General features: G+C 37.5%; 1 protein-coding gene across 1 annotated transcript; it reads right to left on the reverse strand.

Annotated features, from left to right (window-relative positions):
- Window positions 1-44,202: 44,202 nt before the first annotated feature.
- On the reverse strand, window positions 44,203-118,120 carry MEI4 (meiotic double-stranded break formation protein 4; the record flags this gene model as incomplete). Its single annotated transcript, XM_082276761.1, has 5 exons — window positions 44,203-44,454; window positions 82,656-82,787; window positions 93,795-94,354; window positions 105,571-105,819; window positions 117,469-118,120. 5 exons carry the CDS (start codon window positions 118,118-118,120, stop codon window positions 44,203-44,205), a joined length of 1,845 nt encoding a protein of 614 aa, XP_082132887.1.
- Between the last annotated feature and the right edge of the window lie 26,059 nt (window positions 118,121-144,179).

The following is a 144,179-nucleotide window of genomic DNA, read 5'->3' on the forward strand; positions in this document are numbered from 1 at the left end:
ATATATACTTCGGTTTCCACGGGACTCCTGGTTTGAAATATACTTTGTTGCAGTAATCCCCGCTGCGACAACTGGTGGAGGAATGCGGGCAGGATACCGATCCCTGAGGAAGATTCGTGAGTAAAATAACCACTCTAGACCTCTCTCTTCTCATCTTGGTTTGGATATTCTCTCTGGACTATGGAAGAACCGTGGGAAATGGGGCTCTCTGAGCCACAGAGAAAAATGTATCTAGAAGTAAAAGAAATCCTTGAACAACAAAACAAAAAAGTAATGCAACTGGGAGATCTAGAACATTTTTTTATCTGGCTTTTCAAAAGGTTCCCCTGTATTTCTCGAGACTTACTTTTTGATATCGAACCTCCTGTATCTTGTGAGGGGTGTTTCTGGGATGAGATCTGGGATAAAGTATGGGATCAAAGAGAAGCTTGCCGTGCATACCTTATAATCAGGGAAGCCCTTGAGGAGCATTTGAACGGTCCCATTACCCCTAAAGCAGAGGATCATACTTATCCCATGGCTGAGGCCGCGCGGCCGCCATCCCGGGAGCACATGACTGCAGCCGTGCCGGCGGAGGTGCCTGTGCTGGATGCGCCCGGCCCCCTCGGGAGCGCGCTCCTTATCACAGACCCCATCCCTGTCTCGGGGTCCCCGGACACGCGGCCGCGAGTGAGGGAGCGATGCCGCAGGCGCCGCGGGTGCCGTGGGCCACGAGCAGCCAGGAACCGGCATCGGCGTGGCAGCCCGCTCTGAGCACACGGCTCGGAGAGCCCTGCGGAGGGAGAAGCGGCGGTTCCCACAGCGACACGAGAAGCCGCGCAGCGCCGAGCCGGAACGGGGCCGCTCTCAAAGCAGCATGGAGTTGGCAGAGCAGAACCGCTCACAGGGCACGGAGCCAGCGGCGATGGCAACGTGGGGCCGCGCAGAGCCCAGACACGCGCCGGAGCAGCGCCGCTCGGAGAGCGCGGAGCAGCCGCAGCACGGGGGCCCGGCCGAGACATCGGAGTTGGCGAGGCGGCGGCCACGCGGGACCGGCAGCCACGACGAACACGCAAGCACGTGATAGGAGGAGTTATAGCCACGAAAGTCACAGGAACTGTGAAATGGTACAATGTCAAAAACAACTATGGATTTATAACACGAGATGATACAGGCGAAGATTTATTCATCCACAGAACTGCCATTAAAAGGAATAACCCTAAAAATTACCTGCAAAGTGTAGGAGATGGGGAAGTTGTACAGTTTGATATAGTGCAAGGAAAGAAGGGTTTACAAGCAGCAAATGTTACTGGGCCTGGGGGTATTCCAGTCAAAGGCAGCCGTTATGCACAGAATTATAAACAATATCCATCCCAGCAACTTACCTACCCACAGCCTACTTCCCCCTTTTACCCTATACCCAATATGAACCCCTTCCTAAGTTTACCCTATCCCCAGTTTATTCCTAATCCGTTTTTCACCCCATGGCTTCCCTATACAATTCCATTTCCCTACAATTCCTCTCCGCTACCGAGGGGGGGATGAAAAAGGGGAGGGAAGAAATTAAACCCTCTCCTGCCTCAGTTTCCCCACAGAGCATGCCCAGAGAGTTCTGTCTCCCTTCTGTCAGCCCTAAGACGTTCCAGAGAATCTGTTTGGACATTTAAAGACTCAGGAGGGTGGCTTGTTTTGTCTTGAAACTGTTCTTGTTATGTTTATCCAGTTGTTTTCATTCTCCTTTTATTAAAATAAAACGGGTGAGATGTTGGGGTTCCTCCCCTGCCATGGAGCCCCGGGAGATGGGCCCTGGGGGGGAGGCACGGGGTCTCCCTGCCCCTGGTCAGTCTCATTCCCCATTGGTTGGTTTGGGTTCCCCGGGGTGGCCAAGGACCCTCGGGTCCCGTGACCGAGGGGTTCCTGAGCTGAGCCCCGGCCATGCGGCTGGAGAAATAAACATCTCTGAAACATCTGCCACGAATCTGTCCATATATACTTCGGTTTCCACGGGACTCCTGGTTTGAAATATACTTTGTTGCAGTAATCCCCGCTGCGACAAATAACTTTTAAAATAAGGCTTCTAAATAGTCACTTCTCAGGAGCCATTGGCTAAAAACCAATGGTCCAGGGAGCTGCAGCCATGGGAATGTTCCCACTGCTATTTGAATACCTACAGCAATGCACTGCACTGCAGTTGTACACCCTACTGTCCCCTCGCTTCTCTTCTCTCTCTCCTACACACACACACACACACACATGCTCAGAGTGAATCTTGCACTGAGCATCACCCTGACTTCAACAAGACAGGTGCTCTCACAAAAGAACTGGTGCTGCTCAGGGTCTTAAGTCATGGTACTGGAAAAAAGGAAATTCTTTGTGAATGAAAAAGACCAAATCCAGTGGACTCTGATCTTTTCCATAGTGGGGAATCCAGCCATTATTTTGTTATATAAAATATTGGCATTGCATTACACTTGTTCCAGCACCATGTATGGGAAGACTGAAAAGGACTTTTGTAATGGAAATGCAAGACTAAGAGCCAATTTTTAGCCTCTGCATTTGCAATATGAAGCTTTTCCAACTAAGTACCAGGATTATCAAGTTTCTTGAAGGAATTTCTTTCAAGAAAGCAGCTGCCAGTAGTTGAAATCTGTTAGGATAGTGCTTTAACTTGGGAGATACACAATGCTTTTCTACAGCTTAAGGGCAGTACAAGTGTTTTGAATTCGTATTTTTGGATCCAATAATTTATCTTAGATCAAAGAAATCAGCTAGTAATATGCCCTTTGGTACTAAGTAATCACTTCTGTATCTTTGTAATATTAGATAGGATGCTGTACTTGAAAAAAATACATTGCATACACTGCTGATGCTATTAACCTGGTGAATCCTGATAAGTATTATTGTTTCCTTTTTTTGACTTGGTATGAATGAAAAGCCATTTTACATTCACTTGAAAATATCTACCAGCTCAGAAAGAAATGCATTCACTTTTGGCTGTCGTCTTTAGATCTGTGATTAGGTGATAAGGCAGAGACATACAAGCTAATGTATTATTTGTTTGCAATTAGGTCAAAATGAATTTTTCAGCACTCTTTTTCAGTGAGAGCACAGCTTGAAACTTCTCAGCTTGATGACAGTAAAGCAGTGATACAAACTCTCAGCAACTCATCTTTCAAAGATTACCTATGAGAAACTATGCTGAGGCCAAATATCAGTATATAGTTTCAAATTGAATCTCTTATCTTTCAGATTTTGGTTGGGCATTGGTTCTATCATTTCTACACCTCAGTAGATCTTCACAGTAATCTCCAAAGAGCAAGCATGTCAAATTACACAGCAGTTAGAGGTTAAGCAGACATTGTTCTGTTAGGAGACAATAGCCTCTTCCTTAAATTCCTGGGAAATGTATCATCATAGTGTTCCATCTTTACCAGACAAAAGATTTTTGGAGCTTTGCTTTTTAATGTAGAGACAATTCCAGTTTCATGAAATGGTTTTAAAAGCCTTAAATGGAACAAAACCTGTGTGTGAAATTTCATTAGTGGTACAAAACTGAACTGTGCTGAGATGGACTGTTGGCTGCAGTTACTACGTTTAATCTAGCTAGTCTCCTCTGAGAAAATGAGGATAAATACTGCCAATAAAAAGAAAATGTGAATTGTGCTTTAGCTGTTTGGTTCAAATTTAAAAGTAATCAACACAGTTGGGGGGTTTGGTACAACAGAAAATGGTAATGGTGGATATAAACCACAATTCAAAGAGATACATCTTCAATAAACTCAAGCACCTGCAAAATGATATGAAATTATAATTAGATGCTTACTTTTTTCTTTATTTAGGTGTTCACTAGCCTGTTTGGGGTACTTCTGCAGTCGGTTCAGGTTTGCCTTAGCTGCTGCTGTCATCAGCATTAATTAAAGAGCGGTTCGTTTTGTTCCTACTCAGCAAAATCACAATAAAGTGTAGTCTAAGATATGTCTCCACAACTGCAGTAATTCACGTTTTGCTACAGTGATATTAACAGTGTGCAGCTGCTGTGGGATGTAAGATGCCTTGTTCACAATAAGTTTCTGATTAGTTGGCCATGCATGATTAGCTAAAGTCTGAACTGTCCGACAGGAAAGGCAAAGCAGACACTTCCTTGAGAGATGCATTTGTGTCACTTTGTGTTAATAATCTTATCCTTGGTATTTACACACCTAGTTTGTCTTTACAGCTGTTATCAAACCTTTCATCTCAGCACCACTCACTTTCCAGCCTAACCCTTATTTTTTCCCCTCTGGAAGATTGAATGAGGACAGGAACATTGCAGAACAGCTACTCGATTTGCTTACAGCAATGTCCTCAAAGCCGTCATTTGAGGAACAGCCTGGTCCTTTATGTGCCAAAACTAGGGGGTTTTCCCCCCTTTTTTTGAGGATTTGGAGAAGGGCCAAAGATTTATAGAGATTCTGCTATAAGGTAACAGACATCTGTAGGCTGTTATCAGAAGAGCAGCTTCCTGCTGCTGCTAACACACATTTGTAACAGAAAACTGTCCTTGCCTTCAGCTATTCCATACAGCACTGCACACTGGGAGTAAAGAGAGGACTGCTCTAGAAGAAGAAAAACAAGAAGAAAATATATAAGGGGTTATTTATCCAAACACACAAAAAATATAAACCTATTTTTTTTATTAGACTCACCAGCATGCTGAGCTCTGAACTGTGTAAACCAGGGCTTCAGTCAGAGGCTGCAGGAGGCAGAAATGGACCTTGACTGCTGCTCATGCCATGGGATGCAGCTGCTCATCCTGCTAATCCTACTGCAGGAAAATTGACTGAGCACTGTGGTGTTCTCATGTGGGCAAAGATGGACCTGTTTATACCCAAGTTAACTGGATGGCTGGGGCTAGAGCCTCAGGGTGGGACCTCCACAGCAGGACCTCCACAGAGAGGTAACCACGTGGTAATGGGGTGAGGCATTGCTACAGAGGAAAAAAAAAAAAAACCAGTGGAAACCAGGAAACACAGCAGGAGCACGTGGACAGCATTCAGCATGGCAGTGATTGACAGTGAGCTGGAGATGTCTACTGATGTTGAACAGGCACATTCCCCTAAGCCACCAAATTAACAAGGTATACACAATTTGAGGAATTTCAAAGGAGTGGAAAAGGTAGCATGCCCTTGCTTGAAAGCCAGTGAAGACCAAAAGCAGACATGCTGTTCAGACATTAAAACATCTAGAAAAACTGTAGCTGCAAGTTTTCCTTTTTTCCACAAGGCAGAAGTTTTAGAGAATGCAACGAGAATGCAAACTTACACGCAGTTCAGCTACAGAGAATTTTTTATTAGTTCCAGCTCCAGCAGAAATATTTCAATGCACACCCACAAGGAAATGCTTGGAACAGTAAGAATTGAGGCTGTCATTCAAAAAATCTCTCACTGCCAATTCTGCTGAGTATCTTCACGTGATGGGGAAAAAACACCACAGGAACTGCTAAAGATAGTGTTGGGAAAGACAAAGACCTTCACAAGAAGGCAGAGCAGATGGATAGACTTCAGAACATTCTTCATTTCCCACTGCTGAGAAATATTAAAACTTAAAAATCACACCTCCACCTCTGCCCAAGGTTTTGACATTTTTTTTTCTACAGAAGAAATAAACCTTAGTGACTTATACAGTTACATGTTTTCTGAAGAAGGTTAATGGGACCTCTCAGCTTAACTTCTCCCTGTCACATCTGCTGAAGTCATCTGAGAAGAGGAGCCTGCGAGGTCTAACCTGTTTCAAATTGCAGCTACAACAGACACACAGAGACAACCCTCTTCGCACATCACTTTGTTTATGCTGAGCACCAAGTCTCCAGGGGTGGTCTGGACATTTGCCTTGCTGTCCAGAAGAGGAAATTATAGTTGTAAACAGTTCCATTGAAGAAAAAAGGTGTGGCAGAGGTGCATTGCTGAAAAATGGTTAGGAGGAATATGCTGAATCCTGACAGTTCTCAGCTCGGTAGGAGCCTGAGAGCTCCTTTTGAGAAAATTATAAAAGTCATCATAAAAGACTTCAGGTTGGGAAGGACTCTCAAAGGCATCTAGTGTAACCCCCAGCTGAAAGCAAGGCTAACTTCACTGTTGGATCAGCCTGTTCAAGGCCTTTTCGAGTTTGGAAAGTTTCTGGGGGTGGAGGCACTACAGTGTCCCTGAGCAATGTGTTCCCATGTTTAGACAACTTCACTGTGAAATTTTTTGGTGGTGGTAGGTTTTTTTTGGTTCTGGGGTGGTTTTATTTTTTTGCATATGTGTGTGCTTTTTTCCTTTTTTAAATATGAGGGAGTAACCTGGAGAGTAATTTAACACTGACATAGGCCATAACTTAAGAACTAATAAGTTAACCATCTGTATGCCTCACTGCATACAGAAAAAATTCAGTTTCTCAAGAGAACTGTGGAAAGGTTATGGAGGACTTGTTAGCTGAGGTGAAATTCTCCCCCTTTGTGATGGGGTTTTCCAAATACTCTACAGTGTTGTAGGTCAACAAAAGGCCTCTCCATTCTTGTGCGCAAGCCAGCAACACTGTTGTCAGCACATACAAGCTTTCTGAGGACAAGCTTGGGAAGAGCCTGTCTTGGCAGACCAGCTTAGCACACACAGAGACACAACCTCTGCTCAGGCATCGGATCTGGAGGGGCAGCAACCAGGTGCTGAAGAACAACCTCAGACTTTCTGTTCTGTGTTAGCCAAGGATCCTCACCCAGCAGCACAAGCTGATCCTTACAGTCACCCATATTCCTTTTTCTTTTGAAGCAAGATGATGTCAGCACAGTATAAATAAGTCAGTTCTTAAACTTTTTGTAAATCAAAAGAGGAATTCAGCTATTGTGAAAACAATAACTTATCAGTTAGAGAACACAATGAGATTGATGGCAGGGAAGCCCAAATGGCCTTGATGGGAGGGAAACCCAAAAAACCCCACTCAGTTCTTCCTGGTGAAAGGACAAATAGATCATTGAGCTAAGCAAATTGAGGGTTAACAGGTGTCAGACTTCTGCCTCTGATGGGAATTGTGTACTTGCAGGTCTGACTTGGGTCCAGAGTCTCTGGCAAACACGGGTAAAACAAACATAGCAGGTACTGAACAACTGAGTCACAGAAGAGAGAGCTCAAAACACTGTGGTCCCCTCAGCACTTTGATGCCACCACACAAAAGGACATTCAGTACTTTTTATTCTCTTTTTATGACTTGCTAGAGAATAACAAAATTTGTTGTATAATGTAGCACCCTAATAGCTTTGGAGGCTGATTAAATGCTTTATTTCTGTGTCAGCTATTAATTTATCCCAGGGTTACCCACGGCTTTATGTTTCAAATCAATAGAGATTATCTGTTAAATGACCTTTAAGGACATAAGCAAGCAATGCAGAACTTGACTGAATGGTATACATAAACCTCCCAGAAAACAGTTTTATCTCTTATTAACTCAGCAACATCACCACAGGCTTTCAAGGTATGCAGGGGTGAGCTTTTTAAACCAAAAGGGGAGCACTGATTATCTGAGGGCATTTTATTATGAAAAACACGTTGATAACTAACATCATACCAGTGACTTCAGGAAAGAACACAGAAGCTGAATGTTGTAAAAGCAAAGGCATCCAGAAGGGTACCCTTCTCCCTTCACTCCTACCACCCAACACTTGGGCTTTGTACAGATATAGAGACCACTCACAGGGGTCTGGGGAGAGAAAAGAGACAGATAGCAAAGCCACTCCAGGACTAGGTCCACTCAGGATAAAGAAAATTTTACGAGGAAATGGAATGGAAGGAGGGGTTGCAAAGGTCTGACCCATCTTTGTAGTCTTTGTGGTGCCTAGACAGAATATCTGAAACTTTTGCTCAGGGAATGAAAAAGTCTTGCAAGATTCTTTGCAAACTAATACACAACCATCACACTTCCTTTCCCCCAGAATAGCTCAGCTGTGGCTGTTTAAGAATATAATTTGAAAGATAAAATTAGTCAGACTCATCATCGTACTTTTATGATAGTATATAATATGTACTGTTCCAAAATTTTCTGGACTTCTTTTGTGCTCCCATGATGTTAGTGCTGCACAGTTCTACAAGAAAATTGCAGACAAGCAGCTATTTTGATACAATAATATGTAGAAGAACCTGTCTTCTCATTCTCTTCATCCTTTTCCGCTTAGATCTGTTCCTGGCTCCTCATTCACTAACTTAAATTCCCATGAAGTCTGTATAAAACCACAGAATAGTAGTCAAAAGTTCTGATAAATGCCAGTTTTGAGAGGGTACTGCTTCACCCTCAGTATTTCCCAAAGTGGTGAAGAAACACATTTGTTGTAACTGTGATATCATCCACTGCATCTGTAGGCAGTAGCAAAGGCCTTAATGAAGAATCCCAAATAAATATTTTTTTTTATTGTTAGAGATGCCTCAGACATGTTCAGTTTTCAAAATTTCAGAACCTATTTATATCCAGTTTGCAAACAAAGCCACACTGTTGGAAAGAGCAACACAGTGGGAATGGCCTGAATAAATGAGAATGGGCAAAAGTCACAGGAGTGGCAATTTAAGAACGTTCATTGAGAATTATGTCAGACTGCAGGATTCTGTGCATGCATATGTGTACATGAACCCAAGGCCTGGGATGTGCAGGGAAATCCTTCCTCTGATAATCTCTTTTTTATTATGCATTAATATAATGACTAAGACACTTAGATAGCAGCTTGTGAATGATTCATCTTGTTTCTTATTATTGACAACTTCAATCAAATATTTTGCTATTACTTAACATGGTATTTGCTAATAATTAGTGCCCAGTTGTTTTTTCTTTCCTGAGCACAAGCAACATCAGGTCCTCAGCAACCAGAGCAGCCAGAGTGATGTCTCCTCCCCTTCCCACCCCCCTTTAGGAGTAACCTGTCACACAAACAAAGATTACGCCAGAGGACTGATGATAAAACCTCACATCAGTGTAAAGGTCTCTGCAGGGGAGCCAAGGCACCACAGACTCTGGAGACTGAGTTTCAGCTCAGATGAGACAATAGAGCCTGTAATGAAGAACAAGAAGGAGATGGATGGAGATGGTCTGCTGGGAAGGTGACAGTGTGGTGTCTGTACTTGCTGCACTAACAAGCTGGTGCTTGAGTAGGATAAAAGTAAGTGTGTACATAAAGGTCATCCAGCAGATGTGATTTATTTGGATTCTCTACAACTGACAAGGTTCTTACAGAAAATTTATTATAGGAACTAACAAGACCTAAGGAAAGGTCCTTTTACAAATTTTTATGTTCCTATTGTTTTAATAACCAAGCTTTCTAGAAATCCCTGAAAAGCTCTCCCATCAAATCTGCTGCTCTTTACAATGCGGTGAAGACACAAGTACCACTATTTACCTTTAGACCATCTGGAAAGCCCTAAAAGAAACATACATCTTCTATCAGGAAAACCAAGGCCCTCCAAAGTAAAGAAACATCAGCTGCAATCTCAACTCTAAATTTGTGGAAAATCTAAATGCCTTCCCTAGGTACCTGTAACAGGCCATGTTTTCACATTTACATTTCTGTAAACTGTGAGTCTACATGAAAACTCAGCATCAGCTTGGGGAAAATAAGGTGTAACTCTAAATTGCAAAATCCAACTTTGCTCTTGTAAATGCCAATGGTAAGCATCCACCTCTCCAGTTCCCCACCCAGCTGCAAGTGTACTTGATAAGTAAATATTCTTTTACTGCTCATTTTCCTTCCTTCTTTGCAAACCGCATCCCATTCATTCCCAGGTTTAGTGTTGGTGGCTATTGTCCTGCCTACCTGGTTTTGCATTTCTCCTGAGAAACTGCCCAATCTTATGACTTCATTAATTCAGTTGTAGGAACCTCTGTTCATAAAGCTGCTTAGTAGATGGATGCTCAGTAGGACTCAGCCCTGCTGCTGTCACACATAGCTTTTGTGAGTATTTAGCTTTAGACATAGCTTTTTAACTACTACCTTTCCAAACCCCTTGTAGAAGTGCGAGACTTGAGCTTCCTTCTTAGCCCATGAGCCTATTAAGTTATAGCAGCTTCAAATGATTGCTAGGAAAAAAATATAAGATCCTCATATTCTTCAAGGATGAATCTTCAAGATGTGCAGCAATAAATCAGGCCACAGAATTCTTTCTATGCCCAGCCTGGCTGAATTCAGTCCTTCAGTGGTCTCCCTATGTCAAAAGCCCAGAGAGGATCTTACAGCATGGAGGATGTGTAATTTCCTATTCCTTTTCAGAAACCCAGCACCATTCACAGGAGAGGAGGTGAGGAGGTGCAGTTTCAGCCTCAGTTCTTGGGCTTAGATTCCTCCATTTACAGCCTGCCCTTTGACAATAGCACTTCTCCTTTGCTCTCAGTCGCTCTTTCTTCAGATCTTCTCAGGTCAAATATGGCAGATGGCAGCAGGCAGGGCTGTGACTGGGGCTAAGGAAGCCACATTTACATGGAGAGAGTACATGGAGAGCAGGGAAAGAACTGATTTGGGAAGTGGGAGGACACAAAGACATGTGAGTGTCTGTCAGCATTGACACAGCAGTTGCAGAGAGGAATTAATGACAGAGCAAGAAGAATGACTTCCTATGGCAGGTGGTAGTTAAGTAATATGCATAAATTTTGGGTGGTGAAAGACCCTGAACATGAAACAACATAAAGTATTGCAATGAAAATTTGCAGTGGCATAAAACCAAAGTACTCTGTGCAGAAGAAGCTGTTCTGATTTTCTCTACTCATCTCAGGAAAAAACTTAAGGAGTCCACTATTGTTCCAGCGTGAGAACTCTGGCAGCCTTCAGTACTTTCAGGTGATTGTTTGGCAGTTTGAATAATACTGACTTTCTTCTGCCTTTCACAAGCAAATAGACGCTATTTTCCACTTACCTCTCTTCATTGCTCTTTTAGAATCTGTTTTCGTGTAGAAATCTGTCATTTTTTCTTAGAGAATTAAGAACTCATACATACAAGTTATTTTGACAAGAACTAACCTACCACAAAAATCTTATTTGCAAGAATTACAGTTCTGACATACTAACAGTGAATCTTGCTACCTCAAATTCTTATGAGAAGTGAATGTTCAGTTATCACAAGACCATTGCAATGTGCCAGAAATCTACTGACAAATAAACCTGATGTGGGTTCCCATCCACACAGGCATAAATCCTTTACAAATGACAGGAACTAGACAAGCATCTCAGGTGGAGCCCATTTTACCTAATTTAGACATTCAAATTAGGAGTTACATAAGACTGCCAGCAGTTCCATCCTTTACAGTCAGTAGAATGAAGTAACAAGTGAAAACATGGGTAAAACACACAAGACAAACTTCCCTGTAGATGTGCTTGTTACCTAGCCATCTAGGAAACTCAGGCTGACCAGAAAACTAAATGTTGTAGAGAAAACTAAAGCTATGAATGCCAACAGGAAAGGGGAAGGCAACCACCAAGCAATGCACTCTAATTATAGAGATCTTCCATCTATTTGTTGCATGTCTTTGGATTTGTGAGAGCTGAGCTGCAAAGGGAAGGAAGTTTCAACATCCTCCATGGTTAGGATCTTGGAGGATGTGTGGGACTACAATGGAAATGATTATTTCAGATAATCAGAGATCTGTTCTGGAGCTAGCAACTCAGTGATAGGTTATTTTTTTGGAGCTGAATGGCAAAATTGGGTCTTCACTGTTGCACTGAGGCAGGCACAGTCCCTTGCCCACAGTCTGCTTCTTGTACGTGATTGTCAATGAACACATTAAAAAAAGTATCCCCTGAAAACAATTAAGTTGTGCCAAAAGGCAAGGGATGTCACTCATAGAGCTGCCTTTATCACACAGAGCAGGGGCAGAGTAGCTGAAAGTCCCAGCACTACCCACACCATGAGATGGCAGTCACCTCTCCTGGACAGCACCACGGTCAGGCTGAGCCCCTTCAGAAATGTGGAGGGGACACTGCTCACAGGTACAACTTCTGACATTGGAGAGAAGACATTTTATAAACTTATTCCTCCTCGTCTTCAAAAAGGAGCAAGAAGATTAGCAAGATCATCCTCTGAATAAGCCAGACTCTGAAATCTGTGGTTTTCCAGACCCCTCCAGGCTGGTGGGGGCTGGCATTTAGGAGCAAGGCTGAGCCTTGAATGAGAGCTATTTACTGTCCCATGGGGAGACACAGACTGGTCTTCTCCATTGTAACTTAAACACTGGGAAGCACGAACAATTTTGTACAGTTAGCTTCATGTCCAAAACCCATCAACAGCTGCATCTCATCCCCAGGACTAACACACAAAACTTGATTCCAGGGATTACTCTAGAAATACCACACAGAGCAGTCCTCTGGCTGTAGAGCAGTATCAGCAGCTGCTATTGCAGTGCTCACTTCCCAAGCTCTGCAGTCTCCTCCTGCCCCTCCTCTTTCCCAGCCTGCCCCAGCCATTATTTCCCTCTGCAGAATGGTGAGAAGCAGTAACAAGATTAGTGCTGCTTGAATAGAGCGTAACTATAGAGACGAAGGATCATTTCACTGATCAGTGGGCTGTAATTTAGAAACAAAGCTAGTCATATCATACCACAAAAACCCCAAACAATCCAAACCAAAACTATTTTGCTATTAGGCATATTAATTTATTATAAAATCACCACTTAAAAGTTGGGATTTCACACTGACCAAATTACAATCAAATTAAATAAATTACCCTGGGAAAAAGATAGCAAACACATTTATATGCAACTCATTGGTATGGTTTTTATGGCAACTAAGATACAAAATTTGTAGAGAAAGGATAAGAAAATATTTTTTCAAAGCCTCAAAATAAATCCTTAAGCTTTATACACACATGATTTTACAAGAACAGATCCTGCTATTAAATTTTGAATTTGAACAAGTGCCACTTCTGTGTCTAGATGGCAAAGAATTACAATCACAGAATATGCTGAGTGGCAAGGGACCCACAAGGATCATGGATTCCAGCTCCAAGCACCATCCCCAAGAGGCGCACCATGTGCCCAAGGGTATTGCCCAAACATTTCTTGAACTCTGTCAGGCTTGGTGCTGTGACCACTTCCATAGGGAGCCTGTTCCAGTGCCCAAACACCCTCTGGGTGAAGAAGCTTTTCCCAATAGCCAACCTAAACCTCCCCTGACACAACTTCAGGCCATTCTCTCAGTCCTGTCACTGGGCACCAGAGAGAAGAGAGCAGTGCCTGTCCCTCCTCTTCCCCTCATGAGGAAGTTGTAACTGCAGTGAGGTCTCCCCTCAGTCTCCTCTTCTCCAGGCTGAACAGACCAAGTGCCCTCAGCTGCTCCTCACACGGCTTCCCCTCAAGGCCCTTCACCATCTTTGTTGCCCTCCTTTGGACACTCTCTAACAGTTTAATGTCTTTCTAACATTGTGGCACCCAAAACTGCCCCCAGAACTCGAGATGAGGCTGCTCCAGTGCAGAGCAGAGTGGGACAATCCCCTGCCTTGCCCAGCTGGTGATGCTGTGCCTGATGCGCCCCAGGACACTCTTGGCCCTCCTCGCTGCCAGGGCACTGCTGACTCATGTTCACCTTGCCATCGATCAGGACCCCCAGGTTCCTTTACGTGGTGCTGCTTTCCAGCATCTCATTCCCTGCTCTGTCTGTACATCCAGGGTTGCCCCATCCCAGGTGCAAAATCTGGCACTTTCGCTTGTTGAACTTCATGTGGTTGGTGATTGCCCAGCCCTCTGATTTGTGGAGGTCTCTCTGCAGGGTCTCCCTGCCCTGGAGGGAGTCAGCAGCTCCTCCCAGTTTTATATCATCTGTGAACTTGCTTAGTATCTCTTCCAGTCCTGCCTCCAATCACTTATGAAGATGTTGAAGAGCACAGGGCCGAGGATGGAGCCCTGTGGAACCCCAGTAGTGACAGGTCACCAGTGTGATGTCACCCAATTCACTATAACACTTAGTGCCTGATCTGTGAGCCAGTTGCTCACCCATCCCATAATGTGTTTATGGTGGGCTGGACATTTTGTCCAGAACGATCCTGTGAGAGCAGCAAGATCTTTACAACACTTGCTTTAAACTGAATGCTTTAACTGGTATTCAGAAGAGAAAAAAAATGTACTAAAGTTTAAGTTTCCATCAGAAGTTATAAGGTTTGATTGTTTTATTCTATTTTTCAGGAATCACATTTTCTACTAATCCTTTGCTTCTATTAAAAATATTGAGCATTTCCAGATTGTTACCTCAGCTATTTTAACTAAATGTGAAGAAATCCACTGGTGCTGCTTCAAAACCAGCAGGAAAGGATTTTCCCTGGTTTCTACAGGCAATGAATACTTAGATCACAACCCAAAATCTAAAACAAAACTGTAAACCATTTTGAATAATAAGAACACTGAACTGCTTCAGTTCCACTCCAGCACACAAATTATATTGGCCATTTAGCACAACTTTGATGCAGGAGCTCAGCTACAAGTCCAGTTTATTATCAATCCCAGCAACTGCAAGGTAATGCAATTTCAGGAAATATCAGGCAATTTGTCTCCAGCCAAGCAGCCCATCACATGTCCTACCTCAAGCTGTGCTCATGAGGTCCCTGCAAACAGAATTTAGCCTGAGGCACTTGTGCACCCAAAGGGCCATGCAGACCTGAGGCTTAGGGGTACAGACACTGTCTCACTGGGGTTCAGCTGTTACACACACCAAAATGGGGCTGTTAAGCTTGGCTGCTGTGCAGTGAAGTGATTTCAGCACAAAACAAATAAGGTTTGAGGCCCATAATTGTAAGCAAGCGATGATTTGTATTTCTTCTCAATGATGGAGGATAACTGTCAGTTTTTCAGCTTGAAGTAGTTGCTGTCATCTAGGAAGTCATTCATTGTTGAGGAGATCAAATAATTTCCTAAATATCTGCTAAAAATTCCTTTTTTTCTTCAGGGATTTAATACATTTGATTTATTAATTCATTATATAGAAGTAAAGCACTTGTTAATGGTGAAGAAAGATGACAGAATACAATTTTTATCTAATAATACTATAGTGAAGGGACTTAAACATGCTTTTGAAACTGAAATATCTACTAAAAATTTATAGTAAAAAAATTCCCATTAATTCAGCTGTCTTAGTAGACTGCAGTTTTTATTTATTTATTTATTTATTTATTTATTTATTTATAGAAAGAATGGTCCACATAGCAAATCTCAGAACATTTTTAGGAACAGGTTAGAGAAATAGCCATCATAAAATACCTGCTGAGCTTGCACAAGTGGGATGAGATGACTCTTGGGAAATATTTTCAATGCTCCATCTCTTTATGAATGCACTTAAAAATTTGGCACATTGTAAGAAATTCTTCTAGCCCTTACAAAGGACATAGTAAGATGACTACAATCAATAAGACTACACTAAAGCAATTCAGGCCAGAATATTACAAGAGAATGAAACCAAGGAACATGGATTATTTAAAAAAAGAAAAAAGAATTGCACTAACAGTGCAGGAAGACACTTGAACTAATAAAATAATTTTGCTTTTTCTTCCAGCAAGAGTAGAATGATTGAGACAGTGAAAATTCCATAAATATGTCAGAAAACAAGAGGGGGGGAAAAAAGAAGGGTGAACAAACCCTACAGATATTCTGTGTAGCTCCTATAACCTTTATAATCTGAATGTATACAGTTTGTCGTACTATGTTTCTTTTCAGTTGTGCTTTAATTCACACACATTCATTTTGTGGATCCACCCCTCCAAGAAGGACTCAGAGTACCTTAGTTCATTTCCCTGGACCCCTGCCAGATCTTTTCAACCTCATCTCAGGTCTTCAGTGAAAACTCCCATACAACCTACTACTTCTGGTCTGTATTCTGATCACATCTATCATGCAAGTTTCAATTAGATGAATTATGAATTAACCTTTGGGCAGCTTCTTCTTGTTCAGGAGTCAGAGCTTTGATCTTGGACAGTAGACAACTGAAACCAAAAAATCTGATCCTGATTACAGTTTTTTGCAATGTTTGCTTTCCTACTGGAGGAAAAAAAAGATGTTTCTTCAAAATGACACACTGCCTATGTCTCTCAGTGGAGACGCAAGTTTTCTTGTGAATCTTCTACAGGCCAAGATGGTCAGAAACACAAGTCTTGGTCATGATTTTTAAAATTTTCTTTAAAGCTTCTTGATGAACAACGTTAAAGCTGATGCACTACTCAGTAATGTGGTAACAAACATAAACAGTCTTGTTTAGATTACAGATAGAAAAGATACATCGCCTGTGTGAGACCTTCAATGACACCTTGCAATATTCAAGCACAACTTGGAGCATGGAAACATCTCCATATTGCCATTTATTCCCTCTTGCTTGTGTCAAATTAACTGTAACATGCTTTAAAATAGTTCAATAACCAGTGGCCAGGGACTTCAAGTGACAGTCACACTGTCCCTATGATCAAGATGAGAATAAAAAAATCTTACCCTAAATTCTTAGATAAGAAAATTGAGATCAGAGTGAGTAACTGAAAATCATTAATAAAATAATAAATAGTCTAAACAAACTGACAGAAAAAGTTTATGAGGGAGGGAAAGTGGAAACATATTTCAGTGACACTCCTTCACACAAACACTAGCTGGTCTGATTGAGGCCCTCTTGAATGTTTTCTGCCATGTGTAATGCAAAGTATCCTTCCATCTCTGTAATCATTACTTTAGTCTTCATCAGAGAACTAAATAGTTGCATAAGCCTCAAGATTTTCAAACCTTATAAGATGATTTTTTGTTCACAGAATCTTTTGTAGCCTGTATAAATTCTGCGTACCAGAAAGTTTTAGCAGATCTGATAACACCAGCACATACTGCTATGCAATATATGTTCATCTTCTTCATTAAACAGACAGGCAGAACTATCTGCACTTTGTACCATAGCTCCTCTGATGAATTTGTATGACAAACACTACCATACAATGCATTTCAACCCATTGATTGCTTCATTTAGAAGGATCCTGAATTGGCTTCTCACCTGGAACTAGTGACAGTACCATCTGGCCCACGGATAACAAGCCCCAGAACAAAATGCACCAATCTCCTCAACAGAATAAGCAAACAGTGCATGTGTACATATAAAGTCCATGAAACTAATTTTTTCATGCATTATTTTCAATAAGCTGCATTCTTTTTCACTGGGTGCCTCCAGCTGAAAACCCTAACAATGAGAAATCACTTCTAATACTTTTGTATGTATCTATGACAAAGGATGACGTTCAATATTAAACATATTCCTTACTGCTATTTTATTCACTTTTTCCTCTTGATAATAACCATGGTAGGTTACAGGGGAAAAGAGATTTCAGGTAAAAAAAAAAAATCTATAGCTCTGCTGCCTAGAAGTTCCTACCTCTAACCACATTACTCTTTATATTAAATGTTTGGCTTTTATTATTCCTCTTTTTAAAAGATTTGAACGGTTTATATTTTTCTAATTTGATTAGAATCTGTTGCCTGAAAATCCTAACTTGTATGTTAAATTGAACTGTCAGGGACAGTTTATAGCTGGTGTGGGATCACTTTAATCCAGGAGGTGGCTATTGCAGTTCAAAAGCAAGATTTATTTCCCAAAAACCTGAAGCCTCTGTATTTTTCATTGGCGTTATGTACCACTTATACCCATATTCACAACACAATAATTTTGAATTCCTCAGGTAACTTAGTCTTCTTCTTAGTGTCCGTTCTTGCCACGTAAATACTGACTTGCCTGTTAGATAATCTTATTTTTTAGAGAAATGGTATTATCTGAAGGATATAATATCTCTGCTAATGTGAATTAGTAGAGATGTCACGTGAATAAAAGTAACCGGAATAATGGGTTATGTGACTAAACAGTGACAACTGATTATACTCAGTACAGCAAACATGGACTGCATTTCATTTGCCCGGACTCCTTGTAGCAGCACAGTGCAGGTGCTCCTTTGGAGTTACCCAGCTGTGGCTGTTACATGGTCAGCTGCTGCTTGTTTGGTATCATCAGTATTAACCACAAAGCTGGTATTCCACTTATTTTGTAATGTACACCATATGTCAACTAACATCTCATAAATTACTTTGTTATTTTCAATCTGTATTGACAATTTTGGCTTAAGTTTTAATATTATACACTCCCAGAAAAGTGAGTTTGAGTCAGCAGAGCTGCTCTGCTGTGATTGCACCTGATGGACTCTGCAGAATGGTACCCCTCCCAGAAAAGGGTGACTGCCTTGGCTACCATGACAACCACTGCTGTGTCTGACAATGAATTTCCTACTCCTTTCAGTTTTAAAGAAGTACCTCTCTACCCTGTCTACTGTAACCTCTAAATTGGTGGTTAAGATAATCTTCAGGACTACAGCCAGGCTAAGGAGAATCTTGGACCCAAGACTTCTTTCTTTGAATATCAATATTTTTGAATGTATATAAAAAGTAAGCAGTACCACCAAATAGCTATCCTTTAAAAGAAAAGGCTAAGCCTTGCCCCCCTATTAATGAATAATCATAGGCACATGCTCTGAGAAGAAGGCTACAGATAGGGTCACCAGATCAGAAAGGGCTTCCATATAGGTATTTTGTAAGCTGTCTGCTCTGGAATATCAATGCAGGTCTTTAAGCTACACTCAGACTTCTTCCAAACTTTCCTGGATATCCAGCTTCAACCAACCACTTATTCAGTGTTCTGTCCATTTGGATCTCATTCTGACATGCCAGATGGTCCTCACAAAAGATTACTATGATTGTGTACTGAAGTGAGCTTTGTGTTCCTTTGTCAGAAAAAAAATCCAAACTAAAGGATTACAGTATCTTGATATAGCACATCAATATTTAAGTATTTCATTTGGTCTGTTCCTAATTTAGAGATATCTGGCTTAAAGGAGCTGATTCTGCTTCTGCCATAGCGCTATTGGCTTCCACAGAGAGCAGCTGTTCCATTTTACTCCAGTAATCACCAAATTTTTCTTAAATAGCTGGATAATTCCTCGATCCTTTTGTCATTTCATTTCAGATGGTGAATGAAGAAACAGCTGTGATAGCTGTGTGCCTTTGCCTTTAGCACATACTCCAGACACATGGAGCAAAGACTCTTTAACATGCAAGGCAAAAGATAATACAAATTACTTGTGCTGCTGAGACTGGAGAACTCTTAGCAACTAGAACTCTGGGGAGAGATAGTAAAAGGGGCTGGACAAATTAAACATCCTGTGGGAAAATCTGAATTCCTGTTCTGTTCCAATTATTCTGCATGAAACTTAAGAAAAAGGAAACCTCAAACTCCACAGCTGAGACAGTTATCCAGCACGGCAAAAGTTTGCCTGGTGTTGGTGTAGAATAGCTGTCATGCATCTGAAGGATCCCTCCTCAGTTCTTTGAAAAAAGGGCATCTTGATCCCTAGGATCAAGACAGTGTTCAAGCCATGTACCCCAAAGTGATGAATGGGTCAGCAGGACTGGGCTTTCAGATTTTTTTTTTACACCATTTCCCTGTTTTATTCAGCTGTGCTTTCTTTCAGTTCTTGGTGACTCCATATCTCACCTGCTTCACTTTTAAAACTATGTTCCCCTTGCACTGCATATGGGAGTCAACTATCTAAATCTAGGTCTATTTTGAGTGGCAGGAACTTACAGAAATAAGAAAGCTTTAATTTTATCTTCTATAGGCTGCTTTACTCTGTTGTATCTCCTTCCCAGCTAAACTTTGTTCTTGTTTATGCATCTCAACCAGATAAACTAGAGGGCTAGCTAGTCACAGGCTATTATTATGACTTTTTCTTTGCTGGGTACCTTGATTAGGCATGGAATTTCAGGCTCTGACTTTCTTCTTGGAGCCCAATTATTAGGAAAACCTTGAGGCTTTCATAGCTAACATATGCTTTTCCTTCATGTTATTTTTGCTGTGAGAAAGCTTATCCCCATCCTTGAAACTATGCTACAATACATTCCTGCATTCCCACTGTCTGCTTTAAACATCTTCTCGAACACTTTCAGATTTGAAGTCCTCTTGTCTTGACTGTTGCTCATCATCTCTTTAAATCTTCCCAGTAAGTACAGCCCACACGTCAGGTGGCATATATTTTATATTCGAGAAGCTGCACCTTATCAATTGCTTTCCTTAGCCTTTGTGGTATTTTTAAATCAAATTAAAACTTTTCCTCCTTCTCTGAAGGATCTGCAGTAGACTTTCTGACCTCTCTTCTACACTCTCCTCCACGCTTATTCTACACCTCTGATCTTGCCCTCCCCTCCATCTTCTCTATTTGCACCATACTGTATATCCTGAAGATTTTTCTCCCTATCTGAACCTCTGGTTTATATTAGAAACCTGCTCTACAGTTTAGCCTTTGACACTGAAACACATTTTGCTTTCTCTTTTGTTTCTCATGATACAAGTCCCTTCTCACTAGCTCGTCCCTGAAAGTTTCCACCACTCACTCAGAAGCTGTTAAATTCCATCCTACTGTTCTGCTCCTTGCTGTATCCCTATACTGCCAGAACCTTTTTGCTGGCATAGGGCTCCTACACAGCACATTAATGTATATTACTGCACACATACGACACAAGGGCAATATGTCACTAACAAAACTCAAACTTTCTTATTATTGCTCAGCTAATTTTGTCTGATTTTCTCTTCCTCATTAACCAGAGTGAAAAAACATAGCATGGGATAGTAAATCCTCTCACTATGGCTACCAGAACAATATTAATAACTACTTATGCTGGAAGAAGTGACATTCACATAGCAAACCTGTATGAATTCTACATACTTCTGCAGACAAAAAAACCCCCAAGCCAAACAAAAAAACCCACTACTTTTTTCAGATCAGGAAAATGCATTTGCTGCTCTGCAGCAGCCCTTCAATTTTACAGAAATGCAAGCTCTCTTTACTTTAATAGACTTCCATGACACACTACATGGTACCCAGTTTTATTTTAAAACTCACCAGAGACTCAATGCAAAAGTTCCTTGTGTCCGATGGTCATTTCTTAACTGATTTGCCCCTTTATTGAGAATTTTAGTGAGAGTTTAGGACATTAAGTAAACATAAAGCTGGTCTGTTAAAGCATAGTGTTTTTTTACCTACAAAATTTGGCAGTAACTCACAAACATAACTAGGTGAGTTCTTGTGCATGCACAGTTCACAGTAATTTGCATGCATGCTTCATATTGAATCTCAGTTTCTGTTGCCACATATGACAGTATTTCTATTACTAAACTATGACTTTTTATAACTTAGAAAACAAAATAAGCATCACTTACATATAGATTGGCTTCTGTGCAGACACAATTAGAATACAAAGAAGAAAAAGTACTATCCAAGGAAACTGAGTTGTAAAATAATCCTGTTGGTGAAAGTATTCCAGTTTTATTCTGTGTTTTAAAATGACAAATCAATTTTAGTAGCAGTTTAAAAAATAGTTTATCCTGTGGGAGAGGAAAGTTATTTTTTTGGTTGTTCCTTTGATTTTGTTTTAAGGATAAAATAGGAATGGTGAGAGATAATTACTGAACAATAGCTCTGCCTGTGTGAAATTATTACCTGGTTGTGTTTCTCTCTCTGATGTTGATTCATTGATGTGTCACATTGGGACAAAACGCCTCAGCTCGGAGAAACATTGGGCTCATTTAAGCAATATAGAGTTGAACTCCCTCCTGTGACTCACTAGTGGGCTCTGGAGATACTTTACAGAAGTCTGTTCAGATCCATTGCAAAGCCTATATATTCACAGATTAGAAAAATCAATATCCCCTTCCTTCCCATCAGATGCCACGTAGGGCAGGCACTGGCAGAGCAGCTGCAGGGGTTCAAGGGAAGGCTGGTGGGCTGAGCTCCCCACTGCCCTTCTCTGCCAGGGGCAAGGAGCTCACAGCAAGAGCAGCAGAAGGGTGCACAGAAAATCAGTACAAATCAGCCTGTGACCTCTTTTTTCTACCATCCATGAACAGCTGGTTCTTTACATCATCTTGACTCAGAAGATGGTAACTAGGTGTGATGCCAGGCAGTGCAATAGCCTGCCCAGGGGAGTGGTTGAGTCGCCATCCCTGCAGGTATTTAGGTGGTGTTCAGGAAATGGTTTAGTGGTGAACTTGGCAGTGTTAGGCTTATAGTTGGACTTGACCTTAAAGGCCTTTTCCAGTTTAAATGATTCCATTATTTTCTGTGGCTTCTGGGACTTGAGAAGGTATAGAAGAGAAGTTTGCAGTTAGATGCAAGTGCTGCTGCCTCCTCAAGTTCATTATAGGCCATGGACATATCTATTTTAGTTTTTCTACAAATTTGCTACAGCACTATCCTCTCCACTATCTCCAAAAATCATCCCCTCTCAATTTTTAAAACAGCTTCCACAGAGGCATTAACAGTGACAGAGAAACATAAAAGGAAATATCTATTGATACATGCCACTAGGTCACAGACAAAACAGACTTAGTTGAATGCTAGCATTTGAAATTTGCAAATACAGTCATTAGAAAACTAAGACTATTGAAGTAGGGCTTCAATAATTATGAATTCTGAAAGAACTCTACCAAAAGTTTTGAAACAAAGACATAATGCTTATTTTCTTTCCTTTGTAAGGCTGATCATGTTTCATCTTACATCAAAAAGCAAAATTATACAGTTTCCTGTGATGAGGCAGAAAGGGTAAATGAAATTAAATGAATAAATGAGTGTCCCTATTGAAAATCCCATAATTAATTTAGTGGAAATAATTAAGAACCTGTGGTTTTTTTTCAAAATATACATATATATATGTACATTCATATATGTCCTGTTGGAATGTAGCAAAGGCAGAAATATCTAGGAGCAATGTTGGGATTCTGCATTGTATGGAGAGGTTTGGGAGTTGGGTTTGCTTGGAGTTTTTCCCCCTCCTCCCATGGTATTCAACCAATTCACTCAACAGCATGGGAGTTTTCCAGGTGACAAGCATACTAGATATTTCCTATAAGAGTGCATATAGTTGTATCATTAATTGTGAATTAATTGTGAATTAATTTCTGAAGTAATAGAGCTTATTAAGCTACTCATCAGATGAGAGTCTGTCCAGTTCTGAACACCTGGGTTACTGCAGTTTATGACATCAGTCACAAAATCCATGTGACTCTTGCAAGGGACACAAATAACAATAGCTTTGTTTTGCAATGTTTCCTAATGTGCACATTTACATGAAGCATAATTTAAGGGTTTTGTTCATTTTGTCTCTTAATTCAATGCCTTTCACAAACAGAATGGCTTCCCTGTAAAATACTAACACCAGTTTGGCAACCATTCTAAAGCGCTTCATGCGTAACGTTGCATAAAACACTTAGAAAAGCCTATTTGTTCTACTACAAAACCATTTTACTGCAGAAAGAGGGGAAATTGGTTAGGCTTTTGTGATTTCTGCCATTAAAATTGCTCCTATCAAAGTCTGCTAAATAAAATATGCCCGTGTTCCAACACAAATGAGTTTTGCTCCAATAATCACAACATATCCCAGGTGGAACATGCTGGAAATGCTTGGAACCAAAAATTATCCAAACCTTTTGAAAATTACTGTTTGCCCTAGGTTTCCCACATAAAAGATTAAGAAATAAGTTGATATTGACAGGTGTATTTTTCTAATACTGGAAGGAAAGAAAGTTTTTGAGAGAAAGAAACTTTTTGTTACTTCAGACTGAATTTTTTGAATCTATTTCAAAATTATCAAGTAAAAAAGAAAACAATTTCTTAACTAGCATTTCCCAGAAATGCCCAGAGGAATTAGAATTTATAAATGAGCACATGGTTTGATTACCACTTCTAAACCAATAATCATTAAAACTCCGATTTAGATCCCATTTTTAAAATTCAGATGTTAGTTTTGGGACCTGAAAAAAAAAATTAAAAGTTATCTTTGTTACGTGAGTTTAACTGTGTAAAGTTATTTCAAACCCGGTCTAGTAGGAGCAAATTTATGCTATTTAAATACAGTTTAAACCATATAATTTATTACAGGCTTTTGAAGCACTAGTGTATGTTTATGTAAAATTTATTCAAAATCCTTCAACCAGCACACTATTAGAGAAACTTAATGCCTTAAAATTTCTCCAGAAAACATTTACTCATTCCCTCCAAGTACATAACCACACATATCCTTACAGAACACCCTGCACCAGAGTATCCCTTCCTTTTTCAAGGCAAGATTTTGATTTCAGGCTATTGGAGATCTTTTTCTCCAATCATATCAGCATTTGCAGTGTTTAGTATAATTTTTTTTTTAAATTTTCTGAGGCCCTTGAGGAGTTGCAGTGTCTTATTTTCTCTGTAGGCACATCCTGTTGATTGGTAATGAAAAGGACAGGGTTGGCTCTTCTTAATATTAATGATCAGGGCTTTGCTTAAAATACCTCATCACCAGATCATGTTAAGAGGAGACAAGATGTACTTCTCATTTCTTATTTCACACAGAACATGAAATAAATTGTTAATTTTAATTGAATACCCTCCTATAACAGGTTTATGATCTACCACTTGTAACACAAAAATCCCCAATACTTGAAATTCACATTTTTTTTTCATAAACACATTGAAGCGTGATTGAAATATTAACAAGAAAACATCAGGGGTGAAAAAGATTGTACAACTGATACAATAGTAAAGAATAAAAGCACACATTAAAATAAAATTAGAATAGTGATCTCTCACTCATACCAAAATGCTTTTGCATGCATAATTTAATGAAAATCCTATTTAATTTCACTGAATTTTTATGCATTCAGTGGAGAGGCCATAAGTCAAAACATTTTACCTGAATGTTTCCAATAAACTTGCCATATAAAATCAGGAATAATATGCCTAGAGAACGTCACAGAATTGTTTCAATGCTCTATTTTGAGTCAGGCCAGATCTCCAGATTTATTTATTTTCTCAGAGGGAAAGAAAGAAAAGCAATTCAGCATTTCTCAGAAATCATAAACAAGTAAATGTCCTTGCATAATAATAGCAAGAAAGTATTACAGCTGGTGGTGGGGTCCGAGGCTCTGACCCAGGAAGAGGTGACTGGTCCGGGGAGATGATCCCGAAAGGAATCGCCTGCCCGAGGTGCGGTGTCTTCCCTCAGCTGCTGGCAGAGGGGCCCTTGCAGAGGCTGTCAGCTCTTTAGTGATTATCAGCTCGTAATTCCAGCTCAGCTCTGCAGGGCCGCCTCCAGGCCAAGCCAGACCAGAGAGAGACGAGAGGCTCGTGTGGTTGGTTCCGCACAGAGGCAGCTTTATTGTGGGTCCCCTCCGGCGAAGGGGAGAGCCAGGGACGAGAACCCTCTCTGGGAGGGGCCCCAGAGAGCTTGCTTTTGTAGGGATACAGGGGATCAGTAAAGGCCAATGGGTTACAGAGGATCTGGGATGGGAACAGACCAATGGGTTACGATGAAATCTGCATAGTGTCTCCTAAAGGATTGTGGGTTTGTCTTTTCTGCCATGACCAAAGTGGTTGCCTTTCCAGGGAGTCCTGCTGGGTGATTGCAAAATCTCTTATCTCAGCAGAGATCCCTCGAGGGCAAGGGCTGGGCATACTCCACAAAAAAGTAGTTAATATTAATCAAGTTGGATTCCCATGGTATTTTTTTAAAGTAAAGCCACATCTATTGACAGTTGCCCTTCCCAGTTTTCACAGTTGCAAAATGGGAATTAGGAACAATGTTCTCCTTTTTGAATCACATGTAGTAAAACAAGCACAGTTGTGTGCAATCCAAATAAGCCATCAACAGCTGGGTAGAAGAAAATCATTGCAGCTGGACTAATAGGACGGATGAGGATTTCCTCTGAAGGTTGCTTTCTGGACACGTCTTACTTGAGGGTTAGACTAGATGTTAAAGGAAATGTTAAAGGTCCCTTTCAACCCAAAATATTCTATGATTATTTAAGAATATAAGTATTTTTCATAGATAATGAAAGATGAAATCAGTGGACAACAGACACAGCGTTGGGAAGCATTATCACAACAGAAGAATGTACCAAAATGAGAGGAGCAGAGGCAGTCTTACACTTGGGAATAATGTGCTAAAATGCAGCTTAACCAGCTGGAAACCACAGAGGAGCCCCAGACATTAATTTAGGATGACTTTAATGCTAGATTTGAAGGACAGCCCAAATATGGAGTATCTTACTTCCACAGCTTCCTCAAGGCACCTCACACCACTCAGCAGGCACCGACAGACAGACCCTGACTGACACAGAGCCATGGCCTCTCAGCTTTGTATTCACCTATGGTATATCTTTCCCTCAAAACACATGAATCTTCCTTATTTGCTTTTAATTACTGACTTTATTGTTCATTTGGGGGGGACACAGAAGTATTACTTTAGAAAAAATGGCTTAAGTAACTGAAGTTATTTGCCAAGTTATTGACAAACTTGGAGTTAATGATGCAATTTGAAAGATCAATTCTCTTCTCTGTGTAGGGATTATGATTAAAGGAAGAAGTGAATAGCAATAACAATGACTGGAGCTAAATTACTGCAAATTGTTCAGCTAATTAAAAATAAACAATGAATATATCAAATCAAAGACTGAGTGAATCAACCAATGAATCAATAATAATTTGCTCCTGAATTTTGAAATTACCAAGTCACTGAATTAATACAGAGAATAAATCAGGAAGCTGACATAAGGAAAAAATGTCTTTTTAAAAACCCCCAAAAATTCATGCACAGAGATATTGCTGGAAGATGTATTACATCCATTGCTTCAGAAAACATAAAAGCCAAAACTCCGTCTGTTCATCTCCTTCCTGCCCAATAACTAACGCCCTATAGCCTTGACTTAACAGTTGAAAAAACTGAATGTTCATTCTTAATGTAGCTCTTTGACTCAGGGAGTTCACCCAAAAGGGCAGCTAATTGTAGAGAAATAATGAGATTTAAGTACTTCCCCTTCATTCAAATGCTAAAATCTCACTTCGGTTACAGTGAGTTTTTCCTCCTGCTTCCTTCACAGAAATTAACAGAAGTCTTAAAAAATAGAGGTAACTACTAAAAAATTAACAACTCCAGCACAATTCCTTCATTTTAACTACATGAATTTAGGTAATAGCCAACATAAAATTATAAAAAACCTCAAACCAATAAAAGAACAGGACAAGTAGATGTTTAAGATCTGAGATCCTGCTTGAACTGTGTTGTTCTTCATGGGGGTTGTTAGGTACAACTAGGAGCAAGACTTAGAGGCCAAGATGGGAGTGGTGCCAGAAGAGGCAGGAGCATGGTCAAGTATGAGCCAAGGCCAAGAAAGTGAGAAAAGAAGGCACCAGCCTAAAGACCAAGGCAAGATAGGACCTGGAGGCCAAGATGAAGATTGGCCAACTTTCTACCAGTCTAAATTCTACTGGGAAAGAGAGTGGGCCAAAAAGCAGACATGATTAATGGAACAGAACCCAGAGATGCTCTGTCTGAAAAAAGCATCAGACAGCTTCATAGATGTGGGTAGGAAATTTACTGCAATTATTGCTCAGGAATTTGCACTACAAAATATAACCTCACTCAGACCATCTTCTAATAGCCTACCAAAATTGTTGTTCACTTAAATCAGACTTGAGAAATATATTCCTAGTGGAGCAGTCCATGGAGACACACATGACTGTGGCCCCACTGTGGGTGCACTAATACTCACTCAAGCACAATTCAGTCTTTTAAAAGTCTGTAAGGAAAAGCACAGAAGTACATATGAGAATGAATGTGCCAAATAACCCTTGTGTTGTACCTTGGAGTCATCGCTTGTAGGCAACTCTTCCCTGATGTGTGAGGCTCAGACTCCAACCGAAATAAAGTACAGGTACAAAATAGGTCACCCAAGGTCCTGAGGGATTATAATGCCTGATAAATTGCACTTGGGTGGAAGCAGCATCTTGGTATGTGTCAGTAATGTGTCAGTATGTGTCCTGTATAACTACTCATAGCTATCTCTTGATGAGAGCAGAGCTTTTATTGAATTCCAGGGAGTGCTGAGGATAGCTCTCATCCTGCTAGTCTCATATTGGAGCTTGACATAACTCATTTATCTAGTTTAAGAACTTCTAGCAGAAGATAATCCTACATTTAGTTTTCCCAACTACCAGCAGAAACAATCTTGGGGACTGATTTCTGTGGTGAAAAGCAATGTGCTTTTGACAAAGGATGTGCTGAAGAATCAGTCAACTTTTGGGATAAGAAGTTCTCAGTAGAATACAGGTTGATTAGTCCTCTGAATTAGATAAATCTCAGAAACTGCAGGGAACCCATGTATTTGCATCTAGAGGATGAACAACAGAACTCAAACCTTTTCTCCCCTTCTGATGATACTACCAAAATTAGAAAGACACTTAAAAATCAGATGCAATGTTAACATTGCTAAAGGATGGAAAAATGGGTTCTCAGAGTCCCCTGTGTCTCGAAAGAGTCCTCAGAAAGTGGAAGACTGTCAGCAAAAGCACGATATAGATAATACATCCTCAGGCCATGGGATTTATGAATTCACGGGACTGTGTTGAAAAAGCTTTTGCTAGAGGGTTACTCAGAGAAACTGAAGGGGGTCTTGATGCAAAGTCATTAAAAAAATAGGGGCTTTCAGAACTTGAAACTTGGCTGGTGCCCAAAGGTATGACACATTCCAGACAAGAAGCTGAAGCCTCTAGCCCTTTTCAGTCAAAGGAAAACTCCAAAATCTGCTTGTGCAGCGGTTTTTTGAGCTTAATATCATTTTCCTGAGATGTTCTTTGGTGAAAGAGATGCATAACAGAGTGACTATGTTCAGCCACTGTAGATGGAGGTTGGTGGTTAAAGACAACACGACAAACAAAAAAAGATAATCAATGAAACTTTCATGGCCAAGGCAAACGAGTAGGTGATGATGAACTATACCGACAAGAACAGACGTTCTACATAGGAAATATTACATCTGTCTTGAGCCACTGCTGACCAAAGGAAAAGAGAATCACCACACATTTTGCATGGCAGTCTTACATAGAGCATTAGAGAAAGGAATGTTTGAGAAATAACCTATAATAACACAAAAGTGAACAATCCTTCAGTCAGGCATGGTTTGGCATATGCATTATCCAGAAATTTAATGAGAATAGAAGGTCCATCCTGCAGAACTTAAAATGCCATTTTATATAATTTTAATATCACAAAAATGGATTTTTTTAGAATTCTGAGCATGTACTAATACATCATATTTACCCTCTGGACATTAACGCCCAAACTAAAACAATTTGAAAATCTGAAAAAAACCCCCACTTTTTATTATGTCATCTGCTGTTATAGCTGGTCTTCTAGCTTTGGCTTACTGCTGTGTTAAATTTAATTTAAATTCAGAATTACTTATGGCAGAAACTTATATTTTTATTATTCTGTAAATACCATGTTAACTTGTAGTGCAGTCTAGTAAGAGATGGTGATAAAATTGAGAAGAAGAAATGGAAATTCTGAGTGAAGTTGTGTAGAAATCTATTTCTCAATTTATTAAGTGTCTACTGGCCTGGGTTTTTTTTAATTTTCTACTTCTATTCTAGCTGCAGAGGTTAGAGCAGTGGTGTTTTTCACTCCTAAAGGAAAACAGTATCAGTCAAAATATTAGACTACTCAGTTGAAGTTTGAAATGAGAAATTAAATACACCTTCAACGTGGACACCTGGGAATCCAGTGTACTGCTACAGAGATGAATTACTTCTGCTTCTCTCAGGAGTGCAGCAAGAAAAAAATGACAGAAATGCTACCACTCTTGAATAGCTTATCCAGTAAACAGAGAGGTCTCCTCTTCTTGCTTTCACTTTCTCCCTAAAACATGAGGATGCCTAATACGAATAAGAAGTTTGGATATTTTCTCTGAACAGACATTATTCTCATTCAATTTTTATCCTTCTAAAAACTATGGATTAAACAGAACAAATGCCTCAAAATAGTTTCTGCTTTCTTCTTTTTTATTTCAGCTGAAAGATCAAGTTTCTGACAGAGAGTAAAGCATGACTTAGTTGTGTCTGTACTTTAAACCAATCCTCTCTAAGCTGTGGTTCATCTAGAGGATGCTCCACCTGACAACTCTGTTCTCCCATGCTGATTCCTGCAAGTAACTTTATAACCTTCAGTGTACATATGAACCAGAAACTCAGAATCAGATATAATATTGAAATACACATTTTATGTACTTGAAACTGCTATTAATTGCTCCCCTAAGTGTTCTTTATTAGGCTAAAGAATTGTAATTTTCCAGTGTTCCCACAAATATGGTGGTAGATGTCTAATCATGAAGAAGTTTAAAAAACCAACAACCCCACTGCCAATTCTCTGCCTACACAGAGATTATCAAGGGGCCAAAGCCAGGCTTTTCACAGTGATGCATGAAAAGAAGAGTGGTAACAAGGATAAGTGGAAACAAAAGGCATTAAGACTGAGTAAGGAGAAACATTCTCACCATGAGGCCAAACAAACAGCAGAACATGCTGACCAGAGTGGTCATGCAGTCTATGAACTGGTCATGCTTCCAACTGAGCATCCTTGGAATTTTTCAAAACTCAGCTGGATAAATGGAATTTTCCTACAGTCTTAAAAATCACAAGCCTACCTTTTGGAAAATCACTAAAACTCTGACAAAAACCAGGTGGATCAAATGCTATGTTGTGATATTCACAAGTTTGGCACATACTGCTTTTTTGCTTAACTATAACCCAGTATATTTACCACTGATGCATGAAGTTGCATTTAAACTGTCAGCCAACTATATGGAATTAAATGAGTTTTCTGAGCTCTTATTTTTGTTCCAAGGAAGGCTAGAAAAACTAAAGCTGAGCAAACAAAAAAATCCCCACTAATAAAGAACTCTGTGGACATCTTATTTGTCCCTTAATCTGCCCTTTATTGCTTGCCAGTTGCATTTTTCTTTACATTTAACAAGCTCACTTGCAAGGGCAAACAAGTATTCTCCTAATGATGTTCTGATGGAAGAAACATAATTGCACACCATAAAACCTTACTAGCTACTTTAATTGCTCCACAAATTATCTTTAAGTGCTGCGCATGATTAATAGTAGAAAAACATTCCCCCTTTCAGCAGCTAAATAGAGCTGACTGGGAACTTTCAAGAAAAGTTTTTTTTCCTTTTTTTGTAGCAAAATGTCCACCAGACAAACATATTTTTCAGGGCAGTTTTAATTAAAAAAATAAATTTTGCTGAGTAAGTTTTCTTAAATTTAGGTAGAATTTTTAATCAGAATCAAATACCAGGTAAATGAGATTTTAATCACAGCCAGAATACCCAAGGGGTGAGAGACAGGGAGACAGACAATTTTTAAGCTAAGGCAGACAAAATGATAGAAACAGATTCAAAATCTTTATTCAACCAGATTGGAGAAGAGCAAAAACCTTGAAATTGGGTCTAGGTGAGGGATCTCTCTTAGTTGAAGGTTTGTCTTTTCTACTGTACTGGAAGGACTTTAATTTGAAAGACAAAAAAAATTCAGTATATGAAGTTTTTGTTTGTTGATGAGCCCTATCGTCAAATAACACTTAGGCAGCTGTGAGACAATAAGCAAACACAAATACTTTCATAATTACAGCAATTTCCACACTCCTCATCACCTCAGCATTTTATAACAGCAAATGAAGTGGCAACTTTGATGCAGAGGTGTATCGTTTTTCGACAGAAAATACTACTGAAAGTAGAAATATGAAAAGATCAACATTTTAGAAAGTGAAAACTGTTTCTCTACAACAAAGCTCTAAACTAATTAGGCCATATTTTAACGAATAGGAAATAGAAATCAGTGAGGGATTAGGAAAGCTTTTAGAAAGAGACAAACTTTGTAGCTGTTCCATCAGAGGACTACATTCTACTATAATTGCAGCTTATGTTTTGAAAGAGTTGCATATTAATGGGTTCCAGCTCGTTAATGAAAAGTGTGTGTTTCCATAGAATTAATTGCTGACACATCTAAACAACTTTGAGCTGAACTGAATGCAATCTGATCTGCTGAATGAAATCCTTAATTATTAGTACTTTATTGAGCCACTTGCAGTCTAAAACCTTTTCAAACACAAAGTACTGGGACAATCTTATTGTGTACTTAAGATGGATATAATTATTTTCTAAACGAGACAAATCGACTGTGATGTGAAACTCACCTACAGAGGGTTTAAGCTGGAATTATTACAAATGCTAAAACGAAACAGTCCTGAAGAGTAATAGGTAACAGGCAATCTAGAAATCCAAATAAACTCTGCAAACTTTGTAAGCATAAATTATATGTGGGAACAAAGACTTACGGATAGCAGATCTTTAGCAAGTGCTACTCAAAAAAAAAAATCAAACTTAGAGAAAGGTACTTTTCTTCTGTTCTGTGCCACAGACCACTCTCTTAGGACACAATGACTGCAGAAACATCTCAAGTTTCAAACTGGAGGCACTGAAGACAAAATTACAACATATTTCAAGAAGAACTGAGCATCGGCTGCTCATAAGATTTAAACCAAAGAAAAAGCAACAATTCAAATCACAGAAGTTTCAGTTGCAATGGCATATCAATAGCCATTAGTATTTTTGCATAATTTATTACAAAATTATGGCACATAAAAGAAACAAGTCTAAAATAAAAGTAAATACAAGTAAGGTATATACAAAGTATATGTATAAGTATATATGCATATATATTTAAAAACAGAAATAAACCAAATATATAAAAAAAAGTGAAATTCTAAGATAAGATTCTAATAGGAAAAAAAAAAAAGAGGAACTGTGTCACTCCAAATCATGCATTGTACGAAAAGAGTTGCAGATATTATATTTCATGCAAAACAAGTACTATCAAAATTTCATTACAACTCTAAAGCAAATTTTTGTCAGCACTTTCTAGATTCATCTTGGGCTTAACTTTTTTCTTTGAAATTATTCACAAGTTTGTGTGCTAACACTTTTTGTCTTTGTAACTTACAGAGTTTCTGTGCTAGAGGAGGATTATCCTTAAAATTTTGGGCAATCTGAAGACTTCAATATGTGAAAATTGTTACTGGATATAGCTGGCCTCAATTTCTAGAAATTAAAATAAAATTTTCAAAATCTTTTTACTTCCATGTATTAATCTTATGAAGCTAATGGGTTTTGAAAAAAAATCCTGTAAAACCAGATATAAATAGAAATTGAATGCTTGATAATTCCAATAAAAGTCCAAAATACAATAGTTTCATTACAAGAAATATAGACTACTAACTCTAATGTATCTACCTTACTCTCAACATCTGTAAATGAAAACTTGCCTCTCCTGATTTCATGATGATATCTGCACTGTAAAGGTTAATATTGAAAGTGCTGTGAACAGAAATCTACACTAGCATAAATTCACAACAATCACAATTTTAACATAATTCCTAACATTAAAGCTGAATAAGTCAATATTACTTGCACTAATTAATTTTTATTTTTTATTGTTTATTTACCTTCTTAATTTCTTGCACACTACTGAATTCATCTTCACTTTCAGCTTCTCTCTTCTGTAATAACTCAGCAGCAGCTATTTCAGGAGACAGCCTTTACTGAAAAACAGGTATCTCATTGTAACTTTTTGAATTGTTACAGATTTTTAGAAAAGTTTCTTTTTTCCAGAGTATGCTTTGAGGCTCTATTCCCACTAAAGCTGTCCTTTTGAAGGTCAAACCAAGATACTCTTCTTTTTCGTAGTGATTTACCCTCCCCTGAGTCTTAATTTCTTTACTGTCAGCTGCTCCCCCTTGCAGTTACTATTTCCTTCAGGATGATAAACACCGGAGTTGATAAACGGGTAAGATCAGTGGTGCTATCAAAGATTTAAACAGGTTCTGGAGATGGAATCTGAATATATAACAGGACCCTTAGCTTTGATGATCCCCCCTTTAAGCCTGGCTTGTTCTCCTCCACCTTGGGGACCTTATGTAGATTGTCATTTAAATTTCCTCTTGGAAGTTTGCCCATGGCTCAGACATGCTACTACTTGAGTAAACTGAAAACTGACAAAAGCAGCATTAGCAAAAAGTAATGATAAATGTTGGTGACTGACTGCAGAGAGCTATCCTGGAGTGTATTGTGGGGGACAGTGATAAGACTGACAGTGGTTGATACTGTCATAAGTGATCTGCAAGAAGGAGCAGAGATTGTAGGGCATAAGGAGAGAACTTGCAAATCACAAATGTGGCGCAGAAATCAAGAGGCAAAATTAATCAGAGGAATAAATAAACCACAGAAAATTCAGTTAACAGAAAAAAAATAAAATTAATGTCTCCAGGAAGAAAATAGTCTTGTATGTACTAGAGATTTCAGCCCAGGATGATATCTTGTCTCCAGCTGCTCATTTGTGGTCTAGCTCTCCTATGCCATCTACTCTGGACACAAAGGCACTAGCTCTACTTTTCAGGAATCCTTTTACTCTGACTTTCCTTTTTTCTCCTTCCTGGAAGTTCAGGCCCCATGGCTTGTTACCCATCTAATGCTCTGCTCCCCTACTTCCTCTAGGACTTTTCCTGACACCCTCTCCAGAGCTGAGAACCTCTGGTGACATTTCCTTTGGAGTAGGATGACATTTAAAGCAAAGGGCACAAACCCTGCAATGAGATTTGTAAACACAGATAACTACGTATCAGGCAAAGCCTAACACACCTACACAAATTTCTGGCAACAGCCACATCTGTGAGAAAACCTATTTCAATCTCTGCATGACCTTTGAAACCTGAGAACTTTGTCTGTTCTGGTGAATTAGAGAGTGTCAGGACAGAGAAGTTAAATCATCTATTGCTGAAATGTCAGACTGAGCAGGGATCACTGATTTTCCACACTTGGATGAGTGACTCACCTGGACACCACATAAGAAGAACAAACAAATGTCCTTACTACTGCCTTCAGGGGCCGCCTTTTGAACCAGGAGACTACAAATGCCTTTTGTGAGAAGCCCTACAGGTCATATTAGCTTAAGGTAATTCTTTGATAAATCTGTGGGGTGAGTGATGCAAACAGGACAGGCATCTATCACAAGAAGAAAATGAAGAAGAGGAAGGGGGAAAGAGAAAGCAGCTAAGCACACAAAGAAGAAAGGAGAGCCCGGGAATAGGTAAGGTTGCAGACACACCTACTTTTTCTTGAACTGACTGAAAAGGTCAGTTCCCAAAATTACTTCTACACTGCAGGGATCATGACAGCCTACTAAACTGCACCAAAACCATCTCAGTTGAAATGAAGAGCACATTTGTGCCAGACTGAGCCATCTTAACCAAACACCTTTATCAGTGTGATCAGAGACTGGTTAGATCTGGTTAGAGTTTAGCCACTTCTTCCTCGGAAAAAAATATTAAAAAAGCCATGTCTAAATCTTACTGCACAAACCTGTTCAGTAGTGGACTTAAGTGTCTAAGATACCCAGCATAATGTACGGTGTTCTTGTACAAGCAGCTACAACGTGCTCAAGGAAGACTTCAATTATACAAAGCAGACCAAGTACAATCTCAGCTAGAATTACTACTCTCCAAGCAGAATAATGTTATCAGAAAGTTATCAAATCTGCTCAGGATATCAACACAAATAATGCTGCCTGGAAGACTGAATCATAGGGGAGAGCCTAGAGAGTTAAATGAAAGCAAGTGAAGAATATAAGATCTGACAGGGACATGGAATACAAAATGGATGTATTCCTGTTTATCAACACTTTGTAGCACATTACCAAGACAACATGTAAAATGTTCAGATATTTATCAGTCTGTAAATTAGTAAGATATTTTTTTGCTTATAATTTCTCATCTTCCTTTAAAGTGCTGCTGATGTGAATTCAGTCACTGAGCTTGAAAGTGGATTTGATAGTTTGGTTATGATAAGCCCTTTTCTTCAAAATGTTTTTGTAAATAATCCATCCAGAAGAAATACATTAAAAACCCTCTAAAAACTACACAGGCTTCTTCATCAGTGTAATTTATAAGGTTTTTGTCTTTTCTGCTTTTTGGGACAAGAGCGCTATGGGAGCTTAGGACTCATGCTTCTGCTTTTTTATTAATTCCTGCATCATGAGTGCTTCTTGAAGCTAAAATTAATAAACCAGGAACAGGAACAAAAAAACCCACTCTAAGTAACCCTGAGTAAAGAATGTAGAATCTAACCCTTAGTTATGTCCATGTGCTTGCAGCCACCAAAATAGAGGTGAAAGATCTTGCAAGAATAAAATAGGTAAGAAGACCTTGGGATTGTTTCATTTTAAAGGTGATCACACAATCTCAGAATTTCTTCCTTCTCATTAACTGTCAAACAGGTACAGTTAGCTCTCACTGTATGGGCTGCCTAACCAAGGCTGAAGCCACAAAGGAAGGAGTTAATAAGGGTAGATATGGTACTGGTGTGCAGTCTAGTCACAGAGCACAACAAAGCTTTTCAGCCATCAGCATTTTCCCTTGGTAAAAATGAAAACCCTTAGTTTATTTCAAAATAGCCATAAGGGAACTTTGTGAGGAACAGGATCATTAACTTAGCAGTGAAATGATTTGAGTGCAACCTGCCTCCAGTACCTTTTTCAACTTTACTAGAAACTAATGAGTGGAAAAAACCAGAAAGTTTTTTCCGGTGAGATACGTGAATGACACATACTTCTTTAACTTATTTGTTTCACTTACTGCCTTAAATGGTTTTAATACTGCAGCATAAATAATGTTAAGCAGATTTTCTTTCTCATTCAGAACAAAAAACTAGAAATGCCAAACAGAATCCTAGAGTTCTAGTCTGTTTACTTCTTACAGTTTGGGATGTCAGTTTTGGTTTATACAATCATTAGGAGGAAAAAAGTGAAGTTGAGTATGCTGCTCAAGAGTATACATTAATGTCACACAGAGGTGTTTGCAACCATACCTTAGTGCAACAAGGAATTTGTAGTAGTATCCATGTGGAACAGGCTTCCTTTGTGCTTCTATTAGCTTCTAATATATGAGTAGACTTTTGACAGCTCAAATAGTACAATCTGTTTTCTGAATAGTAGAACAAATTGCTGCACTAAAAACCTACAAAAAAATTTATTACATTCTAAGGGTGGTAGCCCAACATTTAAAGTGTTACATAGTTTCTTATAAATTCTGTCTACTCAAAACAGCATTTTATATAAAAACAAAAAGAGAAAAACAAAGTCTCCTTTGAAATAGTTAGCTTGTTTGCCTTAAAAAGTGATACCTAACAGAAAAAAATAATATCAAATGGGACATTAGCAATCTACCTTGCCTAGTTATGAGGGGTTCCTTTACTATATTTTTTTGACAAAACACACATGAAAATCTGCAACTGACTCTTTATTTAGGAAGCAGACTATGCTTAGTTTTATAAAGCAGACCTGTAGTGAATTACCTGCCAAGTGTCCAGGTGCCTGCCCTGGTGATCCAAACCAGTAATGCTGTGGATCCCTGAAGTGCACAGTGCTGAGGACACTGCACGAGCAAGAGGGAGCATTTTTCTTATTGCCTGTGCTCACTCCAGCCTAATGGCAAGGACCCTGAAAGCCATGATTTGTTCCTGCTGCTTGGACCCTTAGAAGGATGACACACTGCTGAAGGATTTTAGAAAATTTCCCTGGAGTTTGCACTTTCTGGGAGGTCTCATCAGGTTTTATCTTTTTGTTTCTTTTTCTCATCTGTCTCTTTTCCCTTGTATTGTGAGGACAAGACAGCCTCAGAGTAAAGTTAATGTGGAATTATCTCAGCCCTTAGAATAATTTTTATGGATGGCTACTAAGATAAATTGAAAGATTAGCTGAAAAACACTCGGTTGTCTTCAAGGCCTGAAGAACCTTGATCTTGGTAGGACTCATTACCACATGAATAAGGAGTACCACTGAGGTTCCAGTGAGGTATCTTGATATCCTGTAAAAGTCCTGAAAACAGATATTGAGACTTCCCCTGAGGACAGTTCGCCCTCTTCTTTCCACCATACCATCCCCCCAAAAGAAAAAGAGCTTAAAGGAGTCAGTCACTAAGAAAAATAGCAAGCTACAAGATTAATCTTTCATTCTTTCTTTTTCTGGATCAAGATCTATTTCCTAATCTCTGGTTCAAAAGACAAAGCTCAGAATATACAATGGCCAAAAGTAACAACTTTCCAGAGGAAGACAGAATGAAGAGCTGTGAAGGTCAGAAATGACCTGGTATCTTCATCCGATAACAAAAAGTGTAGTATATAAGTGTGTTCACAGCCTTCTTTGGTTGTAAAACCTTCTTGTTAATTCTTTACGTCAAAAAGATAACAAAAAATTAGGCTGACACAGTTTTTTCTTGCATTCAGCAGAAACATAAAGCAAATGCTTCACTAAAGCAATAGAGCTCACTTATGTTATAAGAAAACAGATTAGGCTCTGTGCTTCCCTTGTAATAGTACCTTTGCTTTCAATGTTTTATCTGTTTTATCTTCTTTCAGTACACAATAGTAATTTACAGGAGTTGAAATTTCTGTTGTTTTCTCCAGAGATTTTACTTCGTAATATTCCTCTGACTGTACAAACTCAGCTGAATACATCAGAGAGCATACTTATGAAATCCGTAGGTGTTGTCATGCTGTGGTCAGAGGAAGTCAACTGCTCTGGAGGACAGAAACGAATTCAGTCTCCACAAGCTGGAAAGAAAGTCTTCAAAGAATATAACTAAAGTCAGTAATTATAACTGCAAAAAACCTCCTGTGCTTTGACAGAAGAAAACCAGAAACAGCAGCTGACATCAAGCAAGAAATCACTGAGACATCTTCGAGGAGTAACCAGCATCATTGCTAAAATCTGCAGTGTACAGTTTCTCCTGTATGTGCCAGAGAAATTGTTAACGAATGCATGTGTGCTGCTTTTTAAGCTGCATGTACTGAAGAGCTGAATTCTGTAAGGTGCCAGAATTGGCCTAAGTCACATGAATCACTGGCATTTATGAGAATAAGCAAAGAAAAAAGACTGCCCTTTTAAACAACACCAATCAAAAGATCTTGTCTTGGAACTATTTCTATTCACTGGGGGATGTTACTGGTTTGCAGAGACTGTTTCCTCAAGTGTAATTTGAGCGATTGTCTCAAACATGAACTCAAGCCTGGTAAGAAAGTGATATGCAAACAGTTCTCCTCTCAAGGATGAGCCTCTCTTCAGTGTAACTATTTTAAGGGTGGGCATAACACCTAAGAATTCAAGATGAATTTGAAATCAGCAAGTTTAGAAGAAACCATACTGAAAGAATGGCTTAATTAAAGCAGGGCTTTAAACTAACTTTGTTTGTTCAATTAAAGAAGCAGGTGCAGACTAAGTGAATTTACTTATATGCAAAAAAGAAAAAACTAAAAGATAAAGAGGGTGAAACAATTTATGTAAGGGGGAGATTATTTAATAAAGGCCTAAGTGAAGCAGACCATCTGGTTGAAGCTGCAGAAATTGTCTCAAATCAAGGAAATTAAGAACTGCAGAACAGAAAAATACCCTTACTAGCATGTGAGAGACAGAAAAGCACAATCCGGGAAAGCTACAAGTATAAAGCTATAGAAACAAAAAAGCAATAAAACGTCTTTGAGTTAAAGTGAAACATACGTATATGGACAGCTGCTCAGGGAAAAACAAACATCCTTTGCTTTTCCTGTATTTGTGCTTAGCATTATGAATAATTAAAAATACTTTAAAACTTGCCCTTCTTTTCATTACTTAACTGAAATAGAGTAAGATGCTAATATTAATGTAGTCCTCTGATTTTATTTGACTGTAGTTCCTAACTACTTCTCTCTCAAGCTGATCACTGAGACTGGCACTTCAGGAAGGATCAGTGCAAAGTGTCCAGCCTGGGAAGGAAGTCTCCTTTGCAGTGATACAGGTTGGGAGTGCCTGGCTGGAGAGCAGTTCTGCAGGCAAAGCCCTCAGGGGCCATGGTGGGCAGTGAGCTAACTGTGAGTCTGCAGTGGCCATGGCAGTGATGAGGGCCAAGGGCATCCCAGGCTGTGTCAGCAGGAGCACAGTTTAAGGGAAGGGATCACCTGCACTCATTAATCTGCAGCTATACTACTGCCCATTTTGGGCCCCCAGTAAAAAGATGCTGATAAACTAAACCGAAGTGTATTCAGCACAGGGCTATAGAAATGCCTGGGGCTCCAGCATCTGTGCCACCAGGGGGTTAAGGGAGCTGGGCCTGATCAGCCTGGGAAAGAGATGGTTGCAAGGGGATCTAACAGCAGCCTCCAGTGCCTATGGGAAGGGTATCAAGGGGACAGATCCAGGCTCTGGGTGGTGAAAAGACTTAAGATGCTGGTCATAAGTGAAGTAACTGTATACAAGTTCAGACTGCATACAAGAAAACATTTTTTTCACCATGAAGACAGTCAAGCAAAAGAGCAGTTATCCAGTTTCCATCCTTGAGAGTTTTCAATACCTGACTGAATAGCAACAGACAATATTGATTCAACCAACATGGATTTGATCCCACAGCTAATGTTGATTGAAGCAGGAGGTTGGACTAGACACCTTGAGGTCCCCTCCAACCCGAATTTTCCTATGATCCTGTGAACATCACCTAAACATTGCACCACAGTAAACTACAAACTGTATCAGATACTAATGCATAGATAACTGAATGAAAAAAACCCCAAATTATTATAGGATTAAAATAAGGTACAACTTAATTTTCACTGTTACTAACATATATAAGCAATAACTTGTAAAATCAATAACTTACAGACTATGAAAAGATTGCAAATTAAGTTTACAAAAACATCCTGAGACAGTTCACTTCAAAATCCCACCCACTGCTGTCATTAGTAGGCATGCAAAACTTTAGGGAATAGAACAGTCAATGGAGCAGCACTGGAATAAAAATTTATTTTCTTTGTCTCATAATTTTTCTATTTTCATAAAATAGACACTCTACCACAAAATTCTTTTAAAACAGATAGAGACAGGCATGAAAGTCAGTCACCCAGAAAGCTAAGAATGTGGCAGAACAGCAAATTATAGAATAATAAACTGCTATTAGGCTACTAATAAATAAGCATTGCTAATTCAACCATATAAATATATAATTTAATTGTGTGTGCGCTTATATATATATCTGTATTTATAAGGCTGAACAATTTGCATTTCCAAACATTAACATTTTGCCAACATCTAAAGTACGTGTGTTTACAAAAAAAGAGATGTGCAAGAAAAATCATTGGATTGTTCATTTTAAAACTGTAAGGGTAACTCAGGTAAAACACTCCAGACAGCAATGACAAGTCTGACCAAACTATTTTCAGTGTTTCCTATTTAAGTGTATGAGATGTTATGCTCAGCACATTGGACCTTGAGATTGTTCTTTTGAGACATCCAATAGTATACACTCAGCAAAGAGCACAGGTACTTTCTCTGGATTTGGTATTCCTCTCTGGAGGCCACACAAGTAAAACTTGGACATGGTCATACCTACTTAGTAAGTACCTGAAGACTTAGTTTAAGTCCAAGATGCAGGCAGGTTTCTTGTAACCTAGTTGTAAATTCTCCAGGGACTGTCTCAGTCATCCTGTTAATTTCAAAACTAAAGACAGTGGTGTTTACTCAAGTTACATCTAACAGTCATTGGATAAGAGCAGAAACTGTCTGAAGAACAGGGATTTAAGCTTATTTTAATTTCCTACTCTAAAACATATAAGGTATCACAAATGTGGGGTTTAGTTTTCAGATTAAGAGACCTAAATGCATGTTTGTGGTGGTGAGGTACATATCTAAGCTTCTGCTATCACCACAATTCAGTTGCCTAAGCAGACACATTTAAGTGACAGTGCCACTAAAGATGCTCCAGGATATCAGAGGCATCTACATGAAGAGAGAAAATGTGACACAGGACTTAAAGAAGATCTGCAGTCCTTTGGGGCAGCAGCTAGATACCCAGACCAAAACACTGGGTTACTTTTCAAGTGTTTCATAGATTAGGTATCCCAACCACATGGAGACATCTAAATGTACAAGTCTACCTTTGGCATTTTTGTCTTGAGGTAAGTCCCCTCTTAGTGAAAAATCTCCAAGAAACAAGAGACAACAATCTAGTAAGTATTCTGATTGCAGGGGTTATTGCCCCCACCAAAGCTGAGGCGTTCATTAATGTGGTTCACTGCCCTATTTAATTCTGCACTAAGGAGATAAAGAGAGCCCAGGTGACCAGTTAACAGCACTTTTGCAGAGAGGCGAGTGTGTGTCTAGATTGCTACAATGGCATTGTAAGGGGAACTCTCACTCTGCCTCAACACTTCCAAAGCTGCACAACTGTTCCAAATCCCTGTCAGAGCATAAGTGCCACGTAGTTGTGCCATCTCTGGATACAAACCCTTGTCTTTCTGTATGCTGTGAAAAAAAAATTTCAAAAATCATGTCTCAAGTGAGCAGTTACTTCAAAACTTACCAAGGATGAATATATTTCCCAAAATATATCCATTGCTTTTCCAGTGGCCTAGAGAGCTTGCTGGTGAGAAAGTGCTACAATCTGCAAAGAGGAAAATATGTGTCCCTTTTTACCTAAGTTGCTTACTAAAAACAAAAATACTTTTTGCCAATTGATGAGCAAATATGGTGTGCAATCTAGGGTGGAAACTTTTCTTTTGAACAACAGTCTTGAAACAGCACACATTTTGCTATTATATAGATGCTATTATCCTTCTGAGTTTTGTGTCTTTTACTTACATACTACTTTTGGATGAAGCTCTTTTGAAAAAAATTAAAATGAGAATTATTATATCAATTAGATAATAGTTCATTCCTTTCCTTGCTGTTTTTGTAATCATGCTTTCAGCACTGTGGAGGGAGAAGGAAGAACTGATCCTCCACCAGACTAAACAAACAAACAACAAACAAACAAGTAAAGCAGCAACAAAAAGGGCACAGTAGTTTCTGAGTGGCTACCAAACTTATACATTGATTTATTTTCTTTAGCTTGGCTAAACTTATCTGATTTTCTCATGTGACTATTCAGGAATGCTTGTTTTGCAAATCAAATGTTTCTGTTGGAAAAAAGTTAGCTAGAAGAAAGCACTAAACAAACGTTACCATGTGACATATCAAATATGAAGTTTCAGAAAAAAAAATGGGCTGGTGTCTTAACTAAGGAATGCTCTCTGGGGAGCCAAGTCACCATCAAAGCAACCTGCTTTCTAAATATCAATGTATTTACATACACATAAAGCAAAGGTTTATTATGAAATAAATTAAAATTCAAATTAACAAGATAGTGGTGTTTCAGAGAATTTTCCTGATATAAAAATTGATCTAATGAAACAAGTTCAAGTGGAAGGACAAGGACTAATAATCAAAATACTTTGTATTTATTGTGAGTATACACTTCTAGGAGGCATAATAAACTTAAAATGTTGTTTATCTAATAGAAAAAAATGCCATTCATCATAATAGTTACCCTTTAGATTTATCAAAGACTCTGGTTCAGTTAAGGTGTTGTTGAACTCACACTTAAAAGACTATTTAAGGTAATTTCTGTTAAAATATGTTACTTTAATTATTACTATGAATATAATACCATCACACAGAAAAAATAAAAAATCAGATAATATGGAAATGTACCAAAGGGGATTTTATCAATATTCATTAGTTTTTAGCAGAAAGTTTTAAAGTGACCATTAGATGAGCTACACTTCTTCAGATTAGATCTCTGAAATCATTACTCAACTCAGAGTGAATTAGGCCTATTGTGCCTAAACTTGTGCATACACAAGTAAACCCAAGCAGTATAGAATGAATGGAAGAAAGTTGTGAAACTGAGCACCAGATTTTATTTTGCTCAAGTAATGACTCATTTGATTATCAGTAACAAAGTCGGTCTGACAAGAATTTGTACTGATAAGTTACCAAGTTTAAAATAAACGTTTCTATTTCAGCCAACCAGATACTGTCTCTAAATCATACAGAAGCTTACAACTCTTAAAGGACAGGCATTAGTCTCCTAACTTGGAAGCTCTAGGCACACATTATGACTCTACTTTAAAATTCACAGTGTTTATTTTAAACAGCACTTGAAACAACTTTCTTTGTTCCATTTTCACTGTGTGCACAAACACCAACACACAGTTTTCCATTATAAGAAACAGCACTTATTCAAAATGACACCTGGATTATTACATTTCTTCTACATTCAAAATTGGAAATAATTGCATTATCTCTGAAACTGCTGTATAGAATAGTAGTTTAAAGTAAATGTTTTCCAATAAGGATAATTTCCCTGTCTGGCTCGAAAACTTTCCAGTGCAATCCCACAACAAATACACAGTTAAAAAGTAGGCTGCTTGTTTTAATCAATTTGCATTTGACCTGCGTTCAAAAGAACACTCACTCTCCATAAATATAAAGAAAACAAAGGGAATTCATCTGAGAGATGGAGAATAATTTGATCAAGGTTCTTCAGAAATTTGATTTTTTCTTCTCCTCCATAGTTTGAGCTTGAAATGTTACTTTCTTGTGTCTCATTTTGAAGAAGTTGTTCCAGAATCATGCACAAAAGAAAAATATTCTCGTACTGGGTGATGTCATACACAGACTGGACCTGGGAATAAAGAAAAATCAGTACATAAGTAGAGTGTGAAAACATTTCTGCAGCCTAACATCTCAGATGACAGTTTAAGGGATACTGTTAAAATTTGCAGTAATATTTATATAATCAGGACATCCATACATTCAGTATGATTACTTCTAAAAAATGTTTTCCCTTTCGTGGTAACAGTCAATCAACTAACACTGCATCACACTGCCAAATGAGAAGTCAACATAACCTCCTCTTCATGAGAAGGTTTGCTTTACCTAATTATCCACAGGCTATGACACACCATAGTGATGTGCAGAAAAATAACAACAGTAACAGCTTTGTTTGTTTTGGGCATATAATTAGAATTGGTGGATTTCTGTTTTCTGAGAAATAAAATAACAAGTTAAAAAGAATTTTTTATTCCTATATATAGACACTCATCTATTCAAGTGACACCTCCAGAAAACAAAAGTCCAAATTCTCAATCTCAATAGAAAATGCTCAAGCCAGTTCTGAGCCACTTAAAGTGGAATATTCTGTTTGTCAAATAAGCTGGAACAAGAACACTGACCAAACTAAAAATATTTAGTTGTCTTACAGCTTTATCCAACATAAATTTACCTGTCCTGTATTTAGAAACTGGAATTTTACACAGAAGCTTTCAGAACTCTTCTCTCCATAGGAAATAACTAGTAAGATACAAACTTAAACCTTGGAGAGTTGTCTCTCTGGAATGAAATTCTGTGTCCTCCTTAACAGCTAAATCTACCAATAATATGAGATGACTTTGTTCTGAAAAAGTCTGCAATTACAGTAGGTAGATGATCAGAACTGAAAGGTAAAATCATAACTGCTAGAAAATTAATTATATATTTTTAAAAATGGACCAATAGCTCTAGCAAATCTAAAAATCAGTTTAGACCTGTGGTACAAAGTGAGATGGGTGCAGGCTTCAACACAGGTCTATGAAAAAGCATCAAATCATTTTACTCAGTCTAGATTACATACTGTAAGACTTTCAAAAGTGTGAAATTTATTATACAACCATTGCTTTTACAAAAAATGTAAGTTAATTTTGATTCCACTAGAATCTAAGAAAAAGACAGCACTTTACCTTCTCCAGCTAAAACTGTGGAAGATGAGAAATTGCTCACTTGGATTTTCTGAGATAGTAGTTATTAAACCTAAAATCTGTGTTGAAGCACACTACGGTAATGGTTTTCAGGCAGCCTCCCACCTCAGAGACAAAATTAAGACACACAGCCATCCTATTGCAAAGCCTCAATGTAGCAAAAGAATTTTGCTGAGTTTTCTAGAAATCTTGAAAATTGGGTTCGTTACCAAAACATATACCAAAACAAAACCTAGCCTTGCTAGAACTCTTGTTCTCTCTCTCTGGAACCTGGTAAGAAAAATGTACAATTCAGAAGCTGCTGCCAAGAATTCAGTATTGACATTCTTATCAGAAAAGACAGCAAAAAATGTAAAAGGACAATATTAAGTATTTGCATACTTCTAAAGTCCAGTTAAATCAAACTGCCTAGTTTGGGGAAAACCTCCTTCCAAAGCAGAGGTAATAAAACAGTCTGTTTCTTCAAACACCCAGCTCTATGACAATCATGCCTATACACTGATTGTTTTGACTATTAAATAATAGTGGGGAGCTAAATATACTTTGCTTATTATACTAAATTACAGCTTTCAAAGTTGAGAAATTAAATGTTATTAATGATTTCCTGAATTTCTAAGAAATAGATGATTCTAAAGCCCTACAAATTCTGTTCCTAGGACTTTCAGTATAGGGGTCATCTGACCAAACACAGGCATCAACAAGCTGAGATAGTTATTCCTTGTTCCTGTTTCAGCCAAAGGGAAGCAGGGGGTGGGACACGGTTGCCTGAATGTAGATTTCTATTGCCATTTCACATGCCCAAGGGTAGAAGCTGTAAGCCAGGAGGAGTACCTTAGATGTGCTATTAGATGACTGAGTTTTTGCAACTGAGTAGTTCTCGGGGTCTTTCAGCATGTAATTCATCCCACTCCAAACCAAAACCTCAGATATACCATGTCCTGGAGCTCTTTACAGTGATAAAGTGTGACTGTGCCCAGAAAAAAAAGACTATGTGGTAACATAAATAGAATTTCTATGCTTAGTTCCTATAATTCGGAAATTAGATGTACAACATTACAAGCAGAAATCTTTGTTTGACTCTCAAGTGTTGGCCTTGAAAATTCACTCCTTTTATATGAGTAATCAATATAAAATGTTTTAGAAAGGCAAATTATGTCATTCCACTTAACTTCCTGTAACCTCAGGCTCTCCCAAGCAGTTAAGCAACTGTGTTACTTTCAGTGGGTCTTGAAAGGTGCAACTAATTGCAGCTTAGTAAACTATCTGATTATGGATAATAGAATCCACAAGTTAACTAATTAGCTTCCTCTACAAATAGTACTGCATTACAGGAAAATTGCTTTAATCATACAGAACTGACATTGAAGAGAAAAGAGGAAGTATTTTTTTGAGATAATTGCTTTTCTGGAGACAAATGTACTTTGAAATATTGTATTATATAACCGAGGTGGGGGGAAATCAGTCTAGAACGTTTTCTGGCTCAAGGCTTATTATTAACCTTTTCAATCCATTTAATAATCTGAACAAAATGTGTCTCTCTTTCTTTTGTTAGATGCCTTCTGTAGCACTGATTGATGCAATTACTACCAATGTCAATTTGTGCCACATAATTTGTAAAGGGATGCCTTGATTGTTCCCTAATGGTGCACAGTCAGACAATAGGCCTATTAATCTTGCCCACCAATATGGGTGAGTGGGTAGCTGTGCATTTATGTGTACACACACAGCTATCTTGAAAGTTCAGAAGGTGTGTCTATAAAGCAAGCCTCATATATATATATATGCTGCTCTTCCAGAATATATTAATACCAACTTTAAGCAACTTTAACACTAACTCTGTTTTACAATGAATATTAAGATAATCACTCTTCTCACAAATCAGACAGGTATGCAATACGGATTTTCAGATGCTATTTTTTATGAGATCACTCCTCATCAGTTTTGCCTCACCAAGTACTTGGAAATGTGTTTCCTAACAGTAATAAGCATTTTTCATGTACCTCAGTATTTAATTTTTGAAATTATTTTCTTATTATGATTTCTCAATACAAATAGACTTTTTAGAGTTAAGTAATTTAAAAAATATGTATTTTTTATATAAAATTGAGCTTTACATAAGATGGAAACAAGGGTTACAAGGACCTCCTGGCTGGATCTGATGATCTGCTAATCAGAATTAATTGTATTTATATCACCAAGTTCAGAAGTGCAAGAAGTGTCAAAATGTTTGGTTGAAATTAATTCTTCAGGCTTCTCCTACATTACATTGTGACCACCTGGAATAGGACACACATTTACTACATAATTTGAAAGCAGGGAAGAAGTTCTGTTACCTGTCTTTGTTACAATGCTATCACAACCAGTACTAATATGTTAAAATAAACTGCTGTATCCCAGATCCCCGGCCCTTTATTATACTTCCTCTTTGCTAAACAACAGACCAGATGCCCCCAGATCAAATTCCAAGCCACTGCTGACTTACTGGATGGGTTTGGAGTCTTGGTGAATAGATTAGGAAACAGATTCCAAATTGTACTTAGAATATTTTTGTCTTCTTGTCTGTCTTGGGGTGACTTTATGATGTGTATCCCATATCGCTGCCCTATGCCCAGAAATTAATTTTTGTGCCTTTCTATGCCTCTAAACTGAGCCTGAGAGGGGGAAGGAAAAACTGAGCAAAACTTTTTCAAAGCAGTTTGCAGCTTGTTCAAGGTCACACAGAGATAGCAATTTTTTTTTCCCAGCTGTGGCAGGGGAAGGAGGAAGCACCCGGATTGCTGCTGCCCGGTCAGTTGCTGGCCAGTTTCAGCTTCTTTTTCTCCCTTCCCTGGAATTTCGGATGTTCTCCCTTTTCTACTGGACTGCTTCAATATCAGAGCACATCGGGAGGACTTTCCACCGAGCACAGAGCCAGCTCCGAGGAGACCAAAGGGAGGACTCGAACACTTTCCCAGGTTTTTTCTCCACAGCGAGAGACTTTATTATTCAGCATTACTTTCCTTTTCCCATGTGTGTTTGCTAAATAAATAGTTTTATCTCCTTCACTTTCCTTCGAGGAAAATTTATTTTCCCCGAACCTGGTTGGGGAGGGGTGGTGACCTGCCTTCTCTCAGAGGATATATTTCTAAATTTGGCCAAACCCGATCATTGTCTTAGTGGTTCATGTACATTTATATAATTTATTCAAATGCCCTTAATAACAGCAATATAAAACCAGAAAAGAAATCAAAGAAATTCTCTACAATTCTTAAGCCAGGCCACCAGCCACAAGTCAAATTTCTAGTGATGCAGTCTGTTGGGCCTGGAATTTTCACATGCAGAAGGCTGATGGCACTTTCTGGGTAGGGGGAGGTAAATTTTATTCCTTTTACATCTCAAAGGACCTACAGAACAGAGACAATACTTTATCATTGCAAATAAAAATTAGATGAAAAGAAAGAGAGCAGGTTCATGGCAACTGCTTCGATGCAGCTCAGATCTTATGTAGAAGTGTCAGCAACACCTGTACACTCTTTGGGATACAGCACGAATGACCCGGGAAAACGTCTTTTTTTGGTTTAGAACAGAAGATTTAAATGCTGAAACTTCTGGCAAAATGAAAACAATTAAAATTAATTTAGAAGCACCATTATGTTTGATTAGTAACAAAAAGCTTCCCTCATTTTCTATCTCTGTAATTTAGTTAACATCTGTTTAGGCTTTTTTAGTCCCATGAAAATACCAAGTTTAAATATATGTTTCAACAAATAATTCTACACAACATAATGCTACATAAAACACTGACATACCAATACAAACCTTACTCAGACTGGAAAGATGAGTGTTTATATACCTCTGCTATTTAGAAAGTCATAAAATTGACACTTCTAGATAGTTATTTTAGCGGAAAAATATTCTGCCCAGATCTCCCCAGTCCCTCATATTCTAACAGCTTTGCTTCTTGTAAATTTTTTTTTGCAACTTTTGCCTCCTCCATTTCTTGGCAAACCTCTACTATTCAGCAGGTATATAGCTTTTCATGCTAGCAAAGTATCTTTCCTATGTTTCAAGAAATTATAAGTAAAATTTCACTGAAATATCAAGTGTTAAAAGTTAGTATTTCTCCTCTTATACATGCATCTTTTTCAGAGAAGCATAAAGGGTAGACTGAAATATACAATGTGCTACAGCCTGGCTCATTTTGCCTTCCAATGGAAGCACAGGCAGTAGGAATTGCAGCAGCATCAGCTGCTGGGCTGTGACTACTTAGTTAAGGAGCCTGGAGGATAGAAAAGAACCAAATCTGACATCTAGCCATTTCCAGGAAAAATCGCCCATGGCCTGTCCCCTCCTCAGGTGACAAAATGTAGCCAAAGCTCTTAGAAATTTTCCAGAGCAAGTAGAAACAAAGAGCACACATTTCTCTTGACACAGCCAACTACCAACAAACAGATCATCTCAGCAAACAGTCCCAGTGCCCCCTTGCTTCCTTGCAGGTGGCTAGTACAGGCAGGTATACATGCAGACTGAATTCTGGGCAAGGAAATTAAAATTCATAGTCCAGGAGGCCACAGAGCAAGTGGAAGCTGATGTCCCACAGGAACACGGGACTTACCCAAAGCACCTGAAAATGTTTGAAGAGGAGCATGCCTGTTAGAAAATGTCTGAGCTTGATTTACATGGTTCTAGAGACACACCATCCTGGGTAGGCTGTTTAATGGACAATTACCCCAATTCTTTTTTTTGTTGTTGGTTCATTTCATTTTGCTGCCTTGGCTTTCTGGTGGTAAGAGGGGATGCTCCGTCTAGAACTAAGAGAAAGGTGACTGGGACTAAGCAACAAGGAAGTGGCATACTAAATGTAGTCACTGATGCTCACATAAATGAAAAAAATATTTCTGTGTTCACTATGCCTGCATATAGGAGGAAGACTTGTCTGAAATGGTTTTCTGCATTTTAACACTACAGTTCTAATGAGTATATAATTATAAATATAAGTTCCTAAATGGAGAGATAATTGACATCTTTTAAGAAAAATGTTTCTAAATTAGCGTAATGAAAAACAAGAAAAAACAGACTAACTGGAAACTCTATCAACTAACAGTTACCATTTGGTAAATTTTGTGTTTGTAAGGGAATGCTGAAAACATAAGTTTTCAGTAAAATCAACACTGGTTTACTCTACTCATCCAGTCTAGGTCAGAGATTAATGGAAATACATTTCAAGAATCACTGAATTGTTTCCTCAAGTGTCAATACATTCTCATCTTGTGAATAAAGGTTAATTCTCACAGGGAACTCTGTTCCTGACCCTTCAGTTTTCCTTTGAGAAATCCCTATCCAGGTTATTTATTGTTGTGTTCCAGTGCTAAATACGAGACAAACATTTTTCAGAGTACAGTTAAGAACATATGGATAGTGGGCATTTTATTTCAAAACAACACAGAAATCTTTTTAACTGGATATTCCACAAATACATAAATAACCTCTATTTGATCGTTAAAATTTACAAACCCGACAATATCCACAGTATAAGAAATCACAGTAGGATAAAAGAGATTATAGATAATTGTTGTTTAGTGTTTAAATAACATGCAGATATGCATCTCTAAAATATTTAAGGCAGGCATGCATGAAAGTCTTTACTAGAAATATTTTTGTTCTCTTTTCCTACTACTGTGTTAATTTGTTAATTACAAATTGTCATGATGAAGGATTTAGTTTTTAGCTAATTTGCATATCTCTTTAAGATCTTTCTGTTGTGATTTGAAATGCCTATTTCCTGAACAACCCTCCCAATAATCATAATCCTCATAACCATGTTAATTATTCACCTGCCAAGTAAGTTCAAACTGATATATATATCACATATATATATATGATATATATAAGTTCAAACTGATATATTCACATAATGTACAATTCCTTATTTAAATTTATAGCCTCACACCCCAAATTTTCAAAATATTTTCATCTTTTATTCAATGGGTTCTGAAATTCTATTTGTGTCTTTATTCATGCTGAGTATCACTTTACTCTCAAGTAGCTCCTTAGGTTTCAACTATTCTGCTTACAGACCAAGACAAAAGTAACTACAGAAAGGGTCAAGGAATTACCAATATTCGTAGAAGTTAAATTCCAGAGGAGAGACCATCAGATAAACTCTTGGAACATTTTAATCTACAGCATGTGCAGTGACTAGTCCTGAGCAAGATAGTGCCACCAATACTTTAGAAGTCCCAGACAGTCTCATGATAGAGAGGTTTCAAGAGGAACCGTAAGAATCTTGCAAAAATAATATCTGTCCAGATATAATTATTTGGCATACCCTTGGAAAATACTTTTGATAGAATTTAAAGTGTTTGTTCTCTTTGCTATCTCCCAAGGGGAAGATACTTATCCCTGAGGCATCTACACATTGTGCCTCTTCCACGTATCACTTAGCAGGGTCATCTGTTACTAGCCCTTACTATGACACACTGAATTACGAGAAATTCCCAAGACATCTTAAGCAATATTATTCTTATCTAGTAACACAATTTCCACAGCATATTGTAAGAAATTAAATATGTCAGCAGCAGAGCACTGACGTTTCCATTTTGGAGTAAGAATCACAACAACTGCCTTGCAAATAACATAACAAAGACAGAGAAACCTTTAAAAACCAAATTCCAATCCCTGTTACCCTATTAAAGAAAGCTAAAATATAAGTTACAAAGCTACCTCATTTAGAGAGAACAGACAAAAATTATAAATCTATGAACCTTCTTAGGATAATGGGAATTTATAAACACATTTTATTCCAATCTACAAGGCATATACTTCAAATTTGACTTCTCTCAAGTATATTCTTTTTGAAATTTATTCTAAAATGGCAAAAATTAATTCTTCACAAGTCAAAGCAGTGAAATATGTTGGTTTGATTTTGGTTTTGTATTTTTTTTCAGAAAAGAATCTGAAATAAAGATTGGGAATATATCTATTATAGTGTGGGTCCTTCCAAATCAAATGGGCTACTTAAGAATATTTCTAGCTTAAAAATTAATTTATAGATCAGACAATCCCATGGAAGGTCTCTATCAGGAGAAAGAAATCAACAAAACAATCTAATAAAATGTCTCGGTTATGAACTTCATTATTAGAGAAAGGGTTTTGCTGGGGTTTTTGTTTTTGGAGGACTTGGTGTACTTACAAGTGTAAGAGTACCACATGAAATAACCATATAATTGAAATAATAGATGTTGTTTGTTGACATAAGAAATTAAGTTCTCATCCTGCGAGAAATGTCGTAAGCATACAGCAAGGCCAGTGATCTAAGCAGGCCTTGAAAATAAACATCATATATATAACATTTTTATAGGTAATAGGACACTAAGGTAATAAGATTAAGTTTTAAGTAATAGTAATAATAAAAAGTCCTCCATTAATTAAAATCAAATCAGAAAACAATGGATTGCTGAAAAATACAGCTACATTAGATTAAAAAGATTTGACAGTTCACCTATTTTAGAAAATGCACAGAAGTATTGAAAATAAATAGCAATCACTTTGCTTTAGTGACTCTAGCACTGGATGGGCAATCCTGACACTAAGCCAAGATACACATGTATTTGTACTTTACCATAATTCATCAATTTTTGAAAAGAAGCTTTTAAACATGCTTTTTATGTTGTAAGGCTTTTTTTTTTTTTTTTCCCTATAAGCATGATAACTTTGCCTCACATTGAGCTTGACTTCCCAAAATTATCTCTTCCTAAAATTATCGAGAGATGGAAAGAATCAACTGAACCTAGCAAATGGCAGATGGGTGGTCCAGGAACAAGCCAAAGCAGAACGCTGTTGCAGAACGTGCACTTAAATTGCTTTCCACAGGATACTGTGAAAGCTGAAAGCTTGTAGGGGGTGAAAGAAAAGTAAACAGCTGTAGGACAGTGAAATTCACGGATATACACGTAAAAACAATCAATCACTCTTCACCTGGGATAGCACAAATTGATGGACACTGGGAGAATGTTCTTGAAAACATCTCCAAATTCCTCTGAACATTTACTATAAGCACTGTCAGAGGCAGAATGGCCATTCTCACATTTTTCTATCTCCCAGTGTAATTTGCTGCCCTGCCCTCCACTAATGTTAAGTTACTTCAGAGAAGAAAATCTTCCACTTTTCAGTTTGCAGCTCTGGAAGCTTGCAACCAGTGGCTCCACATGCACCCCCCACTTCATTTTCAATGAGATCAGTCCTTGCTTCAAAGAGGCAGAATCCACTCCATGTTCAGAATCACAAAGAAAAACAGCCCAAACATAAGCAAACCTAGGTAGTTTTGAACTAACTGAGAACAAATGTGTGCTTGATGCTTGTATTTATCTGCTGCAAAAGAAAACAGGAAATCCATGAAAAACAAGACAAAACCCTTAAGAAGGAGCAAGAGGAGTGATTCTAGGAATTGTCCTATTGTGGGGAAAAGGACAAATCTGGTCGGAACACAAGCTTAATATTTGTAAGAAAAAAAGATGACATCTGCTTTCTGAATCACTTTCATCCAAGGAATCAAAGTTTCTGTATACTTTTAACAGATAAAAAATGATACTGCTAAAGAAGACAGGTTTTCTTCTAATTACGCAGTTATTTTTCCTCTTCCACAGTTAGAGGCTTAATACTCTATAACTGTATATATATTTATTTAGTATATATACATATATATTAATATATATACATATATATTTTTTATATATATTAAATACTATATATTTAATTTAATGTCAAACCAAACTTTGTCTTTTATTTAGGAAGAAGTGTTTTATCTATTTATTTTTCCTCCTCTTTTAGAAAAAATCATGTATTTATTGTCCAGATAAAAAGTCTTTAGGAAAGTATTTCTGTTTCACATACATACAGCATTTTACCAAACTATTTTCCTAAAATAGATTAATGTTTCCATTAGATATAAGTGAAACAAGACAACGTTTTTTCAGTGATTCTGCCATCCGTCTTAAACACCCACTTTCCACTACAATTATGTCACCAAATCTCATAACAACCCCTGAATTTTCAGAGAATACCATGAGAGTTTTCCAAATTTCAACTGTAAAACTCAAGAGACATGGGAGACATGGAAGACTCAAGAGATATAATGTCATAAAAATTTGAAAGGGTTGACAAGCAGTGCTATTTTTCTTATTTATTGTATTTAAAACTATGTGGAATATGTATACAGAAGAAATATTGAGTGGGTTAATCAAATTTAACACTATGAAAATACTCTTTATTCACCTTCAATATGTGAGAAATTACAGAATAAACATATTTAATTGAAAATCACACAAAATATAAAATGTCATGAAATCATGAGAACACCACAGCGTATCTAAAAGTTTGCATACATGTGTCAAAACTTAATTTTGGAAGGAATTAGACCTTTTGACTAAATATAACAAAACAGAAAATGGAACAATCTTTTTAGGCTTTGCAGCAACCAAAGGGGTATGACTGTAACCAAATATATTTTTGCTTTCAAATTTTACTTTTCCATTAATTATCTGGGAGACTCTCCTGGAAAGCCCCAAAATCAGAAGTTGTCTAGACAACTTTACTTTTTAAAATGTTAGTTTGTTTCTTTGTTTCAACTGCTTGAGCAGCACAGTAGTGTAAAAAGGTTTTTAAGAGCTCCAGAGCAGCAGTTTAGTACACGTGAGGGTCATGGTGCTGGAAAGCAGTGCTATGCAGTTCAAGATTGGCCCTCTAAAGTTCAACATGCCAGCAGTAACTCTAAAGACAGTTACACTCAGGAAGATCCTTTTGAAACTGAAAATCTTCTGCAACTTGTGTGAAAATTGCAGCATCCTGACAGAACACAAAAAAGCAGAATAAACTTGAAAGGGATTAAAGTCTAAATTGACCACCGGAAGCCAACTAGTTTTTCTAGCTTTGAAGGAGAAAATAATATAAGAAATAGACAGGAATGATTATGTACAGGAAAATGCTTATAATTCTAAAAGTTATGATATCAGCTGAAACAAATAATGAAAGAATTACTGAAGAAAGTTCTGTGCTCTGAGTACTATTATAGAGTGAAATTTACTAGGTCGTAACAAGTCCAAGGGCTTCCTTTCCATAAAACTGGAATAGTTTGAGTCCCATTCAAAGTAGTCTGGGGAACTACTTTGTCTGGGGTTTGTTCTGGAATCTGGGGAAAGATGTCTTCAATGCAAGTCAGAGTTTTCACATGGCCAACCTATCACCTGGATGATTCTGTAAACCTCAAATATGTAGGCTGACAAGGGTACAACTGGCCTTAACTAAAGGAAAATAATCTTCCAAGAGCGTAAAGTCAAGCCAAACTTTGGATGCACAACACCACTATTTTCAGCAAGCACAGAGTTGTTTATAGCAGGCCTCCTTCCTTGTGCTAGACAGATACCATCAAAAAAGGAATCTGGGAATGCCAGGATTTGAAATGTCCCAGAGGAAAGCTAAAGAAAATTTAGGATGATTTACATATGGCAAGAGAATCATGTGATTTTTCACTCTGGTATAATTTCTTATGCCAAAGCTTCAACACAGCTCAGTAAAACTAACTAGAACTGAAAAGTAGTGGGGAACTACAGACTTTTTTGTTCTTCACGGAGTCTGTTTGAAGGATATGTTCTGAGGTTGAATTGGATACATTAGAGCTGGATACCCTAGGAAAAATACAGATGATTTTATCAAATGGCTTTGCTAAGAAAAATATCTAAGAAAAAAAAGCTAAAAATGAGCAGAATGCTCTCTTTTGCATTGAGTCACCCAAAAGGAGACTATTATAACCAAACAACAGAGACATTATAAAAGTTCAAAGCAATTAAGTTCAAATCAGAAGCATTAATTCTGGAAAAAATTACAACCAGGAAATAACCAACTCAATCGGAGCTCAAAGTACATTCAAAGTCAAGAAGGATCTGAATGAAGCCCAGTGAAACAACACTTGACTTGAGAAACCTAAAAGACAGTGTTTTTGGTCAATGACTGAGGTGGACCCGCTAGAGAAAGCTGCCATAAATGTACCTGTAGGGGTCCATATGGGACCCTGATAACAGTTAGTAAGCTAGGTTTCCAGAAACACACTGTCATTCATGGGAATGTGGTACGACAGCTGCATAAAAGAAATGTCATAGTATCGAAAAAAACCAGAATAACAACAGAGAATAACATAATGGCAGCAAAAGAACGGCATGTCAGGGATGCTACTGGAAGTCAAGAATACACGTGAACTTGTTGCCAACTGAATTTGAGAATGGCCTGGGTTGGAAGGGACCTTAAAGATAATCTAGTTCTAGTTTTTTGTAAAAAAAAGACAGCTGAAATCCACCTTTCAGCTACAGCTGTGATTTCCTCTGATGGCCTGAACCAATGATAATATTACATGAATTGCATCTGAAAACCTCTCCTGTCTTCCTTAGGGGTTACAAACTGCCCTGCCACTCCTTTGCCTGCTGTGTTCCCATCACCATCCTTTTGGCTTTGCTCTATTTTTTCCCTCCCCCATCTCCAGAAAACAGAAGAAAAATGTCCCACTGGCATGACCATGAGTCTGGGCCATGTCTCTGATTTTGAAATCTGGACAAAATACAATTTTTTTTTTTTTTTTTTAATTTCCCAGAAGAACATGGTATTGGGGAAAAAATGCAAGACTGGAAAATAAGCAAATCTTCAAACTGAAGAAAAAGATACAAATCTCTTTACATTCACTACATAACTATGGATGTTTTGAAGGGGACTGGACTAGCAGAATAATTAGCACCACATAAAACACTGCATGCTGCTTCTATGGAAAATAGAGGTTAAAAATGCAATTAGGATATAGTATTTACCTGAAAATAATAGTTTCAAGCAGGTTACAGAAAACACTCTCTAATCCTCACCACCATTAAGACAGCACCTGACCTTTTGTATAAAACAACAAATAGCATCATCCTACCAAAATTAAGATAACTGACATTCAGCCAAGATTCTCAGAGACTACTCTGCTCTTCCTGCAGCTTCCAGCACACTTGTCAGGTTTACTGTGCATAAGAATGCATCGTTAGATATATCATGGTATTTATTAAAAAATTGGCCTGAAAAGATCAGAAAAATTTCAACATTTCAGAGGATGACTAGCCTTTCAAAAAGATAGCTAACCTTCAGTTTGGGACAGATTTTTTTTTTTTTTTTTAATTAAATGGTCTGGAACAAGAAATAAAGCATGTTTCTAACTGCGGACCAGATGTAAGAATTCAAAATGTTAGTATGTTATTTTCATACCACATTATTTACAATCAGGTAGTAATTACCAGTAGGCAATACATACAAGATTCTAACAAAGCTTTTAAAGTGCCTTTAGCAACACAGCTCTATTCTCTTTGCTGTAAATTTAATGCAATTGAATATAATTGCTTAATTATCAAGCAAGATTTAAATCACTGTGAAAGATATTAAAAGATCATATTAACAAATCATAGTAAATGCACAGGCCACCTAGCTCTTCAAAATTATTTCAGATGACTGCAGGAATACATTAACAAAAATATGACAGAAAATCATTAGAGACTGACTCATTGAAAGAGGAGAGAAGAAACAAAATCAAATCCTATCAGAATTGAGGTACACAGATCATCTTTGTTATGCTGTAACTGACTCCTAGAAAATTCCTCGTTTTTAGAAGTCCTGGACTATCTGGCATGGTAATTGTAACATTACAAATGAGTGTAAGACATCCACTGCAGTACAAAGAAACCCTCCTATTTTAATGCTTAAACTTGTTTTATAAAAAAAAAAGGTCACTATTCTTGTCCTTATGCTTTTGTGGAGAATATGTATGTACAGGGAAAACTTCTGGGATAATACAGCAATTTAGAGAGTGAACAAATAAGAAAGAGAATACTGTTACATTTTTATGGCTCTAAGGTAGCCATGCAATACATTCCTTCAAGATTCCCTGATGACAGCAAATTAGCCAATAGGGAACTCATGCTCCGACTGTTTCTGCTACCGAATTTAACTCATTTAAATTGAATTAAGGCTCTTCTATGCCATATGGGCACAGTCATTTATCTAGTAAAGCTTTTAAGCTTTCCAGTCTGAAACGTAAAAATTTCTCATTTGGTTTTGTCCCATTTCCATCTCTCTTCCTTAATACTCTGTATTTTATATTCCCTACTGGAAAGGGAGGAGATAGGGTTATCACAATGTAGAACTATGGCTCATTTAATGTTCTTTTTGGTTCTCAATCCTCTGGACAATAACAATTTAAAGACTTTGACTTTCTTCATCCTAAAGGGTTAATTAGGCTCCTTCTACCTACTGTTCCCTCAGTGGGATCTTAGTCTAGTGTTCAGCAAGGTCAACCTTGAACCATTACTACTCTGTCTGTTGCTCTACTTTCCCATGAAACTTTCTTGACAGCAATAATCTCTTTTCAGAATAAAATTTGACCTATCATTTGTTCCAAACACTTCTGTCCCCAAGTGACACAGGATTTAGCAACAAGAAGGAAATCCATTTTTTTTTTTTTCCAACCCAATTCTCGAATGTCTGATCTTGTATCACAGTTATCAACTCAAATACTCATATGAAGATGAAGAAGCTTAGTATCTTAACTTTAATTCCACTCTCTTTTAGGAAAAAAAAAAAAAAAAGCAAAATCTTAGCTGAAGAGCCTTCTTTCCTTTTATAGGAACCTGAACTTTTTTTTAGGATCAGAAGAAAACCTGTTGTGAAAGATCTTCATGAGCATCATTCCTTGAAAGGGGAAAAGTTAACAGCAGTTGCAGGCAACAATATGGAAAACGAAATTGAACCATTTCTGGCTGTGACAATACAAATGTACACACAAAGATATAGAGTAAATACAATTCTTAAAAGAAGGGATTATAGTCAAAACTGGAAAAATTAATAATTAAAGGAATGTATTAGGCCTCTTGGGTCTACTACAGTGTGAGAGTAAGTATCGTATCAAACTTTTCTCAAACGAGGTTGTTGTGTGAGTGATGCTAACACCATTATTTCAGTGAACCCAACTCTGGCTGTAGGTGTGGAACAGTGAAGAAGTATAGTCCCACTAAGTATGATCCACAGAACTGGATTCCTCTGAAAAGTAACTGTCATTAAGGCAAGGCATCTTAATATGGTTCTAAAATCTTCAGTGAAAAGAAAGACTTCATCTACTCTATAATTTGAAAGAATTAAGTTACCTATAGGTAGATGACCATAGGGAAAGGCATTTCTCTAGGTAAGCATAGAGACTCAAACTTGGAGGTACTCTTTATGAAAACTGTACAACACCTTGCTTGACAGGGAATATCAACACAATCACTACTGCTTGTAACATCCATGTGATGAATTTATAAGCCTTGGAAGAAAAACTCCTGAAGTCATTACAAAAACATTGGTGAGAGAGGGCAGTTTATGCAGAACTTTAAATTTACATAGATAGCTTAATAACTAGCTGGAGAAGCCGATGATGCAAATAAGTGCACTTCTTCCCAATTCCAATGTCTTGCTTCTGGTCTTATGCCTAGAACTTAACTTGTATTCACATTTGCACTTGTTCCCATGCAGCCACAGAAGTAACAACAAACCTCCTTCACCCAAAAGAAATTAAAAGTAAATCAACTTATGTTGATTTTTTTGGTTTTGGCTGGTTGGTTAGTTTGGGGGTTTTTGTTGGTTTTGTTTTGTTTTAATTTATCTATTAATTTCACAGCTTGAAACTGGAGATTTTTATAATGACTTTGCCAGATTTAAAATAGCCTTGTTAATAGAGAGATATTCTGGCCAACATCTGGTGACAAAGGAAGCATTTTTGACATGGATGTACGGTGATCTTACGATCAAACCAGAATGAGGGGCAGGCTGAAAGACCTCAGGAATCAACCTGGGAAAAAACACGTAGGCTCAACCCAGAAGCATAGAGAGTATACAAGTGCTGAACAGTGAAATACTCATGACTTTCATGAGGAGGACAACTAATTTTCTAGAAGGATTTGTGTTGCTTCTCCTATACTCTCACTTAGCAAACAATTGAAGAAAGGAAGGAGGCAGAATCCCATGCATGTGGAAAGTCAGAACTCACAAAAGCAAGTCAGTTGTGGCATCATGAGGAGCATAACAAGTCTGAAGAGAAAGAAGCTTCAGAATACTACCAAATCCCCAAGCCAGCTGGTCTAACCTGAGGTTGTCTGAAAGAATTCAAGCAATTCCAAAGGTAATTCTTCTGAGATACCATGAAGTAGTATTACTATTACCATGAAATAGTATATACCATGAAATGTAGATTTATATATATATATACCATGAAATAGTATTACTATTACTTTGAATAGTAATTATGAACATGATGCCAGACACAGTATATGCCTCTCTGGCTGGTGTTGAAACATGAGACTGAAGACTTCCTTCTGGATAAAGTCAATGCCTTCTGCTGCCTTTCTTTGGCTTTACTGGAGGTGAAGGACAAAGTTACTACTAACAGCAGAAATTATGCAAAGCTTTGTGAATTTTTTTCTTTAACACTGAAAAAAGGTAGTGGAACCTGAAAAGTCAGCTTTCTGCCTTCTTCACTCATCAGTTGGAAATTGTCATTGTTTGGGACAAGCATTTTTCATTTCACAGCTCTGTCTGAACATTAAGTTCATACTGACAGTGACTTAAGACACTGCCTTTTTGTCAAGTAAGAGTGCAAAACAGCAAAAAAGGTGAACTGTATTCGACAACTAGCAGGACAGTAAGAATTGAGAGATTCAGACAGTGAATAGAACATTCTTTCTAAACCAAAGTTTTCTCACTGCACTTGTACTGGAAAAAAAAAAGCTTAACAGATCAGGTGGGTAATCCACATGCATTGCTTTTAAAAGCAATCAACATTCAAAGGTGGGAGACTTTTGTGACAAGGTAATAGTTATTACACTCATATCTGATCATCCCATCCTTCCCAACAGGTATCCCATTCTCCTTCTGAAAACCCAAAACAGTTTTGGAAACATTCAGAAACACCAAGTGAGGATTTTCAAAGAAAATTTCCAGTTTTTAAATTCTTTAGTACATTTAGGACTCCTTTTTTAAATTGCAGCATCCTCTGACAGTTTCTGAGAGCAAGGAATCTCAGTACTTCCAGAATTTACTCCTCTTACTCACCCTTTAGGATCCATTAGATGTGGATCGTCAGAGAAGCACAAAGTATTGGCTGAAAATTCTGCCTTAGAGAGAAGCACATCTGCAGTGATATCAAGAACCCAAAGATAAAGGTGAATTAGGGAAGGAAGAAAGATTACAGAGAATTAGCTCATATGACAAGAATTTTCATGGAGTATTCACACAGAGAATGTAGCTAGAATGTTCTTGTGCAGGATCTGAAGATCAGGAAAGAAAATATACTAAATATTACCTTTGATCAAAGGGGTCTCTTTCTCAGATGTGAGGATTTTTCTTGCATTCAAATTTCCATCTAGTTCTTTCATAATGGTAAGGGCCAGGAAAAAATACTCAGCTCATCTCCTTTATATAATGCACTGGTTTATACACTTCTGTTGTAACTCTCATTTGTTTGCTCTTTAAATCATAATCTTTTGTTCTCTCAGAATAAATGATTTTACAAGTCTCTACATCTGTTGTGTTTATCCAAACTCTCTCTAGTCTGTTATGTATTTTCTGAGAAGACATTATCACATGACCAATTTTGCTGCAACTCATCATTTATTTCTTTACTTGTTTCTCTTATAATCTTAATTGTTCTAGAAGAGTTGTTCTCCATTGAAACAATAGCTAAAACCCTATTTTCTGTACTTGGTTGATGACATTAAAGAACTAACTCTTGAGAGTTAAACAAAATAATCAGTCATTATATTAGTGAATGAAAAATTACACTAACCACAATCTTCAAAATTTAAATTTACAATAGCTAGCACCACCTTGCTACATTAATTGATGAAAGAATAATGACAAAATACTTGGAGTGGTTTTTAATTTGCTGCTCTTGCATGCAGTATGATTTATCTTAGGATTTAAAACTGTGCTTAATTGCATATTAAGTGATGGCAATATGTGCAACAAGTTTTTATTAATATCACTGCCTGTCATATTTCATATTGAAAACAATCTACATTGGCTCACCTATAAAATGAACTTGTAACAAAGGCCTACTTCACACTAAGTAGCACATTAGTATTCTACACAGACTGTAATTGCCATTCTACTGGTTTTATAATACTCATGTTTTGAAATGCTCTCCTTGCATTTATATTAAAAGCATTTGAGAAGACAGTCACCGAGTGGTGGGAATAATTTTGCAGGAACACAGGTACATTTTTGAGATTTATTCTGACTTTGTGCATGTCTGAAAGTATTTCCTTGATTTTTTTTTTTTTTTTTTTTTTTAAGTTAACTAATTCATGTACAGTGATTACTCTGGTATCTGCAGTATTCACTGCAGAGACAATCAGGCTCAAAATTGTTTTAAAAAGATACAGCATGATAGTAACACAATTAGAGCATACTGACCCAGATGGCTAAGAGACTAATACAAATTTATAATCTCTTTTAAGAATGAACTCTGGGCATTAAAATGGTGTGAAGGCAAATGAAATAGGAGGAAATGCAATACAAATACAAATGATGTATAAGAAAATTAGCATAACACAATACTTAAGGATAGTTTTGGTGAGAAACCATGAGATAGCAAGATTGGGTGTCCTGGTTTAGGAATGGTATTCTCCAACTTAGTGCCCCCATTGAAACCACTCTGCCACTTGTTTGCTCCTCTCTACCTCTGCAGTGGAGAACTGGAGGCACAAAAGCTAAAGATCTTGGATTGAGATAAGAGCAATTTACTGGAAATAGCAATGAGATAAGAAAATGAACAGTAACAGCAACAATATTAATGACAGAGTGTACAAGAAAGAGGGGAACGATTCACACGGAAACAGCAATACCTGACTGCTCCCTCCCCACGCTATGGTGATATGGAAGGAACCCCTTTCTCCTCAGAAGAGATGCCCTTCCCCTTGCCCCTGGCAATGACTCAAGGTGGTATAGAATAACCTCCTGCTGCTGGCCATGCCCCCTCCTGGCTACTGCAAAAATTAATCCTGTCTTGGCTGGGACCAGGACACTGGGAAAATGTAGTGTCTGAGAGGAAACATCCTGTGCTGCTAACCCTTTCATGTAGTCCAAGTGCTGTGGAAGGCAACACAAGGGTTCTTCCTGTTTATTCCCAGACTGGTTTTACTGTTCTTATTTATCAAATGTGTATATTATGTAAGTGGTATTTCAAGTGGTATGGTAAAGAATATAGTAAGCTGTGAAGAACAGCACAATCTGTTAGTCTAAATCAGCAAGTAAGCTGTACAAATCTCTTTGTAAAAAAGTAATTTTTTGTAAGAAAATGAGACATCAGAAGCACTTTAATGTACTGACTTCATTTAAAAGGACATATACAAATCTCTTTCCCATTTCCAACTTGAAATAAAAGGTTTAGGTGTTCCACTATGGAAACCACTTAGGGTTTGTAAACTGCAATACTGCAGGTGAGCTGCACAGAAAAATAAAAGTTTAAGGTGAACTCTTTTCTTTAACTAACAGTACAAAGAATACCTGTTGGGTTTTTTAAAACAAGAAACAAATATGAATATTTACTAAAAATTAGATGAATAGCAGTTTAGCTTCCAAAAGTAGTCAATCAAAGTATGAAGTTCTAAAACAGGCAAAATCAACAGTCTTAAAGCAAACTGTATAGTGAAAGAGTAGGGAAAAATTATTAATAATGCAAAGCTGACAGAGTTGCAAAAAGATTTGAGAAAGACAGCAAAAACTGGCTGACAGCAAAAAGCCAAACAATGCTAATGACTCACCAGCCCACTTTGAGCAGTGCCCCCTAACTAGGAAAAGACATCTATTGCTCAGTCTCAAATATTATGTACAAGGAAGCCCACAAATTAAGCACCAGAAACAGCAAGATGGTAAGAAATCAGCTACTTTTAGAATTAACAACTAGACAGACCTTGGTTGTGTATTAAGTGTAGCATTTCCTTAAGTTTGTGACAGGCATTATTGTTTCTATTTTTGTGTGTGTATCAGACTGCAGAAGGCTGAAATTCTACACAGTCCATGTAATAATAATAAAAAAAAAAGTAAAAAAAATCCTTGCTTACTTAGAAATCAATTCTCAAAGGCTATCTTTTTGCTGTACTCATATCTTATGACGTAAGACAGCACCCTCCTAATCTCAAATTAATACCCATTTGTTGGTATTTCTATGGCACAACTGCCCTTGAAGGGTTGGAAAAAGTAGGCAAAACCAAACCAAATGAACAAGTGCAGATTCTTCTGAACAAATATTTTTCATTAAAGTTTTTACAGCAAGGAAACATAAAACCAAACCAGAGAAGTAATTCTGCCTCTATTAAAAAATAATTCAGAGATCTTAATGAAAGAAAGAATCTGAAAGTATCTGAAAGTATTAAATAATGTATTACTAAGTTTTTACATAGTCTTACTTTTAAGTCAAGAAAGGACCCCAAAGACCACACTGCTTGATCTGAAAGTTCCCAGAAAGTGATTTTAACTGTCTTTTAGAAAGATACATAACTTTAACTTAAAGATGACAAACTACAGAAGCTGCTGTTTTTCCTTGTAAATTGCTGGTACGACAGCTGAATTTTCCAAGTACCAACATTGAAAATGGAAAAGTATGCTCATGTAAAAGTGAATCTATTAAAAGAAAATGTGAAAGCACTGACCAAACATTAAATAATCTATATGTAGGAAGTAGACCAGGTGGCATTGAAGATACAATAAATATTGTAATGCAAGTAATTGTTGAGAGAAGCTAAAAGGATCATAGAATATCGTTAAGTGCTAGAGTAAAAAACCCTGTCCAACTGAAAAACCAATCAAACAAAACAACCACAAACCAGAAAAACCAAACCAAAAAAAACCCCAAAACAAACATCCCCTCACCAAAAAAAAAAAAAAAAAATAGTGACACACCTAAACTTTAAAATATATTAGAAGTAAAAGTAAAGCCACAGATAAAAAGAAAGACACCCTACTAAATGTAGTAAGAAAATTTTAAGTAGCTATGACAAAAAACCAAACCAGAAATAGTCTGGAATAGTTTCTGCTCCAAACCCGAATTGGAAGAAAAGGACATTTCTATTCCATATGATGGTGTGGATGGAACTAAAAAACTGGGGATATGAAAAATCATCTGCAACAACCCAAGACTTCATGAGTAGATGCTATCAAATTATTCCCAGAGCACCTTTGCAGTATTTCTCACACTGAATATATGTCAAAATCCACATTAGAACATCAAACTTGTATATCAATCCTAGATCACTGCTTGGAAGATCTGCTTCAACAGAATAATGCATTTGACAAAAAGGCAGTGGGGCCTGTCTGCTAGGGAATTTCCTTTATCCTAGTACAGTTATGAATTGACTGGAACACAATTCTGGCCCTACGTTCACACTGAATTTTATGAAAATACAAATTTTCTAGTGTAAAAAGCTTTATGTTCAATACAAACATAGTATTTCATGGTTTGGACTGCAAATAAAGAATATCAAAGGAAGCAGACCTTTCTTCTACCCCAGAAAGTTCTTGGCACTAACAGATATTTGATTAAATTACAAAAACATAATTTTACTTCTACATAGTTAATTAATTTTAAAATAGCACGAAGAAGTGGAAAAATAAAATGTATTATTATGGCTAATCATTTCAGGGACTATAATTATTTCTCAAATAGTATTTGTAAGATGCCAATTTATTTTAAGTATCACAGTTCACTGCTTGTGCTCCTGGATACAACTGGCAAGTAATAAAACCCATCTATGTTTTATTTATTAACTTAGCAGACAGATGTGCACTTACTGAATTTCACATTAATTGCTAATATTTCCCTATAGCAACAAAGCCCTGAAGGTCTTGTTAGAAATATGTCAACTGAAACTGGAGTTCTGTTTCTGAGTTTGTTTTTTAGATGCAACTGCTTTTACGCTTAACTATTCAGACCTTGGGGAAAAAAAAATCTTTTGCCAATGATAGAAACAATTATCACTGGATAAGAGAATTGTCCATTGCTGCTCCTGCAGACCCTAAATATACCACAAGGTCAATTAAATCAATATGCCTCAATTTTGACATAATTAAATCCATTAAAAAATCCACAGACTGCACTGTCAACCTAGTTTCATAACTACACTCATAGCTACAAAATTTTGAAAGTCTTTGTATTTCACATGATGCATTTGACTGAAAATCCTGTGTCTTTTAAATTCCTACTGGAAAAACAGGTTCCTTAGTAATAAGTGGGTATTTTAGACTCTCTGCTTTAGATTCTTTTTATTACTTTTTTCAAGTCTTTGGAATTTGGAACTTAGCACAGGGTGATAATTTACAAGTAAGATATTACTGATCAAATGGTTATGGGCATGTTATCTTTGTCAGTGAAATTCTAGAAGTCTGTCTCCTGCTGAGTCAAATGCAATTAAAAAAAAAATTGGTACCTTGTGCACAGACTACAACAAAATTTGCCATATTTATTTTATTCCAGTTCTTGTATGTGCAGAAATTCATTGGGAGCCATCACTTCTGCACACATAAACTGCACTCAGTTGCTCACAGAGAATTGAAATCTGCACACTGGCACAGATTAAGGAGGAAAAAGAAAGTCACATTCTTTCCTAACACTGAACTGCTTATTTGAAGAAAAAATCGTCATAAGGAATGCATCTTTAAAGACAATACAACCAGTGAAAAACTGAGATCTTTTGGGTGAAGAAGTAGTGGTGCTGTATGTAGAGTTAAAAGCAATGTTGCATGCTGCTATTCTGGCAGAATTTCTCATACCTGCAACAGTGACAGTAAAGTGTCTTTAAAGCTGCCAACAAAGATATTTAAAATGGTCTGCACAGGTTCCTCTGCCTTTACTTTTCAGGCAGGAGAATCAATCAGGAAGCAGCTCAGGATGACAAAAGATGTGCCAGGGTGCCAAGTCAGCACATGGTCCTTTGGCTCTAAAGGGAGAACTGCTGCTCTGTGGCTTGGCAGCAGCTCTCCGGGGCGCTGTCCCACACGACCAGAGACTGATGGGCTACCAGGGTCCCACGGAAAAGCAGGAGCCCTCCCAGTTGCTTCCCCTGTCAACAGAAAGAACAGCTTTGCCATGGCAACTGTGCCATGTACTCTTCTATGTTTAGTACATCTTATTTTGGATGTATCTTTCTGGGGATTGGGTTAAAACTGAAAAACTTCTTCCCCATTCCAATAGTGTTAAGAATCAATAAGACTGAATTGCTGGAGCAATCTCAAATACCCTTTTCTTTGTATCTTGATAACCCCACAAAACCTCTACTTAATTTCTTCTTTGAGTATCTTACACTGCAGTTTAAAACTGTTCATACAAGAGCAGTAAGAGAAGGAAAATGTGGATGGCATGAAAACAATCATAAAGTAGTATAGATATTTTACACTATTAAGATTTCTTTTTTCTTTAAACCAGACATTTGTGTTTGTTACTGAATACGTATTACTGTAATTGATGCTTTCTTACAGGAATCATAACAAATGTGGCCAATAAAATGTTTGAAAATGCAAATAGAATACTTCAGGTTTGCTAAATGTGGTACACTTTGTGAATGAGGAGACAGAGGAAAGAATCATGTTTCAGAGTATCAGGCAAAAGAGACAACCAGGGCAGACATGACTGGTAAGTACAGGTAGCATTTTGTAATAGTTTGCTTCATAAACAACAAAAAATGATGAAATCATGCCTTACATAGGGCCATAATAAAAATTAGTGATACAAACTAAGGGCTATGTGAAGAAGAAGCAAAAATTATAAATCACTAGATAAAAGGAAACTCAATTAAACTCACATGAACAAATTCCTGATTCTTGTCTTAAATATTATTAATTCTAATTTAATTCTATTATTTCAAGAGTACCCAAACTCAGCAACTATATAATGTTATCATAGTATAAATCCAAGCATTTAATATAATTTCACTGAAAAATGGAGTCCTCTAGTGATTGCAACAGGCTCTGGATCTGGTCTTTAAATTTTGAATTAAGTACTATACAGAATTACTATTAGACCATGAGTTCTAGGAAAAATTTAGTTTCCCACAGATGGATTTCTTCTTCAAATAAATATTTTAACAAACAGATAATAAATTACAAAACAAAACAATATTTAGTCAATGCTATTAATTTGAGTGGATTCAACGTAAACCTGGTTGGAAAATTGCCTGCATTTCATTCGTAATTTCTCTAACTTACTATATAATTATACTTTTTATATATATATATAAAATATAACCTTATGCAGCTGCAATACTATTTCAGCATATTTTATCAATTTTGATCAGGGAGGTTTTTTTGTTGGGTTTTGCTTTTTTTAAAGTTTTTTAATAGCTGTTACTTAATTTTATGCAATAAAATTCAGATAAAGAAAGCCAAAACTTATAAGCTATTATTAAAGAATGAGGAGAATAATAATTGTAAACAATGAACAGAATCAATAACAGCTTTCAGATTTGATGTATTAATAACACATTCTTAAATTCAGCATCTGGAAAGATCTATGGCCTGTGTAGAAAGGCTTTTGGACTAAATGACTCCCTCTTACCTCAGAATCCATGAATCAATAATATATTTTAACTTTCAAATGAATTTAAAATATTTTGCAAGGAAGTTAAGAAGTAGGTTCTGAAATTGAAATGTATGCTAAAATACATTTTGAAGAACAGCTCTTACGATGGACATATTTAAAAATGAGAAAAGCATTACTTTTTTTTAAATTGAGTATTACTAATTTTGTCATTAGCATAAAACCACCCAGAACAGTCCATATTCCTTGAAACACTATCCAAGTGAACACAGCTGTAATCTACTCATTACTCAGATCCTTACATTTAACTGTGCACAACACTCTAATGTCTCGATCAACGGGGCAGTCCAGTCTTCAGCTACCTTCTTCTCCCAGTTTTCAAGCCCTCTCTTAAGATTACCATTTCCTCCACCTTTAGAGACAAATTATATTATAGACAGATGTTACAGTGAATACTGAATATAAGCAGGGACACCAGAAGTCAACTGTCTGAAAAACACAGAATTCACAGGACTCCAAACATGAAATCCCAAAAAGGCTTCCTCTGATGCAAACCAGTCACTTCTGTGCAAAAATTACCTGTTTAAAGTGCCTGCCAGGAGACATCTAATCTACATCCTGAATTTTTATTACTGCCTGAAGAAGAGAGTTTTAACCTCCTGCAGTTTGAAATCCTGACTCTGTGATGTGTTAGTAATTTTCTAAAATGCGTCAAATTTTGTAAATTTTCTGTAAAGCCTCTTTCCTGACTTACTAGCATTAATTATTACATCCTCATTATCCAATCTCCCCAAAACTAGCATTCACATTGTTAGTTAAGTAGTATTTCGATTTCTTCTAGAACTCAGAAGCATTGGAAATCTGCAGTGGAATTTTGCCTCCTTCCCCCCCCTCTATGAAAATTTTGACCACAATTATCAATGTTAATGTAATATATAAATAGGAGTTTAAGAGTTCAGATATATGGCTGAAAAGGTGAAGTGTTTAATACCACCCCTCACCTTGAGGTAGGTCCAAATACACTTATGTCACCTCCAAAAGATGCTCATCATCAATGTATATTGATACTTCAGTAGGTCTGATAGCTAACCTTGATCACCAGGTATGTTTCTTCTTGTTCACTCCAGTACACAAAAGGATTACTCCTTGTGTAACAACTTTTCATGCTCTGGAAGACAATTACAACTGCTCTTTCCCATCAGCCCTCTCTTTTTCCAGGTTATTTTATGGAAACTGACATTTTTTCAACAATGCCTCTAAACACATCAAACATGCACACAAAGAATCCGATGAAGAATAACCCCAAACCACAAACTACCAATAATAGGTTTTTTTTCAGTAATCATAATTTATTTTTGACATTTTGATCAACTCTTTCTCAAATGTTGCCTAGTTATATACTAGCACAATTATAATGAATTATAATAAAAATTATAATGAATATTACACTACAATTATAATCAATATTGGGCAACATTTCACAGTCCTCATCACAAACCACCCTTTACTGCTTGGCTATTTAGCAACATTATCTGTAGAAAACAGATGAATTTTGAGAAATATATTAATAATTATTCCATGATTTCAAAAGTTACACTCTAAAGGTGACTAGTAATGCTGTATAGCAAATAACAAAATATTATTCCATAAAAAAGATAATTCTGTAAGCAGTTTAATTCCCATGTGACTCTCTAAAGCCATCAGGGGAGCAGAAACCCTCTTCCTTTTTGTTAGTCTTAAATCATATGTAAGGAGAATCCCAGCAACTTTATGCTTTCCCTGAAAGTTAACTTCCTCTACTTTTTCTATAATGGTATCTACACTCAAGTGAAACAGACAGGTATAGTTTAGAAAGAGCTGTCTTTCACATGATAATAATTTTAAGAACCTGTGACCATGGAAACCTGTATCTTAAACTACAGACTGGAATTGGCTCCTGCGTTACAGACAGAAAACATAGGTACAAACTTCTAATTAATTAAATTCAGACACTCGAAGTTGAGTAGATTCTTCTTCCAAGCTAAAATTGAGAAATTCTTGAGCAACCGCCATACAGAATAAATAAGTCAGACACATTCCAAAGGTTGGCCAAAGCATTCACTCACAGAATCATACAACCTGAGGAAATTAAGGTCTATGATTCAGACTATGTTCTTTAATATTGCAAATAATGATTTTATTTATTTTATATACTTTCTTAATGTACTACTTGCTCCCTGTTTTTACTAGGAATGGCAATTTTAAATCCACATAATGACACTACAAGTCTAATTTGTTTCTTTTATACCTACAGGTGTTTGGCTGTGGTTTGCTTTTTTTGGTTTGTTTTTCCTTTTGAAAAAGGTTCTTGCTCCTGTTACTATAGAGAATGGATGATGCTCAATTAGAAGAAATATTATTCAGTATTTTTTCTGTTCTTGATATATGCATAGGCATGAAAGGTGTAGTATTCAGTCTCTGCTCTGAATACAGAATACTGTCTTTTTTTAAATGGCAATCATTGCTATAATCCCACACATACCACAAATATTACTTTAACTTCATAAATGCTTTTAGAGTGAGGTAATGCTTTCCTACTTTTAAGAAAGAATCTTTTAAATACTCAGTGTAGCTGCTAATCCATTCTTGGCTGTCTAGGACATGATTTTACAATGTCTGCTCTTACACAGAAATGCATAAATTCAAAGCAAAGCCCATGCTGGCTTCTGTGAAAACTGTGGACACTTATGTCTTCCTCTTCACATACAGAAATGGCCTGAGAAAGAAATCTGCAGAAAAAAAGTTTCAGCCTGAATGGTAGACATTTTCCAAAACTTACAAATTGAAAAAAAGCTCTTATGATAGAAAACACTATCATTTACCTGATCTATGGTGTGGGTGAATTTTACTGTGTGAGAATTGATTCTTTTATTTTGTTACCATGAGAGAAAAGTATTCTTTTCACATTATACCTGAAAATGTATTCTGTTTTCAGCAGATGGTACAATAATGTCTTTCAACAGCACAGCATTTATCTGACAGAAGCACACCTCACTAGCCTAATTTTGCTATCAATATTGGAAATACCAACTGGAATTATACACCATACAGTTTTGAGAAAAACATACCAATTATCTAGAATTACTTATTTTCAGTGAGAAAGCGTTTTCAGGCTTAAAAGCGCCTTGCCCTCTTCAGCCCCAGACTTCTGTTGTTACCTTCTCCTGTCTACTCTGGAGCTAAGAGTCTGTGAAAGACAGACAAGGTTTGGTATGTAAACAGGTCTGAGAAGTAAAAGGAAAGTAATTGTGATGGTGTTTAGGTGGCTGGAAGGGAGGTGTGATAACATCAAAGACCTAGCAGTAACACAGCAGTAGCAGACAGGAGTGACTAGACAATGAGAATACAATGAGAATCTAGATGGACACAGAAGAGAGATTAATCGAAGTGAAGAATCACCACGTTGATGACTCCTGCTTGCGGCAAGCACTGCTCTAGATGTAATTTGAGTTCTCAGTAAACCTTGGTCATTTCCCTGTTCCCTCTGCACGGCCAAATCAGCAGCACTTTACCTCCCCCAGAAGCAAAAAGAATGTATATTCTCTGACATGAGTGGACAAAAAGAAAGGCTCAGCAAGCTTACCATATAAGCTGCAGGCTTCCCAACTAAACTACATATCCAGATACGAAACAAAACAGCTCCTAAAAGATCCAAGTACTACAGTTTCTAGATAAATAATTTTTCTAGCTTGCTCAAGTTATTCAAGAGCCTTCTTAAAATCAGGCAAATTCTAAATTAAACAGATAGAGAAGCTAATGTGTTGCTTTCCTTGAAACTGCTTCCTTCATTAATATAATTTAAAAATAACAACAGCAAAGATATGGAACATAGTTAAATATCGTTAGTTCTAGCTGTTATTTAAGGTCCCTCTGAAATATCTTTCAGCTCTGGAAGACTAAGGGCTAACTTAGTGGGTTATGTGCTATCCTCCAGGTTTCTTAGGTACATGAAGAGTTTTCTACAGGATGTTTGAGAAAAATGAGGAGTTTCAGAGCATGTCTCAATATTCACCTTATGTTCCCATAAACTGCTAAATATTATATTCAGTGGTTTGTAACTCCTAGAGTGTTACTGAAGCTCCTATAAGCTTTCCTGAGTAGTATTACTCCTTTGTAGGTAGAAAAATTACTTGTCTCTATATGATTTAACATCTTTTCTTTTAGGAACTCAACTAATTTGCAACTATAATCTCGCTTCTAGAAAATTTATTAAACACAGCAGGTTCAGAGATGATACAACAGCAGAAGAGATGAACATACCAGATGATTGTGCTATCATTCAGAATGACCTCAAAAGGCTGGAGAAACTGGACAAGAGAAATCCTGGGTTGCCACAAATGGAAGTGCAAAAAATGCTTTAAGCAGGTTGTTACACTAGATCATCTCCAGATGTTGTTTCCAACCTTTTCCATTCCATAATTCTACAATCATTCAATGAATTCACTCTGTTTAAGTTAATCAACAGGACTGAATCATAGTTAACATAATCAAATTGTGTAGGAATTACTCAAAATGGTTGACTTATTCAGTTACTGTAAACTAAGTTCTTTTATAATTTATTCCAATAGGCAGAAATACTACTTAAATTTTTAACTCTCTCACTCCACTCTCTCATATTTATCATACACAATTCACTGTAGTATTCTGTGTTAAATGCTGTAGCTAGGCTTAGTACGAGCTTTGATTAAATGATAAGGCTCCACAAAGACTTCTTGAAAACTGCAAGTTCAGCTGGAAGTTTAATAATCTGAAACCTCAAGAGATACTAGTACTAACTTTTAATGAAAGGATTAATTAAAGATGAAATAGAGCCCAAATGATCTTGTTTCAAGACAATACACCCAGAGGTTTAATTGCGCTTTGCCAACTCCGTTCCAGGAATGACAGATGCCAAGAAATTCAAAACATACAAGCTGCATCTTCAAAGTCTGCACCCGGCATGCCATTGTCTATGAGAAAGGAGATATACACATACATTTTTCTTTGACTTTTCTCATTTTCCTGCTCTATGCATTTGACTTCTTCCTATGTGAATTGCTATTGGAATCAAGTGAAAATAATCCATTCTTATATACAGGAAGCTAAACTGGAGTGGATACAATTTTCTAAAACTACTTTAAATTCTGTAATGTTGGTGCTACATGCATTTCAAATATATACTACAACGGTAAAGAAATAATTCTACAAGACATGCAAGACAAATTGTGCTGTCACAAATTCTTCTGTGATAATGTCTGCATGTGTGCATTTACAAATGTGGTTCAACTCAGCAGAGGTATCTGGTTACCTGCATTTCATACAAGTCCAAGACTGCACCCAGCAACGTCTTAATCCTTAGTCTAATCAAGCCATATCAATCACATATCCTGCCTGAGCACACTTCAGCTTCTCTGTCAGAAACACCTCCAACTTCAGCAAAACGTTCTCTGCTGCACAAATCCTGGAAATCCAAGCCAAGCAACTCACATAACTAACACTCAGATCTGAAGACACTTAGCTGCTGCTCTCTTTCTCCCTCACCACAAACCTTGTCCAGTATCCCATTCCTGTATCTCCAAAGTCGCTATGAGCCCAAACAAGCTCACTCTGACACTTACTCAGGCTCACCAATACATTAGCCCCACTGAATCAGTTTTAGACTGAGGCTACATGATCTGTGCCTACCTCAAATTGAACCCCCAATTCCCAAGTTCTCAGCACAACAACCTTAAATCCATCTCTGATACCTTCTATAAAGATGTTCAGCTTTAGCTCATCACAACCTATCTCCCTAAATTAAATCTACACTAGAAATGCTGTCAATGTAGCAACGAATGAGTTGCTGCTGACACCAGTTGAGAAACTCACTTTTCCCTCTGGGCACAGAATTAATAGTGGTTTGCTGTCCTGCTAGATCAAGTCTTAACCAGCCAGGGGTCAGTGCTGTCACCCAAAATATATACTAAGTTTAAAATACGCTATGGAACCAGATTTCATCTTCTACATGTCTCAGCCTTGGAAACCAAAATTCCAACCTTAGCTGCAAAGCAAACTCTATGCAGCTAATCCCTTCCATCCCAGATATAAACCTACTCTGCTAATAACTTCTACATCAGTTAAATCCATGAGAAACAAATTCTGCTTGTTTCAGAGCCAAACTTGGGATAGCAGCTCCTTCTGACTGTGGTGGCAGCACTTGAGCATTTTAGACAGCACCAAACAAACCAGTTAAATCTTCCTAGTCTTTAAAATAGTAATGGTTATGTATAAACGCTAAGTAGATAAACACAGCTTTAAATGCACTTTTAGCAAACCAAAAAAAACCAACAAAAGAGGTTTCAATGGGGCAAGCTGATGTTTTAAGTCATTATGTACAGATCTGTCACACGTTTAGAGAGGAAAGTGTGTGCAAAGCTAAGAAATCCAAGATATTGATGTGTCCTGTAAAATGAAAAGAAGGTTTTGAAAGAAAGATGAAGTTATGATTTTACCCTAGTATAATCTAGAATTTCATAGTTTCCATTTACAATTTACTATATTTATCTAAGGTCTTAAAGACAGTTTTAATTATTAGCTGTAGTTACTCTTTAAACAAAAAATCATTTTATCAGTAATTCCCAGTTAGAAATTCTAGAGCTACAACTCTTTCCTTTTCCATTTTATGAAGATATGAAATACTAAAGCAGCAAATAGACTGCAATGCCACTGACACAGGAACTGTGCATTTATACCGTATACCAAAAAAGCATTTAGTGAAACTGTGGTAAAAGCACGCATAATAAAGACTTTAAACCATTCTCCAAAACTAAAAGCCAAAGGTAAATCTGTAACAAAATCTGTTACCTTTCCTGGAAATTGAACTTTTAAGAGCACATATGGTATATATGCTATTCACATAGACAACTGCAATATCCAAAAAGCATTAAGGAAGCGGTGCTCAATTTTCTGTAACATCATTCCATTTTGCAAATCATTGTCTGTAAGCAGGAATGCACAATGAAGAAGGGAGCTTAACAGGAACATTAAAACTATCTATTTGAACACACAGGTTTAAGCAAAAATCAAATTGTCTTCCAGACTAGCAAGTATACCACATATGCCACAAAAATCTGATGCTTTTTCCTTTTGCATGCTTCCAGGCATGCAAAAGAACTAAACGAGCTGTAAAGAAAGCAGTAAGAAAAGGACAGTATTAGCACTGAGAATAAGGAAGCAAAAGCAGAACCAACCCACATTTTTTAAAAAAAAGTGTAATGAAAGCTTAACTGCATCAGAAATTCAAATAGGTAATTTTATTTAATTTATAATCATGTTATTTTTGGTTTTGTTGGGTTTTGGCTTTTGGGGTTTTTTAAGCCTGAATTTTGTGCACAATTTGAAACAAGAAGATTTCCAGGAATATTACTTAGTAGCTTTTTGAGGGATGATATATTTTGGTATCTGTAATTAAGCATTTTTCCTTTGCCAGTATTACCTTTCCATGAACGACATGATTCACTGATATTAAGAGTAATAATACTCTAGTTGACAGAGCTCTCCTCATGTAATCGATATTTGCTGCTTCTGTTCCCAAACACACCTGAGGTTTTCTGATTACATGTCATCCTCAATTTTGCAAAGCACCTAAGTGTAGTCAAAGCCCTGCTACCTTTTAGCTCGGTAGGAATACTTCTAAACTCCTTTCTCCTTAATACTATCATTTCAAGATAATATGAGAGGGAAGAGAAAACTGTATGAACCATTTGTCATCTTCCACTTCTGTCTGACATGTAAGCATCTTAAAATCTAATCTGTAATAGGGGATGACATATGCAGCAAAAACAGGTATACACTTCAAAGGTGTATGGCACTGGTTTAGCATATACCAAGTCTTGACTGATTGTTTCATTCCTGCCTTTCAGGGAAGACATTTACATTTTCCCAAATCTGTATCTCTACACTAGGTATGTAAGAAAAAAATGCAGATTATTCTATCCATCCATTATTTCCTTTGTTATCAGTAGCATCAGTAGTCGCACGGAATAAAAATTAACCCTACATTACACAGAGCACTATTTTGCAGCATCTTTAACAATTCACAATTTGAAATATGCTACAATCTGTGCTTACCAGCACAACAAGGAAAGAAATGACATCTTAAAAAGGATGAACAGATGTCCAGATGCAACTTAAATTATTTTCATAAGGGGTACATAACACCAATCTCTTTTTTTACCTCAGTAAAGTATTATTAATCTGATGCATCAGAAAAAGTCAACAATAGAAATTATAAATGGCTATTACTTGATAGCAATTTTAGTACCTCAAACAACAGTAGACTGCCAAATGTATTTAGCTTCTCTAGCTGCATAATATTCTCAGTTGTTTTTTCTTATTAACTATTTTAGCCATTTTCTACCATACTTGGGAAAAAATAGTATAGCTTTTTTAAAATAAGAAACCCATAAGAAGCCTTTATTTCAATGCATATAAACTTATGTTTGAAAAGATTAGACATACTGCATAAATGAAGTAAACTTCTTGGAAAGAGGAGCTTGTTTGAAGAATTTTCTACATCACATCAGACACACTTGCATTTGGAATAAAGCATGTCGTGGGTATGACACCTGCCCAGAGCAACCACTGGATATAGAATGGATGCATGGAGAAGCTCTAACATTACTAGCTCAGTTCTCAGCACTTTGAACCTTTTGATAATCTAGCTGAACCCAGCTACAGGAAAACTCCGTTCTCCCTGATGAACTAATTACCAACAGAGCTAGTCCAACTTGACATTCACAATGTCTGTAATTTGCAAGCCAGCTAAGAAAAAAAAGTCCCCCCAGCCAGAGGAATATTTCAGCCCTTCATTTGCTTCCATATAGAAATGTTCCTGTGTAGTTTGACATTCCAGTGACACATCTGTTAGCTACACTGTGCTGAATAGCAATGAAAATCTTGGAAAATGCTCAAAATCATAGTCCTTTTGTGCTCCCCTTTGTTCTTTTTCTGCCTCAATATACTGCCTGCATAGACCACTGGTTTTACAGGTCTTCCTCTGTAGAGGCACATGCATCAGACACACCACAGCTGAATGCATCTACAAGAAGCTCCAATCTACAATCCTGTCCAATCAATCATCATCAGTCACCAACCTCTTGTGTACACTAAAAGAATTTGAATACTGGTAACTAAGTTAACTTATTAATTACAGTAACTAAAATAGAACTTTTTCCAAACATCTAATAATGTTACTCACTTAAGTTTGTCAGTATACAGGCAGAAGTATCCTTTCCATGATTACCTGTTATAATGTACTGCAGGATTAGGCCTTCCCTGAAATAACATCTCTGGCCCAGATCATCCAGAAAGACATTTTCATGGAGATATTATGGGATTTTTGTCCTTTAACTTTGGAACTCTACAACATAAATATCTGCATTTCAGCCTATCAACTTCAGTGTCCTTTCTCATAGCCAGAAGAAAGAAGCAAACAACTCTAGGGCCAATTACCATAATTATGTACGAGAGCATAGGTTAGACAAGAAATGACTTTTCCCCTCCCTTGACTACAATTGAAAATTAAAGTAAGAAAGTCAGATGGAAACATCATAGAAATCTGAATTCAAGTGAGACAAATCCCACCTTATGTCAACCTCCTTTGGCTCTTTGGAGTCAAAGCTGTTTTGTTGTAATGAGCCTGATTCTCAAGGATTTATGTAACATTCAACAAAGCCTTGCATAACTATCTATCTTCATGCTGGCAAACTTTTTAGTTAACTTTAGCTGCTTGGTTGACTTTTACAAGAAGCGGACAGCAAGGTCTACTACATACACCTAAACTAAAGAGGATAAATCTCACCCTTTATATCCTGTGTCATTCATTTCAGGTGAGAAGTCAGCACCCACATTTGAATTTGGACTTAATGCTTACGTATAATATTGAGAATTACATATAACTAGGTGTTTTGATTAAAAAACCCTAAACAAACAACTATTCAGTGTACAGCTTTTGTGATAAAACTATTTTAAAGTTGTAAAAAAGTAAAAATGGTACATAGAAAGTAATGTGATATAAAACTGTAATGCTAGATGAGCTATGCATCAGCAATTACTGAATAACAGAGCTTTCCAATACTTCATAGTATGTCTTTCTTATTTTAAAATCTATTTTCTAGTTTTTAATTTTCTTTTTCAGAGTTCTTGGAATTAACACTTGGGGGGTTAGAAATGGGCAGTAAACTACCCTTCCTGGCCCTCTGACTTTGAAAGTTATCATAAAGGAAGATCTGCTACCATGGAGAGGAGCTCAACATTTTAAAAATAATCCATCTTCCACAGCATCACTCTGAAATCTTAGTATCTTACAATTTTATCTGTTCTGCAGTAGGAATCCAATTAGGGATCAGAAAATTTCTATTTCATAGTAAGTTAAGGTTCAATTACTGTATTCTTATAAATTGTATTTATGAAGCATGTAAGGTTTCTATTATAGATAAAACTCAAAAGCCCATATACAACATCTGTAAAAATAAAGAGATCCAACTGAGTTTATATTAATATGCTTTTGCCTAGAATTCAGCATGCTGGTGTCAGAAAAGCACCTAAGTATGAGCTTTACTTTGAGCCCATGATGAAGTAGTTACATGAATTAAGGCAAACTACTAACACTTGAGAGTTTAGTAACATAAAATTCATCTTAACTGTGTGGAAAATCAGGATAATTCTACTGTTTTACCTGCTCCTTAATTACTTTTATTTTCCATGTTAATATGTGGAAATATGTATAAAAAATTTTATTACTCATGTATTTGACATAAAGTTGCCATATTCTAAGATTGAAGGATTTAACCAACAATATTAGACAGCAATATAAAAATAGTCAGAGTAATTGCTGTACTTTTTTGTTGTGGTTTATTAGAAACACTTTACTATATACAACCTAATTTTTTAATTTGAAAAGCATGGGGCATAGATAGTGCTTTAAAACTGTGGGTCATAGACTGATAAGCTTGTTCTAAGAGGACACAGTTAAAAACTCTGTAAAATCAGACAGAATTCTAAAGTAAAAAATTTTCAGTATTTGTCGAAAATGTATACACAAGCCTGCAGGGGGTTGAGCTTAGCACACTTCCTACTGAAGACGTGATGGAATATAAAGCTGCATATTCTTGAACTCATGCATTTGACAAACTATTTGGAACTTAGCTCAAGTTTCAATGAGGAAATTAAAACAGAAATGTTGAGCTATCTAGATGATTCATTTAGAAAAATTAAAAGGAATTTTGTTTTTAATCCATGTCAGTGTTGAAAAACATCTTCAATTAAAAAAAAAAAATATTACTATAAATAAGCTATTTTTTCAATTTCTGTTTTCCATCAAATGCTCAAAAGTTTATTGCAAACTAACCTGAATACATACCTTAGATAATTCTTTATTTCTCCTATCTGCCGACAACAGCAACAACAACAACAACAAAAGAAACTAACAACGAAGCAAAACAAACCTCAGGTATTTCCACACCTCTAATCATAACTACAGTTCAGAGTCTCTAATTTGATTGTTTTAAATGGGACACACCCTTTGCAATTAACAGTGGCTTTGTTTAAGTAACAAAACCCAATTAGGATACTTGTCAGATAATGAAGTTTGATTACATGAAGAATTATCTTTCTGCAAATTCTAATTTAAGTATTTATGAAGAGGTTTTTTTAAGCTGGCATTTTGTTTATTTCAAACTGATATTGTATCATTAGATTTGATTATAAAACAAGAAAAAATACTTTGGAAGTATTTTTAGAATCGTACCTACCAGAAGTCATGCTACACAAATTCAGAAACATTTAGAAGCAGATCTGTAAATCAGGCCATCAGAATTAGAGTCCTATCATGATATACTTCCCAAATATTATCACATGCACAATATATGAGGGTTTGTAAATGAACACAATACATCTTTTTGGACTACATGCAAGAATGCATGAACTTTAAAAACATTGACTTCACCGCAAGCTAAGCAAACCAGAACTTCAGTTACTTTCCTTACATGTACTGCAGCTTTCCAAAGTCCTACAAAGTGTTTGCTACAGACTGACAGATGCCCAGCTCCCGAGGCTTTGCCAAATATGAGCAATAAAAATAATTACAGTCTGGCAAAGGTAAGCAGTTCCATAGTAACTAGCTCAACAAAGTGCAATGTTCAGTATGAGCTTGACACCACTGTGGAGCACTGAAAGGTTCTGTGTTGCCACTGGCAAAACTCTGAAAGGAAAGATGAGTAATTCTGTTAAACAGGTGAGATTTAATAATGTTAAAAATTAACACCTGTTTCAAACTTAAAAAAAAAATTATTGTTTTTAATTACACACTTCCCTATCCCTACAATTGTTCGAAGTCTGTTGACTTTTGGTTGCCATCAACAAGTCTTGTATGCTAACAGTGACCTAAAATAAGACACAGCTCATTGTCTAATTCTTTCAAAACTGGCATTTCCAGAATATGATTCAAACATACTAGAAATTTGTGTTGGAAATTACATATTCCCTCTCCAACAGTCCAAACTTACTACTGTATCATATCCTAGAAAGAGAAAAAATAAAGTTAAGACTGCTTGAGCAACACTTAAGTCTTTCGTTAGATTAGACCACTGCAAAATATATCTATGGTGAATGTTTTCAATATGTACCAATAAATTTATTTTCCACCAAATAAACAGTTCTCAGGATAGTGCAAATTCAAGTTGCAATCCTAAGTGAGGCTGAACACTTTGCATAAAATACATACCAACACATACGAATACATGAAAAACCTATGAAACCCCTAGTTATTTCATACATCTCTTTTTCAAATGTTAAAAAACTTCCATTCTCTCTCTCTCTCTCTCCTCTATAGTTTACTGGAAAAAAATTTAACTTAAGAATAATTTTTACCAACAGTTCTATTCTGATTTTTACCTCCTACTTATTGTAACAAACTAAATACAATATTATGTGTTGGATAAGTTTTGCATCATGAAAATTAATAAATTTAAATAATAATTATGTGAAACATTAAATCTAATTCTGAAATAAAGCAGCTGACTTTCCAGTTTTGCATGAGCTAGAGAGAGAATATTGAAGCTGATTGTGTGTTCAGCTGAATACCAAAGTTGTATTGCCTGCAAAGTCAATAATTTTTACATTGCCCTAAGTGTTCTAACTAATTATTTCAAGTATTTTGCAAATTGTATAGTATGATCTAAAAACCTATACAGTCAATTTCTTATACAGTCTGATAATTTTACCTTTCCATATGGAATTTTCTCTTACTTTATGCCTCTTGTTTTGAATCTGCTGTTTAAGGTAGTTCCTAGCATTATCTGGGTCTGTAAATCTACATTCTATAGAATGATACTTTTTTTTACATCTGAAGAAACAAATAAATACAGCCAAAACACTCCCCAACACAACTCTTTGGTCTTTCTCAAAAAGAAAAGATGACAGCACCTGGTGAGCCTGCAACAACTGCTCAGCAAACTGACGGACTTCCAATAGGAGAAGCGATATTAAAGAATTTCTTAGTATGTTGTTCCTTCCCAGCAAACCCAGCGTTTGTGATACAGAATGCAGTGCCTGAAACTAAAGAGAAATAACAGTAAATTTAATCTTTCAAAATGCATCTCAATCTTTTTTATCCCAAACAATTACCTTAAGTAGAAATGGGAGTTACATATAAAAATGTTAAAGAAAAACATCAAATTCAAAATTTTAGAGTTTAAAATTCTATTGATTACAGACATATGAGATCTATGAGAAACTGACATTCATCCTCAAAAGATTAACACTACAGGAAACTGTCATGTGAACAAAGTCCTGCAAAAAGTGTGAACTCCCCAGGATACTGCTTTTCAGCATTAGATGTCATCATGCCCATCTGCTGACAGAAATTGGTGACTACCCTGCACATACAGATCTGTATTTCACAGCTAGCCAAATGAATGAACAAATTCTTTGAAATTCAAACTGGGAGCTGTACTAGGGTGTTCTTTGAATATAGTTATCAGGAAAAAACTTGATTAAATGCTAACTGCTAGAAGACACACTGTATTTTCAAATTCAAACAATTCACTTTCATATTGTTCTTTTATAATGCATTTCTCCTGAACCACAAGAGGAGTGATGTAAACTTACATGAGAATTATGTTAGAATTTTTTTGCCACAGTTTCTTCTAATAAAAAAAAAATTAAAACTGTTGTCTTTGTTCCCTGAAATTGAAACAAATAGTTATTACGTAATGAAGCATACTGCTCTAAAAAGTACACAGGACTTTTCTGTATATAGATATATTGGAGTTCTTTCAAAGGAAAAAGAAGTAAAACACATTAAATACAATTACTATAACTTGTACTTTTATATAAATGCATACCCCTGTAACATTAAATTCAGTAACTCTTTGTAAATGAGTATTTTTAACTGACAAAAGGATATTCTGACCCTAATTTATATGCCTAACAATAACTATGATTTCTTAACCACTCAAAACAGATCACTCCATCCTATTAACAATCTAGATTATACCTCCAGCCAACTCCCATGTGTATACCCACACAGACACATATATATACACACATATATATGAATAAATATACTTGCCCACCATTTACAAGTTTGCATTGGATGAATCCTGCTGGAAAACTTTTCCAAACACACAAAAGGCAGGAAGGTGTTCCAGGAGCAGTCAGTATGATTTTATTTAGGGGAAATATTTACCTCGCCTTTACCATGGTTGTCAACACTGTCTCTTGTAAAATTGTCACTCACCAAATTTTGGGCTAGTTAGGTGGACAGAAAGGTGGACTGAAATATTCTACTGTAAAACCCATTAATTAGGCAACTTTGCATTTACAGTTCTTGCCTGATCAGCCTGATCAGCAGTTGATGCAATGCCTATTTACCAGCCTCTTCCAGCTGAAGGGTTGGATCAGCTTGGTTATCATCCAGCCAACATGAGACTCCTGTGCACAGTCATAACAATCCAGCTTTAATAAAACTTTGCCCTTAACCAGCTCACTTCTGCATGTAATCCCAAAACAAATATCAAAAGAAATCTACAAAAAACACACAAGTCTTAAGTACAGAATCAAATCTGCAGGCAAACAGAGATACAAAGTAAACTCCTCCTATTAAAGAGAATTCATAAATTGTACACATATAGCTTTGAAAAGCTGTATAATTGAAATCATTCATCAACATATACACCAAAGAGTCTATAAATATGAAATGTGAATGATGAGATAAAAATAGGTTTCTGAACAATTAAAATGATATGAAGGGATAATATAATGCATGCACCTACCTGTGCTTTGAGGATATATGAATTAAAATGAGACTTTCATATACTGGAAATATATGCCCTTCCAAACAAAACAATGACTCCTCTTTCTAAAAATAAAGTAGAAATTACAGTTTTGAAAGTGTCTACCAGAGTATCAACTAGAAACAAGTCTGCAACACCTGGATAGTTCTGCCTTGACAGCACCCATGTTCCAAAGGGTACAACTGCTTCAACTCAAGGTTTAAAAAATGCTTAAAAAATAGCATATTTTTCAGTAAAGTTGCCATTCATTTTTATTTCTTTTAATAAATTAAAGATAATTTAAATTAAGGACAAATTTTACAGTTCTATATTTTCAGAGCATAACATTAAGTATACTTGCTAATTTGCCTTTGGCGAGCAAGCAAACAAGGCAATCCAGAGCAGTTTTCCAATGTAACCTCTCTCAAAGATCATACTAAAACGTGAATATTGTTGTTCTTGTTTAAGCTCTATTTCCTTACATGATTTTTTGACAGACAGTGAAGCAATGAAATGTTTTTGTGCAATTATTAATGCTAGCAGCTGAGATTTAACTAAAGTAGGATTTTTCACAAAATTTCCTTATCTTTTATGGTTTGGCAAGAGTTGCTGTTTTCTAGTTGGAATTTCTGAGGACTAGATAATAGGGGACTTTGAAATTTAAAGCCTGAGCTTCTACTAAGAGAAGTAAATAGGTATTTTGTATTTTGTAATGCTGCCACTTAGGGTACTTGAGATATGGGTATCAACGCCACTGAAAAATCCCACTGGTGAATTTATTAATATTTAATAAATATTCTTATTAAACATACCCTTATAATAAAAATATGTCATAGTAATATATTATAGAAAATGTATTATAATTATATTTAATAAATATTAGTACTGATTTTTAAAATCCTGCTGATTTATTAAAGGGCTGTGATTTTACATTGTATCTTGATGGATCTCTTATACTCCTATAAGAATATTTTAAGAAAATAAGTATATTTTAAGAAAATAAGAGACAACAAAGAAGGTTAAAATTATGCTCACAGACCGTATGCATCAAAAGCATGCAGAACACATTTATAGCATATAAACAATAAATCTGCAAATAGCAAACAGAAGTAAGACTTTGTTGTACAGCAATGCTCATGTATTGCTAATTACACTCTGGAAACATTCAAACAAAAAAAATTCTAATAGCATATAGTTTCATTAAAGATAAAAGCATATGTTCAGCTCTCAAATCTATCCAATGTTAAAAAGGAACAGAACTCTTTCAATCCCTTGGGCTTGTTTAATGTTGTAGATGAAATAAAACCAATGCCTTTCAGGAATCCACAGGTAAAAGCAGTCAGAAAATGAGATTGTAAAAAATATACCATTAGAAACAGGAAATAATGGAGCCTGGTTCACTGGTCAGGTCCTGCATCACTTCTCCCCAGCCCTCCTCCCACACCCTGGGTTCTACTGTCTTCCCATGTTATCCAGGATGCAGAGCAAGAGAGGGCAATGCTGTGACAGCAGCTGGGAAGGATGCGTGGATTGTCGACCAGGCTGCTGCCAAAATGAATATATAATGTCAATGTTCTGCTTATCTCAGGCATACTAACTTGGTCTCTCCTCCACCCAGCTACAGATTTTAAAGCCTACTTGAAGGTATTATTGACCTTCCACTCCTTTCAAAGTGATTTCAAGCTGGCTATCAAAAGTTACTTGTAGAGTAAATGACTGATAACCAAAGTGGACAGCACAGTCCTGTAAGCCCTGTTTCCCAGGAAACAACATAAAAAACTTATGAATTAGTTTTTTAGAACTCATTTATCAGCATGTTAGATTTTATTTAATAACGGGTGTCTAAAATTTATGAGTTTAATTCCTTCATGAGTTTCATGATTCACTACATCCTGCAACTATGATAACTGCACCTTAGTTTCTGTTTTGCTACTTTACAGTTTTTGTGCCAAGTAACAGCTCTCTTTCCCAAGCAACTGACATATTTGGCAATACAGGACAGGCAAATAATTATTACAGGTATCCTCAAATTATGAGGTGTTATAAACAAAACTATTTTCACCTTTGATTTCACATTACCTTTGTCCACTTAGTCCAACCTGACTTCCACTCCTAATCATCAGTGCCATTTGAAAAGCTCACTTTTATACAGGGAACATTAGCCCCCCTTTTTCTTATCTTACTTCACATTGCTTCCTTTGTTAGTTGATGGTTGTCATATATCTCTCTTACTTTTACATGCCAATATTTCTTCTATCTATCAGTCATATCTATCAATATGAATTGATACATATTATTTCAACTCTTTGGTCTGTAGGCCACATCTCAAGCCCTTACTCTGCCCTTACTCCTTCACAGACTCATAAAATCATAAAATGGAAAGGTTGGAAGGGATCTTAAAGATCATTTAGTCTCAATCCTCTCTGCGACAGGAAGAGACACCTCCCATTAGACCAGGTTGCTCAAGGCCTGATTTAGTCCGACCTTGAACAGAGACAGGGCTGGCTCATCCACAACTTCTCAGGGCAACCTGTTTCTGTATCTTAATGCCCTCACAGTAGAGAATGTCTTCTTAATACCTGGGCTAAATTTTCCCTCTTTCATAATCTTGTTCATGCTTTTCTCCATGCTTCTTAACCTAATGTTCTCCACAAGAACCGTAAGTTGGCTTCACTGCTGCAGGCTGTCAGTATGAGGCTTGTCCCTGGCAAGCTGTGGGGTGATAGGCAAAGATTAGAGGGACGAGGTGCTAGTGAGGATCCTCTGTTGCTGACTCTGAAATGTGCTAGCTGCAGTGAAGCACACTTGCAGTCTTAGGGAGATGAGCCAGGGACTCCTGAGGTAACAGAAGCCAACAGGGAAACACCAAGGAAATGTTTCAATGGAATTAATAGGTGTTCCTCTAGGAAGGCAACACAACCGAGAGCTCAGCTGAGGTGCCTTTACACCAGTGCACACAGCATGGGCAAAAACTGGAGGAGTTGGAAGTCACTGTGCTGCTAGAAAGCTGCAACCTTGTTGCCAGTCCTGAAGCTCAGTGTGACAAATCCTATGACCGGAGCATGGTTATTGAAGGCTAAAGAGTGTTCAGAATAGACACAGGAGGAAGGAGAAGCAGAGGGGTTGCCCTCTGCATCTAGAGCTGGATTGAATGTGGAGAGTTGTCTCTGAAGAACAACCATGAGCAGCTCGAAAGACTGTGGGCAGGAATCAGACTGAGGCAACAAAGGGAACCTTGTGACTGGGGTCTGCTACAGGCCCCTGATCAAGGGGAGCCTATTGACAAAGTCTTTCTGCAGGAGGCATTGTGCTCACAGGCTCTTGTCCTGATGGGGAACTTCAGCCCACCCAGCATCTGCTGGACAAGCTAACTTTATCCTGTAGTTCTTCCACAATTGTAGCTTTAGTGTATGATCTGTATCAGCTGAGGCTGGCTGAGAGGGGAAGATGGACAAAATTTTCTTTCATTCATTCCTGTCTTTTTACTTCTATGATCCACTTTACTGAAGTAAATGAGGGCCAGTCAGTTTGGTGATTGCTTTAGACAGTAGTAATTTACAAGACAATGGATTTTGATTACCATTTGACTTAAACAACTCTCTACATAAGGACAACAGATTGCTGAGAGAATTTAATTCAATAATCAAGAAATTCAAACATTGACTCTTATTAGACTTCAAAATCCAGGCAACATGTTTTAATATTCATACAAATGAAGTGCTCTTCCCCTATAAAAGTAAGAATTTTTTGGCTGATGAAAAATGCACCCATGGTATTCTCCTTGGGACTCAATTAATTAGGAAAACTGAAACCTGCTTGTTTTATACTTGAAAACCACCAGTGACATGAATAACTATTTTTAAATCTTATTTGTTCCTAAGCAGGAAGGACTCTTGTAAACTGGTGAATTAAGTACTGTCTTGGCTGTTACTGACAAAGGATACTGTAAGCTATACGCAGTTGGGGGAATTTATGGTCACCCACAACTAGCTGCAGCATTTATTAAATGCATACTGTTGTACGTATTAAAGCATCAGAGTACATTTATGATTACTCTCTTCCAGGCAAATTCAGTCATTAATGAATCATACAAATTGTATCCTAGATAGGAAAAGATTCAAAACCATGGTTCTGATGAATGTGTGCTGTTTCAACTGCACAAGCACACATACACATTTCATTATATAATTGCCACTGAGATTTAAACATTTCTCTTTCTGCTTTTCAATGTATTACTTTTCAAATTGTTATTTTCATGAAGAATTGTGAATTTCTTTCTTGCACAAATATCCAGTAAAGGCATTAAACTACTACTCAGAACTTCTGCATTTGCTTTTCTGTTAAATACATCAATAGTAATATTTTGAGCACTGGCAAAATTTTACATAAAGGCATTCAGATGAAACGTGAGGGAAAAAATTAAAATGGGCAGTAAACTGGATAAGAGAAGTTCCTAAAACTATGTTGATGTCTCAATGTCCCTCCAGATGCTGTTAGTGCTAATAACTTCAAAACAACTACCCTGAAGGTAGCCAATTTCTGAAAGAGAAAAAGGCTATGATAAAATGAAGGAAATATCACATAACCTTTTTTTGTGTATGTGTTGTTTGACTGGAGTGGCAATTCATGACTTAACAGCATCTTCAAAGTCAGTATTGATGTTTAAACATAGCATGAGAAGAAGCAATTTGACTTCTAAAACTAATTCCATGTATTATGAACCTACAGCCAGCCCAGACACACCACAGCAGGCTTCCAGGCAGGCTCCAGGATGTCATCTCTGAAGTGCCCTAGTGCCATGAGCTGTTCAAAACCTTCACCAGAAATATAAAACACATATGCTACCCTAAACAGCACAGGGAGTTGGGAATCCCCAGTGCCTCCAACTGTTGCATTCTTCTAGTATGGGAGAAATTACCCCGTTTCAACACATTCTGGACAACATATACAAACGTCAACAGAACAGGCACATTTCAGTGCCAGTGAGTGAGTGATGCAACTAGGAGCAGGAGAAATGCACATTTGCTATGTCTCTGTGGAGGTGGATGGAGACAACCGTTGTTGAATCCCAAACAGGTAGATTAAGCAAAAAAAAATGTTCCAGTGCTTCCTTTCTGAAGTTTCTACTCCACTGGTGTTATGATCCAGTTTTAAGGTTCTTAGAAATGCCTCTGCCTGAATTAAGGTGCAAACGAGACCATATGCCAATGACAATAGTAAGGGGTTTATTTTATGGTAAATATGAGAGAGAGAGAGAGAGAAAGAAAGACATAGAAAATAGGTGGGGGGGACAGAAAGAGTGACAGGGACAGAATAAGGGAAAGATCACCACTCCGTGGATCCCAGTGATGTCCCGTTGATCCTCTCCAGCTGGCCTTCTTGGTGGTGAAGGTCCCCTCAGAAGGCACAGAGTCCGATGGGTTTCTATGCTCAGGCTGGGTGGGCATGTCCGGCCATGGCCCCCTGGAGGGGGGGTCAGTCTCTCACGGCAGACTCTGGGTCTGTTGCACCACGTGCAGCCCTGTGGGGCCAAGCCTCTCATGTGAAAGTCCCGTGGATGTGCCCTGTGGGGTTGGGGGTTCCACAGCTGGGCCAGTTTGTGTAATGGAGGATGGGTGTTTATTGCCTCTCACCAGAGGTTACACCATGCACCCAAAATCTCCTCCTCCCCCCTCGGTTGGGGGGAGTCTGTGTAAACCTGGCTTCTGTGAGCTGTGCTCTCCCTCCACCCCAAACTCAACTGGGGATAGTTGCAGCAAGTGGCTTTGGCCGTTTGTGGATGCCCACCTTTCCCTCAGCCTGAGGTGACTGAACAATGTGTTTCCCTTTACCCAATCAACAGTTTGACTTTCAGTTCAAAGTCCCACTCTTCAGGGATGCTTCTTCTGTTGTAGGTTCTTTATAATGAGCAAAATCTTATATCAATGTTTGAGGCATGAACTATTTTCAGTCTCTGACAACTGGGGCTGTAATCACAGACCATAGCTCCTACCAGGGTTTTCCATGTGAAATGTTTTCCCATGTTTTGTCAGGTAGTAGAATCCATTAGAAAGCCAGAGCCAGCAGCTCTGCCAACTGAATACAATCTCACAGAGTTTTATAATACACTTTGGTCTGCTTGAAAGCGGGACTTACAAGGAACCTACATAAATACAATAGTGGTTCTGCTGACACAGCAGAGTGTGTCAGTGGAGTGACAACAGAAATGAACAACTTGCACATCGAAAGGCAATATGCACCCCTACAAACCCCCAAAGGTCTCAGTGCTAAGGACTCAAAAACTGGTGATGAGCAAAGCGCTTACTCCATAGATCAGCAGTGACTGTAACACATTTTGCAGCATGAAAGCAACAGCTCATCTGTACCAGAGTTACACACAGGATCCTCACAAGCTTTTCTGTGGCAGCCATACAGGAATGCAAGATCATGCCAGCAGAAGGTGCAAAGTCAGGCCCTTGCACAGATGGTTGAACCTCTTAACATTCATGCTTCACCCTTAGCAGCTGTGACTTGAGGCTCCATTTTTCAGACATTTCCAAAAGGTTTATTCCAAAGGATTGTGTGTCTAACAACTGCATGCATACTTCTGAGCTGCTCTCGAAACATGGTGGGGGGAAAGGAGAAAATTTTAAAAAGAAAAATTTTCAAGAGGCTACATTTACTTTTAATTTTTTTTATATAAATAATTCAATATTCTAAGTAAAATTACCTTTTATTTTCGGTCACATACCTTAATTGACAGACTTACTTTTCTTTCCTTTTGACACCTATGTAAATTTGGAGTTTCAGGTCAAATCCTATCCAAAGTGCACAGCTTTAGGCAACTGAATCCAGGAAAAAATTTCTGAGTACATGTCTTTGCTGGCTCTTACAGCTTCCAATGCTTTATAATTATAAATATTTCAAACAATAGCACTCAACAGTTACAGCAAGTAACTCTGCTGCTGTTTTTCTTCCTTTACATCTAAGGTAGAGATAATGATTCCTTTTCCAATTTTCAAAGATTATTTAAAGTTAGTTAACTTGCTCTGAAAAATGCTGAGATTGCTTTTGAAGATGTAATTAATTAATTTAGTGTAATCCACAGCACTTCTGTTAGCTTTTTGAAGGTGTTTCTCACAGCCGTTTGTCCTTGAAAGTTCTTGACAGTTTTAATGGTGAGGATGGTAAAGGGAAAGCTGTGTCAAATACTATATTGCTGCATCAATGGCTGTCTATACAAATGCTTTTTGACAGTAAAGTTAGATACAACAGAATTCTTAATATTTTTATGCTGGAGAGATTTAAGCATTTTCCTGGAACTGAATTTCATACAGTTTGCAACTCTTTTCAGAAGATAGCTTTGTAAGTAATGGTAATTTTTTTTAAACCTTGATATTTCAATCACCACCTGTATAAAGTGATCCTGGGAGATATCTGGTACACAGCACGTAAAGAATTAGTTACACGATTTACACTACTAATTCTGAATGCTATATGTTTATTTCCATTTTCAATTCAGTTTAAAGAAAACCAATCCTCTAATCTGGAAACCTCCAAGATTATCCCTTAGTAATAGGCTTATATGATTTTTAAACTCTTTTAATCTGTTTGACTGAAGCAATGGCTGCCAATAGTAATGACTTTTAAATCAATATTTTGGTGGAAGCAAGATACAACACATCTCATAAAAAGCCATCTGTTTTAGTGAAGTTATTCAGAGAAAATATGCCACTTTCAAATTATGTGGACATACTCCACCTCTCCTGAATGATCATAAAAACATTTTGCAGACCTGAAACATCCCTGATCTATCAGAGTATTTTCTGCCATTTAAGATGTGACACTGCTCACTTAAACTTTGCCAGATTCCTCCAATCAACAGAAAATCCCTCTCTGGATAATGTCTGGATTGCTCTTCCACAATTAACCTTACTTCAATTATTTACTGACTTCCCATTCAGGTAGAGGATGGGAAACAGTGGAAACACAGGACAGTAACAACTATAAAAAAATCCTTAATGAAGGACTGTTCAAACTTTTTATTTTGTATCCAGTGATCACACACACACACAAAAAATGAATCACACCTGTATAACTCCATTCCTATCGCAACACAAATAGAATGTATGGTCACGTCCTTTCAAAACACTGACCAGGGACACCTCTAATTAAAAACTAAGTCTTGTACCATGGTGACACTAAACTGGAAATGTTTCTGGTATTAGAAACACAAGTCCTGAAAAGATTTCTGTCTGAATGCTTTCTAACCAAAATACAGGTACATCCTTTCCACCCAACACTCTCTTAATTTGGTAATAATATTTGTTTCATGTTCATGTTCTGGGGTAAACACTCAATACACAGTGAGTGGGATTCATTTTAAATTAAGACAAATGGGTACATCCATCCACGGGCATAGCAGATGTTCTGGCTCTCATTTTGCTAAAGGCAACTTTAGAATTTATCCTAAAATAGGGACCTAGTACCCAGTGAGCATTCTTTAGGCTCCAAGAATTACAGGGACAAGATCTTCATTTGCTCTAATGGTAGTGTAGTTGCCTACATGGGGACACTAGATTGGTACGTCTGAGTGTCAAACAATACCACCATTGTGTCTGTTCCAAGTTAACTCTAAAAGCCAGAATGAAAACTAAAAATCCTAAAACAGGCAGTGAAATTCATTACCTGTAGGGCATCTTGTGAAGACAGACCAGTGATATTTCAGTTGAATGAGGAAATTAACAAGATGATACATGGAACAATACACACTGATGAATACAAACAAAATGCAATTCAATCCTATTTGTTGTTTGTCATGGGGATATATTATTTTTGAACTCTTCACTCATTTGCTTATATATTTTTAAAACACAGTTTGCAAGTATCTAGAGAAAGATGGATATCTGAAGCAAATGAACTATTTTATCTAGATGCTCAAGAAAGAATAAAAAACTGTATATTCATTACATATGAATGAATATCTATAGTATATCTTCATAAAGCAAGAGAAACAATGTGGTTTTCCCTCATATTTTCTATGAAGTTGCTTTAAACTGCATTTGTATCAGTTATTTAAAGGTCCTGTACTTGGGAATAGGCTAGAACTTCTTGCAAGCATGAGCAAGAACTTTTTCAAGTGCTTCAGAGCATTTATTGTCCATACTGCAGAAAAGAACAATCACAAAAATCTCTGAGTAGTACTCTTCAAAATATAAGACAAACTTGTATTTTAAAAGTGCATAAAACCAGGAGAATACTACAGCATATGGAAGTGGGATATGAAAGATAGAAAACGTTTCAAACTTACCCTATTGACACTCCTATTTCTTAAAATAATTTGAATTAGATTTTTCTTAAATTCTTCCATCTTCTTGAAACACTTCTTCAAAACATGATTAGATAATTTAGTATCAGTTATTAAACTGATCAAAACAGAAACTCCTTCAGTAAGGAAACTTGGAGCTGGGAATTTAGGACTTTTGTAAAAAACAGTCAGTCCATCAAGCAGCTGAGACACTGAATTCCATATGGTGAAAGAATCATTCTCAAGCTCTGAGAAGTCTGCTTGAAGAATTCCTCCTTCTGACAGTTTTCTTATTTCAAGCAAACGTTGCAAAAACTGCACTGGAGCAATCAGAGATTGCTCTTTGCTACTGCGGCAAAGGTTCAGTGGGGGAACTCTTTCCAACCAATGTTTAGAAGTGTTGACATTATGCTCAGATTGGTGAAAATCTGAAGCTATGCCTAAAGAATCAAATGCAGAGTCATTACAGACATCACATCCAGAGTCTTCTAGCTGGCTTGAGTAACTTGTAGGGTTTATAGATTCCCGACCCAGAAGAGTTTCAGCAGACGTATCCTGTTTTCCTGAAATGCAAACATGACAGTTACATTTGTGCAATACTTAAACACATGCTTATTGAAAGTGCTATATATACTTTCTCCTTTTTGCTTCCATGCAAAAATCATGTAATACATGTCTATGTTGGCTCCCCAAGAACTTCCCATGACTAGAATTTAGCTGTGGAAGAACGTATTTTTAAATTAAAGTAAAAAATTTCAGAAGTTAATGTCTATTTGTGAACAAGATGTTTTATGCTCATAGTAATATGAACAGTAATTTTCAGTTTAAAATTGTCAGAAATTTTCAGTTTTCCTATATATAATTTAAGTAGACATAAACCAAACAATTTAAGTGAATATCTATACTCCCATTAATTTACAGGGAAGAAAATGCATGTAAATTCCTGGTCTTCCAAACATTCTTACTGCTTTTATTCTCAAAAACTCTGACTGGTATTAAGAGGCAGTGAAAGTCTGTTCCTATAACTGCATCAAATAAAATATTCTTTTTTATGTGTGCTCTTTCTCCCCAGTCAGGTAAGAAATTCTAACAGTCAAAGTTGAACAGAACATTAGATTTGATTTTTTCATTATTTAACAAAGAGAAACATTTGGAATCAAAAGCCTCTTCAGTCATCACCTATCTCATACCATCTCCTTCAAAGACACACAAACTACATTACAAGAGGTATGCAGTACATTCACACCAATAAATTACTTTCGTGTGCTACTGTAGGATCTCTTTCATCCCATTTCACACATTAAATACATTTAAGGCAATGCCTCTCGACATAAATTCAGCTCCAGGTGACAAAAGACACCTGTCCTACATGCTACCTATGCCAAAAGATCACAGTCAAAACAAGCCAGAGAAGTGAAGTGGAAGACCAACACAGGTAAACATCTCAGTGCCACGAGGCAAGGCTAGAACCCCATCTGACCAACTCCTGGCTCAGCCCTGCTTACTGGGACAGAGTCACAAACTGCTTCCCCTCTCACTCTTAGAAAACATCCCTACACTGTTCACATTTTCCAAAAGAATCCAAAGCAGTACCATACTCCTCTGCCTTTGTATTCTTATTAATTTTTAAAAATTATAGATGGTTTGGCCTCACAGGAAATAAATGTTGTATTTCATAGACAGTTAAAAAAAGCATTTTTAACACAGAGAACATCCCTAGGCAGCAACCTACAATATTCGGTATGTTAATAAAACACTACTCAAAAATTTCAATACAGACTTCATTAAATTCACAATTTCAAATTAAATTCTGACCATTAGTTCAGTCTCTGAAAACATAGCAATACCAATGAGAGTACTATTACTGAGATCAAAACTGGAAATGTGGTTTATTTATTTATTCATTGTTGAGTTTCACATCTTTAACATTCAGACATATTTGAAATTGCACAGTATTGGTACCAACTGACTCAAAATGAGAGGTCTAATTGTAGGAAAATCAACTTCCATTTCCAGGAGGTAGGAAAAGCTGGACATTTAAGGCCAGCCTAGCATTTTAAAGATTAACACTGTTTCCAAATGCCCTGCATATCCAAACTTGGAAAGCAAGAAAAGAAGCAAAGCACACTTCCCAAGGTCTGACGAACGAGAACAGGCATCCATTTTCCATGTCTTCTCTCCCTAGGATTTTGAGCAAAACACATTTCAGAAGAAAAAAAATGAAAGCTGTTTTTGGTTCCATTTAAGGAAAATAAGCTTCCCTTCCAGGGAATCCATCTACAGTGAGTTCTGCTATGTGGGTATTTTGTTCCTGTTCTCAATCCCATGAAAACATGAAAATTGCTCATGAGGATTTAATGTCAGAAGTCAGAAGCAGTAAATCAAGAACTATGTGCAAAAACCCCATATGTATGTTTGCTGATTCTCTTGTCAAAGTAAAAAAAAACAAAAACAAAACAACAAACCAAAAACAGAAGAGGTGAAAGAAAGGGAAAGAAAAGAGAAGAAAAAAGGAAGAATAGTACAGCAATATCCATAGAAGAAAAACTTAAGATGTTCCCAAAGGTAAGAGGTAGGATATTCAATGAAACACTCCTAGTATGAGACAATGTTCCATTTATGGTTGGATTACTATTCATTGCAATATCAAACTCCTGTTCCATGACAAGTGTCCGGAAAACCCTGTTACAGTAAGTCCCCAATAGCAGTATATTTCCATCTAAATGAGTAATTCCATCTAAAATACTTAAAATTGTTAAGCTATTTACATGTTCCAGGCATTTGGGGAGGAGGTGGCAGTTATCTTGTAAAAAAAAAAAAACCAACAAAAAAACCCACCAGGAAATACTCATTATTCCCCTCAGAATGTCTACAAATAGCTTGTAATTTATTTCTTGAAAGAAGCTAAACTCATCGCTTTGTACTTACCTACTATTTAAATGAGAAAGCAGTCTTGATGTTCACACCATGTGGTTATCAAGTACAAAAATAAAAAAATAAAAGCAATGGCCTTTAAAATAAGTCTGCCTGAGACTAACAAGAATCTGTAAATAGTAATTTCAAGAACATTTGACTATAAGTGTATTGGAACAAGAAATATGAAAATTTAGTGTGTGTGATAAAGTGACACCAAATTTACACCACCATAAGTAATGAAATATCTGGTCATCAACAATTTTACAGTCTCCTTAAATTTGTCACACCAAATTCAGGAAATATTTTAATTCTTAACTCCTATTTAGGACTTTAGCTCCTTACTAAATTAAGATCCTGAGATGAAAAACAAAGCAAGATCCTGAGCCCCAAACAAAGCGAGATGTGGTACCACAGAGTCTTGGGGCACAAAGGCTGAAGAACTCACATGGTTCTACACATACCCACTACTGCAGAAAGAGTATGGCCTGAAAATCAGAAGCCACTCAAGGGATGAGGGAGTGACTTACATACTGAGCAGCGTGTCAGCAAGGTGTGCAGGCACTAGAACTCAGATGTACATACCCCTGTGGGACCATAAAACAGAGGCTTTCATCAGGGTAGTGAGATGGCAACGTGCCCCATGATTAGAGAAGGGGGAGTCTTCAGCTAGTTCTGAGGAAGCAGAGCTCTAGAAAACACCAAAGGCAATTCAATGTCCCACATTCATTCTCTCCCTACCCAATGTGGAGTAAAAGAGGCAGCTTGTATAAGATCCATGCAGCAGGAGCAGGGGTGGTGGAAGATGCTTCCTTAAGACACTCTGCTAGTGGCTGCCACAGACTGGAGCACATTTGAGTGAGAAAGGCCAAATGCTACATGTAGTTCAAATTTTAAAAACTGAAGAAGGGTCCTCAACTGATGAAATTGCTGTGAAATGGTAAAATGATCTTCAAGTCTTTTGAAAAACTTAATCTACCTGCAGTTCCACCACCAACAGGGACTGCAGAACAGAAAAGAGGCTTGAAGGTGGCAGAGGTAAGAAATAAAGTGAAGAGGTGATCTGAGTTCTGCAAAGAAAAAATTACTTCAGTTTCAAGCATTAGACTTTGTTTATATTCTCTCATTTCCTGAGCAGACACATGGATTATCACTTGAAAATAAAAAACATTTGACATCAGACACGTAAAGTTATCTTAAAACTCAGTTACAATTGATACTCTCAGTTCCACTTCTAAAAGAAAAAACAAGAGACAATTAAAAATGAGACATTCTTAGAAATCTCTTTGATGATACTGCATTCTGCTTTCCAAGTAGGTGTTCAGTCAATAACCTCTAAAAGGAAATTAAAAACGTAAGTGAAATTATGTCCACTTCTACATTTTTCAGGACTCTGTTAGTCGTCATTTAATTTTCATTGATTGGTTTGTTTGAAGTGCACTTTCCGTGAACAATGAATCAAGTTTATTCTCTTATTTCAAAACCCATACGTTTTCTTTGCCTTTCTTTCATGTGTAACTGTCTCTATTCTGCTGCTTTCATTACTAACCAAGCTGACTGGCCAAGGAAAAAAACAACTCTCCCCCGCTTATGAACTACTATGTGTTTAACACCTCATTGTTGTCCTGACCTGGAATCAAGCCAAACTTCTATTTTCATTATTCCAAAATAATAATGCCAAAGTATTATAAAGATTCTAGAGTTCTCCAAAAAAAGAAGTTTTAGAAGCCTTGTATCCCACACTTGGCTTCTGCATCTCCATGGGTTTTTTTTTTTAACTGGCTTGGAAAAGAAAGGTCCTCTGTTTAAATGCAAGGTGCTTTTTCATGCTTTTTCATTCTAAAGGTGCATGCTGACATATTTTATCCCATTTAGGAATAATTTCACAGAAATGAATATAGGACTGAGTATCTAAAATTCTCAAATTGTTCAATGCTAGGTTTATATGATTCTCTAAAGGCTTAGAAGTATATACTTCAATTGGTTAGGGATTTTGCTTAAATAGAACATCTAAATGTTTAGAATTCAGTAAGAACCGAGAAGGTTTTTGAGGATCGAAACACTCATTTTTAAGGGATCTCTGTAGATGACAGCACAAATCTTCTGTAGTTCGAGTCAAATAAAGAATACTTGCAGTAAAGATATTAAATGATAAATAATCAGGTAACAAACATACGGATTTGTCTCTGCTAATGCTCATCAAGCAGCTTTGACAACAAAAAATATGACAAGCTTTACAATATTGACCATCTCAATGACGTGACTGAAATTTGAGTTCTAAGCCAGATAGGCGACATTTCAAAATACTAAATGAATTAATGTATGGTACCTCTGAAGGCTACCTCACTGAACTGGTTGTACTGAACTGGAAGCATTATGTCTTATTAAAAATGCTCTCCATTATGAAACAAACTGAGCTTTGCTGAGAGACAGGACATAGCAGCCAACGAAGACTGCAATGATCTGGATGCAACTTAATGAGATGAAGGCTGAAATGAGGTGGACTCCTTAGCAAGTCAGCTAAAGCGTGCCTTCCTAAAAACATCGCTTTTCTTGAATACAACATGGTATAAATACTTGGCTTTTCTGTTTATATATCCAGAAGGACACAAACAAAGATCTGCTTGAGGAACTAGATTCTAAGTTTGAGTTGGGTTAAGGTTGCCTAAAGGGGTTGTGGAATCTCCATCCTGAGAGATACTCAGAAGCTGTCTGGACACGGTTCCGCACAACTGGCTCTAGGTGTCGATGCTTGACAAGAGGCTTGGACAGGATGATCTTCGGTAGTCCCTTCCAGTCTCAACCATTCTGTGATTCTGTATTTCCAGGGAAAACATTGACTGATCCTTATTTTCCCACAGCAGACTTAAAGGCAAAAGGATCCCAACTGCCATGGCCACACTTCTTAACCTCTTTTTACCATATACATTCAGTTTTCTCCAAAACTATCATTCTGTTACCCAGAAGAAAAGAAATTAATCTACACTAAATTATGAATCCCACTTGCTTTTATGAACCTTATTCCTAAAAATCACTATCCATCTTATAATGAATTATTAAAATAATAACAAGCCCTTTCTCTTGCTGGGAAAACTGGGTTGGTTTTGCCTCTGAATGGGTTCCTTACACAGAAATCTGGAAAGAAAGGTATGCTTCTTGGGTCCCTTTGCCCCAAGTATGTGCTTAGAACAGCTGTAGCAATGCCATCAGATAAGACAAGCAGCACCTGCTTTCAAAAGGAGAAAGTTTCCACAACCAAAACAGACCTGTTATCCATGGAAGGAGCAGTATTCCGAGATTTCAGTGAATCATTACATTCCAGCTGGTGCTTTTCCAGATTGCAAATTAACTTATTTAATTATCCTGAAAAGGTCTCAGCTTTCATAAAGTTCCCCATTGTGTCAATACAATTACGGAGAACAGATTTATCTCATCATCATATTCCAAGAGCCATATTCCTGTAAATCTGTGCTAAACACAATTTAACTTCATTTTTTCCATCTCACAGATCTGCTCTCATTTCTTTGCTCTCCTCATAAAAACATAAAATACTTAGGTTGTGAGACATTTCTTGCCATGCTGCCTACTTGCACTATTGCCACTGGTAGAAGCATAGGAGTACACCAGTACACTTAAGATGTCAAATGACATTTCAGAAGTACTGTCTGTCTGACATCCCCATGCTTTAGAGAAAAAAATGTTGTGATGACACACTGGGCTTCCCTTATGGATCTGTATGGAGAGAAAGACACCTATTTTTAATTGGGGGGGGGTGGGGAGGCAAGAAATAGGGAGATAGAATGTCTTCATGCAGAAACATCACATCCCTAAGCACCCAACAAAAATAATCAGAACTGTTTTCCATGGCAACATCAAATTAAGAGTTAACTGCTGCCCAATGAAGAATCGTCTCACTTTAGAAAAAGGAAGATAGAAAAAGAAAGAAGTAAACTATACCCCTCAGAGACTGACAGCTCCTCCTCAATTGTCGTGCTTTTGTACTCCTTCAAATACCAGGGGGGGGAAGTGATGACAGGACATAGCAATCTGTAACAGCAGCTCATTTGAACACACCAACCTGAAAAAATAGCTTTTCCTTAAACATACCACGATAACTTGGAAATTATACTCTATAGTCCTCTACCCTATTGCCATGTTATAGGAACTAAAATTGTTGCTAAGTGCTATTCACAACAGATTTCACACTATTTCATCTACCTTCTGGGGAGGGAAATAATTTCTCCTAATAGACTAATGTGTTTGTATCATTACTATTCAGTCAGATGTGGACTGCTGTTATCTCCACTAACAAGGAAGACTCCTTTATGAGGCTGCAGATAACATATCCACTGAGGAAATCTTCATGTTTTGGTCTGACCTTTCTGAATTCATCTGATTGGTTTCTCTTTGAAAATGAGGTTAAAAAGAATCTATTATCAATTATGTTCTCTCACCACTCCTTTTAATGTAAGGAGGCAGAGGAAACATCACAAGTACACTATTTAAGTCATGATGGAGAGCTTTGCCCTTTCAGAAGTTTGAAATCCAGTTACTCAGAAAATATTTTGACTGGCCATCACTGTTCCTGACATCAGAGCAGGTCTTATCTGATCCTATCTTTGCCTGTCGAGGAAATCCTGGGGTATAACATGAGCACCCAGAGTTTCTGCCTCTCCATTTTGAGCAAGAAATTCCCAAGCCATGACTTACAGGGAAGTGGAAAGGGAAGAGAAGGCTGAATTCTGTGGCCCAAACCAAGGCTGCTGGCAAACAGTAGTTCTGTATTAGTTATTATCAGTTTTACTTCAGCTGTTGAACTGGCTGGTTCCAGTTCTATAAGCTCCCAGTAAGAAGAAATGAGACTGAAGTGTCTTCATTCACACTAATCTACAAAGGAATTTTTTCCTTTTTTCCACATGTATAACTGAATTCCTTAAGAACCATAACAAGTTAGGGAGTGAAGCAGGAGATACAAAATTCTTTTTTTCCTCTGGGTCTTATTCCTCAAAGAGATACAAGCTGCTTCTTTGACACAGAGAATAGAATTCAGAGGACAGTATCCTGAAAGGTGAAACACAGCCCCAGCATACAGTTAAAAATCAGACATTCACGTTAATCACATTCCTCCTCAGAGTTCAGCATTTCCCTAAACACACAGACAGGTAGGGTGGCTGGCAGACGTGCTACTGTGGAGGTTAAGAACAGGAGAGAACTCCAGGGCATGGCAGAAGAAGTTCTACTGTAAATGATCTATAAAAGGAAGATTAACCTAATTCTAAAAAGGTGCAGTGTGGAGAGAATCTGGTTTTTATTTTAATTAGAGGAGCAAGCAGCTCAGTAAATTCCTACCCACCTCATAAGAAGCGAGTAACTTGAACCAAGTTTGAAGGTGAAGCTAAGGAAGAGAGAACATATACTTGATACACGTTTTGCTAAACATATACCCTGGACAATCGATTTGGAACCTTCAAGAGTATCAGCCTGAAGCAACCAAGGCAATAAACATCTATCCTCTAAACTGTCATTCCTAAAATATGCGCTTGGCCAAAAAAGGGTAGAGTACTGCATTTATGCCTTCTTGGGCTGAAGTAACAGCTGCAGGCTTTTCAGAGCTGTTTAACACAGCTTGCCAAGAAACAATATGATCATTGATTTTATGAGTTGATAACAGTGAAGGAATTTGTCTCAGAGGACAGGTACTTAAATCCATTAATCTATCAATTCATCGATGCTTTGTAAGACCCTTTATCTTTTCATGTTGCTCCAAAGCAAAGTGACAACAGAATGCTCAAGTATTTTATATGCTTATTCTTAAGAGTAACACCAAGAAGTTTCTATCCTCCTTTCTGTGAAATGTAAATTTGGATCAAAGAAAGACAAGAAACTCTGATTTAACATGAAATTTGACTTCTGTTTTCTACCCATGGGCATAGTTGTCAGGACAATACTGTCAAGCTGAAAAACAACAGATAATTGCAAAAAGATTTGCTTCTCCTCCTCCTCAGATGATTGGCATACAGCCAAAAGCACCACGAAGGAATAGAGTCCTTGTATTCAGAAAGACAACTGAACAGTAAGTAAAATAAGGAACTTCCAGACACAGCGCAGTCAGTGAATACGGACCACTGCGCTTTCATAAAAAACACATTAAACCATAAGAACTCATACCACCAAGCAGTTTACCTGCAGCAAAGCAGGCTTCTCCCCCTAAGTTAGGAACTGACAATTTTTTTACTATCTCTGAGGACAAAGAATTATTCAGGTGGGACAAAAAAATTTAGGCACCATACCTTTTAAAAATGGATTCTCTGTTCTTTATCCTTCATGTATTTGCACAACCATACTGTGTTCAACTGTACGTGGAGGGGGAAAATATGTACCACTGCTTCAAAGAGCTCACAGATTTCTCACATCAGGGAAATAAAACTCCATGGGCAGTTTCTAATCATTACTGAAGCCCCTGAAAGATCTACTATTATTATTGCAAACAGCAGGTGGGAGAGGAAAGCTCTCACATTCGGAATGCAAAGCAGAGAAGATACAGCTGCAAAGTGAACCTTGGCTGAAGGACTCAAACTCTTCAGTTCTCAAGAGGCACCAGCAGAAATAAATGCAGTCTCATCCTTACTGCATGAGATTTTCTGGTGGTGAATTTTGTGAAACCCAGATATTCCTGTATCTAAAGAGTTGTTAATCAAAACACAAGAAAGCCATAGAAAAGCTGGAGGTTTGAAATATTTTTAAAAGGCTGCATTATTTTAAGCAAAACACCAACTCCAGAAATGAGGCTGGAGAAATGAGTGGAGGAGGAAAAGGATCCTTGACTTCTTAGTGCTAAGAACAAGTCTAGTTATTACCCTCAGCCCTAAAGAGCATACCTTTGGAGTGATATTAGGTAGTAAACCTAGTATCATCATCCATAAGGATGGCTTGATGGATCTATAGTAGTCTCACTTGAAAAGATGAAACACCGCTTATTACCACTTTTTCTCTTAACTTAGATTCAAACTCTTTGTGCCTTTGTATTTCAGCAGTAGCCACCCTTTAGATTCTAATCTCCATGGGCTTGAAACATCTCAAAACGGGCACAACACATGAGAAAGGTGTTATATTTTTTCTTGGGGCAGAAGATGCCAGTGGTGTAGCGGTCCCTATTTCAGGTAGGCCTTGCTTCTATGACCATCTTCCCATACATGTCAACCACAGGTGTTCTACTATTAATGTACATCATCAACTTGATCTCCTGAGCAGTGTGTAGATCTCACCAACAGATCAGGTACCAGTAACAACCTTTCTTTACTCAAATGCACATGACCCAGCATTTATCTCTAGTGGAACTGTAATCATGAATGCACACTCAGCAGAAACTTAGCACAGGTATAAGACATCTAAAATAAGAAAAGATTTATTACAGTTTAAATCTGTGACCAAACTTCAGTGTAACTTGGGCAATGAAAATTAACATCCTTTGCAAGACGTGTTATCTGCCAGGGACAGTTTTCTCTGCCTATCTCACAATTAAAATCTAGAGTTTAGTGAATCTTTAAAAAATTAGACTTGGAACATGGAAGTTGAAAATGAATTGATTTTGTTTGCTATGTTTTGCTAATTGATAGTGTTTGCTGCGTTCTGCTTAATCCACAATCAGAATATTCTCTCCAGACATTAGATGTTTATAAATCTCTCCTGATCATATGCAGCCAGTTCTTCAAAACATAAGACACCTGTGGGAAGCTGCATCTTAAAAGTTACTTTTAGTTTTATATGTCATATTTGCAACACGTTGCAGAAAACAGACACCCAGACAATAATGAAGTAAGAAGAGTCATTAAATCACTTCTCTGTAGAGAAAGGTCTATTATACAAAAATACATAAACCATTAGAGCTTCTAGCTGAAGTCTAATGATCCCCCCTATCAGTCAACGTTACAAACTAGAGATCATTTCCCAAGGCAATAAAGAAGCTACTGTTTCAGTACAAAAGCAGTGTGGTAAAGCCTTATCAAGTTTTCCACCAGGGAACCTTTTAAAAATCTCAAGTCATAAAGCAATTAGTTATACATCTTGATTTTAGAGATCCCTTCAACAGTGAACTTCCTCTCTCCTTCAGCCCAGAGCATTTTGACCTCCATCTCCCAGGAAAGTATCTCCCCAGAGACTGCAGAAATCCTCCACTGCTTTCCAAGCTCACACAGTGCCACTGATATCTTGAATTGAGCATGACTCACTCCACACACACAAGTCAGAGAAACAGTGCTGTTTGAGACCATCTTTTTTTTTTTTGTATCTTCTTTGAATAAATGCTTTCCTGAATCCAATAATATCAGACTCACAATATTTTATATGCCATAAAAAACGTTCACAGTACCCACAGTCTCAGTACACTTGCAGAAACAACAGATATACTGTTCTTTGCCTGCCCTACCTTCCTGTTACACATATTAGGGATTAACGCTTCCAAGACTTTAGGCTTAAATTCTGATTTTAAACATCTGTAGGGTGGTTAAAAATATGCAATATGTCTTTAAGACATGTTACAAATGTAAATACAAACTAGTTCCTACAAACTAGTAGCTCCAAGGTTATAGAGTAACATTCTGTATTGACAATTTTGGTCTGCAATTATTTTGTATAACACATATTGATTCTGAAGGTTAAATATGTAAATTCTGCATCAAATTATCAAGCACAATCCCATTACAAATAAATTAAGTGTTCCACAACCTCAGAACTGTGGAAAAAACCAAAAAACTGCACACTGAAGACTCCCACATCTAGGTACAAGAAATGGTACATGAAAGGCAACATGAAAGCTGTTTGGTTCCTTGCTATTGCAACAAAGCCAGAAATTATTTGAGTAACTTACTATTTTCCAAGCAGAATCTTGGAGAGATCCTGTTCAAAAGAAGTTCCTGTCGTAATCGAAGAACTTCAGCTTCCAGCACTTCCACTTTCCATTTCCATCCAAAATCCTGTTTGGATACAGTTTTGGCAAGGTACTCTATGTATTCTTTGGAACTCTTCCCAGGTGGTTTTGAGTGGATAATTGCAAAAGCCAATGCTAGTTTTGATATTTTCAAATACGAAATTTGATTTTCTCTTCCATCTTTGATTTCTGTTGCATTAGAAAAACAGAAAACAAAAAGTTTACTTCACTATGACTCCATTAAGGAAATGATGCACAATATTTTCTTGGCTGTGAAAACGGTTCAACAGTGAGACCAATTCTTTTATTTCCAGTGCATTCCTAAATCATCAAGGAGAACAGAAATACAAGCATCTCTGCTCAATGTGAGAACAGAACATACATGAGCTGCACTCCAGCTATAAAAATAAAATTCAGCTGGTGTTTGAGAATAACTGTGGAAATAGTAAGCACTTCAAATAGCCTTACCCTAGCGAAATTTTCAATGCAAGTGTTATCTCCACTGAAACAAAGATGAAAAAAGTAAAAATACTAACCTCAAAAAACCCACCCTGACACTCCCTCCCCCCCAAAAGGATTCTAAACCCATGACCGAAGAATGCGTTTTGGGGTTCTTTATACTTAAACACAATACATATAAATTTTTGAAAGTGTGCCAAAAGGTCCCAGTGCTCAAAAGATAAAACTCTGAGGTTGTCTTTGGTTTTGGACACCTCGTATTGGTGCTCTTGAATTTTTAAGTCCACATTAAGCCTCAAGCATGCAGAAAGCTAGGCAGACAGCTTCAAAGTGATGCAAGTGGCTAGTAAGGTAGTAAAGAAAGTTTTATTAACTCTGTTACAAACAGTGAGGATGGGGCAAAAGGCATCATAAGAGTCAGAGAAACAAAATATTTAAACAGATGATTATGTCATGTGCAACAGCACAGGACCTAGGTGCAGAGAAGGAAAAAATGAAATTAAAACCAACTAATAATAACCAGCCCATCTAATTAGCAAAGTTACTTTTTTTCCTAATTCCACACCATTTTCATTCAGTTGTTTAATGTATTCTTTTCTTGAAAAAATATCACTCCCAGAATAATAATTAGAAAAAAAAAAATCACTTCCTACACTTTTGCCCTGGCTTTGACATCTACACATTTTCTCACAATGCTGTTTTTTCTCGTTATCCAACAAAACTGCAGGTTAAGCACTATAGTAAGTTGCATTGAGCAGCTCTGAAATAGTTGCAGCACAGCTTAGAAAAAGGTATTTTAGGTCATCCTTTCCCCAGATCATCTGCTATCACTAAGCTGATTTCTTCCTTTGGTTCTACTTGACTTTGGATAGTAACTCATAAATCATCATATATTCATTTATCCATCAGGGGCATTTACAAAAGGCACTGCTCTTTAAGTATTTCTTTCACCTTTCAAATACTTCTGAAATGCATAAATAATCCCTGTGCAACCCTTGCACATTGTCCATTAGGACACAGCTGCCAATTAACACTTCACATTGTAAGAGCACAAGAGACAAGACTGCAAAAATTCCTTGGGATCTATTTACCTACAGCTATATCTTAAGCTACTTTTCTCCACTTGAAACACTCCATTCCTGCTGCGTGTCAGGGCAAAATCACCTAATCTAAGCTACCAGTGCATTTTTAAAGCTAATTAAATAGTAAGCCTTTAGAAACTGAACTATACTATTTATGCCTCTTACTTAAAGCAGTTATACATTAAATAGTATGTTCTGCAAAATTTCTTACAAAGAAAATCTGTTTTACACTACTTTTCAATTCATATCTAGAATTTCAGTGAAAAGCAGAGGTTGATTCTCTCAGTCTCAAAGGATTAGCACCTCTGTGGGACAGCTAACTGGTGTAAGACTTGCTTGCCTAATACATCAAAGGAAATGTTTACAAATACAAAACCATGCAAGTAATTGAACTGCCTTCAAAGCTGTGAATAAAATTAAATACATAGAAACACACTGAAAGAAGATTAAGTAGTAACAGTAAGGTATCCAAAATATTCGGCTTTGAACCTGAAAGGTGTTTCCCAGGTTATCTCATCAATAGAAATTTCACCCAGATATTACTCAAACAGTGGCTGTCAAGCTCCATTCTTACAAAGTCCCTTTGCAGAGCAGAACGATAAATTAGGGCAGGCAGAAAAACGTCTTACATTGCTGGCTTAAAATTTTGGTACCTCCGGAGACTACTCTGCAAAAGCTTTCTGATCAATCTTCCTTTTAAGGACAAATCCATGTTCACTTTCTGCTTCATAATATGCTTTGTCAGTATTAGCATTTTCCTTTAAATTACACTCACAGAAGTTGCAAAATGACCAACATTCCAGTATGGGTCAGGGAGTGGTATTTATTCCAGAATTACATGAATGCTCAGGTGCCTTTTATCATCAGTCACCATCAATACCTTCTTCTCTATTGTACTCTGTTTGTTTCTCCTTACAGGACATACTATTACAAAGAAAATACAAAGAAAATACAAAGTTTGCTGTCTGACCACTGACATACTACCACTATGCTACTAGTGTGAAATGCTACTTTGGTAGCATTTTTTCACCACTCATTACCAAAATAAAGATAGTCACTTTTTCATTTTGTTTTGAAAGGGACTATTTTGTCCCTTGTTATGCTTAAAACTATGTGTTTTAAGCATAACAAAAACCTTAGTGCACAAGGTAACAGTACAATGGAGTACAAGTAAAAGGATCTTTCAACTGGAACATTCCAAAATGCTATTTTCTAAAGGAGATGTAAGTAAGTCACATAAACCACATAAACCATTATCTAATTTTGCTTTGAGAATCTTAAATAGCATTCCTCCTTATAACAGTTAAGACATAAATTTAATTAATGAATTAATGAAATTTGGAGTTTGAGGGAGGTCTTTTCCTCTTTAACATCTTATACAGATTCACTTGCACAGTAGGAGTGCCTTACACTGAATGAGTTTAGGGAGATATTCTTACTCTGGAGAAAAAGAATAATTTTTTTGGAAAAATTACTTCTGTTAGAGAAAATCCCCAACAGCAGGACGAATCACACAATCAGTTCTTCTTAGGAACAAGACACAGCACAGTTTTTGGAGAAGTCATTCTGTTGGAATCACAAAATCTCGTTTAAAAACAGATAATTAATGACAAATAGCAAGATTCCTGCATGCATTTCCAGAAAGAATGGACTTCTTAAAGATTTTATGGAGAATATACAGCTCTTTTACTTGCTTTCTGTTACTGTCACTATCACCATCTCTCTTAATTTCTTTTCTGATTGGGAAAAGAGAAGTTTGTGTATCGAAAAGCAGAAGTTCTAAGAGTTGATTAAGGTTTTTCACCATTTCCCTAAAGGGACAATTGCTCTCTCAGAAACTACTATATAAGTCTTCTAGAAAATAACACACCGGATGACATTATTAGAAATATGGGGATGCTGGCCAACTGTGCATTAGCAAAAATTGCACAGCAATCTGTTGCTCTCAGGAAGTGCTGAACCACCAAATATATTCCACTGAAAGCATATTGGCAGCTACAGAGTTTTATCAATAATATTTTTGCTCCTATCAGCACAGAAATTACACCACTGGTTGAGCAGAAAAAAGTTTTAGAACCAAACCAGAAACTTTCCTTGATTGAGAATAGTACCTGGCCAAGAGCAGAAAGCAGTCACCAGTCTAATTTTAGCAGCTAATGCCAAAATGTCTGATAGAAAGAGAAAGGTTCAAGAATTATCCAAAGCTCCATTTGTGTGATTACTCAGTGTTAAGGAGAGAACCAGTAATGCCTTGCAATCTCTGCTGGAAGCAGGGCTCAGCACCCTAACAACAGATTCCACCTGGTGACAGGCTCCCTGCGTAAACCCCTCAATCTACAAACTGATATTGGAAGAAAGAGTACTCAGAGGACACAGTGGGTTAACAACACTGTCGAACAGGGCTGAGTCTAAAGATTTCCAACACAAGAATGACATTCCATGCTTCCAGCTCTCATGGAGGGAGAGGCTGCTGAGACCTGCTAAGATCCCAGCCATGGAAGACTGCTGAGCAATTATTCACCTGCTGAAATAATTACAAAAGGAGCGATGAACTGTCCTGTACAGCTCTGTGTAACATAACACTGTAGGGGAACTAAGATGTGGTCCAAGATTCATTGAAGACCTTTGATATAAGCAGGAATACAGGATAACAGAAAGAACCAGGATAAATCTGATTCATAATCACTATCCTAATCCACCAACATGCCAGTCCTGTTTTGTAGCTGCATTTGATGTAGCAGCTCATACAGACAAACTGAAATGTTAAGGGTTAATGACTCAAAGAATTGGCCATTTGCAAAAGCTGCGGGTGCCTTGCTGAAGCCAGGTTTGCACCACCCAGCTGAAGGAGAGGAGGAGAGGTTTTGGGTGTGTGGCAGCAAAACCTCTGATCTGTGCAAGAACAGCCCAGGTGAGCATCCACCGCTGGAGAAAGACCATGGCAAACCAACCCTCCTTTACACAACTGGCTCAGGTGTAAAACTGTGCCTGCCCCACCCCAAGGAGGTATCAAAACATTCCCACATAGGCCTGAAGGTTTTCATCCCTTCTGATGGGACGTAACTGGCTCAACTACGCTGACAACAAGGGTTGTGTCTTAGAAGAGGTCTTAACCACCAAAGACCTCCGAAATGTCCCCGGACTCATTTCTGGGGCCTTCCACCAAAACACTGTGCATGGTCCACAGTGTTGCAGCAGACAGCGTAAAACCGCCCCCACAGGGAAGGTACCTGGGTGTTCCCACCCAAAGCTGAGCAGATGTTTCGAATGTCTTTACATGCAAGTTTAACTGTACCTCTTTCCAGGTTAATCCTGTTTGTTGGGCCAGCTCCTCTAGTCCACATGTACTAATGTGAAGAATAATGAAGGGATTCAACTCCCACTGAAGTTGGGAGTTGAATTTATGTTTTATGTTTTTATGAGTTTCTGTTTCAAGAGCTTCTGCTCAACATTGAAACCATCACTTCGGACATTGAAATTGCACCAATCAAGTCTGGTTGCTGGATCCATGGGTGGTGATATCTTTCCTCTACACTATTTACTCTTATCCTTTCTTTTTCTCTATTTTCCGTATATATTTTCTTATGCGATATTTTCATGCTTTTATATTGTTATGTTACTACAGATAATAACCAAAATGGCTATATAGCTCCTTTCCATTCCAACCAAATTCTTCAAAAATAAACCTGCCACATATATATTTATATATACAAATGCTGGTCATTCAGCATTGTTTCACTCTAGTCAGGTCATAACATCATATTACACCATTAAATACAACAAGATACTCTTCTGGTAGGCCCCACATTGTTTTTGACATGGTCAAAAAGTGAAAAAGAAGTAATTCCCACAAATTAGGAAAAATGTCCACCCCACTAGTTTCAGATGATCACCTTTTTGGTTCATTTTCTTCGTAGTTTGAAACTTCCTATCTTTAATTTCATTCCAAAGGTCAAAAGTTTCATATTATTGGTTAAAAAACATAAAGAATTAAAATATTTCATTATTATAGGAAAAAAAAGAAAACATCCATTAGAGCCATGAAAGGCTATTCATCAAAGTAATTTCAACATGCTATAAAATCTCCTATTTCCAAAAAACCTGCAATTCCACAAGAGGGCTGCACCTTGCTAGTTAGTGGTCCCCACTTTCATACTGATAACATGCTGGCAAAATCTAGAAGCTGAGGTCAAACGTGTGGCATCTTCAAGAAACAAGGACAATTCTCCAAGCCCACCACTGGCCCAAAAGCATTCTCTCCTCCCCTAGCACTCTCCTGGCTGTTAGAAGATGCTTTTCTGCCTTTTACTTCAATGGTTCTTTTTTTTTCCCCCGTTAACCACAGACAACTGAACAGCCCAGCCTGAGCGCACAGAAGTTCCTTTCACTGCTGCACACCAAATTAAGTCTCAAGAAGTGAAAAAAAAAAAAAAAAAAATACTTCTGGATACTATTTTGATTTTTTTACTCCATGCCAGAATTGCACCAGAGTCAACAACCTGCTGACAGGGATAACAATAATTTCCACTCTGTAGCTGAAGTATAGAGATGATCCCTTCATTATTCTTCACATTAGTACATGTGAACTAGAGGAAGTGGCCTCCCGAACAGGATTATCCTACAAAGAGGTAGAGTTAAACTTGCAGTGACATCAAAATAGACTGCTTCCTGAATGAAAAACACAGTGATCTTGGGATGAGCTTCCTACAGCTCCTGGGACCATGTCCACTGATTTTCCTGTGCCAGCTCCGGGTTCCACTGCCAAGAGGAACCACAGAGTGTGCTCCATCCATTCATCAAAAGATGAGCTACTCATTTTGTACAGGTGAATCCTCAGCTCTGGAGCTTTTAAGAAGTCTTTCAGGGATGCTTATGGGTAAAGGAGGTGAATTTTATATAATTTACTCTTCTGAGTGGTACATACAATTTTCTGACTGACCTTGGAAACAAGCAAGTCACAGACAAATTAGGAGAAGGTAGCTAAATTATGCTATGGTTTAAAATTATAGGGTACCTCAAACCAAACCCAAAACCGAAACTCATTTGAAATAATTCAACACTGGAGTAATACTCATTAATGTCAAAGAATTATAGACCTTAGGCATGACTTCCAAGTTTGGCCACGAAATTCATGGCTAATAATGGAGAAAACTGCTGCAAATATCATAGACAAAACCTTATTGCTTACAACAGGACACTCATTTGTTATTCAGACCACTGCCATCTGAATTTAAAAAATAATTTTAAAAATTAATAGCATAAGATACAAAATAGACTGTAATTCATTTAACTTCCAGGCCATTCCAGGGCTCAGTTTTCTTCACACGTGGAATTTTTATTTAAAAATAAGAAGACTTGTCAGGACAGAAACAAATTGCCATTCACCACTACTACACAGCTAAAAAATCCTCAGACAGCCCTAAATATCAATAAAAGGCTTTTCCTTCTAAATTTAAGAGTATGGTCTGTCCTTAAAGACATAAAGGGAAAAACCATTTTGTTGCCATGATTTTTACTTCAACTCGTCTGTCAATTACACAGTGCAAATAAAGGTGAAAAAATTAACCACATCTTTGTAACCTCATCTGCTTTATAAAACAGAAATCAAGGTATTAACTCATTATGATGGAGCACAAAATGCTGCAAGTGCTCTAGCAGAACTGGGCTGAGCTCAGACACATACGGCCACAACATTAAGCAACAATAAAATAAACTCGATTTAATTGGTACGCCTAGCACAACGTCATTTGTGTATATAATAAACAGTGATAATAGGACAACTACATAATCAAGATGAACTGAAGTATCACTTCAGTGTTCCAATTAAGCAGTTTTTATTGTAAAAATTTATATTAAACCAAGGCTACTCCACAGTGTCATCTTTAAACAACCTATGCTCATAATACACAAAGATATGTAATGTGGACACACTCGGGGAAGAACTTGCTTTTCCTACAACAAGCCTAACAATAAATTCAGCATATTTTTTTCAAATGGACTCAAAACACTAAAACAATACTGAAAATAATAAATATTTAAAATACTTTATGTCAAAAGCACATGGAAATTTAAATGTAGCATGATTTCTTTCTTCAAACTCTAACTTTTAAATAATTTTAGCTTCTAAAATCAAGTCTTATAAATTCTCCAAATCCAAGTAACATGAATGAGCTGAAAAAACATTTTAGAGCTTATTAATGTTTCCCAATTATAACTGTTTCAGAGAATTTAAGAACATAAGCAAGCATAATCCCTCAGGATTTCAGTAACATTTTAGATGTAGGATTTATCTCCTCTTAATTACAGAAACTTACAGCTTAGATGGCTACAACTGAGCTAGCTGTCTAGACTCCTTTTATTACCAATGGGCAGAAACAGAGATTTCTAATGTTAAAAATAAGCCAAGTCATTTGTACATTTTGTGGTGAAGTCATGACCCAGAAACATTTGTTTCTCCGCACGGACTACAAAGAGTGTTAAGATGACTACATCAGATGCACACACATGTACTGTGGGCAGCCAACTGCACTGAGATGAGCTGGTGCACCACAGGCAGCTAAAGCTGAGACCTTCAAAAACCTATTTAAGGTGCCTAACTAACAAGACAAATTTTGCAAGGCTGAAAGCAGCACTCCTCAAAAGAAGTCTGTCATTCTAGATCTGGACATGGAAAAAAGTTTGTGAGAATAACCTTGTGAATATATTTCAAGGCACAACATAGCAGACAGGTGCAAAGTAGGGACATGAGAAACAGCAAGTATGCTTGGAATTCTATGAGCACAAAAAATCAGTTTGAGTCCTAAAAGCTTCTGTGCCTCACTCTTCAAAAAGGTCATTTGAAAATAATAATTTAAGTCTGAATTTTCTGGTAGTTTAAAACTGTGTATATATTCTCCCTACAAGCTGAGAGTTCGTTCTTTTGCACTCCTTCTTCTCCTCCAACAGGCCTTTTTCATGTGTCACAATATGAATTGAATTTGGTACACAGTACTATTACCATGTTTCTCTTCACTATTCTGACTATGAAAGACATGAATATGTTTCCAGAAAAGGGAATTTATTCTATAAAACCTGCTGTTCAGAAATAAAAGTATAACTTAGTGGTGTAAATTAATCTATTTTTACGTCAGAACAGATTTCTTCCCCTACCAAAACAAAAGTGTGCTCACTTAGTCAGCCGGGTGTAAATTCGTTGGGTTTGGGAGCTGAGGACATACTTTTCATTATAGCTTTATGAGATGAAATTTACGAGATCATGAAATTCAAACCCTTATTCTCTTACAAAGTTTCATATATGCGAATAAAAATTACATAAAGAGTAAATTTACAGTTGGCATTAGGGACTGTGGAAAACAATCCCAGCCTTTATATACTGCCAAATTACAAGAAGAAAGCAGCCCTTATCTCCCCAGTTTTACCTATTGCAATGACTAGCAATATTAGCTTTTGAATGCAGAATTTCAATGCAGAATTCAGGAAAAGGCAATCATCAAGAGTTTGGAGCATTATATGAAGACTATTTTGCATATCTCCTTTTCCGATGTTAAAATATAGTGACTAAAATATCACCATAATTTCCTTTTCAGTTTCACACTTTCAGCCTTTACCTGACCAGTTCAGTTTCCACAAGTTTTTAAATCTACAAGATCAGTATCTTTCAGTGAACAAGATTCATTGAGGTAATACATCCACTGTCTTTTAAAAACATTAGTATAGGAGAATGTTTCACGAAGGCTGTCTGGACTTCAGGTGGCTCTCTTGAAAGCTGTTTATTGCACAGGCGAAGTTACAGCATTTCAGGGAGTGGGTATCCAGAGCCAGCCCTACAGCTGCCAGCTCCAGCTGTAGGCATTCCTGAAGCCGCTTTCTGTGCAAGTTACAAAGCATTTTATACTTTTCTTTGCAGAGTATCTTAACACATAACAACCAATAAGCACCATACACAATACCTTTACATTTGCCTATAGCCTATCATAACTACTATCATCACCATATTACAGTCATTATTATCCAATCACAAGAATAAGTAAGTTACAATTTAAGCTTACAATGGAAAATTCTCAGACCTTTCTTCTTCTTGCTGCATCAACATTTCTTGTTTGCCTGCCATATCTCTCTTTTTGGTAAAGACATGTTTTCTATTTACTTATGCTCTTCTTGAGACTTATTTACTTGGTGAAAAACATGTCTTTGTTTGTAGTCACATACCTTTGTCCTACTCCTAAAAATCTCCTTCCAACTCATCTCCAACCTTTGCCTTCTCAGTTACTCATCCATCAGCGTTTCAGCAAAACATCTTTTACTCTATATCAAAACTTGCTTTCATTTCTATCTCATCCCCAGTTTCTACATTCAAAGATCTTTCTGCCAAGCCTACATACCTGTGAAACTTTCTTACCAAACTTTCATCTTCCCCAACACTTTAGTTTTGGGTTTCTTACAGAAATTTAATATAGGCAGAATGAAAGATGAGATTGTTCAGAAGAAAAGAAATGTTTGTAATGGAGGGCAAGGAAAAGAGGGAATACTGCTAGGAATCCAGTACTCTAAGAAGCATACGGTATGCAATAAAGAATGAAGCCTTACATATACTATGCATAGTAGCATAACTATAACCACATTTAAATATGTATTACCTAAATATTAATTTATGAAGCACTGGAGGTTGCAAAAGACAGTGAACCACTGAAGAGACTTGACAAGGATTCATAGCCAAGTCCATAGACAAGTACTTTTCACACTTTAATTTGGCTCAATTACTAGTTTATTCAGATTAAGAAAACATGTAAGCCAGAAAAATGATCAGAGGGATGGAGCACCTCTCCTTTGAATACAGATTGAGAGAGTTGAGGCTGCTAAGCCTGGAGAAGAGAATGCTCCAGGGTGCCCTTCAGCACCTGAAGCTGGCTTACAAGAAAGCTGAAGAAGGACTTTTTACAAGGGCAAGACAAGGGGAAATTACTTTAAACTAAAAGAGGGCAGATTTAGATTAGCTATTAGGAAGAAATTCTTTACTGTGAGGGTGATGAGACACTGGAACAGATTGCCTAGAGAAGCTGTGGATGCATGCCCTGGTTTTAGCTGGGACATTTTCTTCTTAGTAGCTGGTACAATGCTGGTGGGTTTTGGATTTAGTATGAGAATGATGTTGATAACATCCTGGTGTTTTGGCTGTTGCCATGTAGTGTTTACCCTCAGTCAAGGACTTTATAATGTCTCATGCTCTGCTACTGAGAAGCTGAACTGAAAGCTGGGAGGAGAGCAATGCCAGGACAGGTGACCCAAACTGGCCAAAGGAATACTGGGATAGCGGGGGGATGATCTCTGTTCAGAAATTGGGCATTGGTCAACAGGAGGTGAGCAATGATGTTCATCACTTGTTTCTCTTGGGTTGTTACTCTCTCTCCCTTTCGTTGTAACAATTCCTCTTATTAATCATACTATCTGCATACTTAGTATCACTATTATAATATTTTATTTCAATTATTAGATTGTTCTTATCTCAACCCATTAGGTTTACCTTTTCTTTATAAGTATCCACACTGGGGTGGGGGAACTGAACAAAAGGCTGTGTGGTACTTAGTTGCCAGCTGGGGTTAAACGGCATCCCTAGAACTGCTCAAGACCAGGCTGGATGGGATTTTTAGCAACCTGGTCTAGTAGAAGGTGTCCCTGCCCACGGCAGGAGGGTTGGAACTAGACGATCTTTAAGGAACTAGAACTCCAGGCATTTCTGTGATAAGACAAAATTAATCATTACTTTCTTCCATCAGTCAATGAGAGAAATGCAAGTGACTAAGCCCTATGATTTCTGTATTCCTAAGGTCAGAGTGATCAGAAACTATCATTTCCATTCACTGACATTAGAAATAATCAGCTGAAAATATTGGTAACTTTGATAATTCTTTTGTATTCTGTTATATCTGCATATTCATGTAATCTTTTTTTAACAGGCAGAGCATTAACATTAATTGAATCCCAGAATTCATCCAACAAAACTTCACAACAATAGTGTGAATTAGGTGAAATGGACAGGAAAAAACTTCACATTTGTAATATATAAAAATAGAGACAAGTAATTCATAGCTGATATTCTTCATCATTAATGACCAAAGCAGTGCAACTTTCACGGGAAGGCTCCCATTTCCTTCCAAATAAACTCAACCTTTCCTCAGGAAACCACTCTTGGATCACGTAAGGCCTCCCGCACGGAGGCGAGGCAGGTGTCCCAGGAGAACCAGGGGGCTGGAGAACAAGGAGAAGCAGGGGGCTGTCTGAGGCAGCCCCCATACCGCACCCCTGGGCACAGGGCTTGCACATGGGGGATATCCCCAAAGGCCACGGACACCGCGGGGTCGGAGCCCTCTCCCAACCTCCCTCCCAGCCTCCTCGGGCCTCCGGGAAGCCCTGACGGCCTCGGGCTCCGACCCACCTGCAGCAGCGGCCACGCCGCGGGGGCCGCGCCCCGGCTCCATGGCCTGGGGCCGGGCCGGGATCTCTCCCCGCTGGGGCCAGGCACAGCCCCGGCCCCGCGGCGCGGTGCTGGGAGCTCCTGGGTGCGGGCCCTCCGCGTCCCACTCGTGTTTATGTCGGCCGAACACGGGTGCTCCCTGGGGAGTTGGCAGAGTCCGCGCACTCGCGGCCTCGCCTCCCGCTCCGGGGCTGGAATGAGAGGGAGGGCCAGCTTTTTGCAAAGGCCGCCTCAGTCGGGAAGGTGCAGGAAGGGGGAGGCCATGGAATTCCGCAGGAGACATCTGAAGGCCCCTGGTGCTTCCGCCAGGGAAGGAAGGGAGCGGAGCTGTGGGCAGGCTTTTAGCGAGCGTGCCGTGCCTGTCCCAGCCCTGGACTCCGGCCGCACGCTGGGCCTGCCGAGGGTCCAGGTGGCAGAGCTCGCCATCACCTGGGACGACCCCCCACGCTTTTACACTTCTTACTGCTATAAATTGCATGAGGGCCTCTCAAAGTGTTTTGCTGATTAACTCAGGTCTCTTTAAACTTTTTTTTACCTAAGATACAGCCCCGTACTAGCCACTGTACAGAAAATTAACTCTATCCCAGCCAAAATCAGCACAGTATCTTAAGAGGAAATGGGATAATGAAACTTCAGAACAGTATTTTTTTTTAATACTGCATTGGAAATAGAAGCTGCCTTTTAGTGGAAACACTGTGAGCCAAGCTCGCCAGTTAAGAAATTACCTTTCTATGAAAAATTACACAAACTGTGCTGAAAAGGCTGTGTTAAGGCTTGTTGGTCAGAAATGGTGTCTATAGAGGCATAGAATCACAGAATCATTTTGGTGGAAAAGACTCTTAGGATCATCGATTCCAACCATTAACTGAGTACTTCCAAGTCCACCACTCAACCATGTCACTCAGTGCCACATCTACATTTCTTTTAAATACTTCCTGGGATGGTGACTCCACCACTTCCCTAGGCAGCCTGTTCTAATGCTTGACAGCCCGAATAAATTTTTATTAATACTCGGTTGAGGAGGCTGAGGTGGAGGACAGGAGAAGAGATAAGAAATGAGTAATGAAGTCAGATGCATTAGGTGCAGTTAGGCTTATCACAATACATCAAGTTTTTAAGTGGGGGGGGGGGCAATCTTTCTGAACACAGAAGTATTCAGATGTGACAAACAATACATACTTTTAAAACCCTCATCCCCATTTCTTGGCTAATCTAAGCAGCACTGTTTTTATCATGTTCTTTTCTTCAAAAAACTATTTTTCATCAGTACACATAGTAAAAAACTTCTGAGCTAATACACACTTTCTTTTTTTTTTGTTTTGAAAAATTTACCTTCCCAACTATGGAGAACTGTTAACACTGGAACTTTTCATTTTAGACTTCAAATGATAAAAACAAATTAGACAGAATAAGTTAGAGAGCATTTTCATTCTGACAGCACTACTTATTTCTCAGTGAAACCCAGGGGGGAAAAAATAGCTAAACATTCTCCAGTCTTCTATTGCAGTGACATATCAGCAGCTACACTTTATAATTTTCTGTGTATCTTTTGTGCATATAAGTGATGCAGATGCTTTGCAAACTGGACACTCATTATGTAGACTGGAACGTCCATATTTTCATATCTTCTCAACTGAGACAAAAAATTCAGAGACATCAGTGCTTTTACCTGCAAACCTGTCATCTGTATAGAGAGCTGAACCTAAAAAGCAGAATTAGGCAGGGACAACATTACTACTCTTCTAAAAAAGAAAGTGGCTTTGCTTTTTCTGAGAGTACCAGGTCTGCTTGCAATTGGAGGCTTATTGAGAGACACCTAAAAATCCTGAGGCCTTCTACCACTAGGCAGCTGCCTGGAGGGATGTTTTTCACTTTATAGTTTTGCACTTGAACTACATTAAAAAAAAAGAAGAGCTGTATAAATTCAGTTTTAGATGAGCAGCTTTTTTTTTTTTTTTTAATTTGGAGCTAGCAGTAGTTAGAAGAAATTTTTCTTGAGTTTGCAAAGTAACTGTGCACAGCTTCAGAATACCAACCAAGATACAACTTAGTACATTTTTTAGTTTTGCTTTTAAAGTAAGTTGAAGCATCCCAATATTTTCAAGGTGAAAAAAATCAGGTGTACTGCCACCATTAACAGAGCATCTCTAATGAGTTTTTTATTCATCTGAAAGCAGCAAAATCTGGACACAATCAACTGCAGAATCACTGAGATGTGTGTTCCTGTTCTATTGAAGAACAATTTTCCAAAATAATGTATAGAATTTGCATTAACTTTATTCAGTGAGTATTCCCAGTGATTACATAGAATCATAGAATCATTAAGGTTGGAAAAGAGTTTCTAATCATCACGTCCAGTCTTTGATCAATACCCTGTTAATTAGACCATGGCACTGAGTGCCACATCCAGTTATTTTTTTGAACACCTCCAGGGATGGTGCTTCCGCCACCTCCGTTGGCTGCCCATTCCAATGTCTGACCACCTTTTCAGTGCAGAATTTCTTTGTGACGTCCAAGCAACATAATCTAACATTACTTTTTTCATAAATGAACAGTGTGTATGTGCACATGTATTGGTGCACGGTGCAAATTCATGTTATATCCAATAAATAAAAAATAAGCTATCCAAACATGGGATGATAAGCACTGTATGTAATCTCAAGTCAGACAACAGTGAAATGAAGTTTCAGTTTGAAATAAGCAGTCTGTAGTTTGTGAAGGAAGCTGATTCTACTAGTTGCACAGAAATTCCTTTGATCTTTTTATGAATATGTCTTTTGATCTCAAGAACAGTCAAAGGATATCTTTGTGGCAAAAGGTCATACAAAATAATTAGCTGCTTTTGTTAATAATTAAAAGCAGTGAGGTGTTTAATCACATTAGAGGTTGTGAGTTGTCAGTATTTAACCAATCCACATGCTGAATAATTTTAAACAACTGAGTGTTCAACTAAGAATAAACCCAAAAACCACAGTCTTCAATCAGTTGTTAAAAGTAAAAGGATTATACTACTGTCAAACAGGCATGCCCTGCTCTTACGGGATGGTTACAGTATCTACAACAGTTTGAGAATGGAAGAATATATTTTCATTTGGTGAACTACAGTCTGTCAGAATTTATAAGACATCTTTATATTTTAATGCATGTCTATTTACCTGAGAACTGTAAGTGTCTGAAAACACATATGAAACACACTGTCTCAACTATCATAGCTGCAATTTGGTTTAGCTGATGTGGGGCAAGAGGTACACTGTTCTGAGAAAAGCATGTGAAAATCATGAGCAGAAGCGTCATAATCTTATCATTTGAGCCTTTTTTTCATGGGTTACAGTGCTATATTTACTTTAAAAAAATTATTAAAATTTTGAATTAAAATATGGCATAATAATTCTTCATTACTCAGCATCAAGCTGTTTTCAAAACAGATTATAATGTGTTCATGATGGCTCTATTTTGTATGTAATTCTGATGGAACCAATATGGCTCAAGCAGTCCCTTTGAGCATAATCTGCAATTCTAAACAAGTCATCTGATTCAAGATGTTCAGTGAGTTATGCAATGACATCTTTTTTTCTGTTCAGTAACAAAGCATTACCATCAGGAAAAAAAGGATCACGTTTAAGCGTCTGATGCAAGGAAAACCTTGTTCTATAAAAGCAATATAAAAAGTTAGACATGATATGAGGAGAACAGGGAAACTAAAAAACTTGCTACTGTTTATAGGCATTGTACCATCAATTATGAAGTGATACTTTACAGTGCTTTGTCATCAGTTACATAAAATTACTGACAACGGGTTCCATTCCTTTCTATACAGTATATACTAAGGAAAGATCAAACCTTTCCCTCAAAGAATTTCAGAGTCTGGAAATCAATACTGAAAGATTCTCATGCCTCTAGGTAAGAAAAACAGTAAAAGCATGTTAGCAAGTAATCAGAATAATAATTAAAAATTAATGTGACAATATAGCAGATAATTTCCACATTTCATCATTTATCTGAGAGTAACAAAACAGTGTTGCAAGACTTTCCTTGTATGCTGCAACAGATATCTGAGAAGAAGAATTAAAGTAAAAACATATAAAGAGCTTTCACTTAATTTACTACTTTTTCTTGTAATTCCACAAGATTTTCTTCATGAAGTTTATAAAAAGGCAGAGAGGTAAACAGGTAATTGCTATGATATAGCTGTCCTAGAGTATAAAAATTTAGGTTACAGTTCTCTACACAGAACTTTAACCGAAGAACATGTGAGCAGTCCTCGCTAACTACCTCATAATAGAGAAAATTGAGTGCATTATAATATCCACATTATTGTGATTGAATCCTGAGGAATTTTGATTAACATTCCTCTGTGCAAGCATGAGGGGTCAGCTGAATCATGGGTTACAATGTCCATTTCCTTCTATTGACTCAGCTGGGTCAGGCATAAGTTTCAATGAAGGGAGTTTCATTTCTTGGAACATACTGACTTCACTCACTAGAAAGGCCAGGTGCCCACTTGAGATGCAGTGGTTGTGCTATTTCTTCTAGCACCTCGCCTGTCTAACCAGCTCAGAGCTTAAAGGATACAGAGTAAATTCTTTCTTCTTGAGGTAGTTTGCACTTTGTTTCCCAAAGAAGCATTGCACCCACCAATCACAGTGATGGTCTGGAACAGTTTTGTCTCAATTTCTTTTGCCAAAAATGCTCTGCTTTGGGTGAAATTAAATAGTGTTTAGGCTACAGGGAGCTTTAATATGGTGGAAGAGTAATTACCAGGCAGGAATACAAGGGCTCTTGTTTTGATTCCCTGGTCCAAATAGCATGTATTTTTCTTTAGAGGCAACTGAAGTTTGCCATATTTTCAGATAAAAACCAAATTACCTTCATATGAGGGGTTATATATGATACCACATGACGTGGTTTAGTGTTGGACTTGGCCATGTTGAATAAATGGTTGGACTTAATGATCGTAGAGGTCTTTTCCAGTGATTCCTAACGATTCTGTGATCCTGTGCTGTCTCAGCCAAAGAGTCATTGGTGGAAGAGCTGTAATAGCTGTGTTGTCTTGGTGATTGTCTTACTTGAAGTGGAACATAGGACTGACTAGACACCCTCTAGAAATTCCTTCAAACCAAACCAAACCAAACCAAACCACAGTATTCTGCTCTGACATTCTCCCTGACCACCTGAAGATTGACTGTAACCTGGTGAATTGGGCTGCAGGGTGAGAGAGGTGGGCTTTAGGTGACACAGAAGTGAAAGGAGTATGAGTGTGCCAGCCCTCTGACTACTGAGTTATTGGACATAAACTGGTTAGAGTAGCTATTATCTGTATTTTGTAAAAATTTTAGTATTCCAGATGTAAAATCACAGGAGAGTTTTTGGAGGTTGTTAGCTATACATGCTCTGATCTACACTGGAGGAAATAACATGTGGTCTGGCAGTCTTACACACAAGTAAGACTTTTGATTCATGCAAGAATCTCTCCCATGGCACCTGCCTTTGCCAGTTTCATTCCTCTGAGGATCCTTGGCAGTGGTGCTGAGAAGTCTCCTGCTGAAAAAGATCCATGATCTTTGCACTGCATGGCAACATGGAAGCTGTTTTGTGGACCTCTGCTATATTGTGGCACTATCATGGTCATGCACTGGCATGTCAGGCTGGCTGCACATGTTAGTAGTGTGTAATAAATCTATTCTTATAGGCTGTGCTGTCCAGTTTAGTCTTCAGAGTTATGCTAATGTCTCTCCTCAAAACTACCATACTGTACTGCTCTTGTAGGGGAGGAGAGTGACTGCTGTCTGCTCAGCCATGTAAATTGTCACCATTTCATTCACTTAAAAGGAGTTTTGTCAGTTTGCTCTAATTGTAAATATGTCCCACTGAATTTAACAAGCTTAAACCATTAATTAATTCGTTTTTTTCTGGTGTGAAATGTAGACTTCATGTTAATATTAAAAATGTAGATTCTTGAAGCCCAGAATTCCTTGTATCTGGCAACTATGTAAAGAAGATTGGAGAAGAAAAAAACACTCAGAAAAACTTCAGTGTTTTAGACTAGTAAAATGAATTTCTAATGCAAATGCTGTAGAAATAGAATAGGTCATTTATAGAGGTATACATATGCAAATATATATATGCATATATATACATGCTTTTAGACAGATGGGTAGATAGGTACACAAATTACAAGGTGACCACGTTGTGCTAATTTTTATTTATCTGGTGAATATGTTTCAACTATAACAAGCGGCTTCCAAAGATAAAACTTTGTTTCCTTTACATGAAACTCTCCTTCACTCAGAAAAATCCTTTACAGCTGATGGGTTGTAGATAATTCTAACAGACAGAGGTAGCTGTAATCAATATTGTAGTTGCTTCAAAACTCTTAACCTGGGCTTCCTGTGGCTCCAGGCACTCATCAGGGAAGGGCTGTGGACTGACATAAATCCTTTCTCCCAGCAGCTGGGCTGTTGCTTCAGAGAAGAGCATCTGCTGCAGCATGAGAGGGTCACATTACCATGGTTTCTGTGCCTGATATAAAACGGTGGTGATATACAAATGTGAGCACCAGCAGGTACAAATGAAGATGCCATTTAAAAGTTGCATGATGTGGCTCAAGTGATACAATTTAAAATTCAAATCAGTCTGTACAAGTTATGTCCTGATGCAGCTGTCCAGAAAGCTGAAAGTCCGTATGTGGGACTCAGGTTGCACATTAGAACTGGAAAGATTGGGCTGTGCATATTTTAAGGGGAGAAAATTGCATGTGCCCATTAGTTGCTACAAATATCAATTCCATAGGAGGTTTTAAGAGGTAATCACCCATCTGCCAAAATATCCATGTTATCTTTAATCACGTTTCTGCTGAATGAGTAGAAAACATTAAAAAAAAAAAGCTTAAAAACCCCCAAAACAACGCCCCCCCCAAAAAAAAAAACCTCCAAAAAACAAAACCAGAATGAAATCAGGATTGCCAAACCCTGTAATTATGAAGAAAACAAGTGATTAAAAGGAATTGGCTATAATGAAACCTATATTTTATTATGTGTGTAATTTTGGGACTAGACATAGTTGTTATGACTTGCAACAACACTAAAACCCCTATTAAAGGGAAGGACACTTCATTTAAATCTGTGGAAACTACTGTATAAGTATAGTTCATAAAATGAACTAAATTCACTTCTAACCAAATTCTGTTTAATTTAGTTCTAACTAAATTCTAGACTTTTGTTGAAGTAATTCACTGTTTGATCTTTCAGTTATGTTATGTAAAATAAATGCACAGTTCTTCATTTCAACTGTGACATTCATTTGCTCTCTCCTGTAAGCTTGATTGACTATATAACTTCATGTCTCAAGGATTTAGGAAACAATGAAAGAAAGAACAGCAAATCAGCAGAGTGAAATTCTTATGTAGGTTACTTGGATAGTTCATGTCTGAGAATAAAGAAATAGGAGTTCTGTGGGGTGCATGTGATGGTTGATATATATGCTTTATGTATTATTTCCTTAAGGTCTGTAAGAAAATTAAATTGAAGTTTAATCAGAAGTGTTGCTCTGCACTGATCTGTGAGAACCTAAGGTGAAATTGGATGAAGAAATGTGTTCATGGAGATGAGCCTCTTGCATTCCCATGCACCTTGAATTTGGAGAGAAGCTGTTTTCCAATAGCTTTCATAATTTTTATTTCTTCTTCAACTCTAATATTTTATTTATGCTTTATTCCCATATCCTACACACAGATAAGTGCATGAATACATTGAGAGCCATGCACATATGAATATAATTCTCTCAAAAGAAAATGTGGCTGTCAATAAATATGCAATGTGGCACATTAGTGACCAGGGCAGGCAGTTCTAAGATGCATGACTTGATTATTTCAAAACCAGATTTCTTCAAACATGCCAAAGGCAGGTATATGTCAAGATAAAAGCGACATGAATTGGAGTGTAAAAGGGCAACCTAAACATTATTCAAAGTATTCAGAAATCTGTTGGCTTATATTCCATTCCTCAGAATCAGCCAGACTGGATTTTTACTACACTTTGATAAAAATTTAGAGTTGAGTAGCGAACAAACATGAGCCATATTGGCACAATAGATCATGTTCCTAAACCTCTAAATGCCATAATAGAAATTAAATACCTTCTCAAGCAGAATTGTGGCCATTGCAAGTGAGGTTCTATAAAAAAGTAAAAAATATGTTTTCCCCTTTGTTTCCTCATTTGAAATATTCATTTATGTAGCCCTCAGAACACTGTTCCTTGCTATTAAATGTCTTAGACATTTAGATACTTCAGCTTTTAAATGCTTCAGACTGTCCAGAGTTTTTGAAGTACTGTCAAAATTCAAAGAAACCTTTGCTGCCACTGGTGTTTCTTCATATGCTAAGAAACCCTCTCTTCCTCATAAGGAATTACTTCTACACTTGTTTTCAGGGCTAAGTTGTTCTGCCAGTATTCATGAACTTGTCCTTGCTACTTATATTTTATTTGTGGAAAACAGATCAGATAGACTGCCTGAATGCTCTGGGAGTTAGTTCAGTTTAAAGTCAATAGTGAGCCAAAGAGATGGTCCCAATGTCCCACTGATCATTCCTTAGACTGTCAATCAATACATTTCACCTGGGTCTCTCTAACTACTAAGTCAAGTAGCAAGTAACACCAAGGAGGGAATCATACAATTGTTGGAAAGATAATGAAAACCTCGGTGAGACCAAGGATCTATCTAGCCCAGTTTTGGCTCTCATATAGTGCAGTGGGAAAGGCTGTTAAAATGTTCTTTAGAGTTTACTTGCTGGCACATACTTTCTCCATTTTGTGCTGTTTCAGCTTGCAGACACTGTTGAGCTCTTCATTACTGCCGTAAATGATCATCCTTCATTCCTGGTCAGTATTATTTTCCTGTAGAGAGTCCAGGTCTGGGGTCCTCAGCATAAGGAAGACATGGACCTATTGAAGCAATCCCGGGGGAGGCCACCAAGATGATTAGAGGGATGGAGCATGTCTCCTATGAGGAAAGGCTGAAATAATTTGGTTTATTCAGTCTGGAAAAAAGAACACTTTGAGGTGACCTAATTTCAGCCTTCCAGTACCTGAAGGGAGTCTACAAGAAAGACGGAGAGAGACTTTTTATAAGGGCTTGTGTTAATTGGACAAGGGGGAATGGTTTCAAACTAAAAGAGAGTAGGCTTAGATTAGATATTAGGAGGAAGTTCTTTACTGTGAGGGTGGTGAGGCACTGGAACAGGTTGCCCAGGCAAGTTGAAGATGCCCCATCAAAGTCAAGTTGGATGAGGCTTTGAGCAACCTGGTCTAGTGAGGGGTGTCCCAGCACATGGCAGGGGGTTGGAACTGGATGATCTTTAAGGTCCCTTCCAACTGAAACTATTTTATAATCTTATGATTCTATGATCCTTCTATTTTGCTTGTATCTCTTGGGTAAGAAAGTGCCATTGCTTCAATTTTATTGAACAGAGTGACACAGGAAATCAACCACAGAGTAAGGGAACTAAACTTCCGTCTCCAGTTTCTTTACTAGCACCCTACCTGTCCTGGGGTGACTTTATGATGTATATCCCCTATTGCTGCTCTATGCCCAGAAATTAATTTTGTGCCTTTCTGTGCCTTTAAACTGAGCCTGAGAGGGGGAAGGGAAAAAAAAACGAGCGAACTTTTCAAAACAGTTGTTCAAGGACACAGATATATACACTCCTCTGCTTTCTCCTGCTGCAGCAGCAAGAGCAGAGGAAGCACTCTTCCTGCTTTTCGAGCTCCTTTTCTCCATAGGGAGACGGAGAGCAGAACTTTGTTTTCCTGGGACTTTGGTTGTTCCCTTCTTCCCTTCTGGACTGTTTCAATATCAGAACACATTGGGAGAATTTTCCACCGAGGCCCCGGAGGTGGGCCCATACCGACCTAGCTCTGAGGAGGAGGAGAGAGACCACACCCGCAGAAGGACTCTGAAATCTTCCCATGTTTTTCTCCACAGCGAGAGGTTTTATTATTTAGCATTATTATCCTTTTCCTGTGTGTTTGTTAAATAAATAGCTTTTTATCTCTTTCACTTTTGTCTGAGGAAAATTTCTTTTTCCTGAACCTGGTGGGGGAGGGGTGGTTGTAACTTGGCTTTTATCAGAGGATATTTTCCTCCAAATTTGTCCAAACCGGCACACTACCTAATAAGGTGAGTTAACCTATTTGACCCATGTGACTAAGAAAAATACTAATTAGCAACTAACTTGGACTGAAGTTTTGCCAGTTTTTTTTAACCTAGATGCTTTCATAGATGTTCATTTGGTTAGCCTTCTTCAGTGTGTTAATATTTGTTTCCAAGATCATCCACTAGGTTTTCTTGTCTGTTATGTTCAAAGCAAAAATGCAATTTATACACATAGTCTTTGCTAAAATAAGTAATATTTTTAAACCTTATCTCCTTCCAAGTGTTACTTACCATACTCAAGATGATTTCAGCTAATTATCCACAGGAAATAGGTCACCTGATAGCCATTGGACACTCCATTAGCGGAAAATACCAAACCCTTTTAAATTTAGACAGTAAGAGTAAGAAAGACTGTAAGATGAAGAAACTGTCTTCAATAAAGCAAAAGGGAGGAGTTCAATAAAGCTGACAGAGAAATTGAAGCAACAAAGAATTTGGAGACATCAAAGAGAAGTTGGTTTTCATTAATTTTCCTTTTTCAGAAGTGGCTTCTTTCCATTTATATTACCCTCAAAGCTTATCAACTAAATTTTACAGAGCCTTACTTCACTTTTTTGCTGGAGGACTTATTTTGATGGCTTGGAATTATGCAATGGTTTTTTTCTCCATCTTTGGTGAAATGACAGCTGTAAATCAGGCTGCAGCCATACACAATATCAGAATTTATATTTTCCAAAGATATATACTTATGCATCAGAGATGTTAATTCAGTTTTGAAAAACTGGGTGCTTAGCTAAATTGATTATAAATTGAATAGAGTAGGTTTTGACATGTGTCCAAACCACTCTTCCTCAAACCTAAATTCTTTCCATGTTTCCAGGAGAGAGTATTTATATTTTTCTAAGAGAACTCACAAATAAAGATACTACACCATTTGTAACTGAAAGAGTTGCTGGTGAGTACTGTGTCAAATGTCATCCCATACTAATTTTCTATGCTTAAATTACAGTTGCATGACTTAAATGCAGTAAGCTTGCACCAGAAGACTAAGAAAGCCCCTGTGAAATATCTAAGTAGCTCACAGAAACCTTGCAAAATCCTGTCAAATATGAGAAACTCTAAAAAAATCATTCTGTTTTCTCTGAAGGAATTAAAGGATGACATAAATTTCCTTGAAAATAAAACTTTATAATTCAAAAACTGACAGGTCCTCCACTATAAAATCATAAATGCCACTCAAATTGGACTTTTATAAGGGCTTAGACAGTGAAATTTCAAAGCAAATCCTTTAAAGGAATTATTGCGTTATTAATATCAGAAAATCATGAACATTGGATTGCTAGGTGACTAAAACAGTTCAAACTAAAACGAACAAATGATAAAGCATGGATTTGTATTTTCAATTTAAAACAAAGAAATAATAAGATCGTAAAATAATTTTGAGTTTCCACAAAACCTACAGGGTAAATCTGTGCATTGGAAAATTTCCCATCCTCTTCATTATTTTTCCCTAGTTTGATTTTTGATTTCTAGGATCATTTAGAAGCTAAAGTTTCTTGCATGATGATTAGCACATTGAACAGTCTGCTAACTATTTCAAAGAGAGAAAAAAAAGTAAGCAGTCATGCTTGGTAGTGAGTTCTCTAATGTCCTAGTTAAAAATGCTACCAAAAATAGTGTTACAAAAATTATAAGGGTAAATGTGCCTTTGATTCTCAAAGATGCTAAAAATATTTGATAGTTTTGATGGTTGACTTGGGCTGGGTGCCAAGTGCCTTCTAAGCCATCCTATTTCTTCCCTCCTTGGCAGGATGCAAGTGGAGAAAATAAGAAGCAGAAAAAGTCATGATTGAAGGTAAAGGCAGTTTAATAAAGCAAAAGCAAAGGATGTACATGGAAGCAAAGGAAAATCAAAATATTTCTTCTGTACTTCCCATCAGTAGGTGATATCCAGCCACTTCACAGGTAGGGCTTTAGTATGAATAGCAGTTGCTTTGGAAGACACATGCTGTACTGATGGACTCCCCTCCTCACCCTTCTCTCAGCCTTTATTGCTGAGCACATGTCCTATGGTATGGATATCCCTTTCGTTACTTTGAGTCAGCTGTCCTGGGTATGTCCCCTTCCAAGATCTTGCCTACCCCCAGTCTACTGGGTGCAGCAGAGGGAGTTTTGGAGGGACAGCCCTGGTGCTGTGTTATCAGCTCCTTTCTAGATACCCCTACAACACACAGCACTATGAGGGCTGCAATGGGGAAAATGAACCTTGTCTCAGACACACCCAATATGGCAGCATCTCATTTTAAATCATGGTTTTTAATCTGTTGAAACAGGTCGCTGTCTTCTGATATCTGACATTAAAATAAACCTCCAAAGCCTCAGAAAGAAATGTCTTCTTGTTTAAATAGTTACTAATAGTGACTGAAATTAACACCAAGACTCTGAATCTGGATAAAAGTAACTGTAGAAATGTCTATAGAAACTAGAAACAAGAATTGTTACAATTCCTTTTAATGTTTTCCTTGATGCAAGTCTCTGTACAGTATGTTTAAGCACAAAAACATGCTACTCAGGTACAATTGAACTGATTAAAAAATAGTGATACACATTTGCAAGATCAAAGCAAGTGTCCTTTCTTTCCAAAAATAAATATACTGCTGCAAAGACTTAAACATAAACAGCCAGTTGGATGAAAACCAGCTGAACCAGCCTTTTTGATACCATTTTCTGGGAGGGTGATTTTCGGTCACTTCAGTTATGGGTCAGTGAACAAAGAGGAAGTAACTTACTGGTTGATCATTATCTGCCATGGTCATTACTTGTTTGAGCCAGTCTCACAGAGACTGAAATGTAATCCTGAAGGAGTGCAGTTGACACGGTGGTTTTGACTTCATTTCAGTCATTGAAATATAACACTGTGAAAGGTACCCAGACTTTCTAAAGACTGAGATAATGTGTCCCCTTAGGTAAATGTTTTGGAGATCAAGGAGTTGCTTGTATTATCAGGAGATGAGCAGAATAGACTCTTTTTTCAAGAAAGATTTCTCATTGGTTTGATTCAGCTCATTTCACATATACCTTAAAGTAGTGGGCCTTTGGGTTAGTGCCAAGGAAACTGGTATGTTTCCTTCTGAGGTCAACAGAGGACCTGCTGCTTTCAGGCTCTTAGCTGGAATCTGTCAGGCTTCTGTGTAATTGCTGGGCCAGGCAAACAGACAAATGAGTCGACAAGTTCACACTGTGTGTGCAAGTTGTTTCGTGCAGTTTTGCACATACAGGAATTCTGAAACATCAGGCATCGGGATTTAGACCCAGAAGTGTTGGCAGATGGAGGACAAGGTGTAGGTCTCCTCAGTTACTAATAGAATCACAGAATATGCTGAGTTGGAAGGGAGCCACAAGAATCATCAAAGTTCAGCTCCTGGCCCTGCACAGCACCATCCCCAAGAGTCACACCATGTGACTGAGAGTATTGTCCAAACACTTGAAGTTTGGCAGGCTGGTGCTGTGACCACTGCCCTGGAAAGCCTTTTCCAGTGCTCAACCACCCTCTGGGTGAAGAACCTTGTACTAAAATCCAGCCTAAACCTTCCCTGACACAGCTTCGGACCATTCCCTCAGGTCCTGTCACTGGTCACCACAGAGAAGAGATCAGTGCTTGTCCCTCCTCTTCCCCTCATGAGGAAGCTGTAACTGCAGTGAGGTCTCCCCTCAGTCTCCTCCAGGCTGAACAGACCAAGTGCCCTCAGCTGTTCCTCATTCATCTTCCCCTCAAGGCCCTTCACCATCCTCATGGCCCTCCTCCTTTGGACACTTTCTAATAGTTTCATGTCTTTCTCACTTCGTGGTGCCCAAAACTTCACAAAGGACTGGAGGTGAGGCCACCCCAGTGCAGAGCAGAGTGGGACAATCCTCTCCCTTGCCCAGTTGGTGATGCTGTGCTTGCGCTAATAAAAGTGAGCTATTACTAGCCATCTCAATTAAATCCCCCTTAAAAAAATTCCTTGCAAAATCTTTATGATAAGTAAAGATCAGCCAGGAATCTCCTGTGAAATTAAAAGAAGGGGAGAAGGAACACAGAAATTTGAAAAGTAATATGAAAATGGGGATATTTTTACTGATATTTTGGAGGCAAGCCAAACTACTCATTTGGATTCCTACTTGCACAACTTATTTTGTCAGTGTTCTTTTTACATTGCGTAAGATAAGAGATTAATAGGAAAAATAAGGACACAGAAGAAAGTTTTAAAGTACTTAAGCTGACAATCCAAGTATCATAGATGTTGAGTCTGGCGGCAGTAAATCCCTCCTGCTGCAGTGGGCAAGTCTCTCTGCCTCCAAAGAGCTTTAGGAGAGCCATAGGATGCTTTGGATTCAGCAGGATCACTTTCATAGCTTTCTCTGACATAAGAGAACACTAATGTGCATTAAAAGTAACCTTTGTTGGTGGATTGGATTAATTTTACTAGTGACATAAACTGAATTTAGATGTACAAACTGTTTAAAAGTTGGAGGTAGGAGCTTCACAGGTAAACCCAGCAGGCTGAATTCTGGGGTTCCTGAAGTGCTAAAGATTCTGCCAGGTCTGGTTAGAGTTTTTTATAGGCTGTAGAACACAAACTCTGAAGAAAGTCCTCAAGGTTTGATTCACTGTACCATTTAATATCCCACACCATTTTCTTTGGCACTGCATTCTTTATGAATGAAAGCTTTCAAATTGAAATCAAGTTTTCTGGCAATTGCCTTTCTGAGAGCAAACAAAAGAACCAATAATGAGCTGTGCAAGAGCCTTTCGGGAAGTCTTTTAGGAGCTTGAAATTCTGCTTGAGAGTTTTGCCTTTGTTATTGAACTGATTGCTTCCTCCTTTGGTATCTCCTCCTCTGCCCTGCAAACGAAACATCCAGTCCTGTCTTTCTGGAGAGAGTTGATGGATGAAACAGTTTCATACTATGCACTGCTATCCAAGATATTTTTTATCCCAAATGGATTCTGCATATGGCTGATTTTCCCCCATACAAAGTAAGAAGTAAACAGAGAGTGATAGATATTGGCTTTCCATCATCTGATCTGTCAGCTGCTGTACATTAGGAAGTTATCTATGCCTTTAATTGTGAGTAGGAGAGGGATTTAGAGCTTGCAGGAGCGTAATTGTTTCACAGTAAATCTACAGATAAGCCCCTCTTCCTCACTGCCCACACAGTTCCACTGGTTTAAGAATATTAAATTGTCCTTTTCCCTGCAAACACTGGTGCCTAAAGGAAGAACTATTATCCTGAAGTCTTTGTAGCTTAGACTGTAATGGGATGCTGATATTGCAAACCAATAACTAAAATGAGGAAATATTAAAATGAAGCATAAGGCTGCTTTTATTACTGCTGTTGTTCTTTACTGCATTCATTTTGAAACATATTTCTATTTCCTGTTTAATCCTAGTCTTAGAGTTAAAGGTTTTGGTAATTGACAAGTTTCTTTCTCATGTGATGTATTCCTGGAGACAAGGTGTAAGAATCTGGGGAGGGTAACAAAGAGGAAGGATTTCTACCTCTGACTGTTCCAGAGACTGTGAAATTTTCTTTTCAGTTTACTTCAGCAGATACAACTTGTTTTGATGTCTAATTCTCAAATTTCAGTGAATTGCTTATTCCTTATTATGAACGGGTTTGAATTCAAGTGAGCAAATACCTTTTGAAAATCAGGTAAGTGGTCCTGTGATTAAATAAATATCTGCAGTCCCTCTGGGTTTGTCTTTGGGTTTTTTTTATCTCCATCAATCTTGTCTTGTCTGTGCAGTGAGGATACAAGAACATGGGCCTATTGAGCAAAGACTACTTGTATAAATGAGATAATGAGCAGCCACAGTTGCTTGTGTTCCCCAACCTGCCTAAGAAGAGAACTGATGTTGCTCATTGTTGTTATTAGACAAATGCACACGAGAAAAATGTCTCTGTTTATTCATCCTCCATTCACTGGCAGGAATTTGCACTACAATAATACTGCTCGTGGATGTAATATGAAGTGATTTCTTATTGAGTATTAGTCTAATTACATTCTTTGAATCAGTGGGTGATGAAAGGAAATCATGATACAAAAAAAGGGAAACAAACGCTGCTTGCACCAGCCCCAGGTAGGACATGCTGTTCCTGTCCTACCTCTCTAAAGAAGCAGAACAAGTTACTTCATGCTAACCTTGAAAATTTCATGGGACAAGAGTGACCAGGTCAGGGGACACAGAGATGTGGGTCTGCAGCTGGAACTGGAGCTTCTCTCCAGGGGGACTTTGTGCTCCATGGACCTGAGAAGACTGGATTCCACCAATGAAAGCCCATACATTTTGTGGTGAGGTAGTGCCTCTTATATATCCTTTTTCACACGAAGCAGCTAATTGTCTCATTGCCAGGGATATTTGGTATTTTTGCACAGACATGCTGACTATAGATAGTTTATTTTTGCCTTGACTTCAATTTTTATTTCTACTGTCCTCTTTTTTCATTCATTTCATCAAAATAAATCTCATAACATACAAAGAGGCATAATGAAAAATAAAATGTCAGATACATTTTGGGAATAAAACCTTTTGACATTGTGCATCTTCTTTTAAAATCAGAGTGTACAGTAATAGCATTTGGCTTGGTATTTCCTCCAACAAGGAGGTAATTTACTTTCACAGCTACCTTATACAATGGGATGATGTTAAAGCAGTAATTAACAATTAGTGTGATTTTTTTTGTGCTTGAGATTTGTGTTTCCATTTTAATTGAGTTAATAGGGTTCTCCTTTCTCTTCTGTGTGTATTTCAATAATCACTCAATGCTAAAACTATCAGGCAGAACTTCAGGTAGATTGGAGCAACATTTTGTATGCTGAAGAGGGATGAACAAAACCCACAATTCTCTTTTCCTTTTTTAGTTTTCTAAGATGATAAAGTGGAGTGTATACTGTTACAAAATCAGCAGAAATTATGAATGTGATCCCAGTATTCTTTTGAATAATGCCATCACAGGACTCCCATGTAGGTACAAACCTAAGCAGAAAAATAAGAAGGCTTTGACACTAGCACCAGAGATTGGCTTGACTCCTTATTTACAGCCCTCTGAACCCAAGCAATTTTTGTGTGCTTAAGCAAGTATTCATAATGACACTACATTTTAACGATAATAGTATTCATATTATTCTGTAAAGGTGAGAAAACAGGCAAATGGAGGTTCAATAAAGTGTTAAGTAATATCGCTAATGCGGACCACAAAAAAAGGCAGTGGAAAAAGAAGGGAACTGACCACTGGCATTGTTCAACAACCCATAGCAGTATAATATTAATCTTGAAACACTGACTTGTGGACTAACCTGTAAATTGCATAAATTGCTTAAGGGCCTTTAACATTAAAACATTTAATAATTTATGTAATTTGCAATGTGCAGCATGTCACATCCTTTTGCAATATTCAGTATGTTATGTGTAACCATCTATCCAGAATATTGTTGCTAAATTTGCCTAGCTCCTCCTCATATATGAGAGAATAAAATTTCATCTCCTTATATAATTTAAGGAAGCAAAATGAAAATTTAAAGCTATATGGAAATCATTTGTTATTTTGGCATTGAAATTTCTTTTCTAAGATCCTATCTAGAGCCATGAGTTTTCCCAATCTGACACCAGGGCTGTTGTTACAACTGATTGTGAAGATGCTGACTAATCAAAAATTGGATAGCTTCTGATAGTTTATTCACTTAGCTTAATAGCTTTTCAGTTCTATTGAGCACTGCTAAGTTAAATTGAGAAAAAAAGGCTTTTAGGAGAAATTCACTCTCCTAAAAATTTTGGAAGTTTTGGACATTTTAATTCAAATTTCTTCACTAATTCTATTTTTTTTTTTATCCATTAGTAATACTATTATACCTTGATTTTTGCCATTGATCTGTAAGTTTTTGTAAACAGATCAAATAAAATCTCCACATTCTTTGATACTTTACTCACAAGTAAACGAGACCTAAACTGATGAAGCTTGCTGTTTACTGAAGTGTTACATGGAACTTCATGCTTCCAAAACTTCTGTTTAAATCTAGCTTTCACCTACAGCAATTAAAAAATTAATTGATGATAGATAGGAGAGCTCTGTCAGTTATATCAGTGGTCACAGTAAGAGGAACAGTTTAAGAAAAATATCTCCACCTTTTCAGTTCAGTATGAGCATTTGTATGCTCTTGTGTGAAACAGTCCCTCTTTTAAATTTTGGGTGTAGATATTAGGAGTCTGACTGATGTTGTGTGTATGTGTTAGAGCACGTGTGTGGGTGTGTGTGTTTGTGTGTGTCTATACACGTTCACGTTCAGATTGTTTGTTTTGCATCTTCTGAGATGAACACAATGTAAAAAAGGAATTTTTTATCAGCTAGCAAAAACTTTCTACAATAAACATGCTGAATTACTGGAACAGAAACGACTAGGGATGAGTTTTGGAACATGCTGAAAACCTTTCCTGTGATGCATGGAACTGACATTCTGCTTAGATTGTACATGTCTGGTATGAGTTTGCTGAGCTGGAAAACTGTATTTTGTAATTCCATTGAGATTTTGCCAACAAAGGTCTGACTCATACAAATTGATAATATGCACTCTGAAATCTTTGTCAGTTGAACATTTTATTGCAGCAGTAATCAACATAGTCATGTTGTTTCAGAAAACAGTACTGAGGAACCACTGAAAAAGGAAAAAGAGATGGAAGTATTTGACCTGAAAAGCTACTTTTGCTCACTTCAATAAATGGTCCTTATGCTAAGCCAACTCTGTCACCAATCAGCTCAAACCTCTCCATCCACAAAACACAAAGTGAGAGGGAGAGTTGGTCTTCTAAGGTTTTTAAGGAGAAACTGTAGGGGTTTTTATTGTTTTGTTTTGTTTTGTTTTGTTTTGGGGCTTTTTCCCTGCCTTTGTCTCATGTCACAAAGAAAGCCTTTGTGTTTTTCTTCCACTCCTGAATTCTTTGTTCATGAGCAGAAAAAAAGGTTGATCTAAATGTTCTAAGAGACATGCTTTTGTACTTGTTTCAGTTTTAAGAAGAAAAAACAATGCCTGATCAGGGCTTCCACTTCAGTGAAACAGATTTTTCACTGACTTTTAAAACTGTGACATCAGTGAAAACGTCTCCATCATGAAAAATAAGGTACAGAAAGTGTATTTGTAAAAAAGTACCTGGTAGTGCTAGAAAGAAAGCAGGTAACTTTTTTTCTCCCAAAAGAGCTTAAAATTCATTCACTAAACTGCAAGGTCTTCAAAATCACATCCTAATAAATATATTTAATCAAATTTCAGATTATTTTGTATTTCCAAATGCCTTTCTATTCAAATATACCTTTAACATAAAAAAATCAAAGAGTAGTGACAGGGGAAAAAAGTTTCAGAAAGTTTAATTTGTCACCAAACAAGAACTTCGTATTGAATACTGACAGATGTTTTTTGTCCCACTGATTACCCTTATCTTCTTCTGTGCAGGTTATGAATTAGAAGAATTTACTCAGTGGTTCACTTATTTATTAGGAAACACTTCACATAATGAGACCACTGTTTTTCTATGCTATATGGCTTTTAATTGGACTTACTGGAATTTCTTACGTAATATTACTTTAAATGTGTTGAAATATAAATAATATTATTTTCAGTTTCCTCCTTGTACTTACAGACATAAACATACTTCCAGCAATTATCTTTGAAAAATATACATAATCTACTTTTACTTTTCTTGGTTCCACCTTTAATTTTGCTCAGGTAATGTTAGTGTTGTTTTATTTATTTTATTAGTTTTCAAATATCAGTATTCATAGTCCTTTTGACTTAACTTAGTCTGCACTTGACCTATTGTCAAAATGGTTTTAAATGGTCTAGAAAAGTATTTCACTAGCTTCTAATGATGTTTCTTCATCACTGAAGAAACTTTTTGTTTGTATTGCTCTTGCATCTTATAATCTGCAAGATTTGAAGTATTAGAGCCAGGTGCTGGGAGGACCATGTGCAGGTCTTTCCTTATGTAGAGCAACATGCTTGCCAAAAAAGGTTCTGTTAACGCTAAAATAGTTTTGGTGCACATTAAGGTCAAGCTCTGTCTCTGCAAACTCTTGAGACCTGGCAATGCCACATGCAGTTAGAGTTAGCCAGCTGATGTCCCTGTAGGTGCAGGACAGACACCTTTGGAGAGAAGAGAGGTCCACCCAGAGAAAACTTGGCCAGCTGTTCCTGTCTCCTTCCATTAGCTGGAAGAGGAATAGACTAGTATCTATATTTCTAAGAAATATAGAAAGCTGAGGTTAGGTGGGAGGAATTGCAGCCTCAGTGTGGACACGTTACTGCAGACCCTGTGCGCTGGGGTTCAGGTGTGGCCAGCAGCGTGGGGGTACCTCAGAGCAGCAGCTGCCACGGCACTGGCCTGAGCATCGCCCGGAGTGGGCAGAGAAGGGCTTGGGTGAACACAGGTGGGTGAAGACATGCAGCTGAGTCACAGTGGTATGCCTCCAAGATACCTGAGCAAATAAGGTTTAAAATGTCCTGCTACAATATTTGCCATGTGCCTCTCACTCCCAGAGTACACATTAGGACCAAAATTCATTTTCTCTCACTGAAAACTCCTGACACATATGGGATAAAGTACTGCATACTAAGATTTCATTAAATAACTAAGAATTCACTGCCAGAGCTGAAGTAATTATTCAAGAGTTGTGTTGTCATGAAAGGCTTTTTTCTGCCTTTAAATCTTCTTTTAATGATGTGCTTTTCATTTAGTTATAAGGAAATTACTTGAATTGTCTCAATAAAAGTTTAAGCAATCTTTATTCCGTAACTAAAACCATGCACAAGAACAAATAATTTCAAAGATATATATCAGGGGTATGCAAACTCCACAGAATCATTTCTTCTGAATCAATTTTGTAAAACCACTTAAAATCATATAGTGAGACATCAGTCTTACGAACTAAAGAGCAAAAATGAATTTAAAATACAGAGAACAAACTTACTTTGTGCTTGTTTGTGAACATTTATTACTAAAAGATAATAAAACAGAATTTTTAATGTTCACAACTGACTCACTCTAACCTTACCACTTCCAACATTGCTGTAATGGAGACAATTTTCTGAAAAAATATTATTGTTTTGTAATTAGTTGTATGACTACAGAGGGAAAAGTGGTTCCTTTATTCACTCAGCCATAGGGTGGAGAGCAGGGTAGTCATCTCTGTGTAGGCTCATGTACCTTTCCAGGGCCTTATGGAGAAATCTTGGCCAACTGTAGCATTGTAGCTCTGCCTGTAGTTCCCAAAATAATGGGATCTATGCATATATGCCCTGCAATATAGCACTTAGATGGTCAGGGCTCCCTGCAATGGAGGAAAGTCTTCACACATAGTCAGAGCAAGCCAGCCCAAAAAAAGCCTGGGTACCAGATTGTTTTCAATTATTTAAACACCCAGGATTCACTGGTAGTAGGCAAAGGAGGGATGTTTGAAGTTTTTTGTTGCTTTATCGGGCATAACTTGTTTGGTTTAGCCCAACATACAGCACAAACCACAAACTTGATACACTGTGTTAAAGCCTGAAGATTTTTGTTGTGCTGAACAGTGAAGAGTTCTCAGGAAATTTAGTGGTAGCCCAGACAGAAAACAAGAAACCAGAAGTGTCAGCAGTGCACAGGACTGTAGCAGCAGTGGATGGGTACCTGTGCTGGGCAGCAGCCCTCGTCTGCTCCCATTCCTCCGGTGAGTAAGGGGCAGTCCAGTGTCTTCCTGTGCTAAAAGAGCTTTTGAATTCTGGAGCAAGTTGCACGTGGAGATAGGTGGGCATGTGTGGAACCTACAGAGAGCATGCAGTGCAGGCTCTCTGGCCATCCCTACTGAAGCCCCTGTCTTGAAGTAGTCTTTGGCAGCTACATCAAACCAGTTTTTGGTCCACACATATTGCTCATAAGCAATGGCTATGTCACTTCCAGCCTGAATAAATCTCTCCAGCTGTGGCAGATGCATAGCTTACCCCAAGACCTTGCTTGATTTTTCCAAAGAAAGAGAACATCCTGCAACCCTGTGCACACAGAACCATCTGTCATGTCTGTGTAGCCTCAGACATATCTGTGGTGCTGGCGGTGCTGTACACGTGGCCAGCTGCCCTGTGTGCCTTTCCTGTCCCTGAACCAGCTCTGTGTCTTTGTGAGGATGGCCAGCTTCATTCTCAGGTATGACTATTTCTCTCACAAAAAAGGATACAGAGGTAGGAGTCTATCTATTTTCAATCTCTTGGTATTGAAAAATTAGGACAGGCATAGGTGATCTGTTAGGTGCTACCAGGAGGTGAACAAATTAAAATGTAGGAGTAATGACCATGTCAGACTTTTAAGTCTAATTCTTGCCTTGAGCCAACATGTGAGCAATAATTATACTCTGGTGAGCTGCTCTATGGACACGAGTAATTATAGTCCCCGATACACAAAAACGTGTATCTCATTATAATGAAGCACAGAAGTAAACAAAAATAAATGGACTAGAACTAAGTGTTCAGAATGCCATTTATATGCTTGGCTTTAGACAGTCACCCCAGGTTTTACATTAAAAGGAAGTCGGCATGTGGAATTCTGGCCTCATAAGTAGAGCTTGTGTGAAGAGTAGTTGTTAGAGATATTTGTCCAATACCTGAAAAGAAAATGGTTATTCAATTGAAATATTTCATTTGCTAGTAATCAAAGTGAAAATTTGGCAGAGATACACTGCTTCTAAAGTTAAAGTGCAGTTCTCTGGTCATATTTCTGTGGCAACTAGCTCAGTAACATTAAATAATTTAGTAATCCAGCCCCATTTCATTAAAACCCTAGAGTACTTGCAAAGAACAAGTATAAAAGTGTAAAATGCATGTGACTAATTGTAGTCAGTTACTGCAGACTCCCTGTAAGAGTCAAAGCAGATCTAGGAAGTAACTCAGTTCATCCTAGAGTAGATGTCTTAAATATACTGTGGATATGTGTGTTTAATCAAAAGAATCTAGCCTAGCAATATACAGAGTTTAGACTTAGAAATTTGATCTCCATGTGTTCAGATTTTGTTAAAGTAAACCTGCTACCAAACTTTCTAGATATCCACAAAATGTATAAAGCTTACCATGCAAAAAGCTGCAGTGGAAACCCATGCTGGTCATCCAACATCAACTTGGAGATCAGTCACTTATGTTCAGTCTGATTTTTCTACTTTTGTGGGGAAATTGACTACATGGCTACATAAATTCATGTCATTCCCAGCATTTCAGTGTTTCCTTACCTGAAAGATCATGGCACTGAAACATGTATGTAGGAATCCTGGTTCCACTGAAAGAACAATGGAAGCTTTCTTTGATTTCTTTGACTTCAGAAATGCCAGGATTTCACCCAAGGACAAGGATGGTTGTGCCATGTCACCACAGTTGTTCAGAGGCAATGAAGATAATTCCCCAAACTTCAGAACAAAATCAAACAGCCCCCCCCATCTGGCAGGCTCCTCACTGCATGTTCCATTGAGGCACCTGCAGGCGACCCTGTGGTAGGGAACAGGTTGTCTGGTGCTTGAAAGGTGAACAAAGAAATGGGTGCTGGAGTTCAGCAATGACTCACATCTGGCAGTGCACTTTCCTGGCACTTCTGAGTGGCACTGCCCTGGTCTGCTCCACAAAAACATTTTAAATGATGTGGGAGTATTTTATATGGAGAAGCAAAGCCTGCTGTATGTGACTCAAAAGGATCTTCTTATTATTTCATCTGTTATTCAAATGATTCTTTAGTTCAAGATTGTATTAATGCTCATAATTAATTTGGCCTTACATAATGCATGTAATCCAAGGATCTCACAACACTTCTTGACCATTCTCTAATTAAGCTAGTCACAATCTCTTGGTGAAGTACTCAAGGAGTTTGTGTGACTTGTTTCATCCAGCACCAAGAAGCAGTCACCTCTGGGGTCAAGTAAGGCACAGCAGCATGTTCAATAATGCATAGCAGCATTGTGCCACACTCCGGGAGGGAAGTGAGAAGTAGAATCCCTAACTGGAAGTACAGGGGGTTTAAGGAAGGAAAATGTATTTGTCTGTAATTTCAGATTTAAAGGTGCTAACTTGTCTTTTCCTCTGAAGATTGTCAAAGGCTCTTTCATGTCCAGTTGGCTTTTTTAGTTCACGAGACTGAGAGGAATGCCTTACCATATCATGATTTCATGACCTATTATACTTTGAAATTCTGAATCTACACATAGCACTTACCAGCCCAAAGTAAACAGCTATTGTGATTCTTTGATTGAAATCTGTAAGCAATTGCCAATATTTAACAATTCTCTCTAAAAGGCGTATTTCAAGCAGTTTTATTATCCCCAGCATACAGAAAAAAACCTGAAGCACTGTGAAAATAAATGAGCTTCCTCTACATACTGAGAAAGCCAGTGATTAAAAGGTCATCAAATCTTGTTTTCCAAGCCTGTATTAGTTTGCTAAGCTCTCACTCGTTGTTCTTTCTGCCTGTTAAAACATCCCTAGCACTCAGGCTGTATGACACTCTCTATTTTTGATACCCTTAATTAAAATACAGCTTGAGCACAGAGTCTATAATATCCTGCCTAACAGGAGAGCTTTCACATATCCATTCTCATTTTTTCCTCTACAAAAAGCAGATTTAAAGCCCTAAAAAGCTACCCATTGATGCAGAAGCTCCCCAAGTATCTTTTGCACAACTGCTCCTCAAAGCAGGAGCACCCCTTCTGTGCTTCATCCTCGTGGGGAAATGCACGAGGCACAAGTCACCCAGGCTCTTCAGGGCTCCACAGGCTTAGGCAGATGGGACATGGGCTTCAAGGGTCATTGGGGGACAAATGACTTCACCTGCAATTCCCCCATGGACAGGATTGTCACTGATAACCGCTCTGAACTTTTGACAGGTTCTTGCTGCCAGATCAGGCTGTAGTGATCTCCTATAACCTACTCCATAGCACACAAAACAACAGGTTATCACAAAGGAATTTTTACATAGGATAAAAACCTCTAATTACTTTAGGTCCCGAGAGAAAAAGGATCTGCTGTGTCCATAGGTGAAGTATTGTAATGGAAAATTACACTCACCATTGAATAGCAGAAACTTTACTGTCTCGATTATAAAACACATGTCCCATGTAGTTATTTCTAGACAAGTTTGCTGAGACAGGGGAAGAGCCTGATAAGCCTAGATACTTTTACCAGGCCCAGGAAAGACAAGAGTGCCAGAAAACTCACCTTTCTCCATCCTGCTTGTAGTGTAGGAAATTTACATATATACTTTTCAAACCTTGACTTTCATGTGCGTATCTTTTTTTTTCCCTGTAACAGAATGTGTATTCATAGGATGAAAATGGAGAAAAATTATAAGGAACATGCTGAGGATTTCTGATTGCTATTAAATTTTGAGAAAGCAAAGCCACTGCTGTAGCACATGAACAATAAACATATTAAAATACATAGAAAACTACATAAAAACATCTATCAACCCAGTATTTTTACTATGAAGTAATTATATAATCTGCAGTGATTTGTACTATCCTCCATTTTATGAAAACTGTAAGAACTGATGTACAGTATTACTGTCAAGGGAGCAGACAGCCAACATGACCATTCCCAGGATGAAAACACCTTTGTGAGGTGACACTTCAGGTAGGGCTCCCAAAAGGATGACAGTTCCACTTTCTGAATGATTTAATTTATTTCCAAATCTTGATGTTTCCAGATCTTTTATGCAGTTGTCTTGTGAAAGAAACATTCTAGGGAAAAAAAAAATCTATCAAAGTTATTTTTTCCAGTTTTCTGATAATAGAATTATCACAATTATGAAATAATGTTATTCCTGAAGGTAAAAAAAACCAGTTTCACATTTCACCAGAACATCTGTCAAAGTTTTAATGGCTTTTGTGGTGTTCTTTAAACAACGTTACTCACTTTGAATAATAGTAATACTAATAACACTACTACTACTACTAATAAATTAGGCTTTTCATTTCAGGAAAAATTCTTTAAAAAGGAATATAAATTCTCTTTCTGATTACACAAAAAAGTCCACATCTCCTTCACAGTAGACAATAAATTCCAGATGACTGTATGAATCATGTTCACTATGGTGTGCATCATTAACAGCTGTAGCTGCATGGTCACAGTAGCTGCACTTATATTTTCTTTGTAGAAAGATGCATGCACATTCTCCTCAAGAGAGAAAACGATGTTGTCTCTGGAGTCAGATACTAATTGCTGAAAAATACTGAGTTCATCACATAGCAGGCCAAGGAAACACATTGGGGAGTGGTGAAGTTAACTTCAGGGAATTAAAAGAGAAGATTGAGCTCTTCATAGTGATGAGGAGTGTGGGCTCCTAGGTGATACACCT

The sequence above is a fragment of the Coloeus monedula genome (assembly GCF_965178545.1).
Source record: "Coloeus monedula genome assembly, chromosome: 2".
Classification (NCBI taxonomy): Eukaryota; Metazoa; Chordata; class Aves; order Passeriformes; family Corvidae; genus Coloeus; species Coloeus monedula.